The following is a 144179-nucleotide window of genomic DNA, read 5'->3' as shown; positions in this document are numbered from 1 at the left end:
TATTTACACTTCCATTTTATCCTAGATGAATGAAGGATTCCACACATGTTCCATTCCTGGATCCGAATATGTGTGGAAGGGTTCCATCACCTACCTTGTTAGGAACACCAAGTTTTTGTGTTTGGGAGACAGGCCAACCTAGAGATATAGAGGGGGGTCATTCACTCGACTTGGTTTTTCAGCCCAAATTGCCTTTACCTGGAAACTTGCTCTAAGAAACATGCTGAAACATAAGGGAATTATTTCTAGATTTACCCTTGCACTTTAGCCTAGCTGTATGAACACTTCTACACATGTACCATTCTGGGATTCGAATGTGTGAGGAAGGCTTCTTTCACCTATGTTGTTGGGAACACCGAATTTCTGTGCTGAGGAGACAGACTGATGTCTAGATATAGGTGCAGGCATTCAGTCGAACTCTGCTTTACAGCACAAACTGCCTTTACCTGGAAACCGGATCTAGGAACCATCCTGAAAAATCAGGGGAAGTGTTTCTAATTTAATCTTGCATTTAGCCTATCTGAAGGAAACCTTCTTCAAATGTTCCATACTGGGATCCTAATTTGCGTGGAAGTTTTCTTTCACCTACCTTGATAGGAATGCCGAGTTTCTGTGTTTGGGATACAGGAGTACCTATAGACATAAGGGGAGGCATTGACTCCACATAGGTTTTATAGTGCAAACTGCCTTTACCTGGAAACCTGCTCTAAGAAACATGCTGTGAGATCAGGGGAAGTGTTTCTAGATTAAAGATTGCACTTTAGCCTAGCTGAATATACGCTTTTACGCATGTTCCATTCTGGGATGCGAATGTGTGTGGAAGGCGTCCTTCATAAACCTTGTTCGAAACACCGAGTTTCTGTGTTTGGGGACAGGGCTACCTATAGATATAAGGATAGGTATTAGCTCCAACTCATTTAAAAGTGCAAACTTCCTTTATTGGAAATCGGCTGTAGGAAACATGCTGAGAAATCAGGGGAATTGTTTCTCGATTAACCTTTGCACTTTTCCTAAGTGAATGAACGCTTCTAAATATTTTCCATTCTCTGATCCAATTGTGAGTGGATGGTGTCCTTCACCCTCCTTGTTCAGAATAAGGAGTTCCTCTGTTTGGGAGACAGTCCTACATATAGAAATAAGGGGAGGCATTTGCTCTAACTTGGTTTTACTGCACAAACTGACTTTACCTGCAAATAAGGTCTAGGAAAGCTGCTGAGAAATCAGGGGAAGTGTTTCTAGATTTACCCTTGCATTTCAGCCTAGCTGAATGAACGCTTACACACATGTTCTATTCTGGGATCCGAATGTGTGTGGAAGGCGTCCTTCATTTACCTTGTTGGGAACACCGAGGTCCTGTGTTTGGGAGACAGGCCTACCTATCTATAAAAGTGGAGTCTTTCACTCCAACTCGATTTTTCTGTAGAAACATCCTTAACCTAGAAATCGGCTTTAGGAAACATTCTGAGAAATTAGGGGAAGTGTTTATAGATTTATACATGCACTTTCACCTAGGTGAATTAACACTTCTTCACATGTATAATTCTGGGAATCTAAAGTGAATGGAGTCGTTTTTCATGTACCTTGTTGCGAACACCCAATTTCTGTATTTGGGAGACAGGCCTACCTATAGATATAAGTGGAGGAATTCGTTCAAATTTGGTTTCAGAGGCCAAACTGCCTTTAACTGGAAACCAGCTCTAGGAAACATGCTGAGAAATCAGGGAAAATATTTCTAGATTTATCCTTACACTTCAGCTTACCTGAAAGAGCGCTTCTACAAGTATTCAATTCTGGGATCCTAATGTATGAGGAAGGCGTCCCACACCTAATTGATGGAAACAGTGAGTTTCTGTGTTAGTGTGACAGGGTTACCTATAAATATAAAGGAACCATTCACTCCAACTCGGTTTTACAGCACAATCTACCTTTACCTGGAAATCAGCTAGACGAAACCTGCAGAGATATTGGGGGAACTGTTCCTAGAATTATCCTTGACTTTTAGCCTAGCTGAATGATCCTTTCTTCACATGTTCCATTCTGGAATCTGAATGTGTGTGGAAGGCGTCATTCACTTATCATATTGGGAACACCAAGTTTCTGTGTTTAGGATACAGACCTACATACAGATATAAGAAGAGGCATTTGCTCCAACTCGATTTTACAGAGCAAACTGCCTTTACCTCGAAATCGGATCTTGGAAACGTACTGAGAAATCAGGGAAACTGTTTCTACATTTAACATTGCATTTTAGCCTAGGTGAAAGAACGGTTCTCCACAAGGTCCATTCTAGGATCCAAATGTGTGTGGAAGCCAACCTTCAACTACCTTGTTGGGAACACAAAGTTTCTGTGTTAGGGAGACAGGCCTATCTGTATATATAGGGAAAATCATAACCTCCAAATCGGTTTTACAGCGCAAACTGCCTTTACCTTGTAACTGGCTATACAAAACGTTTTGAGAATTAAGGGAAATTGTTTCTAGATTTTCCCTTGCTCTTTAGCGTACATTGAGCACTTCTATACATGTTACATTCTGGTATGTGAATGTGTGTGTAAGCCGTTCTTAACCTACCTTGCTGGGTACACAGAATTTCTGAGTTAGGGAGACAGGCCTAACTATATATATGAAGGGAGCCTTTCACTCCAACTCGGTTCTTCAGGGTGAACAGCCTTTACATTGAAACTGTCTCTAGGAAACATGCTGAGAAATCCGGGTATGAGTTTCTAGATTTAGCCTTGTCCTTGAGCCTAACTGAATGAACACTTCTCCACATGTTCCATTCTGGGATCCAAATGTGTGTTGAAGCCTTCCTTCACCTACCTCAGGATACACCTGTCTGTATCCTAAGCCTTCCTTCACCAACCTCACCTACAAGCCTACATGTATATATAATGGGAGGCATTAACTCCAACTCAGTTTAACAGTGAAAACGGCCTTTACCTTGAAATCGGCTCTAGGAAACATGTTGAGAAATCAGGGTAAGTGTTTCTAGATTTACCCTTGTCCTTTAGCCTAGCTAGAAGAACACTTATACAAATGTTCCATTCTGGGACCCAAATGTTTGTAGAAGCTGTCCTTAATCTACCTTGTTGGAAACACAGAGTTTCTATGTTAAAGTGACAGGTATACCTACATAAATAAGGCTTGGCAGTCGCTTTAGCTTGATTTTTATAATGCAAACCACATTTAACTTGGAACCGCTCTAGGAAACATGCTAAGAAATCAGGGTATTTGTTTCTAGATTTAACATTGCCCTTTAGCCTAATTAAATGAGCACTTCTTCACATATTCCTTTCTGGGATCCGAATGTGTGTAGAAGCTGTGCTTAAACTACACTGTTGGCAACACAGAGTTTCTGTGTTAGGTAGACAGGAGTATCTATATATATGAAGGGAGGCATTCACTCCAAATAGGTTTTACAGCGCAAACTGCCTTTACCTTAAAACTGGCTCTAGGAAACTTGATGACAAATTAGAGTAAGTGCTCCTAGATTAAACATTACCTTTAGCATAGCTGAAAGAATGCTTCTGTACATGTTCCATTCTGGGATCCAAATGTGTGTGGAATGCTTCCTTCACCTACCTTGTTGAGAACAAAGAATATATCTGTTATGGAGACAGGCCTCAATGTATATATAAGAGGACACATTCACTCCAACTAGGTTTTTCAGTGCAAACTGCCTTTACCTTGAAACCTGCTCTCAGAAACATGCTGAGAAATCATGGTAAGTGTTTCAAGATTTCTTCTTGCCCTTTAGCATAGCTGAATGAACACTTCTGCACATGTTCCATTTTGGGATCGGAATGTGTGTGGAAGCCTTCCTTCAACTACCTTGTTTGAAACAGAGTTTCTGGTTAGGGAGATAGGTCTACCTATATATAAATGGTGAGGCAATTGCTCCAAATCGGTTTTACAGCACAAATGGTCTTTACCTTGTAACCGGCTTTAGGAAACTTGCTGATAATTCACGGTAAGTGTTTCTAGGTTTACCTTTGCCCTTTAGCCTATTAAATGAATGATTCTCCGCATGTTCATTCTGGGATCCGAATGTGTGTGGAAGCCATCTTTCACCCACTTGTTGGAAACACAAAGATTCTGTGTTAGGGACACATGCCTACTTATATATCTAAGGAGAGGCACTCGCTACAACTAGCTTTTACAGCACAGTAATATTTACCTTGAAACCTGTTGTAGGACCTGCTGAGATATTAGGATAAGTGTTTCTAGATTTATCCTTACATTTAGCCTATCTGAATGAATGCTTCTCCACATGTTCCATTCTGGGATCTGATTGTGTGTTGAAGCTGCCCTTCACCTAACTTGTGAGTTCACAGCTTCTCTTTTAGGGATACAGGCCTAAACATATTTATAAGGTGAGGCACTCGCTACTACTCAGTTATACAGCACAACCTGACTTTACCTTCTTATCATCATTAGGAAACTTGCCGAAGATTCGAGGGTATTTCTAGATATAAACATGCCCTTTAGCCTAGCTGAATGAATGCTTCTCCATATTCCATTCTGGGATTCAAATGTGTATGGAAGCCATCATTCATCTACCTTTTGGGGAACACAGGGATTCTGTGTTAGGGAGACAAGCTTACCTATATATATATACAAGGGGAGGCACTCGCTGTAACTTGGTTCTACAGTGGACAACTACCTTTACATTTAAATATCTCTACGAAACCTGCTTAGAATTCAGGATAAGTGTTTCTAGATATGACCTTGCCCTTTACTCTAGCCTAATGAATGCTTTTCCACATGTTCCATTGTCAGATCCCAATGTGTGTGTAAGCCTTCCATCACATACCTTGTTGGGAACACAAATTTTCTGAGTTACAGAGACAGGTCTGCCTATATATATAAGGGGAGGCACTCGATACAAATTGGGTTTACAGCGCTAACTGTATTTAACTTAAAACTGGCTGTAGGTAACTTGCTGAATAATCAGGGTAAGTGTTTCTAAATTTAATTTTTCCCTTTAGCTGACCTGAATGAACTCTTCTCCACATGTTCCTTCCTGGGATCTGAATGTGTGTTTAAGCCATCCTTCAACTAATTTGCCAGGAACACAAAGATTCTGCATTAGGGAGACAGGGCTACCAATATGTATATATGGGTAGGCTCTCCAACTCAATTTTACAGCACAAGCTGCCTTTACCTTAAAACCAGTTCTAGGAAACTAGTTGAGAAATCAGGGTAAGTGATTCTCAATTTAACCTTGCACTTTAGCATAGCTGAAAGAACACTTCTCCACATGTTCCATAATGGGATTCGAATGTGTGTGAAAGTCATCCTTAACCTAGCTTTCTGGGATCAAAGAAGTTCTGATTTAAGGACACAAACCTACATATATATATATATGTAGGGAGGCCCTCGTTCCAACTCGGTTTTACAGTGAAAAATGCTGTTACCTTGAAACTGACTCTATGAAACATGCTCAGAAATCAGGGTAACTTTCCAGATTTAAACTTGTCTTTATCCTAGCTGAATGAACGCTTCTCCACATGTTCCATTCTGGGATCTGAATGTGTGTGAAAGCCGTCCTCACCTACTTTTTTGGGAACAGAGATTTTCCCTGTTATGGAGACAGGTCTCTCTCTATATATACAGGGAGGCATTCACTCCAACTCGGTTTTACTGTGCAAACTGCATTTGCCTTTTAACCAGCTCTAGAAAACGTGGTGAGAAATCAGTTTAAGTGTTTCTAGAGTTATCCTTGCACTATAGCCTAACTGTATGAATGCTTCTTCATATGTTCCATTCTGAGATCAGAATGTGTGTGGAAACTGGCCTTCATAGATCTTGTTGGGAAAAAGAGATTATGTGTTAGGGAGACAGCCCTATCTATATATAAAATGGGAGAGACTCGCTCCATCTCGGTTTTACAGCACAAACTGCCTTTACTTGAAACAGGCTCTAGGAAACATGTTGAGAAATCAGGGTAAGTGTTTCTCGATTTACTGTTGCCTTTTAGCCTACCTGAATGAATGCTTCTCATGTTTGATTCTGGGATCTGAATGTTTATGGAAGCCATCACTCACTTACATTATTTGGAATACAGAGTTTCTGTGTTAGGGAGACAAGTCTACCTATTTATATTAAGGAGGCACTCGCTCCAACATGGTTATCCAACCCAAACTGCATTTACCATGAAACTGGCTTTAGGAAACATGCTTAGAAATCAGAATAAGTGTTTCCAGATTTACACAAGCACTTAATCCTAGTTGAATTAATGATTCACTACATGTTCATTTCTGGGATCAGGGATCAGACTGTGTGTGGAAGCCGTACTTCAAATACCCTGTTGGGAACACAGAGTTTCTTTGTTAGGGAGACAGGCCAACCTATATATATTGAGAGAGAGAGAGAGAGAGAGAGAGAGAGAGAGAGAGAGAGAGAGAGAGAGACTTGCTACAACTCAGTTTTACAGTGCAAAATGAAATTACTTTGTAGTTGGCTCTAGGAAACATGTTGAGAAATCAGGGTAAATGTTTCTAGAATTATCCTTGCCCTTTAGCCTATCTGAATGAATGCTTCTCCAAATGTTCAATTTTAGGATCCAACTCTCTGGGCAAGCCATCCCTGACCTACCTTGTTGGGAACACAGAGTTTCTCAGATAGGGAGACAGGCCTACGTGTATATATAAGGAGAGTCATTCGCTCAAATTCCTGTTTAATGCACAAAATTTTTTTGCCTTGAAACCGGCTCCTGGAAACATGCTGACAATTCAGGGTAAGTTTTTTTAGATTTATCCTTGCCATTTAGCCTATCCGAATGAATGCTTCTACATGTGTTTCATTTTGGGATCCGAAACTGGGTGGAAACCATCATTGAACTATCTTATTGAAACCCCAGAGGTTCTGTGTTAGGGAGACAGGCCTACCAGTATAAGAGGAGGCACTTGCTCCAACTCGGTTTTACAGCACAAAAAAGACGTTATATTGAAACAACATTTTTGACAGAAAAAAATGTGCAGCCTTAAAGTTGACAGTTATATTTTATTTGGCCAGGATGACAGCCCCTCAAGTGGCTCTGAGGGACTGCTCACAAAAGCTGGGGGAGGAGCTAGTATATATAGGAGCTTTACAACAAAGAACAAGTAGTTGGAACAATAAAATATTACTTGTAACCTAAAGAAAACCAGGCATCTCAAGTTCAAGAAAGTAGTGCATTTCTATGTATGGGAGGAAGCAAATATTTGGGCTCATTGAATTCATTCCTTTGACAAGCATCTGGCTATCTAGGGCGTTTTATTTTCTTCTTTATTGCTCTGAGTCTGCTCAGAGTGCAGCATTGTGAGTGGCTGCAGAGGCTGGGCTGCAGGCCTGTCCTCACTGAGGGGTGGCAGCAGCTGCTGATGCCTTGGGTTCAGCAGTTTATTTGGTTTACTGATATGGTTGCAGTATTTTCGTTCACAGTGTTCCCCCTTTGTCCTAAATTCGACCACTATTTTGGGAGCCATTTCATGACCGATTTTTCCCCACAGTGCTAGGAAGGCTCATCCCTCGATCAGGTGAAGAATCTGTTGACACGCCACTCAAAGTGCTAGTTTTTGGATCAGGCCCTGATGAGACTAACAATTCTCTGGATCACCTGTCTTACTTGTCTATTATGATCCAGGAGAGGTTTAGCCCTCATTGCTCATTCCCATACCTAGAATGACACTACTACAATTATTCTTTGCAGAGTTATAAATGTTATGTTTTTCCTCAAGATATTTAGCCATCATCAATCTTGCTGGGGGTCTAGTGACACAATGGGATATGCAAGAGACAACAGTATTATAAAATAGACAGGACATAAGTAAGACAGCTAGTAACATTCATAAAGTCACGAGTAAGGATTAAGTAGTTGAGAAGTTAGAATTTTGGGTCAAAAGTTTGCTTGCTTTTCTGACTGAGCTTGACTGATCTTATACGAAAATTCATATTAGTGGTCAGGCTCAAAGCAGGTATTATGAATTGGCCAGGTGAGGTCTCCCACCTTGTAATGTCAATAGTGGCCTAAATGGAACTAGAAGTTCTTTTGAGAATCCATTTTCTGGCAGCTATGGAGTTAGAGACTTGGAGTAGGGAAACCAACCAAGGTAACACACAAGTACTAATTGTAGGTAATTTACTAGAAACCTAACAGCTGGATTAGATTATAACTAAAGGTATGAGCAATTATCAAAGTAATTGGTATACAGGCCTGGTCCAGTGTCTTAGATCAGCTGTCTACCTCAGATGTCATCTTCTTCTCATCCTGGCCTGGTAGCTTCTTCTCCATTTGAGCATTGTTTTAAGGTGAGCAGTCCTCTATGGGCCAGTCCACTGCAGGGGCTCTTCCTGACTGGAAGCTAACCCCAAAGTCAGTTTCCTTCAGCTTTGTTCTGTATGCTCTAGTTAAGAGTAGCTGATAATGGGTCCTTTCATTCAGCTTGGAGATCATTCTTTCAGTCATGCTTATCCTTGTATGTATCATCCCCTGGTTGCAGGTGATGGGGCATCGGATCTTCATCCAAGGAAAGATTACTGAGCTTCAGTAACAAACCTAGAGTGCCCTTTGAATCAATCAATTAAACTTTGTGGCAACATAACATAACAGCAAGGAACAATCTGGGAAGTGTCTTAGTGAATATAGACCTCAGTTAACCAAACTAGGATTTAATATCCACAGAAATAGAATCTTTTTCTCTCTAAAGTTACCCTCCCTTTGATCAAATATAGCCAAATCAAGATTAATTTGCTTACAAGTTAAGTCTGATGGTTTGATCATCTAGGCTCTTTTTAAACTGGCTGTGTTGGAACTTTTAACATGGAGTCTCAGGCTAGAAATTTAAGGCTTTCTAAGGCCAGGAAAGCCCTGACAAGTGCTTGTCATAGATTTTGGCTTTACAGATTTAGGTAAATTCTTTTGTCTTTCACATCCTGAATATCCGTTTAGATTCCTATACCTGTAAGGAGATGATCATTCTACTTTATATGATAGAGCCACTGGGGACCTAAGTGTTTCCAGTCTCTGGAGGGATCACATAGAGAGAAAAGATAACTGTTCCAAGTCTGCTAACAGAGCTATCATTTATCAAAATGCTGTCAATCTTAATTAGCTTAAGGAGGAGAGTTTCTTTATGTCTGGGAAGCAGATTAAAAGCCACTAATAAATATTTCAGACAACATCAAAACTTATAATCTTATTCATCAGTTTCCCCAGTCCCATGTCATTAATCCTTTTGGAAACAGATTTATGAAATCAGAGTTTTTATCAGCCCTTTAAAATTTCTTACCCCGTTTAGGTCAGTACTAGATTTTGAAATTTATTAGAAACCAGTAAATCTTCTTGAAGAGAAAGCATTTGGCAAAATCATCAGAATAAAACAATAGCTGTCCCTAAATGACAAAAGATTTAAAGGCATGGTTAAATGACGTTAGACTGTAATCGATAAAGAAACCTGGTCACAATAACCAGAATTATGACTGCTGACATTTCAGATATACCAGGATTGTAGGGGGTCCAGATAATTCCTAGAATGTCTATATTAATAATATTTTCACATACAATATAACCTAGGAAATGTGTTTTATTTATTTGACAATACTTCCCATGTTATTTGACATACCAAATGAAACTTACTAGTGCAAAACCTCTATTTAGGATGTTTCAGGGGCCTTCTGTAGCATCCCAAAGTGAACTGGAGGTCTAAAGAACTTTAATAAGAATTTGACATGTGGGAAGCTTGTCCAAAGGTTTCAAAATACTTGGTCAGATAAAAGTATAGATTAAGGTGAAATAGTCCTGATTCATTAACAAGAAACCTTTTTGAAGGTAAATGCAGAGCAGATCACTTCAGGGGCCAAAGAAACTTTACAATCTGTTACTGAAGGCCGATTAACAGTTTAAGAAATCTTTGTCCTCTTAACAGAGAGAAAACCACATCTAGTCTTGGACCGGCTTACTTCTAAGATTCATTTACTTTGACCAAATTTCTTTTAAACTTAGCCAATCCCAAAAGGGTGTACAAAACCCTTTCCTCAGGGTTCCTCTTCCACAGGCCTTCCACAACTTTCTGTACTCATATTATTTTGTCCCTTATTTTCTCTTCCACTCAGAAATAAACAGATTTAGGGCAAAGTCACTATTTCCCGTTCACAAAATATGATTCCATTCCTTCTATCTCCCTTTACAGATTCATCTTACTTTCCTCGGATCCTGCCATGTTTCCCTTAATAGTAGAGGATAGTTCACGGTGGCACCAACAATTTATTAATAGTTCAAAACACCTTTAGTTTCTCTCTAAGAGGAAGTCAAATGTTAAGTAGTTAACATTTCAATGTTATTTTATCTGAAAATGGCATAGCTATTTAATAAGCTCCCATCATTTAACTTACTTTAGCACAACTCTAGAATTTAAAGATATCAAATATTTACAGATTATCTTAAGCATACATTTCTAAAAATATCATATTAAAGAACTTACCACAAAACTCTCATCTCATTTGCATTTAATTTCCTTGGATTTTTATCATACCACATTACTAATATTTTTCAATTTTTGATAAATCTGCAACAGATATAACAGGATCTTAGTGGACTTTCTTTAAACCTATGTACAGTAAAGCTCTTATACTTAATATTGATGGCTCTAAAGATGTCTATATTAATTAGAACCAAATACCAAGTTTTAACTTAATAATAATGATTATCCAGTTCACGTGAACTTGAAGGTCAATATGGTCAAGTTGTATTTTAGAAATAGGCAATTTGTAAGCTCTTATTTTGACGTCCATTAAGTAGAGCTCTTTGATTTTGATTTTTTGGTAGCAGTAGAAATAACTCATATCTATAATGTATACACAGACTTCTAAAGAGACAAAAGCTCTCGAGATCACATAGCTTCACTTTAAACCTTACTTATGTGTTAGGTATTACAATATAAATTTTCTCTTCATACATAACATTTGGAGTCAGCTGAATTTGTTTGCTCAAATCACTAAGGCTTCCTATCTATGAAAAAGACATTTAAGATTTCTATTTCTCCTTGACAAATTCTGAAGGACCTTTCATAGTTTTGAGTTCTAAAATGCCAAAACTTTCTTTGGCCTTAAGGTTCATCTCATTTAGATCATTAAGCTCAGTCTTAGGCCATTGTTTGCTGTATTTACATTTCTGATCTGCAGGACAAAGACAGTCACTTTCAGTTTTCCAAAGACCTGGTCTGTTTCTTAGCTCCAATTGTATCTCCTAATTTGGTTTTCTTTATCAGAGAGAAGAGTACTAAACAAAGAATTCCATGTTTTAAAACTTTAAGATTGCCTTTATCATGTCTTCAAAAGCTTGCATAAGTTGTTAAGTAAGGTCTCTTTCCCTTGATTTATAAGTTAAACCCAGGGTAAAACACATAGTAATTTTTTATACTACCCCTAAATATCACTTTTGAGTTTTACTTTATGTTGGGTGGCTCTAACACTCCATTGGTTCCCTTTCTTTTGTTTCATTAATATTCCCTGAGGGACAGATATGTGCCCAGCCTTATAATACCATGAAGGGGAAGCTTTTCTGCATTGAAACATATCAGTCTCACAACATAATTACACTAAAGAGGTTTATAGAAAGCCAGTTTATATATACCAATTTTATTACTTTTCTCTCAATTTTATCAATTCTTATACCTTTAATATTAAGATTTATTAGGTTCAATCAATAAGTCTTATTTCCAGAAGGAGTGCCAGAATCCTTTTCCTTTTATTTCTTGTCTATTTTAGCTAATTTTATATAGAACACTCTGGGATCTCTAAGTTTGAGCCAAAGGTCTTAGGCCTGTGTCAATTTTTAATTGGATTAATTGGTCTGTTGCCCCAATCATTGATCAGTCTCAGTCTATATATATTTTTCCCAGCCCTATAAATATACACAGCTTCAACTGGGATAAATAAAGTAGACTTCTTTGTACTTTAATATTGGAGACCAGTAGGTGATCCTTTGGGCGTTTATTTAACTTGAAGGAGTGTAGTATCAGAACATTGTATCTTAATTCAAAATCTCCATTTTATTTATTGAAATGAAAATAACCATTTAAAATATGTATGCATTTGAGTTAAGTCCCTTATTTTTTCTTGTTAAGAAATATCTTTTGACTTTTTTATGTTCTTACAGTTACTGGACCTAAAAAACATTAATTAGTATAATAATTTTATTAGCATCTCTAAAACCCATAGAGGGGACAGGGAAAACACGAATGTAGCTTTTCGAACAGGTTTACTTTTCTTTTCAGTCTAAGTTCTTAGGTTCACCATTAGATACATTTTTCCACTTTTAAACTTGATTGATTTTAACAGGTTGCCATAAAACAGGTGTTTATAAAGAGAGCTGTCTCAACTTTCACCAATTTACAAGTTTCTCCAAGTTAAATGACCCATCAAATGGCCATCAAGTATATATATGTATGTGTATATGTATATGTACATGCATATGTATATGTGCACGTGTATGTACTTGTGTGAGTATATATATATTTGTATATTTATATATAAATACACATGTGTGTATATATATATATGTATGTGTTTGTGTGTGTGTGTGTATATATATATATATATATATATATATAGAGAGAGAGAGAGAGAGAGAGAGTAATATTAGACCAATAAGATGAGAATTTTCCACATGAGTGAGGTTGGTGACATCTATATATAATTTAAAATTATACTCCCAAATTCCTAAAGGCCTTTGTGGTCCAGCCTGATGGAACAAAGGTCAAGATAGTAAAATGTGTTGTAAATGCAACAATCTAAGGATTGTTGAAATCCCAATTTATTTACTGGGCCAACATTTGTACACAATTCTTTGTCATTTGGATGTTACAGAAAACGTTTCCTTCAAAGAAAATTAGGACACACTTACATACATATATACAAACACAGAAAACACCCAGAGGAAAAATAAATATTTCCATTTCAAAAATACAGCAAGGGAAAACCAAGTTCTCCATAAAGGGCCCTTTGCTGGGAACAAAGAATTTCTGGGTTAGGGGCACTGCCCTACATATATATATAACTAACATATACATATAAATTAGGGAAAGCAGTCGATCCAAGAGGGTTTTCCAGGGCAAATGGTCTTTCCTTGCAAAGCGGCTCTAGGAAACATGCTGAGAAATCACATTAATATTTCTAAATATCCCCCAGCCCTTCATACTAGATGCAGCAATGCCTCTCTACTTGTTCCACTCTCATGTCTCAGAGTGTGGAAGCCATTCTTCACCTACCTTATAGGGAACACAGAATTTCTGCTTGAGTTGAACTTCGCTACTTACATATCTATGGGGAGGCACTCGCTCAAACTCAGTTTTCCAACACAAACGTCTTTTCCTTGCAAACTGGCTCTAGGGAACATGCTGAGAAATCACAGTAACTGTTGCCAGTTATCTCCCAGCCCTTGATGCTAGATGCAGGAAAGCCTGAATACTTGTTCCATTCTCAGATCTGAATGTGTGTGGAAGCCATCCTACATCAAGCTTGTTGGCAACAGAGTTTCTGCATGAGGGGAACTACACTACTTACATATCTATGGGGTGATTCTCGCTCCAACTTGGTTTTCCAGTGCAAGCGGCGTTTCTTTGCAAACCGACTCTAAGACACATGCTGAATAGTCACATAATTTTTCCAGATGTCTCCCAGCCCTTCATACTAAATGCAGCAATGCCTCTCTGCTTGTTCCATTCTCAGACTTGAATGTGTGTGGAAGCCGTACTTCATCAACTTTGTTCGGAACACAGAGATTCAGCTTCAGGGGAACTAAGCTACTTACATATCTCTGGGTATCACTCACTCCAACTTGGTTTTACAGCACAAACGGCCTTTCCTAGCAAACAGGCTCAAGGAAACATGCTGAAAAATTACATTGTTTCTACATGTCCCCCCGCCCTTGATGCTAGATGAAGCAACGCCTCTCTACTTGTTCCATTCTCAGATCTGTATGTGTGTGGAAGCTATGCTTCAACTGCCATGTTGGGAAAACAGAGTTTCTGCTTGAGGGGAAATATGCTACTTACTTATCTATGGGTAGGAACTCGCTACAACTCAGTATTCCAGCACAAACACCCTTTCCTTGAAAAATGTCTGTAGGAAACATGCTGAAAAGTCACAGTAAGTGTTTCTAGATGTCCTCCAGACCTTGTTGCTATATGCAGCAACGACTTCCTACTTGTTCCATTCTCAGATCTGAATGTGTGTGGAAGCCGTTCTTCATTTACCTTGTAGGGAACACAGAGTTTCTGCATTAGGGGAACTACACTACTTACATGTCTTCGAGGAGGCACTAGCTCCAACTTGGTTTTCAAGCACAAATGGCCTTTCCTTGCAAACCCACTCTAGGAGACATGCTGTTAAATAAAAGTAAGTGCTATTAGATGTCCCCCAGCCATTGGTGCCACATGAAGCAATGCAGCTCTACTTGTTTCATTCTCACATCTGTATGTGTGTGGAAGCTTTCCTTCAAGTACCATGTTGGGAACACAGGGCTTCTGCATAGGAGGAATTTTGCTACTTACATATCTAGGGGTAGGCACTCTCTACAACTCGGTTGTCCAGCACAAGTGCTATTTCCTTGAAAAACAGCTGTAGAAACATGCTGAGAATTCACAGTGTTTCTAGATGTTCCCCAACCCTTGTTGCTATATGCAGCAATGACTCCCAACTTGTTCTATTCTCAGATCTGAATGTGTGTGGAAGCAGTCCTTCACCTACCTTGCTGGGAACACAGAGTTTCTGGTTGAGGGGAATTATGCTACATACATATCTAATTTGAGGCACTCGCTCCAACTCAGTTTTTACAGCACAAAAGTCCTTTCCCTGCAAACCTCTCTCAGAAACATGCTAAGAAATCAAAGTAAGTCTTTGAAGATGCCCACCAGCCCTTGATACTACATGCAACAACGCCTCTTTACTTGTTCCATTCTCAGATCTGAATGTGTGAGGTGCCATCCTTCAACTACCTTGTTGGGAACACAGAGTTTCTGCTTGTGGAGAACTTCACTACTCACATATCTATTGGGAGGCACTCACTCCAATTTTTTTTTTCATTGTAAACTGCCTTTCTTGCAAACCAGTTCTAGGAAACATACTGAGAATTCACAGCAAGTGTTTCTAGATGTCCTTCAGCCATTGATGCTAGATGCAGCAATGCCTCTTTACTCGTTCCATTCTCAGATCTGAATATTTGTGGAAGCTGTCCTTCACCTACCTTGTAGGGAAAACTGAGTTTCTGCTTGAGGTGAACTACGATACTTACATATCTATGGGGAGACACTCGCTCAACTCGGTTTTCCAGCGCAAACGGCTTTTCCTTGCAAACAGGCTCTAGGAATCATGCTGAGAAAGCACAGTGTTTCTATATATCCCCAAGCCCTTGATGCTAGATGCAGCATCACCTCTCTACTTGTTAAATACTGAGATCTGAATGTGGGTTGAAGTCGTCCTTCACCTATGTTGTTGGGAAAACATAGATTCTGCTTCAGGGTAACTATGCAACTTACATATCTATAGGGTGGCTCTTTCTCCAACTCGGTTTTCCAGCACAAACTGCCTTTCCTTGCAAACCGGCTCTAGGAAACAAGGGAGAAATCATAGTAATTGTTTCTAGATGTCCCACAGCCCTTGATGCTAGATGCAGCAATGCCTCTCTACTTGTTCCATTCTCAGACCTGAATATGTGTGGGTGCCGTCCTTCACCTATCATGTTGGGAATGCACAGTTTCTGCTTCAGGAGATCTTCATTACTTACATATCTATAGGGAGAACCATGCTCCAATTAGGTTTTAGAGGGCAAACTGCCTTTCCTTGCAAAATGGCTCAAGGAAAGATGCTGAGAAATTACTGTAAGGTTTTTAATGTCCCCCAGCCCTTGATTTTTGATGCAGGATCACCTGTCTTCTTGCTTCTTTCTGAGGTCTGAATGTGTGTGGAAGCCACCCTACACCGATCTTATTCAGAACATAGAGTTTCTGCTTCAGGGGAACAGAACTACTTACAAATCTCTGGGGAAGCACTCAGTCCAACTCGGTTTTTGAGCTCAAACAGCCTTTCCTTGCAAACAGGACTAAGAAACATGCTGAGAAACCACATTATTTCTACATGCCCCATGCCCTTGATGCTAGATGCAGCAACGCCTCTCTACTTGTTCCATTCTCAGATCTGAATGTGGAAGCCGTCCTTCACCTACCTTATTTGGAAAACAGAGTTTCTGCTTGAGGGGAATTACTCTACTTGCATATCTATGGGGAGGCACTCACTTCAACACAGTTTCCAGAACAAACGGCCTTTCCTTGCAAACTGGGTCTAGGAAACATGCTGAGAAATCTCATTAGTTGTTTCTAGATGTCCACGAGCCCTTGATGCAGATGGAGTAATGCCTCTCTACTTGTTCCTTTCTCAGATCTGAATGTGTGTGGAAGCCTTCCTTCACCTACCTTGTTGATAACACACAGTTTCTGCTTGAGGGGACTTATGTTACTTACGTATTAATATAGAGACCTTTGCTCCATGCAGGTTTTCCAGTGCAAAAGGCCTTTCCTTGCAAACCGGCTCTAGAAAACATGCTGAGAAATCACAGTAAGTGTTTCTATATGTCCCCCAGCCCTTGATGCTAGATGCAGCAACGCCACTCTACTTGTTCCACTCTTAGATCTGAATGTATATGGAAGCTCTCTTTCACCTGCCTTGTTGGGAACACAGAGTTTCTTCTCGATGGGAATTACACTACCCACATATCTATGGGGAGACACTCATTCCAACACGATATTCCAGTGCAAATTACATTTCTTTGCAAACTGGATCTAGGAAACATGCAGAGAAATCACAGTAAGAGTTTCTAGATGTCTCCCAGCCCTTGATGCTAGGTGCAGCAAAGCCAATCTACTTGTTCCATTCTCAGATCTGAATAGGTGTAGAAACCGTCCTTCATCTACTTTGTTGGGAACACAGAGTTTCTGCTTGAGGGAACTACACTACTTACAATTATATGGGGAGGCACATGCTTCAACTTGGATTTCCAGTGCAAATGACCTTTCCTTGCTAACCGGCTCTAGGTTACATGCTGAGAAATCACGGTAGGTGCTTTTTATATCCCACAGCACTTGACGCTAGATGCATCAAGGCCATTCTACATGTTCCATTCTCCGATTAGTATGTGTGTGGAAGACGTCTTATCTTCTTTGTTTGGAATACAAAGATTCTGCTTGAGGGGAACTACACTACTTATGTATCTATGAGGAGGCACTCTCTTGAACTGTGTTTTCCAATACAAACTATCTTTCCTATCAAACCAGCTCTAGAAAACATGATTAGAAATCACAGAAATTTTTTCAGATATCCCCCAGCCCTTGATGCTGGATTCAAGAATGCCTTTCTACTTGTTCCTTTCACAGATCTGAATGTGTGTGGAAGCTGTCCTTCACCTACCTTGTCGGAACACAGAATTTCTGCTTGAGGGGAATTGCACTACATACATATCTATGGGGAGGCACTCGATCCATCTCAGTTTTCAAGTGAAAACTGCTTTCCTTACAAACCAGCTTTACAAAACATGCTGAGAAATCACAGTAAATGTTTTTAGATGTCCCTCAGCCCTTGATGCTAGATGCAGCAACATCTATCTACTTCTTCCATTCTCAGATCTGAATGTGTGTGGAAGCCTTACATCACCTACCTTGTTGGGAACACAGAGATTCTGCTTGAGGGGAACAATGCTACTTACATATCTATGGGGAGGCACTTGCTGACACTCATTTTTTAGCGCAAATGTCCTTTCCTTCCAAACCGGTTTAGTAAACATGCTGAGAAATCACAGTAAGTGTTTCTATATGTCCCCCAGCCCTTGATGCTAGATGCAGCAACGCCACTCTACTTGTTCCACTCTTAGATCTGAATGTATATGGAAGCTCTCTTTCACCTGCCTTGTTCTGAACACAGAGATTCTAATCGATGGGAATTACGCTAACCACATATCTATGGGGAAACACTCACTCCAACTCTATTTTCCAGTGCAAACTACATTTCTTTGCAAACTGGATCTTTGAAACATGCAGAGAAATCACAGTAATGGTTTCTAGATGTCCTCCTGCCCTTGATGCTAGATGCAGCAAATCCTGTCTAAGTGTTCCTCTCTCAGATCTCAAAGTGTATGGAAGCCATTCTTCCCCTACCTTGTTTGGAACACAGAATTTCTGCTCAAGGGGAATTACACTACTTTCAAATCTATGGGGAGGCACTCGCTCCAAGTCCGTTTTCCAGCGCTAACCACATTTCCTTGCAAACTGGCTCCAGGAAACATGATGAGAAATCCTAGAAAGTGTTCCTAGATATCACCCAGCCCTTGATGCTAGATGCAGAATCGCCTCCCTACTAGTTCCATTCTCAGATCTCAATGTGTGTGGAAGCAGTCTTTCACCTACCTTGTTGAGAAAAGTGAGGTCCTGCTTGAGAGAAATTATGCTAATTCACATCTATTGGGAGGCTCCCACTCCAACTTGGTTTTCCAGCACAAAGTGTATTTACTTGCCTCTGGCTCTAGGAAACATGCTGAGAAATCACAGTCAGTGTTTCTAGATTTCTCCCAGCCCTTGATGCTTGTTGCAGCAATACCTCTCTACTTGTTCCATTCTCAGATCTGAATGTGTGTGGAAGTCACCCTTCAGCTACTTTGTTGGGAACACAGAGATTCTGCTTGAGAAGGCTATGTTACTTACATATATCACGGAAGGCACTCTTTCCATCTTGGTTTTCCAGTGCAAACTGTCTTTCCTTCATAAGAGGCTTTAGGAAACATGCTGAGAAATCACAGTAAGTGTATCTACATGTACTCCAGCCCCTGATGTTAGATGCACAATGCCTCTCTACTTGTACCATTCTCAGATCTGAATGTGCGTGGAAGCCTTCCTTCTTCCTTCATCTACCTTCTTGGGAACACAGGGATTCTGCTTGAGGGGAACAATGCTACTTACATATCTATGGGGAGGCACTTGCTGAAACTAATTTTTCCAGTGCAAACGGCCTTTCCTTGCAAACCAGCTTTAGTAAACATGCTCAGAAATCACAGTGAGTGCTTCTTAATATCCCACAACACTTGATGCTAGATGAAATAACGCCTCTCTCTTGTTCCATTCAGCGATCTGAATGTGTGTGGAAGCAGTCTTCACCTTCCTTGTTGGGAACACAGAGATTCTGCTTGAGGGGAACTATGCTACTTACGTTTCTATGGGGATTCACTCATTCCAAATAGATTTTCCATTGCAAACTACATGTTTTTATTAACTGAATCTAGGAAACATGTAGAGATATCACAGTAATGGTTTCTAGATGTCCGCCTGCACTTGATGCTTGATGCAGTAATGCCTGTCTACATTATCCACTCTCAGACCTCAATTTGTGGAAGCCATTCTTCAACTACCCTTTTTGGAACACAGAGCTACTGCTTGAGGAGAACTACGCTACTTACATTTATCTGGAAGGCACATGCTCCATCTCGATTTTCCAGTTCAAACTGCCTTTTTTTGCAAACCGACTCTAGGAATCATGCTGTGAAAACACAATTAGTGTTTTTAGATTTCCCCCAACCCTTGATGCTAGATGCAGCAATGCCTCTCTACTTGCACTCTCAGATCTCAATGGCTGTGGAAGCAGTACTTCACCTACCCTGTTTGGAACACAGTGCTTCTGCTTGAGGGGAATTATAACTACTTATATATCTATGGAAAGGCACTCGCTTTAATTCGGTTTTCCAGCACATACTGCTTTTCCTTGCAAACCGGCTCTAGGAAAGATGCTGAGAAATCACAATCAGTGTTTCTACATGTCCCCCAGCACTTGATGTTTGATGCAGCAATACCTCTTTTCTTGTTCCATTCTCAGATCTGAATGAGTGTGGAACCCCTCCTTCACCTACCTTTTTGGGATCACAGATTGTACTTGAGGGGAACTACTCTACTTCAATCTATGGGGAGGCACTCACTCCATCTCGGTTTTCAAGAGGAAAATGCCTTTCCTTACAAACTGGCTTTACAAAACATACTGAGAAATCATAGTAAGTGTTTTTAGATGTCCCCCAGACCTTGATGCTAGATATAGCAACACTTCTCTACTTGTTCCATTCTCGGGTATGAATATGTGTGGAAGCCATACTTCACCTACCTTGTTGGGAACACAGAGTTTTTGACTGAGGGGAGCTAGAGTACTTATATATCTATGGGGAGGAACTCGCTACAACTTGGTTTAGTAGTGCAAACTGCCTTTCTTGCAAACCGGCTCTAGGAAACATGCTGAGAAATCACATTCATTGTTTATATATATCCACGAGACCTTGATGCTAGATGCAGCAATGCCTCTCTACTTGTTCCATTCTCAAATCTGAATGTGTGTGGAAGCCTTGCTTCATGTATCTTGTAGGGGACACAGTATTTCTCTTGAGGGTAACTACGCTACTTACATATCTATAGGGAGGCAGTCACTCCTACTGGGTTTTACAGTGCAAACTGCTTTTCCTTGCAAACCAGCTCTAGGAAACATGCTGAGATATCACAGAAAGTGCTTCTAGAAGTCCCCTAGCCCTTGATGCTAGATGCAGCAACTCCCCTTTACTTGTTCAGTTCTCAGATCTGAATGTGTGTGGAAGCTGTCCTTCACCTAACCTGTTGGGAACACAGAGTTTCTGCTTGAGGAGAACTACACTAATTACATATCTATGGGGAGGCCCTCTGTCCAACTCAGTTTTCCAGTGCAAACGGCCTGTCCTTGCTAACTGGCTCTAAGAAACATACTGAAATATCACAGTACGTGCTTCTAGATGTCCCCCAGCAGTTGATACTAGATGTAGCAATGCCTCTCTACTTATTCCATTCTTATTTCTGAATATGTGTCTAAGCCATCCTTCACCTACCTTGTTATGAACAGAGAGTTTCTGATTGAGGGGATATACACAACTTACATACCTATGCGGAGGTACTCTCTCCAATTTGGTAATCCAGTGCAAACTGCCTTTCCTTGCAAACCGGCTCAAGGAAACTTCCTCAGAAATCACCGCCAGTGTTTCTAGATGTACCTCAGTCCTTGATGCTGGATGCAGCAAGCCTCTCTTCTTGTTCGATTCTCAGATCTGAATGGATGTGCAAGCCGTCCTTCACCTACCTTGTTTGGAAAACAGAGTTCCTGCTTCAGGAGAAATACGCTACTTACATATCTATGGGGAGGAACTCAATCCAACTCAGTATTCCAGCATAAACTGCCTTTCCTTGCAAACAGGTTCAAGGAAACATGCTGAGGAATCACAGTAAATGTTTCTAGATGTCCCCCAGCCCTGGATGCTAGATGCAGCAAGGCCTCTCTACTTGTTCCATTCTCAGATCTGAATGTCTGTGGAAGCCGCTCTTCACAAACCTTGTTGGGAACACAGAGTTTCTTCTAGAGAACTATGCAACTTACGTATTTTTGGGGAGGCACTTGCTCCAACTTGGTTTTCCAGTGCAAACTGCCTTTCCTTGCAAACAAGCTCTATGAAACATGCAGATAAATCACAGTTAGTGTTTCTAGATTTCCCCCAAGCACTTGATGCAAGATGCAGCTACACCTCTCTCCATGTTCCATTCTCAGATCTGATTGTGTGTGGAAGCAGTCTTTCAAATACTTTGTTGGGAAAACAGATTTTCTTAATGAGGAGAACTACGGTACTTATATATCTATTGGGAGGCACTTGCTCCAACTCTGTTTTCCTGTTCAAATATTCTTTCCTTGTAAACCAGCTCCAGGAAACTTGCTGAGATATCACAGTAAGTGCTTCAATGTCCCTGACTCCTTGATGCCAGATGCAGCAATGCCTCTCTACTTGTTCCATTTTCACATCGGAACGGGTGTGGAAGCCATCCTTCAACTACCTTGTTGGGAACACAGACTTTCTGCTTGAGGGGAACTACACTACTTACATATCTCTAGGGAGGCAGTTTCTAAAACTCAGCTTTCCAGTGCAAACTATCCTTCCTTGCAAACAGACTCTTGGAAACATGCTGAGAAATCACAGTCATTGCTTCTAGATGTATCCCAGCCCTTCAAGCTAGATGCAGCAACGCTTCACTACTTGTTCCATTCTCAGATCTGAATGCATGTGGAAGCCATCCTTCACCTACCTTGTTGGGAACATAGAGTTTCTGCTTGAAGGGAACTGTGCTACTTACATTTCTATTGGGAGGCCCTCACTGCAACTTGGTTCCCAAGGACAAACGGCCTTTCCTTGCAAACCAGCTCTAAGAAACATGCTGATATTTTGCAGTAAGTGCTTCTAGATGTCCCCCAGCCCTTGATGCTAGATGCAGTGATGCCTCTCTACTTGTTCCATTCTAAGATCTAATTCTGTTTGGAAACCATCCTTCACCTACCTGGTTGTGAGAACAGAGTTTCTGCTTGAGAGGAACAGTGTTACTTACATATCTATGAGGAGGCACTCTCTCCAACTCGGTTTTCCAGCACAAAAGACCTCTCCTTGCAAACCGGCACTAGGAAACATGCTGAGAAATCACAGTAAATGTATGTACATATTCCCCAGCACTTGATGTCAGATGAAGAACGCCTCTCTACTTGTTCCATTCTCAGAGCTGAATGTGTGTGGAAGCCTTCTTTCACCTACCTTGTTTGGAACACAGAGTATCTGCTTGAGTGGAACTACGCTACTTACATATCTATGGTGAGATGCTCCCTCCAACAAGGTTTTCCAGCACACACTGCTTTCCTTGCAAACCAGCTCTAGCAAACATGCTGAAAAACCACAGTAAGAGTTTCTAGATGTCTCCCAGCCCTTGATGTGAGATGCAGCAAAACCAATCCACTTGTTCTATACTCAGATCTGAATGGGTAGTACTAGAAATACTCTGATATATCAGTATGTTTCTTAGTCCGAGTTTCCAAGTTCATGCTGTTTTCACTGTAAAACCAAGTTGGAGCTAGTGCCTCCCCATAGATATGTATGTAGCATAGTTTCCCTCTCAAAGAAACTCTGTGTTCCCAACAAGCTAGGTGATGGTGGCTTCCACACACAGTCAGTTCTCAGAATTAAGCATGTGGAGAAGCGTTCTTTCATCTAGCATAAAGGGAATGGGTAGTACTAGAAACACTTACTCTGATTTCTCAGTATGTTTCCTAGGTCCAGTTTCCAAGTTCATGCTGTTTTCACTGTAAAACCGAGATGGAGCTAGTGTCTCCCCATAGTTATTTAAGTAGCATAGTTCCCCTAGGACAAAAACTCTTCATTCCCAACAAGCTAGGGGAAAGACAGCTTCCACACACATTCAGATCTCAGAAATGAACATGTGGAAAGGCGTTCATTCATCCAGCATAAGGGGCAGGGTTACATGTATAAACATTTACTCAGATTTCTCAGCATGTTTCCTAGAGCCGGTTTATAAGGAAAGGTGATTTGCACTGCAAAACCAAGTTGGAGCGAGTGCCTCCCCATAGATAAGTAAGTAGTGTATTTCCACTAGGACAGAAACTCTGCATTTTAACAAGCTAGGGAAAGGATGTCTTCCTCACACATTCATCTCTGAAGTGAGCAAGTGGAGAGGCACCCATACATCCAGCATAAAGGGCAAGAGGACATTTAGAAACATTTACTCTGTGTTCTCAGCATGTTTCCTACAGCCAGCTGCACGTTAAAGGCTGTTTACACTGGAAAACTGAGTACGATCAAGTGTCTTCCCTTATATATATAGCTAGGGCAGAGACCCTAACACAGAAACTCTGTGTTCTAAATAAGGTAGGTGAAGGTGGCTTCCACACACATTTGGTTCCCAGAGTGGAACTTGTAGAGCACTGTTCTTTCAGCTAACCTAAAGAACGAGGTTACATCTAGAAGCACTTACCTTGAGTTGTCATGAAGTTTACTAGACTCGGTTGCACAGTAAAGGCTGTTTTCACTGTAAAACCTAGTTGGAGCGAGTGCCTCCCCTTATATATATAGATAGTGCAGTGCTCGTTACACAGAAACTCTGTTTTGCCAACAAGGTAGGCCATGGAAGGCTTCCACATTCTTTCAGTTCCCATAAATGAACATGTGAAGAAGCATTCAGTTAGCTAACCTAAAGAGCAAGGGAACATCTGAAAGCACTTACTCTGTTTTCTAGCATGGTTCCTACAGCCAGTTGCTCGGTAAAGGCAGTTTGCACTGGAAAACAGAGTACGAGTGAGTGCCTCCCCTTATATATTGAGGTAGGGAAGTACCCTTAACACAGAAACCCTGTGTTCCCAACAAGGTAGGTGAAGGGTGGCTTCCATACACATTCGATTCCCAGAATGGACCATGTGGAGCAGCGTTCTTTCAGCTAACCTAAAAAGCAATGGTATATCTAGAAGCACTCTCCCTGATTTCTGAGCATGTTTCCTAGATCTGATTGCATGATAAGGCAGTTTGCTCTGGAAAACCGAGTTGGAGCTAGTGTCTCCACTTATATACATAGGTAGTGCAGTGTTCATTACACAGAAACTATTTCACCCCAACAATGTAGTTGAAGGAAGGCTTCCATGCACTTTTGGTTCCCAGAATGGAACATGTGGAGAAGCGTTCATTCTGTTAACCTAAGAAGTAAGAGTTGATCTAGAAGTAGTTACCCTGAGTTTTCAGCAAGTTTCCTACACCCGGTTGCATGGTAATGGCTGTTTGCACTGGAAAACCAAGTTGGAGAGAGTGCCTGCCCTTCTATATATAGGTAGGGCAGTGCCCTTAACACAGAAACTCTGTGTTCCCAACAAGGTAGGTGAAGGACGGCTTCTACACACATTCGGTTTCCAGAATGGAACACGTGTAGAAGCGTTCACTCATCTAACTAAAAAGCAAGTGTACAAATAGTTGCACTTACCCTGGTTTCTTAGAATGTTTCCTAGATCGGTTGCATGGTAAAGGCAGCTTGCACTCAAAAACCGTGTTAGAGCAACTGCCTCCCCTTATATATATAGGTAGTTTAGTGACCCCAAAACAGAAACTCTGTGTTCCCAACAAGGTAGGTAAAGGACAGCTTCCACACACATTCCATTCCCATAATGGAACATGTGGAGGAGTGTTCCTTTATCTAACCTAAACAGCAAGGCTACATCTCAAGCACTAACCATGATTTCTCAGCATGTTTCCTAGAGTAGGTTTAAAGCTAAAAACATTTTTCGCTCAAAAACCTAGTTAGAGCTTGTTCCTCCAGTTATATATATAGGTCGGGCTGTGCCCTAACAACAAAACTGTTTCCAACAGGCTTGGTGAAGGATGGCTTCCACACACATTCGGTTTTCTCTCCTCCTCACTCTTCTGCTAAGGGAACCATGCAGGTTGTGTATTCTGGAAGCCAAGTAAATAGTTTTCATTTAGGATCAGCCTCGGAGAAAACTGAGGCCTGCTCCTACTTCTTTTCCCTGCTAGATTTCCTCTTGGTGCACTTCCAGATCCTCACGAGTGAGTTTCTTTAACCAAGTAATTACTTCAAAGATAATGAGCAGGTTTCCATAGGGCCATTACTTCTTTTATATTCTTGCTTTTTAATACCTATCTTCCATCTCTTTATCTCCAAGTGTCTTATTTCTATGTCCTTTGGTTGGGGCTGAAAGCTAATCAGCATTAGTGTAGAAATTGTTGCTTGATATTACTGATCTATTTTCTTTCCATGGATATTTGAATTATCATTGGATTTTAGGGAAGATAGATTCTTTAAAAAAATTCTTGGAAGCATCTTGTGGGGGATTCTGATTCTCTTGGTCTAGAATAATAATGCTTAATTTCTGAATAAGTGATACTTTCATAGAGCTCAAAATTCCAAAGGTTTGAGTGCCACCACTGTCCCGAAGCCTTTCAAACTTTTCCTTGGGGGCACTCAGAACTGCGTGTGTGTGTGTGTGTGTGTGTGTGTGTGTGTGTCCTTCTGGAGTTAGTTTAGCCTGAACTGAGCAAATGCAAGTACCCCCCATTTTACACACAAAAAAGATGACTTTCACAATTTTATACCTTTTAAAAATATATGAATTGTAATGTAGAATTTTACAAGAGGCAGTGACCTTCAAGACAGCAATGAAGGCAGAACAGTTGGAGGGACAGCAGGTGCTCGTGCTCAGTGGCTGAAGTCACACAACATCCACGGCCACCTCTGGTTACTCTTATAGATTTGGTGCTGTCTGCAGGCTTTCAGGGCTGTGCCCCCCCAACACACACACCAAATATATACATTAGGAAAAGTGGTGAGCCTCAGTATGAGAAACAATAAAGAATTAGTAGAGGAAATTGAGTTTATTTCTTTTAAAAAGAAAAATTAGCATCCAGGTAGTTTAATTTCAGCTCCTAATAGGCTGATGTGATGACATTGACAGGGATGTGTAAACACTTGCAAGATCATGGGGCAGGACTGGAGATGCTGAAGCAGCAATCACCACACACAAACTTCACTGCTGTCCTTGACAGCCTTATAGAATTACTTGATGAAAAAAAGGTCATAGATGTTAAATATCATCATTTTGAGAAAGCAGTTCTTTTGAAATCTTATATACTAATATAACTGAATTGGATAAAGAAATGCTAAATGTGTAATAAAGTATCCAAAGAGGTAATGATTACTGAAAACATCACAAATTGAAGAGGACCACAGGATAATGTGCATATATATTTTAATGATCTGGAAGAATCAGCTCAGCAGTGTATTCAAGACATCTACGGATAATGTCATGGGGGTGTCCTTGGATAGCTTTTTGTGAATGTTAGAGTGAAGTCAGGGTCAAGCCCACAAGTTTAGTTTAAAAGCAAAAGGTGAAACAGAATTCTTTTCAAAAAGCTATTCTGTCTGGGAGAAATCATTGAATCCATGGGTCAAGGGAAGGGAAAAAACCTAGTGACCACGTGACTGTTTCAGGAACTGGTAGTTAAATGATAGTTGGCAATCATGTAAATTAGATATGATCTTGATGGCCAACTGACCCAAAGATTTTTAGTCCATGTGCCAAAACTATATCAAGGAATAAATACTGTTCTATGTTTTGTCAGCTCTGTTATCCCCCCATCAAGCCTGCATTGTGATTGGGAAACTAAGAACTTCTACTGCAGGGAGGGGGATTTTCAAATAAGGAGTGTCCCCCAACCGAGAAAATAAAGAAAAAGTAGACGTAAACTGTAGAGACAAAGGGAGATCCATTGAGCCAGATGACGCTTGCTTTACTGTCAAATATTAGGAGGCAGAGCCTTTTGATGAGTTGGGTAAAATGTTGTTGCCTTCCTCAAGGAATTTCCCACAGCTCTTGAGAAGGGATGAAGTGGGGCCAAGGAACTAGCCTCCAAATGCCCTTTGCCATGGATGTTGTTTCTATTTTCCACTTTTGAGCTTTAGCTTAGACAAGTTGCAGTGTCTTACCAAGTGAGTTACAGACAGTAAGTATGTCTTTAAGCCCATGGCTCTTTTCTCCTCACGGCACCAGAGAACCTCTGCATTGGAGCACCCTGAGATGTCATCGGTGGTCATTTTTCATGTTTGGAATCAGTAAGGATGCTATGTCCACATGGATTAGGAGGGTAAGATTTCAGTCTCTAAAGTGGTAATGATGGGTTGACCTTTTCACTAACAGAGTTTCACATCAACAAATGCGTGTCTGCTCTGGACCAAGAAGAAACAAGTGTTTGAAAAAGAATAGCTTGAAAGGTCACTGGGACATGTCAGGCATCTTCTTCATGTCTTCAAGTTCGGGTATCAAACATGGGTTTCCTATCCTGAGTGATACTGACAATTTGTCATGCTCTGTGCCTAATGTATACCGAAGGCTTTCCCAAATAAAATATCTACAAATGGTATCATTCTTGATATCTGTTAAATAGGTGGAGATGAAGGAATTAAAATTAGTCCTTAATGTGCATTGATTTTTTTAGAGACATCAATTTTATAGAAACTTTTGAAGAATTAAAGTGACAGAATATTGCACAGCACCTTCTCTTTCTGGTAGGAAAGTGTTCTGTTTTCCTTTTTTGATGAATGTAACATAGAATCAGTACTAATATTGTTTGTATTGTACTTAGAGTTTACAGAGTGATTCACAGATATTCTCATATTTCATCTGTGCCATGACCTCTGGAAGATAAGATTTCCTAGTTATGCTTTTTAATGTCTATTTCTGAACTCTGTCTAAAAGCAGATTGATTGAGCTCCATTTCCTCAATTTAGAAGGCTGGACTGATTCTGTCAGAACATTCCAGGAGACAGAGGAAAGGAAGAGACAGGGGTTCTACATGATGGAAGCTGCTCCTGAAATGATTTGACCGGCAGTCTTACACACATTTCCGAAGGCTGGAAACAAAACACAACCCAAGACAAGGAAAACAGGGAGCCCATGTGACTTCAGCCTTGACACGTAGAGTCACGGCTGTCCTCCTGTGCCTTGGAGAGGAGGATGCTTTGGGTCTCTGTTCTACAAACTCACTTTTGCTTTTTCTCCACAGTGTCTTGTTTTACTGGCATATGCTGAAACTTGATTTACATTTCATAGCATTAAAACAAAAATCAAGATCTCTTTATCATTTATTAACTATTTGGTAAATAGTTTTTGGTGAATCTTTGACTTTATTATTAGGACTTGCCATGGCAATGTACAACCCCTAGTTCCCCAGATAACAGCAGTGGCTTAAAGATGCCTAAAGTGTATTTCCCTCTTACATAAAGAAGTCAAGAAATCGGTACCCCAGGGCTGGTTTGCATGATGGCCCCAGGGTCAGAGAACTAGATGCCTATTATCTTCAGCCCATCAACCTGATGGCCCAAAGTGGCTGCCTGAGGGTAAACCATAAGGTCCACATTCCTGGCATCAGAGAGGAAGGAAGAAAGGTGCTTCATTTCCCTTTTGGTATAGTTCTGTGAAGTCCCAGGTAGCTTTCCTGCTTTTATCTTGCTTTAGTCAGAGGGCTGAGAGACAGCTTGCTATGAGGTAAGCTCAGCTCAAGACCAGCCATCCCCCTCGAGGGGAGGGGAGGGAGGGGGCGGGGAGGCACCGCTCATCCTGCACATGGTGTAAGACACCACGATGAGCCACTGTGGGCCTCTGCAGCCCGTCCATTGTTTCAGACTGCACTGAGCGGTTGGTAATGGTTGAGATTTTCATGTAGAGGTGCGTGTATGCTGGAACAATTGCTTGGTTCATTTAAACTAGTGGCTACCAGAGCACGTTGGAGAACACATTTGTTCTCACCTTCTAGCCAGTGACCCTCCCGCCAGGTTTCTGTCCTGCTGTTAATTTCCACATTATTTTCCAAGACTTCCGGAGGAAATGTAAGCATCCTAATGCTCAAATAATTTTCTGTTTGATTCCCCCCTTGTTCTTTGAAGGAACTACAAATTGCCTAGAGAACAGTGGACAAAATGCCAACCCCCCATTTCTTTAAAGGTCTGAGATTTGGTGTTAGAAAATAGAAGAAAATTCCAGAAACACCCTTAAGAAACATTATTTCTTTCAAATGTGATTTGGAGCAGCAAAGGACAATATATTTTATAGCACAACTTTTAAGACAATTGAATTGGCAGTAAGTTCACATAATGAAACTTCCAACAATTCTTTATATTTCTCCTGGAAATTCCTTGGTTGTTGGTGTAAATTTTTGATAATTAATATCAGCTTTCTAGTCTTTCTTTTCCTATAGTTGTAGAGTTAATGTGAAAATAGCTTGTTGTGTCACTGAGAAAGCCTCCTGGTCAAACTTCTAGTTAAACAACTTGTGTGCGTTTTGGTGGCAGGTGTGCTAAATAGTAGTTTTCAGGCACTTGTGGGATGCCCATCACACCAGCACTGTGGGAGCCTCTTTCTCACCCTCGACCAGGTGAGACCCTCCTTTCCTCCGCTGCCTCACCCAGGCCCCCACATTCTGGTTCTTTCTCACGACCCATTTTCATCAGGTTAATCCCTGCACCAGCAGAGCAAGTCTTGGTTTCTCAAAGACCAGGATCTTAGTTCTAGGTTTTCTGTTAAAGGACAGTGTATAAAATCAGGCAAATTGATATGTCTTTTGAGGCCTCAGGATCTCTGCATTTAAAACGAGAACTTGAGTTACAATACTATTCTCTTCCACTTTTGAAATTCTAAAGCTCCACACAATAGCTTTTTTTTAATTAGCTAAAGATTTTTCTAGAATATATTTTCCTAAGATTCACAAATATCTGTTAATTTATTTTTAAAGATGCTATATTTAAGAAATGTAATAATTATTTACTTTTAAAAAGGAATTTAAGTCAAGAAATGTTTCATACTGAATGTTTACTATGAGTTCAAGTATGTAAGCTTAATTTTTGTGGTACTGTCTATAAACAACACAACGTGAGAGTTGTGGGTTAAGTTTTATCTGGGGCAAAATGAGGACCACAGCCCAGAAGACAGCATCACAGAGAGCTCGGAGGAACTGCTCTGAAGAGGAGGGGGATCTCAGCATTTTATATGATTTCAGTGAAGGGGGATGTGTGGTCCAGTACACGTTTAGGCAGAGGCTGCTGCTAACCGAGGAGCAGATGTCTCTGTTAATGATTTTAGTGGTTTCTAGATATGAAGAGATGCAAGAATTTGGGCTCATAGAATTTCCTGAAAATGTCTATCTGAAGGCTTTTCTGCCCATTTTCCCAGAGCATAGAGCACCCCATTCCTGATCTCTACCCTGAACTAGTTTGAGAGGGTGTTGAAGGTCAGCAGCTACAGTGGCTCAAGACTTAATCAAATCAGAGGCAGATGTCAAGTGCCAATTTTTAGTTGACAATATGTATATATTGTAGGAAAAAAATGTTACTTTCCAACCCTACCCGTGTTCTAGTTTCAGTTAGAGATCAACCAATAACTGTGTTAGATGACTTAGGTCAGACGAGGGGGTGAAGGGGTCGTCTCGTGAGCCAGCCAGTGCTCTATGTCAGCCTCCTTGATCACATTCAATTTTCTTTCTCTTCAAACAACATGCATCTGATTTTATGAAGTTTGGATCCTGTCGTGAGCACATAGGGTCTGGAGGTGGCCCTGTTCCTGTGGTCTTTGTTTATTCTGTGAATTATGGTGTGAATCATTATGTGCCCAAGCTTCATCATAATTTCAAGCTTAAAGGATTTAAATATGGGAGATGGATGCCAAGTTCTGGGAATAGATTTTCAGGATAACAGACAGGATTGGTAAAAACTAGGGAGAATGGAGCCACCCTTTAAAAAAGAAACGTTATTTTACAATTTCTGGCAGATAAATTAAAGTGCTTGTTGGGATTCTATCAGGAATGTTTACTTGGGAGACTTACCTCCTATTTTCATGAAATAAAATAATTTTATTATTTGGTTAGTGCCTACTTTCTGACAAATAAGTAGCCCCTTTGCATGTAGTTTTATCATTTAATCTCTAGAAAAATTCCCAGGAGAACACACGTGTCACAGGTGAGGGAACCATGATCATCCAGGGTAAGTGGCAGGAAGACAGATGGGCTGGAGGGCTTACCCTCCTTCAGGCTGAGACAGAGACACCAGGGTTTATTGACAACCGTGATGCTGAAGTGGTTTATTTAATACTTTGCTTCCTTGATTAAGTGGATCTCTTGAAATTGTTTATGTCTTGCTTATCTTCTCCCCTCTCCTCTGCCTCAAGACTTCTCCTCATAAGTAATATGAATTCAGCTTGAACTGATTTAGGAAAATCAGAAAATAAAAAAATTAGCCCACATAAATGTCTGATTAGTCCTTGTATTTCAGTGCTTCCTAAAACTCTTAGAAACGCAAGGAAGGTGTGTTACCTCAGGGACTGAGTGCATTTGAACAGTGAGAAATGTGAGTGTGATCTGGTAAAGGCACAGGCTGTATAGACAGAGATGCGGGTTTGGATCCTGGCTCCACCAAGTACTTGAAACATGACCACCCAGAGCCTCAGTTTCTACATGTGTTAAATGGGCTGATGGAGCTCATCTCCTAGCAGTCAGGTCGAAATGAGATGGTATGAGTGACTCTCACACAGAATGCTTGGCAAAGTGCTAGCTGCTCTTGCTGCTTTATAATGTCTTCTTAGGTAATTCCATTGTCCATTGGCTTGCAAATACCTCCTCATTTGATTTAAGAAAAATAGCATGCCTTAAGAATTTTAAAAATAAGGAATGAAGATTTACTGATTAATGCTGGGTGTAATTTTATAGGTCATTTATTTAAAAAAAAAAAGTAGGAGTTCTCTAAATAGAATTTATTCAGTGTGCCTAGAATATGATTTGGTTAAAAATGATATTCCTTTAAATTCTTTTCAGAAATTTTCTGTGATTTTTTATTGAATATTAGTTGAAGTTTTCTGAGGAGGTGTTACATTTTGAAAAGTTTATTCTAGTAACAATTCATACATTAAATAAATGATTCATATCCCTTGACAGTGTAAAGCTCTGGCTTTTTTTTAATATATATAATTTTGGGGGTTAGTTCTATGGCATTTTATTGTGTAGAAGTATTTCCCATTTCCATTTTACAGGAAGAGGAGAAGAGTCATATGATACTCATATACAAGAGCAGCAGAGGCTGATTAATTTGGGCAGAGGAGGAAAAGGTTGTGGAAACAAAATCCTTTATTCTCAAACTGGACACATTCTGTGGTGCTGTGCAGCTGAAACGGTTTTGATTTTGCTTCTGGGTTGTCCTAGGGTTCAGTGCATGTGACTAGAAAGGTGTCTCGGGCAAAGATGCTAATTTAAGAAGGTTGTCATTCTAAATGCTCCTAAGAGGATTAAACAAATTCCACAGCAAATAAATGAACATGTTTGAAAGGTTTTCCACCCTCATGTAATTTCCAGAAAACAGACATGAATCACTTCCTAAACCAAACACACAGTTATATTAATGAGCCTGGCTCACATGACTGGACAGCACGGAGGGAGCCTCATCTATTGGCGTGGGTTCTGCTGCAGGAACCACACCTGAAATTTTAATTAAAATTTATCTCCAGTGAGTGCTTCTCACGCATTTTTCTCCCCAAAGTAAGGAAGCACCCTCCTTGCCTGGCCGTTAGTTTGTAGAGCCTCGCAGCTCACACACTCCCCTGCTCATCAGGAGGATGATGTAGCCGGTTTGCTTAGAAACACTTAGCTACACTCGTAGCGGGGATCATCAGTCTCTTCTGTGTGTTCACCTCTACGTGCAGAGGACAAAATCAAGTTTTGCTGCCGACAAACACTAATTGACCACCAGTTGTTTCAGAGGGACTGTGATGTTGAAAACTGGAGTCCCTTTCATTTTTATATGTTGGGTGCAGACAAAGTGCACGGCGACACCCCCACTGTAAGTACACCCACCAGGGAGGGGGTCGGAACTTGGATCTGTGTGTTTTAGTATTCAGATCCTGGCACTGGTCAGCTTACAGTGTTCTTGCTGGGTTTGGGAGACTGTTTCTTTAGAGCTTTCTTTGGCTTCCAATAAATTTGCACAGCCGTCATCTTCAGTCAAGTTCTGATGAGTTCAGTTGGGAGGGGCATGTGAAATTGGGGCGGGCAGAGAGGTGCAATGAAAACTAGCCACCAGCTGGTTACCTCTCATTATTTTTATGGGCCAAAAATGCTTGTCTTGTTTTCTTTTTTCCTCCATCCACCCCTTCAGGTCAGGGAGTTGCTTTCAAGAATTTCTTCCCTAAAATGTAAAGTAATGATGAAGGCAGTGTGTTTCTGTGGTTAACTTCATTTGACTTGGGTTCATTTTTTAAGATTTTCTGGTGAGGTTCTTATAAGCTCTTAAAAGTTGGAAGAGCAGCACAACAAAGGAGAGAAAGTCAGAAAAATGAGTCAGCGGCCCCTGTGAAGTCTGGGGGTCGAGGGCAGGAGGTGGGGCATAGGCAGCACCGTGGCCTCCCCTGCAGCCCTGAGGCCAACATGCGCATGTAAAGCCAGCATCTCTTGTCACCACGTGTTCTACCAGGACTCCCACTAAAAGAATGCGTGGAGATTTGGGGAGGCCTTACCTTTTACCCTCTTGTCAAACATCTTTAATGCTGACTGTATTTATTCAAGATGACACAGAGATCACCTGCAGAGCTAGAGGGAGTGGCGCTTGCTTCCTGTCTTGCCCGCCCCAGGCTTACTTATCAGACAACTGATTCTTACAGGCACTACAGTTCCCGTGGGGGGAGCTCTGCTCCTCTTGTCGGGGGGAGCTCTGCTCCTCGAGGGAGGGGAGCTCTGCTCCTGGGGGTCTCTGCTCCTGTAAGTGGAGTTCTGCTCCTCGGGGAGCTGGACACGGGAGTGCTCACATTGGAGCCGGTCGCACCAGCACTGATCCCACTCCACGTGGTGAACCCTTTGTGTAAGTAGTAGAGGTGGGATCCAGAGTCTTCCTGTGTCTATGGAGTTCTCCAGTAAAGCCAATTTGGAGGAAAGAAAGAAAATGCCTACTGTTCCATGATTGTGTCCTAAGGGTTTAAAGCTCACTGGGGAACATACGTGAGATCTCATCCAGTAAATACTCTGGGGTCTTGACTCTGACTTGTCATGAATTTGGCATTCTCATAATGTTATTTCTCTTAAAATACATCTAAGCAATCGTTTTTGTGTGATGGTTATGTGTGCGTATGGGTCTTGAAGAAACAGTTGTGGATGGAAGTGTGGGCATCAGTGGTACCAGAAGGGCTGGTGGCCCTGGGGGCTGCCCGAGTTCCACACCATTTGTTACCAGCTGTCTTTCAGATTGCAACTTATTCCAGAGCTCACCGGGGCTCCCATCTCTCACTATGTGTCTTGAGAGAATATTTATTCAGAGGGAAGGGGATGGGGTGCTTCCAAGTCTGGGTCCTGGGGTTCCCTGTCTAAAGGTGGTACTGGCACAAATCCTTTATTCGTGGAGTAATGAAGCCCCCCCGTCTCGTGGCTAATTGGGCCTCACTGTCCTTTTTCATCTGAGGATCCTGAGGGCTTGGGTAAGGTCCCCAAACCTGTTTTTGGTGAGTTTTCAGCCCTATCACACCACCTGGGTTGCCCCATTTCAGTCACATGACTTTGATTTTTGCAGGTAGGTGTGAATCCTGGACAGTGCCTGGGACTTCCAGGTTTCCCCTACAGTAGGGACACTGAAGAAGGTTCACAACATAAGGTGTGTTCAGGGGCCTCGAGGACAAGTAGGGACTCACAGACAGATATCTTGATGGGTGGCGATCAGGCCCGAGTCTTGGAAGAACAGAGATTCCGTTACTGTTGTAACAGTGAACTTGAGGGAGGAATTCGGGAAGGTCTGATGCAATTGAGATTAAAAATATTATATGGTTTTTATTGTTAGCAGTCGTGGTTTTTAACCCTTAGACCCAGTCCCTGCTTTTTATAAGAAATATTTTGTAACCTTTCTTTTTTGGTGCCCGAAGTGAACATCATAGAAAATGTAACCTAACTATAAATATGACAAACAAATAGACAGGTAGATGGAAAGATGTAGTACCTAAATTCTTATATTATGGGATATTTTACATTCTATGCTAATTAGTGACCTCTCAGGACAAAAGGCACATACAAAGGAAGTCACTTCTAATAAACTATTTTTCCAAGGCTTACCTAACTGGGAAACAAGTGGCTTCACAATGTTAGAGAACTTCCCAGGTCTCCGGGGAAAATTCCTTGTCAGAGTTACACTTGCTGATGGTGTCCTGTGCCAAGTGCAAGCAAATGTGGTTCGGAAGCTGTCTGGAGGCTGACTCTGGGGATTCCTTCTCCGTCATAGCTGTGAGGGTGCCTTGCCTTTCTTGACTGCAACCACAGAGGCGATTTTAAATCTCTGAAAACAGCCATACCAGTGTATATCATAACCCCCACAAGATATGTTGAATAAAGTAGAAAACTTTAAGTGTCTCCTTTAGGATAGAAATAGGATATAAAATAAACCATGATTTAAAAAATTCTAGTGCCCAAAAAACTGCTAAATTACACTGGCTGCATTATTAGGCTAGACAACTTCATTACTGCTTTTCATACCACATCTTGTATTTGAATTTTATTTATCTTTTTTTTTTTCCCCTAAAGGAAAGAAATCATTTGGTGAGTTCTTGTGTCAGAGGTGACGAGCAGAGTGCAAGTGTAAAACCAGGAATCATGATGCTGGTCACTCTAAGATCAGCTCTGTCACTGCACAGATCATCTTAACTCATTTTACTGCACTGTTTTGAATTACCTCCTCACTTGGAAAAACCCCTGTGTCAGATTTGTTAGCAAAACAATTCTTTTTCTTACCTAGAACATCAGTGATGTTTTCAAGATGATAAAAAAAAATTTGCCCATGGCATTTAAACAGTTGCTTGTTCTCGTAATTCATGGTTCATGGTCTTGTATTTGTCACAATTGGAGAACTGTGTTTTCTTTGTGCAAATTCTCATTGCTTTGGTGACGCAGGGACACATGTCCTTACTGGATGGAGTATGATAGTAGTTGTTTGCATTCTCTCCCTAAATCTGGAGTCCTATGTTATGTTTCCTGTTAACTTAAAAAATAGGAATATTGTTATTTACCTAAATAGTTAACCTCGCACCAGTGATGCATATCAAATTGGTCCAAATATGAATTCCAATATTAAATGAGACAGTAATTTCACAACCCACTGTTTCAAAAATTTGGATTGATGGTCCAATTATACCAGGGATATTAGCTGTTTTAATTGAATCAATCATTGCTTTCTTCAATAAAATTTCCATTCCATCTGCTCTTTTGGTTTATTGTTCTTCAGTGTTTCATTTGCTTTCTTTCCCAAATATATATGGTTTTTGCTTTTGACATTGAAAATCATTGCTGGTTTTGCTACCTCATGCTGGAGAGGAAGCCTTGTGACTATTTTATAGTCACTGATTTCATGGTTGTATGAGTGCTTAATACCACCTTGCAGGGGTGTGGAGACCTAATGAAGTGCGTACCTAAAAGGCTTAGTCTACATTGAGTTCAGGGTTAGTGTTAGCAGCTCATGTCATCAATATCATAATTAATCCATTACAATCATCCTCTATTAATCAGTGTTATCCTTCTAACTTCTCCAGGAGAGGAAATGTAGTATTCTAAATGCAAATCTTTTCCAAACTTTTAGTCAATTCAACAACTTTAAAGCTTTGCTGTCAATAGGACTGTGTGCCTTGTATCCCTACTTTTGCTCCTCCTGATCCAGGATGTGGTCTCCACTGCTGATGATCCATGAGACACTGGATTCTTGGTCCCATGGCTCTGTGTGGTCTGGGACATCTGGGGACTTCAGCACTGTTTTAGGGGCTTTGGGTCCCAGCTCTTCATAGCATGGCTGAGATGAGATCTGTGGGTTCACCCTCATTCTTGAGTGTACGGTGCACTTTTTCTAGAATCAACACAAGCCACCGTGGCAGCACTGCTTTGACCATGTGCTGGGACAGTGAGCGCTTGTCAATCCTTGGGTTTAAAGTTTTCTGTTCTAATTTCTAAAATGGGGTATATTGACAGATACACTCCATGTAAACAGAAGCTCTGTGGAGTTTTAAGCAACTTCTAAGAGCATAAATATTCCTGAAGCAGCTAACCTTCCTCCCAACAAGTGAGGAGCAAGGCAGCAAGTCCTGGGTACCTGTGGCAGCCAAGCTCTGCAGCCCAGGCTGCTCACTGAGGCGCAAGGAGAAAAAATTAAAAACCTACTTCCATGTTGTCTTTCACAGAATCTCAGAACTGAACGTTTTAATATCTAAAGAGGGGTGATTATTTTTTTAACAAATTATTTTATTTTTTTCCTTTTTCAGTTTTATTAGGTAGAATTATTACATTTCAACTCCACATATACATATTTCATGTAAATACATGTATAGAGTATATTGCATTTTTTTAGTTTACATATATGTACTAATTATTGTTTCTAAGAACAGATTAGAGCTTTAGATTTTTAAATTTACATAGTTACCAGAGGAATAAAGCCAACTACAAAAGAATAATAAACAGAATATGGTAATCCAATCACAAAGGACAGTCAGATGTGCTTACACATATTCAAGAAATCAAAATAATAATTAGTTCATTTGTGGTCTTATTATTATTGTTATTAATTTTAGATTCCTCATAAATGAAGTCATATGGCATTTATCTTTCCCTTTCCACCCCACTTCAGTTAGAATGACAGTCTTCAGGTCCATCCATTTTGCTGCAAATGGCATCTTATATGGCTGAGTAGTATTCCATTGTATATATATATCATTTCGTCTTTATCCAGTCATGTGCTGATGGACATTTGTGTTGTTTCCATATTTCTTGTTCTATGTCCCTTCTAGCAACAATTACTGATTTTAAATATTTTCCACCTTAAAATCCTTCCTGAAGGAGATGTGGTAACAGGAATCAAAAACAGTTACAGCACAGGGTTGTGTGTGATGGGCCCTGGGGGCTTGGTAGAAAGGTTGGCAGAAAGGATTTCAGATTCTGATCAAATGATTCCTCCTCTTGTAGCCCTGCTGACCGCCTCTCTCACTGCCTGCCCTACAAGTCTATCCAGTCCCTTCTGTCAATTCCACTGTATTGTGCACAGATTTTGTCCAACTGGTGTCATCCAGCAGGTACCTTAGGTGAGGCACCTAAGCTCCTGTGTTGGTTTCTTCCATCAGCCCTTAACTTCCTTGGGAGCCAGGACTGTCTCATTGCCCCAAGGATCCCTAATGCCTAGTGAGATGCCTCATAAAGCTGGTACATAACGAGCACATGGGTCAAATGGAAAAACCTGATCAAAGAAAAGGCCCCCATTTTTCAGACATGCCTACTTGAGTACATAGGGTAAAATGACATGACTTCTGGGATTTGCTGTAAAATACTTCAACAAAGGACAAATAAAAGATAAAAGGTCTGAATAAAGGAAATATGGAAAAATTTGTGAATTCCTTAATTTGGGTGATGGGCTTATTGTACTATACTTGTCAATGTATACTTAAGTTATTTTATAATTTTACTATCATTAGCTGAATAGCAAGTATTAATACATATTAATTGAAATCCTTAGAGCTGACCAAAGTTACCCCACACAAAAACCTTAATGTCCTAGTAGTCTGTCTTACAGAAATCTTTTCCCACAAAGACAGGAAAAAATGGAAAGACAGATCCCTGCAGTATTTCCACATTGTCAAAAGACCAAAGATCGATACAAAATAAGAGATTCTAAAAAAGATAAAGAGGCTGAAATCAATGTCCTGAAAACCTAGCTAAGAATTCTAAATGGCCCAACTTAACTAACCTCAGCACCGCTGCATCAAGAAAGGGGCAAATATCACCTAGTGAATTTTTTAAATAAATAAATTATGATCCAGTTCCTACCACAGGCAATTATGATAAGACTGAGTATATGTTTTAACACCAAATAGTGTACAAATCATAATTTCTACTTTATTCAAACTGCTTCTTCTATAAAACTGAATCTTTTTATTCTTAAGACACATTTGTGGCATATGACCTAGTGATAAAATTTTCAACTTGCTTGTATTCAAAACGTTCACCAATGTGAGAATTTACTACATCAACTAATGCTTTTTGGGAAACCCATGTGCCTTGTCACTCTCTTTCATAAGATTTCCTGTGGAAAATTCAATCTCTCATTCAGGAAAAGGCTGAGCAAAAGGTCTGATGGAAAACCTTCATACACGGCAACACAAGAAAATGAAAATGTCTGTGAGCAGCCCGTGAAGCTGGCAGACACACACAGTGCACGGCTGTGTTCCCACCTTGACTTTCTGTAACCAGCGGGGAAAATGTGCATCTCAAGAAATAGACATAAACGCTTTTCAGGTCCTGAGAACACAATTTCCCTTTCAGGGTTTAGTGGACTTCCATTTAACTCTCTGAGAAATGTTTAAAACAACAGAACAACAGTGGAGATAGGGTTCAAAGTAACTTTTTTGTCTTAGTGAAAATAAAGCCAGCTGATAGTTATCATTTTTACTTTATTTGATCTCACTCTCTTACTTTACCTCCCCAACATCCTCCACAAAATGATGATAAACTTCCCCTCTTGGATCAGAAGGCTAAGTAGAAAGTACCAATCACATGGAGGTGTGCTTTGTTGTTTTATTTTTTGAAAGAAACATGTTTCATTCATGCAATTTAATAATTAAGATCAAGAAACTATCTCTATTCAATAAATGGTAGCAAACACATGTCATCATAGCTGCTCATCAAATTTGGCCCCATGTTACACACATTTACTTGGACATCTGCCATGTGCTGTCATGGGACATGGTGAGTGGGGACAGGGTCTCTGCTCTCACAGGTCACACAGCCTGGTGGGGGAGGCAGCGTTCAATCATTGCCCTTTTTTTTTAATGTACTTACAAATTATGGGAAATGCTATTTAAAAAGAACAAAATGAGTCAATGAAAGTGAAAAATACCAGGACTGTATTTAGGCTGAGGGAAGACAGGGAACCTCTTTGAAGAGCTGACACTCCACTGAGACCCAAAGGACAACTCCAGTGCTGCAGGTGAAGGGCAGGGACACACTGATAAAGGGCTGATATCCAGAATATACCAAAATCTCTTTAAACTCAACAAGAAGAATGAATAACCTGATTAAAAAATGAGCAAAATGCCTGAACATATACCTCATCAAAGAAGGAATCTAGAAGCGAAGAAGACTATGGAAAGATGCTCCACAGCATCTGTCATCAAGGGGATGCAAACTGAAACAGCGAGGTCCCACTGCACACCTGTCAGAACTGCCAAATCGCAGAACACTGACAACACTGAATGCTGGTGAGGATGTGGAGCGATAGGAATTCTCATGCATTTCTGGTGGGAATGTAAAATGGCCCAGATACTTTGGAAGACAGTCTGGCAATTTTTTACAAAACTGAACATACTCCTACCATATGATCTGGCAGCTGTGCTCCTTGGTGTTTACTCGACGAAATGGAAACTTATGTTCACACACAAATCTGCATACAGATGTTAATAGCAGCTTTATTCATAATCACCAGAACTCAGAAGCAACTAAGCTGTTCTTCAGTAGGTGAATGGATAAATAACCTGTGGTCCGGCCATAAAATGGACTATTATTTGGTGCTAAAATATAATGAGTTATCAAGGCATGGAAAGACATGGAGGAACCTTAAATGCATATTATTAAGTGAAAGAAGCCAATCTGGGAAGGATCTGCAACTGTCTGATTTCAACTGTATGGTGTTCTGGGAAAGGCAAAACCACAGAGACTAAAAGATCAGTGGCTGTCAGAGGTTAGAGGGGAAGGAGCAATGAGTGAGGTGCAGCCTGGAGCATTTTTATGGTCACTAAGACAGACTACTCTGTATGATGCTGTGATGGTGGATACGTGCCATTTTACATCTGTCCAAACCCACAGAGTGCACACCACCAAGTGTAAATCCTAGTGTCAAGTATGGTCTCTGGGTGATGATGATGCATCAGTGTAGGTTCACCCATTGTCACAAATGCACGCTCTGGTGCAGGCGTCAATAGTGAGGAGGCTGTGGGGACAAACTGCAGTTCACACACCCAATGCAGCCCCAGCCACCGCTGTGAATAAAGCTCTGTGGGTGTGTGGATTGTCTGGCTGCTCTGGCATCTGAACAGCAGAGCTGATCAGCTGCACCAGAGACCAGAAGGCTTGCAGACCCTGAAATATTTACTCCCAAGCCCTTGACAGAAAAAGTCTGCTGAGCCCTTTTCTACATGAATCAGAATTCACCCTGATGAGACAGGACAGCAGGGCCCAAACCAGGCATGGTTAATGGGACTGAAGCAATGTTTTAGTTCCAACACCTTTGTTGAAGTCCTGCAGATCCAGCGACAGACTGTAGCCGGAAGTGTCTGCAGAAGGAGTCGGTAGCAGGTCTTCTCACCAGGCTCCAACATGCTGGGGGCCACGTGCTTGAAGAAGGCAGACTTGCAGTGGAAGACGATCAACTCATAGAGCTTGGAGAGGATGCTGCACTGCTGAATTCTCTCCTCCTTGGAACGCTGAAGCACAGGAAGAAAAGCAACAAGCATCTGAAAGAAACACGTAAGTGAAAAAAAAAAAAAAACGTAAAAAAGGTTTTCCCATAAAACAGAGACTCGAGGACACAGGAAGGAAGAGAAAGGTTGACTTAGTGCACTGATGGGACCGAATGCTGAAACGCAGGGGAGCAGCGCTGTGCAGACACTCTAGACCCCCTCTGGGCCCCACCTTTCCACGTTCAGCCTGTCCTTTTACTAGAAAGGCCTGTATTCCCTGAAACAGAGGAATCTGCTACCTACACATGAGACACAGAGAAGGGAAAGAGGAAAAGGAAGGGAAAGTAAAGGAACAACACTTCATCTAGACCCTAGGATTTGGGCGGGACTTTCACCAAACACAACTTCTCAAAGCACAGAGCACACAGTGAAAGGCTGACAGAGTGACTGCGACTTCTGCTCCTTAAGCACCAGCTACCTGCCAGCACATGCTGCACCCCTTACTGAATCATTATAATTATCTCAGAAACTACTACTACCCCGGCTCACAGGCAAGGAAATCTGAAACTCGGGGAGGAATTGTTATCATCCTGGACAAAGTCCCACAGCCCAGGAGTGTCAGAGCTGCCAGCAGACCCTGGACTAAAATGATCCTCATCACCACAGGCCCTGAGCCTCAGGCTGAGGTCACGTCAAGTCTGCATGGGTCCAGAGCACGAGTCCGTGGGATAGGGAATGCTCCCACTTGAAGTGCCAGGCCAAGACCCTCAGGAACCTATGAAATGAAACGAAATCCCCAAACTCGTTTCCAACCCACTGCCCTGTCCAGGAAGACTGCTCAGCACATCTGCACTCTCACCTGTGCACAGGCTGAGCAAGGGGCCCAGACAGTGATGTGACTTCCCAGTGGAAGTGGCTCAGAGACCACTTCATCACAGGACAGACTCTCCCGGCTTCCAACATTAACTCTCCATTCCATTTCCAACTGGAAAGTAAGTTTAGACATGTTTTCCTCTACTAGAAACAAAGAGAGTGGTAACATCAGCAGGAAACTCAAGACAGAGGAAGCGTCTCCTGGCCATCTGGAAGGATAGGCCAGGGAGGGAACAGAGACAGGAATCAGAAAGACCCGAGTTCCAGTCCAAAGTCTGCACATCACTCGCTTTGACAGTTTCCTTATTAATACAGGTGATAAAATCTAATTATGATTGTTGGGAAAACAAAATGAAATAAAGTATGCCACTAGCATAGGTCTAAAATCCTCCATGAGTGTTCAAGAAATGGATGTGATTGTGGTTAGTTATTGTCTGTGAAGCCTTGGGTGCTAAGCCCACATCAGCCAGCCAGAGATGTGCCAGAGAATGCCTCACCAGCCAGCAGCCTTCTCCAACTTGGGAACTCACAGTGTCTGAAGAACAGGCAGTGGTGGATGCTTTGGGACACTCTGGAGGTAGCACTCAAGTGATGACTTTAAAAAGCTGGGGAGAAATTAGGGGACCATACATTTCAAGTACAGAAAACACATTCCATGTCTACCCATATTCATCTCTAGCCATGATTATTCAGAGAGGAAATACATATTCAAAATTACACCAATTTCCCACATAAGTGCATCAAAACTATTTGGAAAGATTGTAACTTTCTTCTCTAGATCACAAAGCAGGCATTACAAGGTTTGTACTAAGAGCCCTACTTGTAAAACATCTGCTAACAGAACTGGGTTCACTATCAGTCATCATCATTCAAAGAGAAGGATGGAAAGGAACAAAGCCAAGTTAATACACTCCAGTCTTTTGATGGGTTACAATGTCACAGAGGAGACGGACAGGTCAACAAGGAACCACTCTGCCGTGATCACGGAGCCGGGGAACGGGATGGGCGGCAAGATGTATGATGCAGCTGCAGCTGTGCCCTTGCTCCTAGGCAGGTACCCAAAGTCACCTTGACAATGTGTCAAACACTGTGCCCACGTCCTCATCACCTGACATGTATTAAAGAGAAATGAAAGCCTATAAACGGCCAATACACTTGGTGGGTATAACATCCAAAGAACAAACTCACAGTTTGACAACTTGTAATCCCGGTTCCCTGGAATTCATTCTTGGAGAACTTTAAAAACCCCTCCTCTGTCCTCAAGAAGTGCTGCCTACTTGTCCTATCTTTGGCTCAGGGATGGAGCACGTTCATGTGGACTTTAATGTCTGCACAGATTTGACTGTCTTTCTCCAGGTTCACTTGTCCATTCTGAAGAGGCCTGAGCTAAGTCCATCCTCCGTAAGATCTATTCCCTCCAGTGACAATTCATCGAGCCTGCAATTAAAAGCCAACTGAACAAGACTGTCCTCAGCTAAAAATGTCACCCACCCTTCACTGCTTTCTTAATCTCCTCTCCTGGCTAATTGCAACAGACTAACACCTCCATCCACCAAGATCCCCAACTATGTCAGTGTGTCTCCCCAAACAGAAAGTAAGGTCTATAAAAGAGAAGACAACTCCATAGTCACCTCTGAATTCCTAGCATATAGTGATGTCAATAAATAGAACTATGATTATGGCTTCTTTCCTTTAAAACCTTTTTGGTTATTTAAATGAGACCTTGGAAGAGAGGTATTTGGGGTCCAGTATCTTGATCCAGAAGACTCTGGAGGCCTTTTTTGGAATGGCTGTTCACTGATTCATTCAAAACACAACTTCTCATTCCAGGAGGAGCTGTGCTTTTCTGCCAGGAGTTTGTGGTCAATCTCATGCCAGAACAGCTTTAAACTAAATCCTTACTTTGGATTTGTTTTTCCCCCCTTCTAACAAAATTGAATTTCCTTACTTTCTTCCCTTGAGGAATGTTTGTTTTTTTTTTTTTTCTAGTTAACCCTTTAGTAAACCAGGCTTCTCAGGATGGGCTTGGCCTTGAATATGATCAGCCATCCAACTCCAAGCCATCCAACTCCTGCCCTCCTGTCAGGGCAACTGAAACTCAGTTCAGGAGCCAACTGGCACCTCAGGGCTTCTAAGGCTTGCTTATCTCCCAGAATCCCTGCTTTCTGGTTTGTCTTGACTTCTGAGGAGTTCCCCTCACTTTCTCGACAATTAGCTGTGCAACTTGAAAGACGAGGAAGGAAGGATTTATTTCTTAATCAGCATTTTAAGTAACGTGTAATGAAGGTTTTCACGAGTTTCTAGAACCCACCATTGCCGAGACAGAAAACACACTAGATATTTTCTAAATTTAGGTATCATGTGCATTTTTTCTTTTCTTTTGTTTTCTTAACTGCTAACAGATGTTTTTTAATTAAAAAAAATAAGGCCCCAAATAGGATAGAGCCTTGAAGGGGCATACAAAATTAAAGGGCAAAGACAGAAAAATGATAAATACTCTACAATGTTAATAAAATACATACATTATGGATCAGATCAGCAATTCTCAGTAACAGCTAATTGAAACATGACCATGAGGTAAAATATCTCTCCTGTTAGGAGATGGCCAACAGAAAATAAAATTAAAACAACAAACTAAAATTCTAAGTCTGGTGAGGTATACAAGGCTACCAGCTAAATGCATCTTCTTCCAGAAAAGAGGGAGGCTCACCAGCTCTTTACTGTGGAGCCTGAGCCCAGGGGAGGGCGGTGAAGTGAACTCTGTAAGTACCCAATTAGCAAAGCGAGTGATGAATAAAGAGACTTGAGCTTTGATGACAGAGATGATACTACTATTCACTTGTCCTGTAAAGTATGTCTTCACGTTCAGTGATCAATACCTCGGGGTCCTCAGGTATTAAGATTATAGGCAAATGCACAGCCCAGACCCAGACCTCCTCTGTGAGCTCATGACACTGCACTTAGATGTCTCAAGGGCACCTCCAACTCCACCTGCGCAGAGCTGTCTTTACAGTGCTCCTCCCATTGCCGTCCTGCCCAGGGCCCCTGATTGGGGGGCAAGGTCTCCCTGCCTCTCCCAGCTCAGGCCCATCACTCACAGATGTGCCTGGACCCCTCCTTCAGGGCCCAGATTTCCTCAGTCACCGAGTCCCACCACCCAGACCAGTCCTACCAGGTATTCACTGGCACTCAGCACTGACTCTGTGCTGGGGACCATGCTGCACACTGTGCACACGTTATCTCACTGGATCTCCACAGCAGTCCTGGGAAGTGGGTACATCACTGCTTCAATTGATTAGGTAAATTGTTTCACTTCCTTGAGTGCGTCATTCAAAGTGACACAGCTACTGAGCCACAAACCTGGGACTGAAAACCACTTGAAAATTGAACGCTGCTACACCTTGCAGCCACCCTACTCTGACTCATCACAACACCTTCTGCTGAGCCTTCTGAATGTTTCCAAGCATTCTACAAGCACAAAAGTGATCTATGAGAGCCCCCCACTCCCCTACTTAAAATCTGTCAAAGATGGTCCACTGCCCTTAGGAGAAAGCCCCACCATGCCTGAGCACAGCCCCACGGCCCAGCATCCTCGTTCCCTGCACGGCCGTGCCGCCTCACCCACCACGCAGCTCTACATGTGCCATGTCCAGGACAAGGATGCTGACTCCGTACAACCCAGGGCTCGTCACACTCGAACAATGATCACCCTCTTCAGTGGTCACCCTCTTCAATGCTGACTCTCAGAAAAATGTTTTCTCAGGATGAATCAATATCTTTTTCCTTACAACTTCCAGTCATTGATAATGAGCTCCCCCCAAAAAAAGAAGACTTAATTCTCAGTCTCCTTATCTGTAAAGTGAGAATAACAAGGAAATATGTGAGGTTTTAAGAGAAATTATATTCATGTGAGACTGAGAGACAATTCCTAACATACAGTAAGCACTCAATATGTGCTTACTTAATATTATTAAGAATATTCCATTCCAGCAACATTAAATCAATGCTTTATGGCTTTGTCCAACAGACTACTGACAAACTGTTGAATGAACCCCTTTGAGCAGATCAGCACAAGTGTACTGGGAGAGGTAAGTGCTGACTCCAGTTACAGCTGCAGCCAACCAGTACTACGGGGAAGGGGCAGTTTGCTCAAACTCTTACATGTTGTTTGAGCATTTAGTTGTAGTTATTGAATAAAGACAGGTGTTCTTTAGTCAAAGCTCCTGAAATATAAATCTTCAAAGATTGATGCAACTTAGGTTTCAAGTACAACACTCTCATTAGAAATTATTTGAAAATGATAGTCCAGCTCCTCTGCACATGAAAAGGGCATGTTCTTAATGTATCTGACTAAATACACCAAAATGGTTGTTTAAAAGAAATTAAGAAGAAGCCATCCTGAATAAGCTCTCAGTATCATCTGCACAGTGCCCCACCAAAGGTTCTCATTTGTCACTTCCACGTAGGTGTTCAGGTAGCTTAACCTGGGTCTTGGTTTCTTATAACATGGGGGTGGGAATAGTTCTGGATAGATTTATGTAGCAAATATAAACCTAGCGTATTTGCTGTATATGAATCCTAGAAATAAACAAATTGATATATAGTCCCACCCTTAAGAAGCACAGTCTTTCCATTTACAACAGCATTAAAAATAAAATGAGAGGTATATTTAACAAAAATTTACAAGATTTGTACATTGAACATTTTGAAGTACCACCAAAGAAAATTTAAAAGATCTACATATATGGAAGACATCCCATGTTCTTGGAATGGTTGACAATATTGTTAAAAATGTTAAAACTCCCCAAAGTGATCTACAAATTCAATGGTATCCCTATCAAAATTCCAGCTGGCTTCTTTGGAAAAATTGAAAAACTGATCCCAAAATTCATATGGAAGTGCAAGGGACACAGGACAGCCAAAACTCTCTTGAAAAAGAGCAAAGTTGGAGGACTCACTTTAAAGGTTACTACAAAACTATAGTACTCAAGTCAGTATGGTACTGGCATAAATTTGGATACATAAATCTATGAGACAGAATAAAACTCCAGGGAATAAAACCTTACATTTACAGTCAGTTTTCCACAATGGTGCCAACAACACTCCATTGAAAGAAAAGTCTATTCAACAAATGGTGCAGGGACACCTGGGTATCTGCAGGCAAAATAATGAATCTGGAATCTGGACTCCCCTATTGTATATAATAAATAAAAATTAATTCAAAATGGATCACAGACAGAAACTTAAGAACTAAACCTATAAAGTTTCTAAAAGAAGACATAGTATAAATCTTTGTGGTCCTAGGATAGGCTATGATTTCTTAGGTACAATACCAAGAGCACATGTGATAGAAGAAAAAAAAACAGATAAACTGGACTTCATCAAAATTAAAACATTTTTGTTGCAAAGGACATCATCAAGAAAATGAAATGACAGGGGAAGGGGGTAGCTCAAGCAATAGAGTGCGTGCTTAGCAAAGAAATAAAATAAATGAATAAACCTAATTACCTCTACCATAAAGAAATTGTTTTAATGTTTAAAAAAAGTAAAGTGAAATGACACTCTGCAGAACCGGAGAAAAATTTTGCAAAGCATGTATCTAATAAGAGACTAGCATCCAGGATATATAACAAATGCTTACAACTGAACAATACAAAGAAAATCGACCCAATTTTTAAATTTGCCAAGGATTTAAATAGATACACAAATGGCCAATAAGTATATGAAAAGATGCTCAGCATCACTAGCCAAATAAAAATCAAAATGAGATCTCATCTTACACCCACTAGGATGGTTATAATCAAAACATGGACAATAACAAGAGTCGGTCAGGAGGCAGAGAAATGGGAACCCTCATATGAGGCCAGTGGAAAGGGACAACAGTGCAGCTGCCTTGGAAAAGTCTGGTCTTTCCTCAAAAGGTTAAAGTTATCATATGGCTCAGCAGTTCCACTCCTACATATAGAGTCATCCCTCAGTATCCTCGGGGGGTTGGTTTCAGGAACACCCACCCTGGATACCAAAATCCAAGGATGTTCGAGTCCCTTTACAATCAGCCATTTGTATCCATGAAGTGGAAACTACAGATATGGCAGGCCAACTGTACAGCCAACAGAATGAAAACATTCTCACAAAAACTTGCACATCAATATTCATAGCAGTATTATTCAGAGTAGCCAAAAGTTACAAACAATATCCATCCATCAATGAATGGATAAACAAAATTATCAAGAATAGTCCCACACACTTTTGGTCATTGAATCTTTGACAAAGGAGGTGAGAACATACAATGGAGTAAAGACAGTCTCTTCAGCAAATGGTGTAGGGAAAACTGGACAGCTGCATGTAAATCAATGTAGTTAGACTACTCACTCACAGCATACACAAAAATAAATTCAAAATGACTTAAAGACTTAAACATGTAGAAAAGACACTATAAACCTCTTAGAAGAAAACATAGGCAAAACATCTGACATACATCTCAGCAATGTTCTTCTAGAGCAGTCTACCCAAGCAATAGAAATAAAAGCAAAAATATACAAGTGGGATCTAATTAAACTTTCAAGCTTTTGCACAGCAAAGGAAACAATAAGCAAAACAAAAAGACAACCTATGGAATGGGAGAAAATATTTGCAATAAATGAGAATTACAAGGGCTTACTTCCCAGAATATATAAACAGCTTTTACACTTAATAAGAAAGAAAAACAAACAATTCAATCCAAAAATGGGCCGAAGACCTAAACAAACATATCTCCAATGAAGAGATACAAATAGCCAATAGGCACAAGAAAAAATGCTCAATATCATTATCAGAGAAATGCAAATCAAAACTACAATCAGGTATCACATCACACCTGTCAGAATAGCCATCATTCAGAAGTTCACAAACAATAAATGCTAGAGAGGCTGTAGAGAAAAGGTAACCCTCCTACACTGTGATGCGAATGCAGTTTGGTGGAGCCATTGTGGAAAACAGTACAGAGATTCCTCAAAAGACAAAAAATTGACTTCCCATATGACCCAGCAATCCCACTCCTGGGCATATATCCAGAAGGAACCCTAATTCAAAAAGGCACCTGCACCCCAATGTTCACAGCATCACTATTTACAATAACTAAGACATGGAAACAACCTAAATGTCCACTGACAGATGACTGGATAAAGAGATTGTAGTATATTTATACAATAGACTACTACTCAGCCATAAAAAATAATAAAATAATGCCATTTGCAGGTACATGAATGGACATGGAAAATGTCATTCTAAGTGAAGTAAGCCAGAAAGAGAAAGAAAAATATCATATGAGATAGCTCATATGTGGAATCTAAAAAAAAGAAAAAAATAGACAAACTGATCCATGGAACAGAAAGAGACACAGAGACATAGAAAGCAAACTATGGTTACCAGAGGGGAGAGGGTGTCAGAAGGGATAAATTGGGAGTTCAAGATTTGCTGATATTGACAATGTATAGAATAAAGAGCAAGTTTATACTGATAGCACAGGGAGATATATTTAATATCTTATAGTAACTTATGTTTAAAAAGAATATGAAAATGTATGTTCCTATATAACTGAAGTGTTGTGCTGTACACAAGAAACTGACACAATATTATAAACTGACTAGACTTCAATGAAAATATTTTTAAATAGACCAAAAAAAAACAAAAAAGGATATTATCAAACCAAAAGAATAAAGTACTGATTCAGGCTACAACATGGATGAACCTTGAAATATTATGCTAAAATAAGCCAGACACAAAAGGGCAAATACTGCCCTTTTAGGTGAAGTGTATCTAAGCATTCATCATACTACTCCTGTAAATTTTCCAGAGTTTTGAAGTCTATCAAAATAAAAATAAAGTATATTACTCATTAAAATGTGAAGGAAAAGCCGGGCTGGTCTAACAATATAACTCACAAGTCTAGGAAGGTGAAGGAGATTCTGGGCTGGGCTAACAACACAACTCACAAATCTAAGTATCAGAATACTGATCTGAGTTCTGCTGGACTAACTCATAAATCTAAGTTAATTAGTGTTGGTTTGCTGCCTCCCTGCCTCCACTTTTGTGATAATGATGCTGCTAAAGCTGTTCCATGCCTATTGGCCGAATACCTCAAGCTTGTATTTTACCCTATAAAACCTCACGTGCACGTCTTGGAATTGCTCAGAGCTTTGGAGCAGAAGCCCCTCTGAGCCCGCCGGTGTAATACATCTGAGTACTCCAACCCTCTGAGTGGTACTTGTTTCTTGGCTGGCCTGTCACTTCCGTAACAAAAAAAAATAAAACGATTCCTCACAGGAGGGCTTTAAGTATTAAATGCAGAAATGCATGTAAATCTCCTGGAACAACAATTTGCACGTCCACAGACAGTCACTGCTGTCACTGCCACTCAGAGTGTGGTGCCAGCGCTGATGAGAGCTGCCTCCACTCACTCCCCTGAAAACAGGAGTGAGGGCCTGGACTCTGACAGGCAGGGTGACCGTGAACCTGGGTCAGAAACAGCCACGCTCCAGACTCTGTGTTACCCAACTTTCTTATACAAACTGCTACATGTAACATAAACACGCTACAAGGGTGCATCTTACAACACAGGGAATATAGCCAATGTTTTACAATAACAATAAATGGAGCATAACATTAAAAATAATGAATCTATTCTACACCTGAAACTTATATAATATTGCAAATCAACTATACCTTTATAAAAAATTAAACAATAATTTAAAAATTTTATCACTTTAGTATTCAATTCGGTTTTTAAGTAACTACTAAACAGCTTAGAATGTATAAAAGAGTTTAAGTGTGATGTTTGTTTACATTGTTACAGAAACGACAGGCCAGTTAAGAAACAAGCACCACTCGGAGGGTTGGAGTGCTCAGATATATTATGCCGGCGGGCTCAGAGGGGCTTCTGCTCCGAAGCTCTGAGCACCTCCAAGACGTGTGCATGAGGTTTTATAGGGTAAAGTACAAGCTTGGGGTATTCGGCCAATAGGCATGGAATAGCTTTAGCAGCACTATCATCACAAAAGTGGAGGCGGGGAGGCAGCAAACCAACATTCCAAAGCCAGATATATATCTTTGAAAACCCAGCTGGCTAGCAAAAAAACATGAACAGCAAACCATCACTAATTAACTTAGATTTACAAGTTAGTCCAGCAGAACTCAGATCAGTATTGCGATACTTAGATTTGTGAATTATCTTGTTAGCCCAGCCTGGCTTTTCCTTCACAATATATTTATTTACTTTCAGCCTCCTGCTAAATGAGAACTTAAACAATTTTTTAAATACAACTTAACAACCATAACAACAAAAAGACAAAAGTGAGAGTGAAGAGAAAATGGAGATTCAATACTTAAATGAAACCAGGGGGAGGTAAAGTCATAAAAATGCATGCCATGAAGTCAGGGTAAGTGTTAAAGGCCGACTAGAAATTCAGCTCTAAGCTTCTTGGCAGCTAAAGCAAAAAGAAAAAGATGATGGGGTGGGTAGTAGAGCTCAGTGGTACAGCATGTGCTTAGTGAGCACGGGATCCTGGGTTCAAGCCCCAGGGCCTCCACTAACAGATGAATACACCTAATTACCTATCCCCCCCACAAAAGAGCCCCAAAGAAAAGAAAAAGAAAAAGTTCCTTCTTAAAAAAAAAAAAACTGAAGTTAAATTTAGATTAAATACTTTTTAAAAAGAAAAAAAAAATGAAAAAGAATTTGAGTGAGAGAAGCCATAATGCCTCTGAGATAAATCTGCGGTGGCTGCTGGCAGGTCCCCAGGTCCCACGTGGGAAAATCCAAAACATCCTTCTCACCACCCAGAGTCATCCTCAGGCCCACCACACCCCTCCCCCTGTTAAATGCAGGAGCACACGCAAGGGGCTCAAGCTTCAGCCCGGCCTTTGCTCTTTCTCTGTCATCATGGTGAGACAGGATGGAAGGGGGCAGGGCACAGCCACTCAAGGAATGCCACAGCAATTAACATCAAAATGGTAAACGATTCAACCCCCAGTAGGCCTTGAGGCTCAGGATGAAGAGATTTAACTTCTAGCAGATCTTGAGCTTCATTATACGCCCATTGTAACATTAACATGGTGAATAACATGCCCACAGGCACCATGGCAGTCCCAAGGCTAGCCACAAAAGGTCAAAGTGTGGGAAATGGCCAACTCCCTGGGAATCCCAGCCCCTTCCCCTTAGTCTGGTCCTTCTACTTATTAGCATATGAAATCACCAAACCCATAAAACCAGCAACACGGGCCTCGCGGTGCCCCTCTCTCTATGGAGTGTGTGTCTACTTTTAATCTGAGCACCCAGCCCCCACACCTCATGGCCTTTCTGTTGCCTTTCAATGTATCTCTCTGAATAAATCTACCTTTACTCAACTGTGGCTTGCTCTTGAATTCTTTCCTGTGCGAAGCCAAGGACCCACGCCTGGTGGGGCACATCCCAAGGGCTCAAACGAAGCCTGGGACACAGCCCTTCTCATGCCCCACATTTGTTTTCCTGTATCAACAGGACTGGGCTGCGAAGGGAGCTCTGAGGCCCCAGCTAAGGGACAGAAGCAGCCCCCAGGGCTCGAATTGGCGGGCAGCCCCTCCCCCAGCAGGGGCCCTCGGGTCTGCCCGGTTCTCTGTTTTGCTGACTTCCCACCCAGAAAGCGTTCTCCCTATGCGTGTCCAAACAAAACCCTTCTCTCCTAAATACAAGACCATCATGTCACAGTCTTCTTGTTCAACCAGGAAATGTTCAGCCCCCTCTCTTTTTCCTTCCCCAGTAAAGAATCTGACTTTCCTCCCTTCCCATCCCACCTTTTCTTTCTTTGTGAGAACTCTGCACTCTCCACACACCATCCTGAAAGCAAGTGCCTTGCTGACTGGGACCGAGCTGTTTCAGTCTCATAGAGCCTGTGTCCTTTCACTTTCCCCTTTCTACCTTAAAAAGAATCCTTTCCAGAGTCTTCCACCCCTCTGATTCTGAGCTTGACAAATTGCCTGCCGAGGATACAGTTACTATGTGCATATCTCCCAGGTTTTGGCTAGGTTTCCTTCATAAAATCTTCATTAAGGAGAAGCATCAAGAAGTTTAAAGAGGCTGTCAGCAGAGGGAAACTGATGTGGGGTTTTAGGAGGTGAGCGGCCCAAATGAAAAAATGCACGAGGAGTTGCCATACTGCTGGACAGACTTTAGCCGGAGACATCATGTGGTTAACAACATTTTATTGCCACAGGGAGGTGCGCCTATGATGCACCTGTCCTGCTTTTATCTGTTTTCTGTCAGCACATGCATGGTCTGAGTTTCTTTGTTCATTAGGCTTACAGAATATCTCTAGCACATGCATACTTCTATTTTTTTTGTTCTAAATCTTATATAATTGATGCATGCATGGAGCAATTATTTACTGCATACTACAAACATGCTCTGATCGTGGCCTTGGGTCCCACGGCCTTAACTCATCTCAACACCAGCTCACATTCCACCCCCTAGGTCGTGGGAACCCTAGCCCACAGGGCAGAGCATTGTGCCCAAAGGCTACAACAACAGTACAGAGTACAGCATCCTAACAATACACAGACAGCAACAATAGCCAGGACAGTTAGGCTCCATTTCCAGGAGGATGTCAAGGATGACCACCAATTCTTAAGGGGGTCTTGAGTTACATGATCTATGTGATCCAATTCCTGATTTCATGCAGTGCCTTAGCTACTTCCTTCTGGTGATCTGGTATATAGATACAACATTTAATATATAACATAGCACATGTGCCTCCCTGGCTTGCAGTGAGAATATCTAATGCCATTTTATTTCATAAGACTACCTTTCACATCTGGGTAGTCTCGTCTAACAATTTCTCTATAGCTCTTCTAGTAACATTCAGTACAGCTGATATGTGCTGAGCTAAAGCTTCTACCTGCAATTTAACACTGATGGTCCCAGCACCAGGCAGGAACAGGGCCATGGGATAAAACCACCAAGCTGCACGCTTCCCCCGGTGCCACTGGTGTGCAGTGGGTCCCAACTTGTGGGGCGCTCTGTTAAAGTGGGCCGGATATGTCCGGGCAAGTAAGCTCTACCCCAAGTACAGCACCCTGTCCATTTAGCTGGGAGATAAGACCATCTGTGGGTGCCACATACCCACAGATACCCTGGTGGCAGGAAATCAGTGGGTTTTGTGCCAATTAGAGGTCGTCCATCCCACCAGGTGGAGGCATTAACATTATAAGTAATTTTGGCACACAGCTCTTCTGGGAGCCACCCCACTGTGTGGTTTGGAGCCTCATGTTCAAACCGCTGCTCAATACAGAGGGGGCTTAAATTCCTCACTTTTACATGAACACTATTCATCCATCCCCACCCATTCCATACAGTCCTTCCAATTGGGGGGGGCATTGCCCCACTCACGTCGGAGTATTTTTTCAATAGTCTGTCGCCGCAAGTCCCAGGGAGATCTCGCTGTCCTGTTGGCATTCCATCAAATCAAGGTGCTCCAATTAGCTCTGGACGTGGGGTGGAGGTGCCACGGCAGTCCACCTCCTGTGTCTACAGGAAGTTCAGTACAGACCCAACATTGAGAGATGTTGTGGACTTGCGTGAATGTGTGTGCCCAGGAGAACATGGTATTTGCTGTTACCCTGGATGGAAGGACAGAGCAGAGGTGGATACCATGATTGGCAAATCTCTCCCTTCTGGGAGGATGGAAGCCACTTTCTCATCCTGTGAGAGTACAGTGGCAGGAAGGGCTGTTTGCCCTGGGCGGTGGTACCACACCAACCCACCCACACTAGGTTGGTTACACTCTGGGAGAGCTTCAGGAGCTATCAGTGGAATTGCCCAAAGCTGTAGGGCTTCTGCTCCTTTAAGTAGGGACACTCTTGTTTTCCCTAGAGTAACCTGCACATCAAAAGGCCATTCCCCCACTCGTGGGGTTACCTGCAGGGCTTTCTCTAGCCCATCACCCCATGGTTCCAAAAGGGCTAGCCAGGGGCCTTCAGTCTGAACCTGATTCTTCCATGTCCAGGTGTCCTGTTTTCCTGAGTTCAACACCCTGGGGGCACGTAATATTAACACATGCCCCACTATTGAGACATCGGAGGCAACCTGCATGGACCCAACTCTGAGCCTCCAAATAGTCCCTTGCAATAACTTTTCCAGTGGGCTCATACCTGAACGGCGAGGTTGTTCATTCAAAAGACGTACTGCCTGCGGCAAGACACAGTTCTAGCCTCGCCCTTGTGGTTTGAGAGCCCTCAGTTTGTCCTTTAATAGGCCATTGTACCGTTCAATCATTCCTGCTGCTTGAGGACGTTAAGTCACATGCAATATCCAGTTAATATCATTTTCCTTGGCCCATTCCTGGGTCTGTTGGGCAGTGAAAGGGGTCCCTCTATCACTTTGTATTTCTAAGGGAGTCCCATAGAAGGCCCGTAAAACTTCCAGTGCTCTAATAGTAGAGTCTTGTGTAGCTCGGGGCACATGGTGAGCAAAACCTAGACCAGTAGTGGTGTCTACTGCTGTCAGTAGGTACCGCAAGCCCATACTCGGAGCAAAGGGGCCTATGTAATCTATTTGCCATACCTGCAATGGCTGAATTCCCCGTGCAATCTTTCCCATCTGTTGGAGCCATCACTGCCAGTGTGGGTGGTGCTTAGCACACCATGGACACTGCCGCACGGCATCTTTGGCTTCACTGTGGCTCAGGTGCAGGCCCCACCTGTCGGCTACCTGCCTCATTGTGTACAAGCCAACATGACCAAGTTTCTTATGGAGCCAGGGACATATATCGGGTCCTGGGACCATAGCCTGTACAGGGCGGAGTTGGGTTAGCATGTCAGCATCATCATTGCCTGGTGCCAGGGCTGGGCGGTGCCCTGGTATATGGTAAACAGTATACTGGCCTTCTTGGCCTTTGTCCCATAACTGTTTCCACATCTGTTGTCCCCACAGGGGCCAGTGCCCAATCATCCAGTCTTGCAGGGCCCATTGGGGTATCCACAATGTAAGGCCTCGATATATGGCCCAACTATCTGTACAAATCTGCAAGGGGCTAGGTTCATTCATCAACACCAGCCATACTGCCCGTAACTCAGCCCATTGGCTGGATTGGCCTTCTCCGGTCTCATACCAGAAGGCTTCAGTGGCAGGGTGCAGTGCTACTGCAACCCAAGTGGGCAGACTGCCCTTACAATATCCATCAGTATACCAAGCAGTTCCCGGGGGTGGCCCTTTCCCTTCACAAAAGGGACTGGGCACAAGGTCCACCCCTTGTTGTGGGAGCATTTGTACATCAGGCGCAACAAATTTCATAGGCCCTAACACCTGCTGCAACTCTGCAGCCAAGGGGCTAGTGGTGTACTGGGCTCTCTGTTCCAAATAAGCACCCCACTTCGTCAGAGTTGGGGTTTGGGCAGTTCCTGATCGGGGTTGCTTTGCCCATGTCTGTACCCATCCTGCAATAGGGTATGTGGTCTGCACTTGGACCTCTTGCCTCCCCGTCAGGGATTCAGTAGCAATCAAGGATGCATAAGTTGCTAGCAACTGTTTCTCAATAAGCAAATAATGACATTTAGCCCCTTTTTACAACTGAGACCAGAATTCTATGTGCACTTTCCGCTGCCCATGTTTTTGCCATAAGCCTCAGCCATATCCATCATTGTCCACATGGACTGTCAACCAGAAAGGGATGTCTGGATCTATAGTGCGCAGTGCTTGCACTTGGGCCACTGCCCTTTTAGTTTCAACAAATGCACATTCGGTCTCATCAGACCAATTCCAGACTTCTCCCTTTTTAATCAGTTTTTTACAGGGGTTTGGCTATTTGGGCCAAATGAGGAATAAGCACCCGCCAGTATCCCAGAAGACCTAAATAATTCTGTAACTGTTTAACTGTTTCAGGGCGGGACTATGCCTGGATTTTGTCTATTACTGCTTCAGGCAGCACTTTTGTCTTACCCGACCAGACAACACCCAAGAATTTGACAGAATATACAGGTCCTTGCACTTTGTCCTCATTCACGGCCCACCCTCAGCCTGCCAGGGCTTCTCGCAGTGCTGTGGCACCGGCTTCCAAATCTGAAAGAGAATCAGAGGTTAGCATTATGTCATCAGTATAATGGAACAAGCAAACGGTATCCAGTTTGCTCCACGTAGCCAGGTCCTGGGCCACCAGGCCATGACACAGTGTAGGGCTGTGCAGATATCCCTGTGGCAACACAACAAATGTCCATTGTCTGCCTTCCCAGGTGAAGGCAAACTGTTCTTGTCTCTCAGGGGCTATGTCTATCGAGAAGAATGCATTAGCCAGGTCAACCACATAGTGACAAGTACCCAGTTCATGGGACAGTCGGTCCATCAAATCTGTTATATTCAGCACAGCGTGTGCATGGGGGGAGTGACTTTATTCAGTTCCTGATAGTCCACTGTCATCCTCCAGGAGCCGTCTGGCTTCCGCACCGGCCATACTGGAGAGTTATATTGGCTATGCGTAGCCCGAATTATACCAGCTTCCTCAAGCTTCAGAATAGCCTGTCCTATTTTCTCATGGCCTCTGGGCAATCGATATTGCCAGACATTCACCACTCATGTGGTCTGTGGCAAAATCAAAGGTGCATGATGAGGATGCCCCCATATAACGGTTTTGACCACATGGACTCTCAGGCGAAATTCCCCTTGAGTCATCTGTATTTGCAATCCTTGCAAAATGTCTATCCCCAGAATGTATTCAGCTACTGGGGATATATGCACTTCATATGCAGCAGGGGGCAGACGGCCAATGCCCAAAATCAGAGTCACTCATTTAACACACATTTGCTTGTTTCCATATCCTTCTATATCAAGCCATGGTCCCTGAAAATGCTCTGGATTTCAATGCACCAATGTAATTTCAGCTCCTGTGTCTACTAGTGCCAGCACTCGCTGTTTATTCATGGGGGACCAGTGAATAGTCAGCTCAACATGTGGCCTCCAGCCATCGGGGTGCCCCACATCCCAAACACCTTGGCCTTCCTCCTAGTCTGGGAGGAAATCAGCAAAGGCCACCTCTCGGGCCTGATGGGAGGTTGGCAATGGAGTATATTGTTGCTCAGGCCGTAATTTCTTCCATAAGGCCATCAGCACCTCCAATGGCTGGCCATCTAATTTTACACGGTCCAGGCCAGCTGCCAGTAAATCACACCATATCTGCCAGTGATCTAGCTTTTGGGGCCCTCCTAAAATTGGAGCATTCCCCTTTTTCCTCCTTGGTGTGGACTTTCTGCATCACTGCACGGGAGGAGGGGGTCTTGGACTCACCTTGAGTCTTGGCAGCACGTACCCCCTTTTGGTGCACCTCTATGTCTCCCAGACGAGCCAGAGCCTCAGTTACTTCATGTATGGGGCGGTCTACATATGGTGATAGTAGCGCTGCCATAGTCCCAAACGTTCCTGTTGGGTCATTAGCCAAAATCAAATCTGTCTTTCGAGCTGTAAGGAGCTCATTATCTGGATGCTCCCAGGGGCGGTGGGACCGGAGCTACACAGGCATAGCTGCTGTCAGAGGCAGCGGAGCTAGGACCATGCAGACATCTTTCTGCTGTGCTGGGTCTCTGCTTAAGCTCCTCTTCTTTGCACTGCAACTCCTCCACTTGCATCTATAAATCTCTCATGTCTTGGCTAGCATGCCGTAAAACAGATAAGAACATCCAGGCCACCCTCCAGGCTGCCTCTCGGTGGTCTAATGGGACATTATTTTCTAACAGCTCCAATGCCCTCCAGACGTCATCTGGGTGGGGCGCCACTGTGTCCCAATCCTCAGGTTGAGCCCACGTCAGCAAATAGGCTGCCACCGGGTACCATACAGAGGTAGGGGGCCACTTTGCTTCCATCAGAGCATCCCCGTCAGGGGCAGGGGGTTCAGAATGGGCACTCACCTCGTCCTGCCGACTACGCCAAGTGTCAGCCAAGGGAGGCTGATGTGGGGTTCTAGGAGGTGAGCGGCCCAAATGAATAAATGCATGAGGAGTTGCCATACTGCTGGACAGACTTTAGCCGGAGACACCATGGGGTTAACAACACTTTATTGCCACAGGGAGGTGCGCCTATGATGCACCTGTCCTGCTTTTATCTGTTTTCTGTCAGCACATGCATGGTCTGAGTTTCTTTGTTCATTAGGCTTACAGAATATCTCTAGCACATGCATACTTCTATTTTCTTTGTTCTAAATCTTATATAATTGATGCATGCATGGAGCAATTATTTACTGCATACTACAAACATGCTCTGATTGTGGCCTTGGGTCCCATGTCCTTAACTCATCTCAACACCAGCTCACAGAGGCTATTCTTACATCTGAGTGGAGGAGCCTGCATAAAATTTAAATGGCTTTGAAGAGAGAGTTAACCAGGGACAGAGAGGTCGCAGGTCCTAGTCAACAGTGTCATGAGGCAAAATGTTCTTCAACGGCTTAGAGTGGCTTTTGAACACTAGGTCGGCAGGGAGGAGGTGCCAGGCAGTGAGTGGGGTGAGTGACACTGGGTACACTCCCTCAGCTGGGGAAGTATTGGATTTTTTTCTAGTTTTCCAAACAATTTCTTACTACATTTTTCTCTTATTGTCACATACAATTTCCTACGAATTAAGAAAATCAATGTCAGTCATTTGGACCACTTGGGGGAAGCTACATGGTGCCATTCAAAGAGCTGAGACATAAGAGCCACAACAGTCTAGGTTGAAAGACCAGTGGGGGTATTTCCAAGGTAATCACGGGTATGCAGCAAACTCCCCAGCTTCAATTACCTCATCTAAAAGGTGGGGCCAATAAAACTACCGAGCAAAGTGCATGATGATTATGGCCGACATCTGTTTACTAGGTAAGAGTGCTCACGACAGCTGCCACTTAATGGGGAATGAGCATGATCAACAAGGCCTAGTCTACCTGGCAACACGTGCCCTGCCTTCCTACCTTGGTGCAGGAGCAGAGCTTGTTTAGCTGAGATGAACGCCCCCAGAGCAGCCCCAACAGGAAATCTCCCACCTCTGCATGGCGATGCATGTTCCTTTCCTTCTCAGAGTTGATCACAGTTTGTAGTCATCTGTTTTTATGTTTATCCCTTTAGTACCTGCCTCCCCTCCGGAGTTTTTGCTCAAGCAGCACAGGGCCAGTTGTGTCTTGCTCCCTGCTGGATATTCTGTGCTGGGAGACAGCCGAACCCATGTCTGGCTCTGGTGCTGGATGGAGAGGGCAGAAAGCCTAGAGGCCCATGCTTTATGGAAGCCCCTGCACCCAAAATTATGGCCTGACTTGGGGCAAGTTACACAATCTTCTATACCCTGTGGTTCCTCATCTGTCCATGAAAATAACTGCCCATGGCACACAGAGTTACAAGGATTAAAGGAAATCACCAAATTCACAACCTTGTCAAGGGGCTACCAGTGTGTCATCAACAAACACATGCTGCCTTTTTGGCTCTGACACACACCAAGCAAGGCAGATGCACACAGTGAACACTGCTAAGTGCCAAACAACGTGTTAAGTGCTTCATGTATGTTATAATACTGTTTACAACTTACAACAAACCCAGGAAGAAGCGAATATTATCATGCCCATTTTACAGATTCACTAACAGGCTCAGGGAGATTACATTCTAGTCCAAGGTCCTATGGTGAGGAAATGGAGACTTAAAACTGAAGCTGGGGTGCCCAGGCCTGTGCTTCTTCTCTCTCCCATCCACGTGTCCAATACACAATTTTGCAGTGGCCAGCTCTTAAATGCAATGTGTGCCACCATTTGTCAATGTTGGTTAATTACCATAAACTGCTCTCAGAAAACGCTACATAAAAGACAGGTGGACCCACGCCTCTGCCCACAAAGAAGAGGAATTCTGCCTTGCCTTCTCCTGTAAGGTGCAGAAACTCTTCCCTACACCACTAAATTCAAATGTATGCTTCATCTGTGTTTATGTTTATACAGGGCTTATTAAAGCACAAGGTACCTGCAATAATTCCATCTTAGTTTCTTTCCAAGTTTCCAGATTAGCCCAAATCAGATCCAGAACAGACAGAAATCATCAATTCCACAATGGAACACACTGGATCAAGAACCAAAAGTGTGTTCTAGTCTAGAAAAGCTACAGGTCCCTCTTTGTTCCTGTCATTATAAAATCCCACCAGAACTCATTACTTTGCTGTCTGCTCATCTGGCAACCAAACTCAGAGAAGAGTTAACTCAGCAGAGTGCCGTGCTGTGGAGAATACACCCGCAGCAGCATGGCAGGCTGCCTACCCTCCTGCACGCTCTGAGGACCCCAAGTGTCCTCTCTGAAGACCAGGCCAACAGAGCTGTTCCTAACAGCTGCAAAGTCCCACACATTAAATAAAAGCATTTTATTTTATACGATATGTTACGTATATATCCACCTCTGAAAAATAGCTTTACAAGGAGCCCAGATCTTTTACATTAATCTGCAAAGGCAATTCTGGTCCCCAAGGGAAAGCAAGTCTTAAGATGATGCTATGTCCTCCAAAGTCCTCTCCATGACCATCAACCAAACTGCCTGCAGGCGGCTATATGTCTGTTTTTAAAGAACCCCCCGCCTGCCCTCGGGTGCTGCAATGTCCCTCTATGCCCTCCCATCTCAGTGTAAGAGCAGCCATTGCAGAACCTTACAAGACAGCACTGACAGGACTAGACACAGAGGATCAGAGCTAAACTAAGCCTTCTGATGACATGAGCTTATCATTCTGTCACTTTACAGATGAAGATATATATAGACAGAGGTATGGTGATATTGCTCAAAGTCACACAGCTAATAAGTGGCAAGGTCCAGAACTCTAATTTTCCCCTCCAGCGTGATGCCCCAGCTAGGAAACCCATAGGATTCTCTTGTGCCTGCCTGACCAGTCCTTTCCTGTCACTCATGACCCACCACAGGGTCTGTCCCCGGCCTTCCTTTTCAGCATCTTTTCTCCCCAGTTTCTCAGGAACAAGGCTGCTCGGGCCACTACATGACTTCCGGCTACCCAAACCCTCCATGCTCAGGCCGCTTATGCCTGTGCATCCAGCCCCATGCTCAGAAGCTCTTCCTCCCCTGCAGGTGGATGTTTCCAGTCTCTACAGTGACACCCCCCTCTTGGGAGCCTTCCTCTTGCCCTTAGCATGGCAGGTGTCCCAGGCCACATCCCTAGCTGTCCCATTAGGACTGCATGTGCCCAGGTCTGCTAGTCAGACCAGAAGCCTCAGAGCCAGGGATTATGCCCGGGTCACCCTGCAAACCTACTGCCTGCCTCATAGCCCCCACCCAGCAGGTCACTCAGAAGTCACTGTAAGTGACCCACCCAATCCAGAAGGCTGTTCACTTGCCAGCACCGCTGACGGCTGGTTTCCACTCTGGTCAGTTTCGCAGAAAAGAGCAGCTTCCACTGTGAAGCAGGGTGTTTTCACTTCTGCTGCCCATCCTTACCGGAAACGTCAAGGGAAACCAAAAGGCCTTTTCTCAACCCTTTTCTGATGACACCTTCCCACCCACAATACTCACATGCTCAAGAGCTTTGGGTCCACGTGGTTTTGTTTCCCTTATGCTAAGTGGCTCAAAACACCTTGGGATTCTTTCTCTTTTGAGGGTATTTGTACTCAGTTTATCGGCTTTACTCTGGTTTTGTCTCTCTCTTCATTGTCCCTGGCAGTTGCCACTTCTCACTCCCTTCAGCAGCCTCCCTCCCAACATCTAGTCTAGGAAATCAGCTGTGATTAGGGACCTGGGGGAAGTCACAGAAGATGGAACTAAGACACAGAGAGGCTATATAATTTGCCCAAGGAGATCAGCTTCAAGCCCCAAAAGGGTGTAGCAAGTCCCTCTGCTTAAATCTTTTACTAAACTAGTTAACTTTTTATTGATTATGGTTATAAACAAATGAGGTATCAAAATACATACAAGGACACACATCAACTCTAAGATGTTGATTAACTCCACTTTATTGTTTCTATTTATTTTATTTATATTAAAAAATTAAGAACCTCTGCAGTCAATATAGCAAAATGTTACTGGGTTTTAAATCCAGAATATAGAAGTGTTAAGTGTGACATTACTCATACTTATTTGTATGTTCACAAGACAAAATGATTTGAAAGTCTCTCTCCCCTCCCCCTACTCACTACTGGCTCTCACCTGAGCTCCCAGACCACACATCTAACAGCCTTTCATTTTACCCACAGCTGAACTCATCACTTTTCCCCCAGAACTCCCTCTGCAGCTTTCCCTCCTAAGAGAACAGCATTTACCTCATTAATCCACCAAGAAACCTGGGCCTTACTCCATCCTACTCTCACAGACATCATTCATCCTTTCATTTTTACCATCTAAACATGTCTTCAATCTGTTTGCTTTTTCACACTGACCGCCCCACTGCTCAGGTGGAAGCCACCAACACTGCCCACCTGGACTCAAGAGTCTCCCAAGTGGCCCCCCAGCCACTCTTCCCTATGTGAGACAAATGGGATTTTGTCACTTCTGTGCTTTTAAGACTCTTTACAAACCCACTGTTCTTATAAGAAACTCCAAGTTCTTCAGCTGGTGAAGGTCTTTGCCATGAAACTGTCAGCTCAGGGAGGGCAGGAACGCCCTCTCCCCCTCGGACCTGCCCTCTACCACAGCGCCTGACTAGGGAGGACCTGCTGAGCTACACCAGCCTGTATTTTAACCCTGGTCTTGAGTTCTTAGCAAACTGCTTCAGTTATCCATACAAATCCCAGGTAGATTAGAAAGATTTTAGATGTTTAGCCAGACTATTGATTTGGGGATTTTGCACTAGCAACCTGCAAGTAAGTGTTCTAATGATTCTGTCTTCTTAAAACCACACCCAGATTTAAGTAGTATTTGTGGAATGCCTTCATAGTAAAAGGACTTTACTTTCACAGACTTCATATTTTATAACATGAACAACCTGGACAGGCTCACAAATGGAACCATCTCACAAGTGACATAAGACAGGTGAGAGGCATAAAGCAACAGGTCACAAAGATGATAAGAGCAAAGTTGTTTCTCCAACCCCCCAAAAATTCCTGAAAGGACCGAAAATTCTGAATTTTGAATGTAAAAGACTATCATATAAAGAAATAAAATAAATAACCCTCCTCATCAGGGTTTCTTGATCTGACTCCAGAGTTTTTAGCAGGCCATAATGAATCCTAGCTAGCACAGAAAAATCAGATGGACTAGTGGTGAGTAAGTTCCAGGAAAACGGCAGTAATTCCTCCACTTGGAAGAGGGCACACACTCACCTGTCGAAGGTGAATGTAAACTGCATTCTGGAGAAATTTGGAAACTTCCAGGCTCCACTTCTGGATGGCAAGGACACGGACAGCTTGGATGCACACTTCTAACTCAGTCACTGGCATTCCTACACTGCAGGGGAAAAAGGAAGCCCTCAGTCAAGAACAGAGATATTCCTGTCATGTCCTGCAGGCGGTGCCTCAGGGACTCAGTGCCCTGCAGCAGCCCAGCCCCAGGTGAGGACCCGCAGCATGGACCACCCATGCAGGAAAGGCAATGTACTTGACAAAGCCCATCCCTGATGGGGGCAAGAGGGGCTGGTGGGGTTGAGTGAACCTATAAATGCTCACAGAAATTCATTGCTCACCTGTATTCATTCAAGTGATACAACCAACAGTAGCAGGCTATTTGAAAAAAATTCAATTGTCAATGGAAACTTTACCATTCCTTCCCACTTGTCCCTTGCACTCTGAGACAAGCTTAGGCTCTCTCACACCTGCAGCTCTGATGTAATAGTTGTGAATTCATTTTACTTTGCTGTGAAAGTCCTAGCTCCCCGTGTCACTGTGTCTGTCCCCTCTTAACACAGTTGGATGTCTTCCTGGATTTCTCCCTGACTTCCTTGCTCCTGCTCCTCAGATCCTAAGATAAAGGACAAGTGAAGACACGTGACCAGAGAAGGCACTGTGGACATGACCAAAGTCCTCAGTGGCCCCCTGGGTGAGTGCCGCCCACCCCTCACCTTCAGTTCTCAAGGTTGTGCCCAAGGTGACATCCAGCCAGGAGAGTGGCCTGGGCCACTTAAAAGCTGTGTGGCTGGGCTCAGGGAAAGGTGCAGGAGCTGGTTCCGGATCCAGGCCCCTCCCCACCTCTGATCTCCTCTCTCCCGAGGCTCCGCTGCCAAGCCCTCAGGTTCCCTGTTCTTCTACCCTTCTCTTATATTCCTAACCCTTTTCCTTTTCCTTTTTTTCCCTAATTATCCCCAGCTGGAGTGATTTTTCAATCAGAGTATCTGAAAAAATTTCCTACAGCTGAAAAAGAGGTCTCCAGAGGTTAACGACCATATGCTGATGCCTGAAGAGAGCCCCAGACTGGGGGAACCCTCACCAACACTCACAGGGCATCAGGCATGCTGTGGGGTTGACCACCTCCAACAAGAGTTTGCTGAGACCCCAAGGCCTGCACAGCATCCCTGCTCACAAAAATGCATTTGGCCCACTTACTGGTTATTAAGAAGCAAAAATACATAATTGTTCATATTTCTTACTGAAATTATTTATGAGATGCAAAAAGAAATTGTAATAGGAAAGAACAAATCTGACTCCACATTAGATCTGTTCCTTTGGCTTCAAACCTGTGCCCTGTTTTCTAGGCTCAGACTTGCTAGCTCTGCACTTTTTGTAAAAGAAAGTTGCCTTTAGCCTGAAATATCCAGGAGAGCCTATTCTCAAGGCTCTCACCTTTAAGGATATTAACACATTTGCACTTATATAAATGTAACAAGTTGCAGAATAGAAAATAACATTTGTTTTGTTGGAGGTTTTACAAGGGCACCATGATTTGACCCACATGGACAGCTGCAAGAAAAAGGATTCCAAGAACAAACAATTCCTACAGCAAGAAGTTTGTAATAACCAGCCACAGCCCCTCCCCTTTTTAGTATAAAAGGAGCCTGAATTCTGACTTGGGGAAGATGATTCTAAAGGACATCAGTCTGCCATCTTATGGGTCTGCCAGCTTTTCAAATAAAGTCACTATTATTTGCTCCAACACCTCATCTCCCAATTTATTGGCCTGTCATGCAGCGAGCCAAATGAGTTTGGACTCGGTAACAAAATGACTGCATTGGAGGTAGTATGTCTCCACTGTTTCCTCGTTTGCAATATGTAGCATGCACATCATTTATGATTTAGTGCAAATAATTCATCAAAGGCAACCACAAAAAGAACCTATACTTACCTATCAACACTGAAGTCACAATCTATCAATTTTATATGCCGTTTAACAACACAACCAAAAAAACCTACCACAGGGACTTGATTCCATGGAAATAAAATTATTTCTACTCCTTCAAAACTTTTTTTTATAGTTTATTTTGTTTTGCTTATTGAAAGGAAAATAAAAGTCAAATCATTTTATTTCACGTATTTTGGTTTTAGCTACATATTTTAAATACTACAAAGAGATTTAAATTGCAATAAAAAATTGTTCATGTATAAAGTTATATACACAATAAATGAGGATTAGGAAAGGAATGGACATTTACTAAAAATCCACTACACATCCAGTCTTTTACATGCATATCCTGGAATATAAGCTCTATGATCCAGGGGCACCCACCCCCATTCTCACTGCCGAGTCCCTTAGTAATCAACTACCAAGGCACCAGCATAGAACCATGTGATCAGTATTTTAGGAATAAATGAGGGAATTAGCTCATTCAATTCTAAAACAAAAACCCTAAAATAAATACTGAACTTATTTACAGATAAAAAAAATTTGACCCAAAAAAGTAAAGTTTCTTCCCCAAGGTCACAAATCTACCAACTGATAAAGGCAGGGTTTGAACTCAGCTCTGCCTGATTCTAAAAACTAAGGTGGAAATCCCATTCCACTTGGGAGGGTCCAGCAGCACAGCCTATCACCCTATCTTTGTTCAGATCTAGCCTTAGACAGCCTGATACAGCACTCCATTCCTATGGAACTCAAGGGCAAATGATAACAATAAGGATTTTATATCCAGTAGTTTTCTTAGGTCTCATTTATAAAGTATCAGCAGGTCAGCAGAAAAACTCTGGGAAATATGAGTGGGTCCAGAGCTTTTTGCTGATTAGAAACTCAATCTATCAGGACAGAGTGACCTTCCCATGAGAGGCCACATGGACATAAACTAAAGGCAGGTGGGCAATGAAAACCGGGAAGACCCTGGAACTCAAGTAAGAAGGATCCCTGCCATCCCCCACCATGTTGCCTCTTCATCCCCATGGACACGAAGACAGAAGACCCAGATTCTTGTCCAAGTTACACTATCATGGATTCTCACCCATAAAAAGTTATGACTCTATGCTGTTTTAAGTGCTTTCCAACTCAAATATGATGACATCAATATCTCAGGAGAATGTCTATGTCTCCACTTCCTCTTTTCTAATAGGAGAATATTCCTATGTCCACAAAGCAGAAATCCAATAAAAAAACATGCATGGAGCCAGGCAAAATTCTGCTTAAGAGTCTTTGCTCTCACGCACAGTGAATGAAAACTCAGAAAAGGTGGTCCTTCTCCCTAAGCAACTGAGAGGTAGCCTGGTTGTGTGTGTGTGTGTGTGTGTGTGTGTGTGTGTGTGTGTGTGTGTTTGTGTGTGTGTGTGTGTAAATCAAATACAATCAAGTCTGTGATGTGTACAGATTTTTTTTATGTCACTGTCATTTCACGCAGATGAGTCAACCTTTAAAGTAATTTGAATCTAGTGTTCTCAGAAAGTCTCAGGCTCTTTTGGTGGAGGAGGGGAAGGAAAGGAGGAAAGAGGTAAATGAAACAAAGAAGTAAGAATACTGCTAGAGAAAGGCAAGACATTCATTTTGTTCCTTCTTGCATCATATACAATTTAGGAACTGGCTTTCCTCTGATGTCGAGCACTGAATTGCAGAAGAGACAATAGCCCATTTCTCATTGAGCTTGTCACTGTACGTGGCATTTTATAGACACAAATCATTTAACCTGATTAAACACTCTAGCAGCAGGCCGTAATTCTTCTATTTCGAAAGACAAGAAAACAGGAGTTCAAAGAGGGTATATAACTTGACAATAGTCAGAGGACCAGTAAACAGGAGAGGATGGATTCAAACTCATCTGTGACTGCAGAGTCTGCTCTTCCCACTCCCAGGACTGGAAAACCCTTAACACACAGGCTCCCTGCTCCCCTGCTGTGTTCCTGGTACCAAGCAATTCCCATGGCAATGGTTTCCAGTTTTCAATGACACAGTGCTCTGTGCAGCCAATGACTTTGATTGGATATTATCTACCTGCCATGCTCACCAGGCTTCACCATAAAGGCAGGAAAACTGGCTTTCAAGTGCATTCAAAACCACCCCTGGTCTAAACTGGGCTCTTCTGGGGCTTCTCCACTCCAAAGGCAGCCATGAAACTGCTCAAAATTTCTACATGAGCCACACTACCTCTCTCCATCTGTCTCCCCACCTATACTACTTAGCTGGGACCATTTTGATAAACTTGGAAACAAATTTTTAAAAACGAAAAGAAAGGGCTCTGGAACAAGTACTTAATACTTTCAATTTTAAATGACCAGTTACAAAGTGAGTATTTACAAAATGAAACTGCTTTTCTAGGTGTCAGTTTTAAGCAGTTAAAAAATATTACAGCAAAAAAAATCTCACTTACACAATTAACAAAAACATAAACAATAATTTGGAATAAACTCAAAAGTAATGCCCGTGTTCTAAATGGAGAAAACTCCAGGACTGTACTGAAGGGTAAAGTAAGAGGTGTAAATGTAGAGACATCAACATATTGCATGGAGGAAAGCAATTTTGTAATGATATAAGTTCTCCTAAAAATAATTCAAAACTTACTAAAAAAAAAATCCCATGAAAACTCCAATCTGATTTTTTTTAAACTTGAACAAAATGTTTTAGAATTCTTCAGGAATAATACAGTCAAAATACTAGCCAAGAAAATTTGGGATAGAAGAAAATAATCCAACTAAAAGAAATCACACTCTTAGATATTAAATAATTTTTTATAATATGTAAGATATGGTACTGGAGTAAGAAAGGAAGATTGACAGAAAGGAAATATGAGCTCAAAAAGAGACGTGTACATTAAGTATTTTGTACAAGTGGGATTTCAAATCAACGAGAAAAGTATGAATTCAATAATTGTCCTGGGACAATCAGAGAATCACCTGGAAAAAATAAATTCTATTCCTGTCTTAATGACCACAAGATAAATTACAGATAGTTATGTAAATATTAAAAAATACTAACAGCCAATACAACTCTTTGCTTATATTAACTCAACTTCACTATAAGAAGTACTATTATCATCTCCATCTTAGAGATTAAAAAACCTACAGAAGAGATTTATTCATTATAAGAAAGTATTTCTAAGAATAATACCAAAGATAAAACCCATAAGGAAGAGATTTACTATCTTAAGAATATTTTGGGCCAGAACCAAAATAAAAAATCTCCTGAACAAAATGAAAGGCAATCAATGTCAAGAAAAAGATTTGTGATACATGTTGATGAAGACAAGAAGTTAATGTTCATAACATACAAAGAGCTGTCACAAAGCAACAAGATGCTTCCTCACTTAAATACGTGCAAAGGACAAAAGGGATCATTCATTTTAAAAAAGTCAAATGGCTACTGAATGAAAAATGCTCAATACCTCACTGGTCATCAAATGTAAACTAAAACAATGAAAAAGAACTTTTGCTCATCATATTAGCAAATATTTTTAAAGATAAACTACCTAGTGTCAAAGAACAAACTGTGAGCGAACTTTTTGGAATATTAAATGTCAATGGATATGTAAACTCTGAAAAACGTACATAAACACTGACTCAACTACACTTCTAGAAATCATTTCCTTTGAAAAAAAATCAATCCAAAAAGATGTACCCATCAGGGCATTTACACAGCACTGTTTAAAATGGCGGGAAGAAAAGCTGAAGTGAAATCATATCCAGTGATAGAGAATTGGTTACATAAATAATTCTACATCTTTTCATTCCCCACTGGAGAAGGAATTTCTAGAGTCACTTGAAAGGAACCTGTGATGAGTGTAAATGTCACATCCATGGACTAAATTTCCAGAAGCCTTAACTAAAGGAATACTCATACAAGATCACAGAAATGTCTATACAGAAGGATGTCAGTCAAACATCCTTTCTGATAGTGGAAAATAGAGAAAACCTAAGTGTCCACCAAGACAACGATGTGGTAAATCACAGTGTGCTGCGGGCTCTGAGGGAGCCGACATTTCACGGTGGTCCAAAGCCTTGTCCACAGAACTCTCACACCAAAGTTGTCCGTGAACAAGAGACCACACCCACACATCAGGAGACCCCTCCACTCTATCTGAAAGGATCGGGCGGAACTGTAGTGGTAGGATATCTATGACATACCACTGAGTGAATAAAGCGAGCTGCAGAAGAACATATAGTATAGTCTCATTTTTCAATAAAGCATATATACACACACGTATACACAGATTTCTCATATATGTGTATATATATATATATGTATGTCATAGGTATAAAGGTCATGAAATATATACACCAAGCTTTCAACAAATTTTACTCCCAGGAAATAAGGGGAGGGGAGGTAGGGGCCTTATTTTTTTTTTTTAGATGATTTGCTCCCAAAACTTATTTTTTTTTAAATTTTTTATTGATTTATAATCATTTTACAATGTTGTGTTAAATTCCAATGTTCAGGAAAATTTTTCAGTCATTCATAGACATATACACACTCATTGTCACATTTTCTTCTCTGTGAGTTATCATAATATTTTGTGAATATTTCCCTGTGCTACACAGTGTTATCTTGTTTATCTATTCTACAATTTTGAAATCCCAGACTATCCCTTCCCACCCTCCACCCCCTGGTAACCACAAGTCTGTATTCTCTGTCTGTGAGTCTATTTCTGTCCTATATTTATGCTTTGGTTTTGTTTGTTTGTTTGTTTCTGTTTTTGTTTTTTTAGATTCCACATATGAGCGACATCATATGATATTTTTCTTTCTCTTTCTGGCTTAGTTCACTTAGAATGACATTCTCCAGGAGCATCCATGTTGCTGCAAATGGCATTATGTTGTCGGTTTTTATGGCTGAGTAGTATTCCATTGTATAAATATACCACTTTTCTTTATCCATTCACCTGTTGATGGACATTTAAGCTGTTTCCATGTTTTGGCTATTGTAAATAGTGCTGCTATGAACATTGGGGTGCAGGTGTCATCCTGAAGTAGACTTCCTTCTGGATACAAGCCCAGGAGTGGGATTCCTGGGTCATAGGGTAAGTCTATTCCTAGGCTTTGAGGAATCTCCACAGTTTTCCATAGTGGCTGCACCAAACTGCATTCCCACAAGCAGTGTAGGAGGGTTCCCCTTTCTCCACAGCCTCTCCAGCATTTGTCATTTGTGGATTTTTGAATGACGGCCATTCTTACTGATGTGAGGTGATACCTCATTGTAGTTTTGATTTGCATTTCTCTGACAATTAGTGATATTGAGCACTTTTCCATGTGCTTTTTGATCATTTGTATGTCTTCCTTGGAGAATTGCTTGTTTAGGTCTTCTGACCATTTTTGGATTGGGTTGTTTATTTTTTTCTTATTGAGTCGTATGAGCTGCTTATATATTCTGGAGATCAAGCCTTTGTCAGTTTCACTTGCAAAAATTTTCTCCCATTCCGTAGGTTTTCTTCTTGTTTTACTTCTGGTTTCCTTTGCTGTGCAGAAGCTTGTAAGTTTCATTAGGTCCCATTTGTTTATTCTTGCTTTTATTTCTTCTAGGAGAAAATTTTTGAAATGTATGTCAGATAATGTTTTGCCTATGTTTTCCTCTAGGAGGTTTATTGTATCTTGCCTTATGTTTAAGTCTTTAATCCATTTTGAGTTCATTTTTGTATATGGTGTAAGGGAGTGTTCTAGCTTCATTGTTTTAAATGCTGCTGTCCAGTTTTCCCAACACCATTTGCTGAAGAGACTGTCTTTATTTCATTGTATATTCTTGCCTCCTTTGTCGAAGATGAGTTGACCAAAATTTTGTGGGTTCATTTCTGGGCTCTCTATTCTGTTCCATTGGTCTATATGCCTGTTTCTGTACCAATACCATGCTGTCTTGATGACTGTAGCTCTATAGTATACTCTGAAGTCTGGGAGAGTTATTCTTGCAGCTTATTTCTTTCTCTTTACTAATGCTTTGGCAATTCTAGGTCTTTGATGGTTCCATATGAATTTTATTATGATTTGTTCTAGTTCTGTGAAATATGTCCTGGGTAATTGGATAGGGATTGAATTAAATATGTAGATAGCCTTGGGCAGAGTGTCCATTTTAACAATATTAATTCTTCCAATCCAAGAGCATGGGATATCTTTCCATTTTTTAAAGTCTTCTTTAATTTCCTTAATCAATTGTTTATAGTTTTCTGTGTATAATTCTTTCACCTTCTTGGTTAGATTTATTCCCAGATATTTTATTACTTTGGGTGCTATTTTAAAGGGGATTGTTTCTTTACTTTCTCCTTCTGTGGATTTATCGTTAGTGTAAAGAAATGCAACTGATTTTTTCACGTTAATTTTGTAACCTGCTACATTGCTGAATTCGTCAATCAGCTTTAGTAGCTTTTGTGTGGACCTTTTAGGGTTTTCTATATATAGTAACATGTCATCTGCATATAATGACACTTTTACCCCTTCTTTTCCAATTTGGATCCCTTTTATTTCTTTCTCTTGCCTGACTGCTATGCCTAGGAATTCCAGGACTATGTTGAATAGGAGTGGTGATACTGGGCATCCTTGTCTTGTCCCAGATTTTAGTAGGAAGCTTTTGAGTTTTTCACTGTTGAGTACTATGCTGGCTGTAGGTGTGTCATATATAGCTTCTATGATGTTGAGATATGTTGCCTCTATACCCACATTGGTGAGAGTTTTTATCATAAATGGGTGTTGAATTTTATCAAATGCTTTTTCTGCATCGATTGAGATGATCATATGGTTTTTGTCCTTTCTCTTGTTAATGTGATGTATTACACTGATTGATTTGCATATGTTGAACCAGCCTTGTTTCCCTGGGATGAACCCCACTTGATCATGATGTAGAATCTTTCTTATGTGTTGTTGGATTCTATTTGCTAAAATTTTGGTGAGGATTTTGGCGTCTATGTTCATCAGTGTTATTGGCCTATAATTCTCTTTTTTTGTAGTGTCTTTGCCTTGTTTTGGTATCAGGGTGATGGTGGCTTCATAAAACGAGTTTGGGAGTATTCCCTCCTTTTCAATCGTCTGGAAGAATTTGAGAAGTACTGGTATGATTTCTTCTTTGTATGTTTCGTAGAATTCCCCGGTGAAGCCGTCCGGTCCTGGATTTTTATTTGTAGGGAGGTTTTTAATTGCTATTTCTATTTCCTTTCTAGTGATCGGATTGTTCAAGTGTTCAGATTCTTCTTGATTCAGTTTTGTTGGACAGTATGTTTCCAGAAACTTGTCCAACTCCTCTAGGTTATCCAGTTTGGTTCCATAAAGTTTTTCATTATATTCTCGTATGATATTCTCTATTTCTATTTTGTTTGTTGTAATTTCTCCATTTTCCTTTCTTATTTTGCTAATTTGTGCTCTCCCTTTTTTCTTCTTTGTGAGTTTGGCCAGAGTTTTGTCGATTTTATTTACTTTTTCAAAAAACCAGCTTTTGGTTTGGTTGATTTTTTCTATGATCTTGTTAATCTCTATTGTATTTAATTCCTCTCAGATCTTTATTATTTCCTTCCTTCTGCTGCTTTTTGGGGCTTTTTGTTCTTCTTTTTCTAATTCATTCGGGTGGTGGGTTAAATTGTTTATTTGAGATTGTTCTTCTTTTTTGAGGAAAGCCTGTATCACTATAAACTTCCCTCAGAGCACTGCCTTTGCTGTGTCCTATAGGTTTTGAGTGGTTGTGCTTTCATTATCATTTGCCTCAAGGTATTTTTTAATTTCAGCTTTGATTTCCTCATTGATCCATTGTTTTTTCAATAACATATTGTTTAATCTCCATGCTTTCCTTTTTTCTCCTTTGTTTCTCTGTTGTTGATTTCCAGTTTCATGGCATTGTGGGCAGTAAAGATGCTTGAGATAATTTCTATCTTCTTAAGATTGTTGAGGTTTCTTTTGTGCCCATGTACGTGATCCATCCTGGAAAATGTTCCAAATGCACTTGAAAAGAATGTATATCCTATTTTTGGGGGGTGTAATGCTCTGAAAATATCCACCAAATCTAGTTTTTTCTATTGTAGTATTTAATTTCTCTGTTGCCTTGTTTATTTTCTGTCTGGAAGATCTGTCTAGTGATGTTAATGCAGTGTTAAAATCTCCAACTATGATTGTAATCCCATCAATATCCCCCATTATCTCTGTTAGTAATTCTTGTATGTACTTAGGTGCTCCTATATTGGGTGCATATTTATTAACGTGTGTAATATCCTCATCTAGTATCACTCCTTTAATCATTATAAAATGTCCTTTTTTATCTTTCTTTATGGCCTTTGTTTTAAAGTCTATTTTGTCTGAAATCAGTACTGCAACACCTGCTTTTATGGCTTTTCCATTTGCATGGAATATAATTTTCCATCCTTTCTCTCTCAATCTGTATGTGTCCTTCTCCCTAAAGTGGGTCTCTTGTATGCAGCATATTGAAGGTTCTTGCTTTATTATCCAGTCGGCCACTCTGTGTCTTTTGACTGGAGCATTTAGTCCATTAACATTTACAGTAATTAATGATAGATGTGTGTTTATTGCCATTTTGAACTTATCTTTGCAGTTGAATTAGTATATCCTCTTTGCTCCTTTCTTCTTCCTTTTCTCGTTTGGTAATTTTCCTTTGTATTATCATGGATTTTATTTAATTTCTGTGACTCCTTTTTAAATTTTTGGCTTCTGGTTACCCTTTTTTGTAAATCTGTCAACCCATTACTATAACTGTTTTTATTGAACTGATAGTAACATGATCTCAAACCCATCCTAATTTTAAAAAATGTTAAAAAGGAAAGAAAAAATATTCTATATTTCCCTGCCTCCCTCTCCCACTCTCAGTGATTTGTATGTCTTCTTTTATAATTTCATGTTTACTTTATTTGTAATTCATGAGTTATCACCTTTCCAGTTGTGTGTTTCTCATTTCTGTAGCATCCTTCTGCTTTTCTATTTAGAATAGCCCTTTCAATATTTGTTTTAGCATGGGTTTAGTGTTGCTAAACTCCTGCAGATTTTTTTTGTCTGTGAAACTCTTTTTTTCTCCTTCTATCCTCAAGGATAGCCTTGCTGGATAAAGGATCCTAGGCTGCATCTTTTTTTCATTTAGGGCTTTGAATATATATCCCCACTCCCTTCTGGCCAGTACTTTTTGTGTAGAGAAATCATCTGAGAGCCTTATTGGGGTTCCCTTGTAACTTACTATTTGCTTTTCTCTTGCTGCCTTTAGAATCATTTCTTTATCCTTGACACTGGCCATCTTGATTATGATATGTCTTGGTGTGGGTCTATTTGGGTTCTTCCTGTCTGGGACCCTCTGAGCTTCCTGTACTTGGATATCTGATTCCTTCTTGAAGTTTGGGGAATTTTCAGTCATGATTTCTTCAAAAACCTTTTCAATCCCCTTTGATCATTCTTCTCCTTCTGGGACCCCTATTATGTGAAGATTGGGATGCTTTATATTATCCCCTAGGTCCCTTATGCTATTTTCATTATTTTTTGTTTGCTTCTCTTGTAGTTCTTCTGAAAGGGTGCTTTCTATTGTCCTGTCTTCTAGATCACTAATTCGTTCCTCTGCATTATCTAGTCGACTTTGCACAGCTATTAGATCATTCCTCATCTCTGTCAATGTGTTTACCCATTCTACTTGGCTCTTCTTTATAGCTTCAATTTCATTTTTGACATATTTTATATCTCTAAACACTATCTCTTTTAATTCCTTCAGCAATTCAATCACTCCTTTTTTGAAATCTTGATCTAGTAGGCTATCGATTTTTATTTCATTGATCTTTCTTTCAGGGGATTTCTCTTGTTCTTTTAATTGGGAAAGGTTTTTCTGCTTCTTCATCTTGCTCATACCTCTTTGGAACTGTGATTTATGGAGTATCAGTTGTTTATTTTGGTCCTTAAGGATTTTATCTATCTCATGCCTATTTAGGAATAGAACTTAGGAAAAAAAGAAAAAAAATAAGAGAGAGAAAGAATTTTAAAAGAAGAGAGAAAGAGGGTTTGAAATCAGTGTATAATGAATAATAGAAGAGTGAGTTGAAGCAGAGTATTAATCGGGTTGTGACATCCTTTTAAAACCTTTACAAAAAAAGGGGGGGAGATGAATAGATGTATTTGAAACCTGTGTGTAATCAAGAGCTGGACATCAAAACCCAAGAGAAATAGAAATGATTTAAGAAGCAATGATTAAGAGAGTAATAGAAAATAGAACAGGTAAAAACAGATTTAAAAAAAAAGGGGGGGGTTTTGTCGGTGTTCTCCTGGAGTCTGTGTGCTTTTAATGTGTAGTCTTTCTGTCTTCATCCTCTTTTGGGAGCTCAGCTTGCTGTTTTCAGAGGCCCTCTATTGGCGCCCTCTTCTGTGCTGCTCCCAGCACCTGTCGGCAAGCAGATGGCGCCTCCTCCTAACACTAGGTCAGGTGCAGCTCACTGTTGTGGGCGGGCGGGTCTCTGCCCCTCTGGATGCCACAGTCAGTTGTTGAAGTCTGGCCCGGTAGGAGGGCGGGTCGTGCCCCCTCCCAGCACCTCGGTCAGGGGCTGTTTTCCTGCCCAAAAGGTGGGGTGGCCGCTCTCCCTCTACCTGCGCCACCGGTAGTTCCACTGTCTGTGCGGCTGCATGCTCTGTCCTGTTCGGCGCTCCGCAGGTGGGCTCGGGGAAGACCGAGGGACAACCTTGTCCCTGCTCCAAGCCAGAACCCATCTCCTTGTTTTTCTTTGTGGAGGAAGTTCTGAGTGACCAGAATGGAAGGATCCTATCTGTCCCGGGCTGCAGGCCTGTCTCAGTCTGGCCTCTGAGGCTGCTAAGCCCCTCGGTGGGGATGCAGGTTTTGCCCCCACCCCCACCTGAGTGCTAAGCGTGGAGTATATGACAGCTGTGCCTGAGCCCCGCCTCTCTTCCCCTGAAAAGTTTCTGTGGGTTTTCAGAGGTGGGGGTGTGCACCCTTCCCCCGAGAGCACATCAACCTTGCTGTTTTATGGAGGGCCCAGGTTGTTCTGCCCTGTGCCCCCCAGCCAAGGCACTCAGCCCCTTGCTTTCCCCGGAGCTGCCTCCGTGCTGCCATTTCCGTCCTCCGCCAGGGTTGTGCATCCTGGCCCTGCCTGCCACTGCCAGCCCACGTCTCAGGCTGGGTGTCAGGGGGACGCTCTGTGCCCGTTTAACTTAGTTCTGTTAGTCAAGGGCTGCTCTGTACAGATCCAAGCCTGGGAGGCTCCCCCTCCATCCCGCTGGCCTCTCAGTTGGAGAGGGGAGACCCAGCGAGCGAGCGCCAGTCCTCCTTTGCCGCTCCCTCCCCGCGGGACCTGTCCCGCGCTGCTTTGCCTTTTGTTCTTCCTTTTTTCCTTTTCTCCTACCAGATTTTTGGCGTCTTTATCTTTTGAAGAGGGCGATGTTCTGTCGGAGTTCTGCAGGTGCTCTGGTTGGCTGAGTGGGTCTGTTGATATGGGTCTTGGTGTATGTGTGGGAGAGGGTGACCTGCGAGCGTCCTTCTAGTCTGCCATCTTCTCCCTGAGCAGTATTTCTATATTATCTTTTCCCTTGTGAAATGAACAACAAAGTCTGTTGTCAGAATTCTGTCCCTACAATGACTCACGAGCACCGTATCCTAATAAAACTGCTGGACAGCAAGGCACTATCCAGACACTGTGACCAAAGGAAATGAAACACAAGGAAGACAATGACCCTATTCTGGAACGCTTATAATCTACGTCAACACTGGTTTTTTTATTTGATTGGTTAGCAAAATAAAATCAATTGAGTACTCTCTGAGCATTCTGTAATTCATGACTCTGTTTTTATTGTCATGAGCAGGAAAGTCTTAAGCATGACTTTTTTAAGTCAATTAGCAACAATCTTCACTTGATGGTGAGTAATAGAAAAATTAACTGACAGCAGTGCTTCTGCCTACATGAGACCTAAAATAAACCTACACTGAGCTCTGTAAGGAAAATGAGGAGATGAGATCCCCAATGAGAAAAAATCTAACAAGAAATCAAAAAAGTAAAGACTTTTTTATTAAGGACTCTGGGAAAGAGTAGAGCATGGTAGTGAAGAGCACAGATGCTGGGGACAAACATGTGATTCTGAACTTCCACAGCACCACCAAGTAGCTGTGACACTGATAAGACAGTGAACATTTCTGCATCTCAGTCTCCTCATCCATAGACCAGGGACAACAACAGCACCTATCTCCTAGAATGGTCCTAAGAATTAAGTTATTTTATATATAAAAGTTTATATAAAATACCTCAGATCTTAACTATGACCCCAAAAGCACAAGGAACAAAGAAAACAGAGATAAACTGGAGTTCATCAAAATTTAAAACTTTGCTTCAAAGGACACCATCCAGAAAGTGAAAAAATAACACACAGGAGAAAATTTTTTTTTTCAAATCATTTATATGATAAGGAATTTGTATCTCCAAGATAAAACAACAACAACTACAACTCAAAAATAATAAGACAACTCAATTAAAAAATGAATAAAGTATCTGAAAAGATATTTTTCAAGGAATATATACAAATGGCCAATAAACACAATGAAAAGATGTTCCATATCATTAGCTGTAAGGGAAATCATATCAAAACCACAAGGAGAAACCGCTTCACACTAACTACAATAGGTTATAATCAAAAAAGGAGTAACAAGCACTAATGAGGATACAGAGGAAGTGGTGCGCTCAGCCCTTGCTGGTGAGAATGTAACATAGCATGGCCACATTGGAAAACAACCTGGTGGATCCTCAGAGAGGTGAACATTTGGTTTCTGAGTGACCCAGCAATTCTGCTTCCTGGGCACACATGTAAGAGAACTGAAAATATATGTCCATGTAAAAACTCCTACAGGAATGTTCACGGTGCCGTTAGTCATCATAGCTAAAAAGCAGAAACAACCCAAATGCCTATCACTTGATGAATGGGTAAACAGAGAGTGGCCCATCCATACAGTGGCATATTATTCAGCAATAGCAAAGCATGGAGTACTGACAAAGGCCACAACTTTGACAAAACTTGAAAACGTTACTCAGTGTGAAAGAAGTCAGTCACAAAAGACAGTTCCATTTATATGAAATGGCTTGATTTTCAGGAAATGTCCAGCACAGACAAATCCACAGAGAGAGAAGAGTGGTTGCTGGGACTGGGGGAGGATGGGGAAGATGGGAATGACTGCTAATGGGTATGGGGCTTCCTGTTGGGGTGATGAAAATGTTCTAAGTTTGACTGGGATGCACAATTCTGGGCATAGAGTAAAAACCACTGTACATTTTAATGGGTGAATTGTATTAAAACTGTTAAGAATAAAAGCACTTTGGGCCAGTACCTTCCCATAATAAATGCAAAATGCTAACTTTTATTACAGGAAGAAGAAACTACCCTCAACATGAAAGCAGGAGATCAGCAAATGTGAGTTAATTGAAATCAGACAAGAGCATTTCACTTGAAACAGTTGCTGAGTGTACACGAAATATTCAGAAATGACAAGGAAAATCCGTTTGACATCACGAAGAAGCATTCTGCTTCAAATGCAGATCAAGGATTCGGCAAGCCCAACTGCTAGAAATGACCAGAGAAGAAACCTGGTTCTTAAAATAAGCACCAGAGCCAACGAGGAGACTGTGGTGAGGAAAGCAGGTGGCAGAAAATCTGGAACAGTTTACTACAAATAATTTCTCCACTGAAAATTCAAAAATAAGATGAAAGTGATGCGATGCTATGCTGGCTTCACATGAACAGGCTTCCTCCAGAGCTCAGCAGTTTTGTAAACCCGAATGAGAGGCTCAGGAGAATCAGCATGGCTCCTGGGAGTCCCCAGGTGACTGCCAACCAGCACGCTGACCACCATCACATCTGCCAGGGTTGAATTGCAGAGAAGAAGAGACCAACTTCTGAAAGACACAGGAAATGTTGACAAGGGAAGAAAAGTCTGCTGTCAGTCCTGGGACAGAGGCCCTGTGAGCAGAGGCCAGAAGGCTGCAGGTGAACTGGTGTGGCCCTGGGGCAGGAAGGGACTACGGGGGAGAAGGTCTCAATTCTCTCCTCTCTGTCCCTTGGGTAGGAGAGATAAAGCCTGCATCCTTCTCATCTGGAACTGTGGGTTTTAGCTGGCAGAATTCCCACCGAGACATAATGAATTACTCAAGACTGGAAAAAGTCAAGAGAGCAAGAGGGAGTCGGGAGCCAACTCCAGGAGCCTCTCAAATTCTCCCACATTTATTGTGTATAATCAAAGGAAAAAGTCACTTACAACTGTGTGATGGTATGCAGGAACTTAGGGAAAGACAGGATGAGACAGAGATTGTAGAATCCACAATGAGTATAAAGGCTTAGTTTATCTTTAGGGAAGTCATAGGGTGAGGGGAAAAAGATATATTCTTTAGATACATTAATTACAAAACAGGCCACTGGACCAGCCAGGTCCTTCTTTTGGGGATAATAGAGTATCTAACAGCATGCAAGCCCAGTGTTTATAGCTGAGGGCCTGGGTCATTGCTTTGAAACAAGCAGAGTGCTATCTAAAACCTCAACTATGCAAGCAAAGCATTGTCTTTGCTTTTTAAGGCAAGGAGACAGGAGTGAGGATGCACAGGCGCCTGCTTGCAAAGCAGTTACTAAGCACATTTTTTCTTCTTAAAGTTGACAGGCGGCTGGGGTCTGTTACAATTTGCTAACCCAATCATGGGCTCCCACATGGAACCATTATGGAGGACACCCTGGGATGACAATCCTGGCTCTGGGACTTTTCCTGCCAGCTTCAGCCACTCCCGCAGGGTCTAGACACATCCCTGAATAATGATCCCACAGAACCACCCACACTCTTACTCCTGGCTCTTGAAACTTAATTTTAGCTCTACACAACTTAACATAGAAAAGTTTCAGAAATAAAAGATATATTCTTTTTATATCTCATTATAAGACTGATTTTTCTGACTGCTCTAAGCTTCTTCTACTTGGTAAAGCACCTAATTCTCCTGCAGGTGAATTCAGTACTCTCCATTGGGCCTAACTAGCCAGTTTGGGCTCGCTAACTTCTATTGGTCAAATACCGATAGATCTAATTGATTTCATTGTTCATCAATTTCAGCCAGGAAGTGAGGTAGTGTCACTCTGTTCCTCAGCCCACCCTCAACTCTTTTCTCATCAGCAACTCAGGTCTCCTGAAAACAAAACAAAGCATTTGTTTCCCTTCCTGTACACTTTCCACAAACCCAACAAGAAACATCAGCCTAGAGAAAGAATTCAACACAAATGTTGAAACAAAAATCTACAAACCTGAAACAACTCCGTCTCAGAATCATGATACACAATGACATGAAAGCAAGGGTGTCGGTCACAACGCATGCATAAGCCTGAACACCTGATTTCTATTCTTCAAAGAAAGGAAGGTTTTCATATTTTTTATTATCACTCTTTGTCATTGTTTCTGATTAAGCCAAAAAATAATAGATAGAGCTCATTATGAAACAATTAAGCACCACAATAAGAGACATTTTGCTGTATTAATTACAGAAGGCATTCAGAGGGGATAGGAAAACCCACCTCTGTAAAAAATGCAAAATTTCTTCCCCTGTTAAGAACACGTATACAAAATGCAACAGAGAATTCAAAATCATGTGGAGAGACGCAAAAGCCACAGAGTCAGAGCAAAGTCATTACTATGAGTCAATTCACAATTCACTGGACAAGCATGCTCAATGCATTTGAAGGATTTTAAAGGCAGACTGCAAACCATTCACTTAATCATCTGCAGGCTAGAGGAAGAATTTCCCTCTTTAACAGACAACAGAAATCAATAGGATGCCCCACCAAACAAGGACCAAACAACAATCAGGTTTTTAACAGTTCTGATAAATCAGCATGTTCTAAAGATCAAAATCCAGAAATTTTAACCATTCATTCACACCACCATGAAACAAGCACTTAAAAAAAAAAAATAAGCCAAAGAAACTAAGTGCATAGATCATGGACCTGGATCAATGAGAACTTCTACTACTGGAAGAAAGAACAGGCTATAGTCTTATTTGAAAAATAAAACGACTTTTAAAGATAACTGCTAGAACACATTTCATCACTCACATTGCCTTGAAAAATCTGAGGCACTTGTATCTGATCAGAAAAGCAATTCTGAGTAATAGTATGTTACAATTCAGTGCCAGTGTGCTTTAGAAGAAAAGAGAAAAGCTACTGTTTCTCATATCCTGCACAAATTGTAAAGTGCCTCCATGTCTCTTTCCCCTCCCACTTTCTAAGCTCATGCTCCCCAACCCTTCTGAAACAAGTATGAGAATCTCTTATTCCCACCAATATGCCAAATGACAAAAGAATATCAACTTACTTGTGGAAATATATGCCTACAGCTTGAATTGGAGGAGAAAGGTATCAGAAGGCTATATGGAACTTATTTCTACCTTCCTGAAATCACACACACAAACATGTTCACACAGACACAGACACATACACACTGAATTACTGGGCAATTCACAAGCTTAGTGCTTCCAACTTCTAGAAGATAATTTTATAGTTAGTTTAAAATACAAAACTGTCAGCTTTTGAAATCCTTGATCTTCTGCTAAACCATCCAAATATCAATGAGACCCAATTAGCCTTCTTTGTAGAATGTAATTTTCCATGATGGCAAAACAGACCCTAAGAAATACTGGATCCAGGACTCGTGTTTATCACTAGCTATGATCATTTTTAAACACGTTAAAAGATTCAGAAAGGTATGTCCCAACAACATATATTCTTATTGAAATAGCATTCGTGTTCAATTGTCTATACAGAGACTAGGTCCCATGATGGTGTTTAAGAGCTATTTTGCGTATTGCAATGTCTATTTTGAAGTGCAGACAAGGAGGGTGGGTATAGCTCAGTGGTAGAGCACCTGCTTAGCATGCACCAGGTCCTGGCTTCAATCCCCAATCCCCAGTACCTCCAAAAAAATAAATAAAAATAAATGCTTATTTAAAAAATAAGAATAAAGTTATAAAAAATAAATGCAGACTAAAAACCACTGCAGTCTAGGAGCCATGATTTTAAAAAACAAAAAAACGAAAAACAAGTGTTTCTATCAAATATTGACTATATGCCAAACACAGTGGCAACAACAAATCACACCTGACAACCATCACGTGTGACTCTCAGCAACCCTACAAAGTAGACATGGATGAGAAACCCTGTACTGTGGATAAGGAGATGGAGATCGGAGGAGCCGGGGATGCTAACCATCCTGCTCCCCATGACACCACGTCAGCCCAGGATGAACGCTGACAGAGCTGCATTGAGGGGACACCCAGCTGCATGGAACCCTGGGGGACTGGGGTGTCCCAGAAAACACTCAAGACTGTTCAGTGAAAAACCAGCTCAAATATATTACATTGTGCCACATCTTTTAAACAGGGAACATGAGTGAGACCTTATAGATGCCTCCGTGTCCTTTCTGCCATCATCAATTATTTGCCCTCTCAGCATGACCAGTGATGGACTGGACCCCATATGAAGTGCACTCAGATGGCAGAGCTTTTAAAGCTGTTTTATTAAGCTTGTAAGACTCTGTCAATGCCTCACACAAGTGGTCATCCATCACTTTTCACCAGTGTGGATGTACCACCTGAAACAACCCCTTTCTGCCTTTTAAAAATCCCTTCATCTAATCCAGTCTTCTCAACAGTGAAGAAGCAGCTTAACCACAGACAGTGGACAGCTTTTCACCAAACGGACTCAAAGAGTCCATCGGACTACCTGGAAGCCCTTTTCATCTATTAAATCCACTTGCAGGTACTTCATCATTTTCTGATTGGTAGAGTTGGCCTCTGACTGTCTGGCCTACTCAGAGAGCTCCTGGACTCACGTGCGGGGCTGGGAGAGGACGCTGCTGTCTGGAGAAATCAGTGAGGAAGGGGGACATTCTCCAGCCAGGTCTGCATGGGTAGAAGTGCCACAACGTGCTCAGAAATTATACCATCAGCATCCCTGGGCTCCAATGGACTGGTCTCACATTAACCAAACTGATGCAAGAAAACCAGAAGATTAACTTCTTAATGTAACAGGAGACATGAAACTATGAACCAGACTGAAATATCAGAGTTCAAACATCAGTGCGTTTTCTCCTCAACAGCCCAATAATGGGCAGGCAGTCACATGGCAAGCATGGACAGAAGCAATGCAGGAAGGGTTTCTAGATTCACTCAATGTTATACGAACAGTCCTGCTGCCTAGAAAACAATGCCAATCACAGTGCACTCTCCTGGACAGTGGCTGAGGCTCAACTGTGAGCACCTGTATAACTTTCCTTCCCCTGTCCTTTCTGGGCTAACTGATGTACAGAGTTACAGAGATCCAGGAATGCAGATACCTCTAAACACCCAAAGCCCATCTCTGGGAGCCTGGAAACCAGACAGCCAGGGTTTACATCCCAGCTCTGCCACTTACTAGCTCTGTGACCTTGGCCAACTTACTTACCCTCTGTGTGCCTCAATTTCCACACTGTAAAACTGGGATAACAATCAAACCTTCTTTACTCATTTGTTGTGAAGATTGAAGGATTCATTTCTGTAAAATGCTCAGAAAAGAATGTAGCACATTTTTGGTGTTCAACAAATGTTAACTTAATATTAAAGTGATTTACAAATCTCCCTTCTAATCATCTTCTGTGTTTCCCGGCTAGACTAAGTCCTAAAGGAAATCCTTATTTCTCCTTTTATAAACTCTTGGGGAGCACCCTTCTGTTCCATCCCACCACCTCTTTAAACTGCGGGAGGGGATACCTCCTCCCCACTCCTCTGGGCCATGCAGAGTGCTTCTCCCTTCATACCCCTGACCCCTGGCCCATGGCTATTCCTCCTCACACTAGCAGAGTGAGGTATGAATCCGGGAGACAAGCAGGGCGTGTGAAAACCTTCTTTTCCCTCCAGTGTTGTTCACCCTCGGGAAGCACCCAGGATGCTCAGATCCATGGAAGTACATCCCTGTGCAGAATGGGGCAGATCCTCTCAAGGGAAGGCCTGCTGTGGCCCAGAGCTACCTTGGACTGGGTGAGTCTCTAGTTCTGGGACACAGTATCATGACACCCATTTTCCCACAGCCCTGAAGTTCATGGAGAACGTGGCTTCCTCAGTAATAATGGAGAAATTTATCGCCTGCTTGCTCTTCTGTGTCATCTCTCAGCTGGCTGCTGGAGAAAACATGTGTATAAGTATTGGGTCCCCTTAAGCCCCAACGTATATGAAGTAACAAAAAATTCTGTGGCTTAACATTTGTTAAGGGGACTGTGTAATGGTCCTGACTCTGCTGATGCTAAATTATGAGTATAGGAATTATGGAACCTCCTCAAATATCTTTCATCATAAAACCAGCTTTTCTTATTTTCCTGTTTCTTAGAAATTGCCAAAGACTAAAAAATGATGGCTTCATACAAAACAGGAGCTAAAGTTTATGAGCCCTCTTGACATACCCACTGTGCTAAACACTTTCCATAATTTCTAATATTGAAATTCTATGAAGAAGATATGCGCATCTCTATCTCACAGATGAGGGAAAAACTCAGAACTGACTCAGGTTCATGTGGCTCAGTGGCAGCACATGCACGCAAACCCAAGTCAAGAAACTACAGCCCTTCCTATATATGCCAAATCACCTCCCACCAATTAACACACAGCGGTGGGTTCAATACTCAGGGAACTCAATACACTTTTCAGTTTTAAGGTGCTCCAGAGGCTGCTTCTAGCTGTTTTATAAAATCCTGGCTCACTGGTTTCTAACACTGGAAGAAAAGTCCGATTTTGCCATTGTTTGCACAGCAAGTCTGAAATGTTCACAGTGAGATGACAGAATAAAAATAAGATCTAAGTAGAATAATTTTTCCAGGTAGACAGACATAATGGACATTGTGCTATCCTGAAGCATTAAACAAAGGAATCAAAATAAAATAACGTTGTTTAAGTCTTCTTTTACAAACAGGAAAATTAAGACTGTAAAAAGGTGCAACAGTGCCACCTATGGCTAAAAAGGCTCTCCAGGTGGCCGGGAAAGATGCAACACAAAAATTGCCTGCAGGATCAGAAACAAGAATCAAATAAACTCAAAATGGATCAAAGATTTCAACATGAGAAGATACAATACACCTTCCAGAAGAAAACATAGGCAAAACATTATCTCACATACATTTCAAAAATATTCTCCTAGGGCAGTCTACCCAAGCAATAGAAATAAAAGTGAGAATAAACAAATGGGACCTAGTTAAATTTACAAGCTTTTGCACAACAAAGGAAACCATAAGAAAAACAAAATGACAATCTACAGAATGGGAAAAATTTTTTGCAAAAGATGAAACTAACAAAGGCTTGATCTCCAGAATATATAAGCAGCTCATATGACTTAGTAAGAAAAAAAACAACAACCCAATCCAAAAATGGGCAGAAGACCTAAACAAGCAATTCTCCAATGAAGACATATGAATGATCAATAAGCATAGAAAAAAATGCTCAGTATAAGTAATCATCAGAGAAATGCAAATCAAAACTAGAGTGCGGTATCACCTCACACCTGTCAGAATGGGCATCATTCAAAAGTCCACAAATGACAAATGCTGGAGAGGCTGTGGAGAAAAGGGAACCCACCTTCACCGCTGGTGGGAAGGCAGTTTGGTGCAGCCACTGTGGAAAACAGTATGGAGAGTCCTGAAAATACTAGGAATAGACTTCCTATGACCCAGGAATCCCGCTCCTGGGCATATATCCAGAAGGAACCCTTCTTCAAAATGACACCTGCACCCCAATGTTCATAGCAGCACTATTTACAATAGCCAAGGCATGGTAACAGTCTAAATATCCATTGACAGATGACTGGATAAAGAAGATGTGGTATATTTATACAATGGAATATTATTAAGCCATAAAAATTACAACATAACGCCATTTGTAGCAACATGGATGTCCCTGGAGAATGTCATTCTAAATGAAGTTATCCAGAAAGAGAAAAAAATACCATATTAGATCACTCATATGTGGAATCTAAAAAAGAAAAGAAAAGGACAAACGAACATAAATACAAAACAAAAACAGAGTCTTAGACACAGAATACAAACTTGTGGTTGCCAGGGAGGACGGGAATGGGAAGGGACAGACGGGGAGTTTGAAACTTGTAGATACTGACAGAGATATATAGAATAGATAAACAAGATTATACTATATAGCATAGGGAAATGTATACAAGATCTTGTGGTAGCTCACACTGAAAAAGAATGTGACAATGAATATATGCATGTTCATGTATAACTGAAAAATTGTGCTCTACACTGGAAATTGACACAACCTTGTAAACTGACTGTAACTCAACAAAATAAGTTTTAAAAAAGAAAGAAACAAGAATCAGATAACGAAAACTTATGTAGCACATACTGAATTCTGCTTTGGGGAAGAGAGTGATATTCAGCATTTAATCTGAAGTTGATAATACTCCTGAATATAAACAAAAAACATAGGCTCCTGGAAACTCATCTTAGAAGAGGAAAGAATCCAGTCCAGCCTCTTCATTTTACAGGAGGGGAGACTGAGACCTGGGATCTGTCCTCCTGGCAATTCGCAGCAAAGCTCCCCTAGTCCTCATGTCTTGCATTATATCAAATGCCAACAGATCTGTACTAGGCCTATATTCATAAAAGTCACTTCTGCATTTTTCCAACAGTAGGTAATGTAAGTGTCTTGTAAAATAGTCTTCACAAAGAGTCAGGAAATCATATCATTTTGTTGAAATGCAAAAACATTAATTTATGTATTAAAACAGCTTGAGCTTTATTCTCTCCATTTAAAAAGTGACATGTCAAATCAAATTTTTGATATTTTAAAACCTATTAAGAGTACAGAAAAAATCAAAATTTTCTTCAATCACAGAAGAGATAAGTTTATTTCCTGAAAATATTTAATACTGATTTTTCTAAATTAATGGTTTGGTCAGATTCTTACAAATTTAAAAGTTCTAGTGGATGGCTACATGGCAATATGAATTCTGAGTTGTAAAAATACACATTCTGTGTAAATAATCTTCAAGGTCGTCTGCTTAAGGCAACTTAACTAGTCCCTATCTTACAAGAATGACATTGATTTCATCAGAACTTCATACTGCACTATAAAACAACTGAATCCTTATTACTTTAAATCATATACATATATATCATATATATACATATTAAATATGTATCAGAAATAAGCCACCCTCTTTAGTATTCAGAGTTGATCCTTCTAAACTGTCATTGTGACAGCAATTATTTTATTGAGCACCTCGGATGCTTTGTATACAAGGCATTTAACTCTCACAGTCAAGACAAGTTAAACAGCATTACTCAAATTTCACAAATGAGGAAATATACTTAAGCCATGAAAAAACAACTTACATATTCATCATCAGGAAAGAAAAGAATAAAGATTTTACATTCAATATTCACTGACAATTTTTTCTTCCATACTAAGACTACATAAAACCAATTCAGTCTTTGTAAATTTTTCTCTCAGTAAGTTCCACTAGAGAAAAACAAGCAATGAGTCATTAGCAATGGCTGGACTTTCAAAGCCCATTTCTCTTTTGCATTATAATCATTTTTAATATTTTGTTTTTAGTGCTTACAGAACACTAGAATAAAAAAATATTAACTTTTTGTCACTAGCTGAGAATAAAACATTTGTGAAAATGTACAATTTTAATTTATACCACTCTGTCTCACATTCTCATTGGTGTCTCTTCTTTGAAGGCCTCATCAGGCTGAGATCACTGAAATCGGTCATTTACAGACCCACAGGAGTTCGGGAAACCACTCAATAGGAGGCTGATTAGAGGAGCAATTGAGAATGCAACCTGTGAAGCCTGGGTTCCAGCCCTGAGCCTGCCACCACAAGCTGCATGTGATTTGGGACAAGCTGTCTCATCTCTCAATCCGTCAGCTGCAAAAAAGGGGACACTGCTACCTACCCTCAAACACCTGCTATGAAGTAAAACATAAGGAAAACATTTTAGCCTTTGTTCAGTGCCTACTCACTCAGAGCAAGTTTGTTCATTATGACGATGAGGATGGCTGTTAATAAATTAAGCTAGACCAAAAAGTAGAAATCACCATAAGGGAGAAACATTTTAAGTCAATGAGCACTTACTTTTGGATGGATTGCAGAATATTCTATTGATTTTTTTAATAAGCCAAGTTTTGTCGATTAATTATAGACTTCCAGGCTCATGGACAAGTCTCTAGAAAAAGAATTAGAGGCCTCTAACCTCTGAATACTAAGAAAGTAAAGTTAAAAAAAATTAGGGGGGAGATTATACCTCAGTTGGGAGAGCACGTGTTTAGCATGCATGAGGTCCTCAGTTCAGTCCCCAGTACCTCCATTTAAAAACATTTTTTTTTAAGAAATGGAGAATTAATGCACAAAGATGGAGGACTACAGAATTCTTTTGCAGACTCAACTCAGATTTAAGTTGGGGAAAAAAACACCCCTTTCTCAAAGGAAATCTTGAGAACTATGCAAACCGGATCTGAGATGTCTAGTCTTTTAACATTATTCATGAATTCATATTACCAAGTCTTAAAACTACCCAATAATCCACAGTGGTGATACTGATCATAATAACAGCTGCTAACACGGATAGAGCTCCGGCTAGGACTGCTCTGTTCTGACATCTCTTCCTCTGAGGCCTCACCAGGCTGAGATCACCAAATTTGGTCATTCATGAGCATCTTGTGCAGATCCTCCATTTGTGCTTCTCACTCCCCCCTCACCAGCCCCTCTGAGGGAAGCACTGTTATCATCTTCCCTACCCACAGATAAGGCCACTGAGGCACAGAGACTAAACCTGCTCCAGGTCACATTGGCATTAAAGGACGTCTGTATTTCTGCTGTTTTGCTATTGAAAAAGGAATCTGAGATATCAATTAAGAGAGACTGTTAAATAAGCAAGTCTATCTGGTCTTCACCTCAAAGAGTAGATACTATAAATTCCTGAAGTAGGATGTGGCTGCCACCACAAACTGACTCAGCTTGAAATTAATATCCAAGATGAAGCAGTGGATATACATAAATATTCATGATTGTCAACTCCGTTCACAGGTTTGGGCCCTTCACTGCCTGAAGGGGGTGAAATCACCACCTGTCTCAGTGAGGGAAGCGTGGCTCTTCCAGGTCTCACCCGGGCTTCACTGGGTGTTTCCCCCTACAGACTGTCCTCAACAATTAAAAATCTCTCAAGGTTTTTACACTACGAAAAACTAAAAGACATTTCTGCAGACGGAACACTTTCTCAGGCTTAAACCTATTTTGCCTACACTCAGCAAGGGGGAAAAAGAAACACGACTCTGCAAAGTCTCTGAGTCTCACCACTCACATGAGTAGAATGGCCTCAGCATAAAATGACTCTTCACATTGCAGGGTGAGAACAAAATAAAGCCACCCCCAACAACAGGTACTCCTAGAGACAGCGATAAGCAGTCTTCTGCACACTCATGGTTGTGCAGCCCTCACCACCATCTATTTCCAGAACACACCATCACCCCAAAAGAAACCCCCTCTCCACCAATAGTCACTCCCCACCCCCCTCCACCCAGCCCCTTGCAACCATCATCTGTTCTCTTCTTCTGCATATGCATATTCTGGGCATTTCAGATCACTGAAATCAACAATATGTGGCCTTTTTTGTCTGGTTGCTTTCACTTAACATGCTGTTATCAAGGCTTGTCCATTTTGAATTGGTATCAATATCTCATTTTTTTAAATGTTAATGTTTATTAGAAGGTGATAAGTACTATCAAAAAGAGTGGAGTGGAGTATAAGGGGTGGGGTTTCAAAGGGAAAATGGTGGGTTGAGCAGTCAGGGTGGGCTTCCAAGAGCAGGTGGCCTTTTTCATCTTCCTCTTTTTTTTTCTCTTTCTTTTTTTCATTCTTATGTTTGAATAATATTCCACTACACGGAGATACTATATTCTGTTCATCAGTTTAGCAGCTATATATGGATGAGGTCTGGAACAATATGTGTCAGAGGCGACTAACAGGGATGGCATCTAAGCAAAGGATAAGATGTGCTTAAAAAAAAAAAACCAACAAACAGAGGCATAAGGAAATTCAGCACATTTCTGAGAAAGTGCATGCTTGCTTCAGCAGGACTGCCGTGCAGGGCTGTGAGGGAGAGTGACAGGAGACACAGTGAGGGAGTCACCTGAGAAGATTCCCCACTGCAAGCAGCTCAGCCAATTCTCCTCCCTCATCCTGTATTTTAGAGCCATTTTTTCTAGGTTTTCTCTTATTTCAAGTAAAAGCACTTTAACTACACATCTGATCATCTGCATCAGATCACCTTACCTCCAAGCCACAGAAAGTCATTCACTGACCGGAGCAGCTCCAGGACAAATGGTGATGAACCAAGGAGCCCTGCAGCATCCCTGCCTGCAGGCACAAACCCCTGCGTGTTTCCACATGTGCCCTGGTGATGTCCAGAAAGTAAAATGCACAGAAATGTCTCACCGCTGGTGCACGACGTCTGCCCCAAAATTGCCCCAAAATCATGCTGGCAAAGCACTACTCAATCCTCTCACTGCAAAAAATCAAAAATGCTAAGAAGGCAAATTTAGGCTCTGCCATTGAAAATCAACAACCATCACTGCCAGTATCTGAGCTGGAATGGACCTGACTTCGAAAACCACTGCGCAGATATTTTTCAAATATGATAGGCATATATGTATTTCACATAGATAATATTTCAGTAGGATTTTTATTTTCAAAATTTCAAGGTGCAACATTAGCACAAGAATGTTTATGTTTCAGCTTTTTAAAAAAATCAATTATATTCCACTTTCTTAATTTTGAGCCTATTGTTATTTTATAAAGAGAACTATGCTGCATATTATAAACCAACTGTTTGGCTTCTGCAAACAAGACTTTTATGACTTCATTATTTCAGAGCAAGCTTTATTGATGCTTTGAGAGATGGGGCCTGGGGCGCTCACTAGCAGCTCTTTAAATACTGACAAGGATGTGCTATTAAGTAATGCAAGGGCTCTAATTCCCTGTCAATTCAGAAACCAAAGAAACTACACCAAAGGCTTACTTTATCATTTTTAAAGATTCCTATTGTTTTGAATATTAAATTTCTTTAAAGATAAGATTTTGATTTTGAGAAAAACAGCAGCTGTATTCAATTTCCTCTCACCAAGAAAGCAATCTTTAACAAGAATAAAAACCTCTATGGAAATCCAAAAGACGGGGCATTTCTAGCTAAGTGAACGTGCAGATCTCAACGCAAACCTAAATCCTATCAGATCTCACTCAAACTAGCTCAACAAACTCCTGAGCTACCCTGGAACTTAACTCTTCTGTTCCAAATGTTGGTTGAGCTAAGATCATCACACAAGGCATGGAAGGAGAACAGAGGAAAGTCAGCCTGGCTGCCTCCAACTGTTTTCTTCTAGTCACAAGGCGCCGCTAGGGCAGACCCACTAGCAAGCCCTCCCCATAAGGAAATACTACATCCATACTGCCCCTGCCGTCCCCACACAGCCCTGATGCCCTTCTCCCACTGGTCATCTCCCAGCCTATGAATTATATTCTAATGACCCTCCCACGTGGCAGCACCCTCCCCTTTCCCAACTACACACACACACATACACACACACACACACACAGAGCCAGAGCAGCCTTCCCAAAACACAAATTTGATTACATCACTCCCCCACTTCAAACCCTTCAGAGGTTCTCTGGTAGAGTTCTAGCCCCACCCACACCCCGCCTCTAATCTCCCAGCCTCACAGCAGCTCCCAGGTCCCCAGTGACCTCAGGGGCCCCTGACCAGCTGCTACTTCCCACTCGCCTCCAGGCTCATTTTCACTATTACTCAAGGAAGCCTTCCCTGCATCCAACCCCTGTACTTTGGGTTAGATGCCCCTGCTGACTTCCTAGAATATTCTATGCTGAGTCAACTTCTGATACTGCTAATCTCCCAAGAGGAAAGTATGTTTTGCTTACTACTGTGGGTGCACCCCTCTCCCCTAGACACTCAGATGTGTGCATGTTATGAATAAATGAATGAAGGGGTGGGTCTCAAAGGGACAGACAGAGCTGCTTTCACCTGTCCCAACACCTTCTCTTGGTAGAACATCAGAAGCAAAACCAAGAGTACCTCTCCTGAGGGTCACGTCCTGCTGACACCCTTCACTGACTCCTCTGTGTCAGTTCTAGTAAAACCCAAGCTCCTCCAAAGCCCTCCACCCCAGGCCCTCTCCAGTGTCCTCCTCAGCAGGGGCACCCTCCACCCTGGACCACACAAGGCACTCTCCCCGAGTCCTCACCCCAAAAGCCTCCAGGTGTCTGCGTTGGCTGCTCCTGCCACCTAAGCCACACACTTGACCCCTTCTCCTGGCTGAATCTTACTCTTTCCTCACAACTGGATGTAGAGCCCATTTCTGGCAGGAACTCCCCTCTGATAATGTCCTTTAGCTCTTGGCTGGGCTCCTTTTACAGCAGCACTGCATGGTGACCAATTGGGTATTTGTCCACCCATGTTTTGAGACCACGACCTCTTGGAGGCCACATGGGAAGAAGGAGTGAGAGATGACAAGAGGGGTGGGAGGACGAAAAAGCAAAATCACAGCCCAAGTCCCAAATTCAAGGATTCTTTCTCAGAAAAAAAAGAATAAAATGATTCACACGTGTGCAATTTGGCTACTATTTTTGTGGCTTGTGGAAAGCAAGAGCTTGGCATTCTAGTCCAAAACCCAAGTTGCATGCAAAGAAATTTGTATATTCATATCCAAAGTAAACCAAAGCTGATCAACAACAGTTTGCAATTAGAATCGAAAGGAACTTTGATAAAGGCAATCTCTCTCTCTCTCTTCTTTTTTTCTGGCATCATGTAGTTTTAGAAGTATTTGCATGACTAAGTGATGGCTACAGCCCATGGTTCTGCACTAGAGTGTTTGGGGCTGAGGAAGTACAGATTACATGCACTGTGTAAATGCAATCACACCAACACACTGACAGGCGCCCTGGTGGAGGAGCTGATATTCCATAGCAGGCAAACTTATGCTATAAGACAACTCTAAATAGAAAGTAAGAAATGCAATGTTCTGTACTCAATTTCATATGCTATATGGGCCATTAACTGACAGTGCATCTTGTCTAATGAAACCCAAAAATAAATGTCAACGTCAATTTTCTCCATCTGATCCGTTTTATGCTAACATTGGATACCAAACCCTCATTCCATACGGAAATCTCAGGCCCATGCTGCAGCATAGTTACATCCGACGGAAGAAAGCCAATCAAGGAAGAACTGGAGAGTTTCCCTTCAGAAGCTGCTAAGTCTGGATTTGCACATGTATGTCATTTGCAATCACATCATCATCAAAGGAGTAACCTTACATCTTTGGGACCTAAAGCACTGCGGCACTCCTGAACCATCGAAGAACACTGAACTTTGTGAAACAGTCCTGAGGCACTTAAATCACACTTTTTCGGAAAGGCTCCAAAACTGACCCACTTCACTATTCCAGGTACAACAGGGAGGTACCAGAATTAGTAGAGAGAACTCGCCCTTGAATTCTGAGAAGGCCCTGCTTGAATCCTGCTACAGCATTTGCTAGCCACTAAATGGACTAATTCCTTAACCCCTCTGAGAAGTCTTCCCAATCTGCAAAAGGGGGCTGTCATCGCCACCTCGGAGGCATGGATGTGAATGCAACATGCATGTAGGACTGCTGACTGGTACATGACACGGGGCCTGGCTAGTTTCCCTCCGCTGCCCTTCTCCCCCTTTAAACTTGCACTGTTCCCCCTGGTAAGGATCAAGCCCCTGGAACAGATTGCCCAATTCTTCTGTGTATCCCTGGATAGATGCCTTACCCTTAGGAGGCCAGAAAAAGAACTGCCCCCTCCCCAGTCACTACCAATGTTCTTAAGAATTTGGGTTTTTTTAAGTCTACTTTGCAGGAAGATTATTCCAGAACTGTCCAACCACCATTCTCCAAGATGGCTCCCCTCCCAACCCCCATCCCCTCTCACCTCAGATCCTCTGTCTGATCACCTTTTGTCCGTGGGAAAGCCAGTCCGCTAGGGTTGGGGCTCCCTAGGCATCCCTCACTCCCTCACAGGTGAGTGTGACTACTTTCTCCCAACTCCCCGCCCCAGCTCCATCTTCTGAAGAGGCTTCCCTTCCAGAACCTGTGGCCTCTGCATCTTCCTGCGATGTGGTTGGGCACGTGACCACGACCCTCCCTTCAAATTTTGTCCTGGGGGCCCCACCCCCTGGCCCCTTGAGGATAAATGGCATTGCTCCAAAAATCCCAAACAATGCAGACTGACACACCAAAGCTGCATCTTCTGGGCTTTCCTCCAGTCCAGCCACAGCCCTGCCCTCCCTCAGCCTCAGTCTGCACCTCTCGAGATAAGCTCATCCACATACAAGGCTGTGAACACCAGCTAAGAATGACAACTCCCAATGTGTATCTGTAGTCTGGCTCCTTCAATTGAGCCCCAGGCTCATAGACCCGAGTGTCACTTTGAAGTCGTAACTTGGATGACAAATGGCATGTTAAAAATGCCTCATGTCCACAATTTACTCTGCAATTTCACCCCTGGCAGGAAACTCTTGGGCTCCCCATTTTAGTAACAGCCCCAGCACCCACCTAGATGTTTGAGGTCACATTCAATTTCCCCTCTTCCCTCACTCCAGCCCTGCCCTGGAATCGGTCCTGTCATTTCGGTCACTAAGCCCATCTCAAGTCTGGTTCTGCAGGGACCACGGCCGGAATCCCACAGGCTCACAGCACAGTGCTCTGAGTCACAGTCCTCCAAAGGGTGCTCCATGGAGGGGGAGGCATCTCCTGGCATGGGCCACCTCAGAAGGCACTGGACTCTCACACAGTAGGCCCAGGAGAAAGGACTCAAGGCTCTCCCGTGGTCTCAACTTTGAAGGGCACGAGGTCTCGGAGAGCTCCTGGTTAGCAGACACACATGCCAGTGAGCAGGTGAGGATGGAGGAACCCAGGCAAGGCTGTTTTCACTCTGACCCTTGGGCTCTTGTGAGCCATGGGAGAGGCCCTGTGTCCAGGACACAGCCCAGCCATCACAGATCCCAGCCTGCATTTGCCAACGGAGACAGCCTATACTCCTTCTACTTGCCACACTTACTTCTGTTCTGTTCCCCACCCAGAATGTGATGGACTCTTTCAGAAAAGTCTGGCCTATCTCAAGCGAGACCATGTCAGTGAAAGATGAAGTGACCACATTTGGACCAGAGCATGAGAGGAGAAACAAGTCCTCATGGCCAGCATGACGGTGGTGGCCAAACCCTTCCCCTGGGTGAGATGAACCAGGGTGAGAATGCAAGGTCCTAGGTCGGACAAAGCATCCCCCTTCATGGCTGACTGGGGTGTTGGTGTCTCACTACCGCAAACTAACGATACGGCCATCAGTGGTGGACGTCAGCTGCAACAGACACAGAGTCAGCTATTTACTGCCAACATGGTTTAAAAGTAAAGGCTGGTGCAGGGAGGACTGCACAGCTGCTGAGGCAAACCACAGACATGGCTCTGAATGCCCACTGGCTGAAGCAGAGAGGAAACTACAGTCCCCTTTAGCGGTCCTTGTGTCCACCATATCCAAGTGAACCAGCTACTTAGGAGAAGGCCACATTGTCCTGATGCTCAGAAAAACCAGCCTCGTAAAGGGAACAAAAGAGTGGCATGGATTTTAGACCCGCTTCTGCCCCTTTATTTAGGAAAAGTAAAGTAAATGGCATAGGGAAGGCAAAAGCAAAAGAAAACTGCTTCCTCCAACAGCGCCCCCTATGGGCTGCTCACCCTCCCAGCTGGCCACGTCCTCCCCGGTGACCTCCGGCCAAAAAGCGCCATCACACACATCACATAGCGATGGCCAGGAACTGCGTGTCAAGCACGTTTGTGTAAAAGCCAGAATCAAGCAAGGTGCTGCAGACTTTGACTTTCCAAGTGAAAATACCCCATGAAAAACATCCCTCAGAAGCCACCTAAATCAATTCGCATCTCACTTCCTCAAAACAAACAAACAAGCAAAATTAATAAGGGCTCATTTGTCACCAATATAAAGAGGACCAAACAGGCTCCTCCAAGAAAGGATCTTAAAAGGTATCAAACACCAGTGGGTGATGTGCTAACAAAGCAAAAATTCCAAAACATTAGAAAATAAAAAGATGACTAGGATAATACATGGATCAAAGCAGCTGTTAAGTTTTTGCTTTTTAAAGCAATGGAGGTAGCACAGAGGGAAATCTAGGTATTTCCGATGCAGGGTGTGCACAGCCCACTTTTTCAGACCCAACAACATACTCACAGGGCAGTATGAGAGAAAAAGGAAAAGAGGAACAAGCAAAAATTAGAAATACAGAAGAACAAAAATAACTTTGACAGCATGAATATATGAATTTACATGAGTGTGATGAGGCCAGAGACGCGGGGACAATGAGACCCACCCTCACCTCCTGCTCCAGGGAAGCCAGGGGCCTTAGGGGAGTGACACTGCTGTGGGGACCCCAACATCATCAGCATCCCAAACCAAAACTCCACCTACATGCACCTAGACAGCTTTTGAGCTACAAAACTTGGTCGTGCTTCAGGCTGGATATTTTATCACTCCCGCCAAGAGTAGCAGGAGAGAATTAGGCTCTGCTCCTGCAACAAAGCATTGTTTTGAAAGTTAGGTTACTATAAAATAAAAGCAATAATGGAGTACAAGTGATGGGAGGAGAACGTGTTTGACCTGAGCTCACTGGCCATGTTATCTCACTGACGTTCAGATGCTGGCTGAGTGCTTCTGGTTCCAGAATAGACAGACCCATCAGGAGGGAGGTTTAATGCGCTGCTGTATTTTGATGCTGAGAACCATGCCTGGTACACGAGGTTCTGGGTATAGAAAGGTGACAGTGTCAACCACTATGCACTAAGCACACTGTCCTGAAACTAGCTACTCCGCCAAATCCCGAGGACAGACTTCAAAAGGCAAAAACAAGCTGGCATTCTCCAGTGGGTCCACAGACTCAGAGCCAAGCAGTTGCTGAGCAAAAATGTCACCAGTGCCTCCTAAGACAAAAGAGGAGACACTGGCCGGGGGGCTGGAGCAGGGCTCCAGGCTTCCACTGCTCACCCACTAGTCTGTCCAGAAGGTGTTCCCTGCTGACGCTGCAGTGCTGTGCACATGTGCAGCCCCACTTTGGTGCATCACCAAAGTACCTATCTAGCCTAATGCCTGGGGGCTCAGCAGGAGGTGACAGGTGAGGTGAACAGAGTCAGCCTGGGAGTGTCCTGGTGCTGGCAGCTGTGCCCTCAACAGTGCCCAGGCCCTGAAACCTGACATCTCATCTCCAAGGAGCAGAAGGGGGGCTCAGGTGTGTAGATCACAGAGCCCTACGAGTACAAGTACAGATCATGGCCACGACATGCCTCACCCTTTCCTTAAGCCATAGAGGCATGTCTGGGGAGGAACTGAAAATTCATCCAGAGCCCACCAGGCACAACACACAGGTGGGATTCGGGTCCTCTGTGCTTCTCACTCGCAGGGCTGGCTGGGACTTTCTTTTTTTCAATTCTCTGGTGTCTTCTCCTCCAACTTACCAAAACCCAGAAAGTATGGTCTGACTTTAGATATGTCCAATAATTATGGAGCCCCGACTCCACAACGGGCCCAGTAGCATGTGCCAGGCCCACCAACCGTCACCTGTGAGACCACCATGGGTGCTCTCCAGCGTGGTGAGAGCAGACTCAGGGCCCGAGGCCCGAGGCCGGGGGACACAGCTTCCCTCACTCTCCCCAGCAAAGGGGGACCACCTCTCGGCAAAGGCATCTCATTCTCTTATGCTTGAGGGACGGCACGATGGCCACACAGGGAAGCAGAGCAGAGGGCAGCAGAGGGGGGCAGATGGCCCAGAAGAACTCGTCGACAATTCCGGGGCAAAGTGGGGCCGCTGACCTAATCACAGGGACAAAGTGAGGACGAACATTTCCATGCTCTGTCCCATACTCCGTGACACGTCCTTCCCCGTGTAAGGAGCTCCTTCGGAAATCCCTGGCAGTGTTTCTGATGTCCTAACCTGGCATAGTGGCTATCAGGCAGGAAGAACAGCCTGGGAGGCAGGAGACACGGGCTCCACCCCCAGCTCAGCTAGCACCTCGTTCTGCTGCATCTAAGGATTCAGCCCCTCACCTATACATCAAAGGGACAAGACTGTCCCAGGACAGGCTGTTCAACAGGAATGAAATGAGAGTCATGCAAAGAAAGTTTTCCAGTTGTCACATTTAAAAAAGTAGAAAAATAAATACTTGAAACTGATTTTAAGAACAGATCTTATTTAGTCTAATATGTAAAATACTATCATTTTGACATGAAGTAAATATAGAAAGTATCAAGATAGTTTACATTCTTTTTTCTAGACAAGTCTCAGTGTCTGATGTGCATTTGACCTCCAGCACATATCCGCTCAGGCCAGCCTCCTCCCCAGCGCTCCCAGCCTCTTTGGCTGTGGCTACCCTATTGGACAGCAACTCCAGGGGTCCCACCAGGGGTCCTGGCTGGAAAGGGGGAGTAAGTGTCCAAACTACCCCTAAATGGATCTCTCTGAACCAAAGCTGAATTCATTTTTAAAAGTCTGAAAACCGGCAGGCTGCATCTCCCTCCCCCCTTGACTGCAAGACAGCTTCCCTCCTTGCTGACCCCTTTCTGGATGTAGGAAAGCAACCCAGGCACACAGTGAGGGTGGCTGGGCCTCCAGGTAGGCTTACCTGCTGTCTGTGTCCAGTCCCACCAAGTCCCTCATCTCAAATGGGATGCAGAGGAGGGGGATTTTGTCCCCAAACTTGTTGGTGGCCCTGTCCAGGTGCTCGGACTCAAGCACAATGAAGAGTGATTCGATGAAGTCCTCGATCCTTTTCTCCACTGCCCCACAGTCCTCGTAGCTGGGGTAGAAGGCCACATCAGTGTGCAGCTGCTCGGCGAGCTCACCCTACAGCACGAAAATGAAGAGCCGTGTTTCATACAGCGTGGTGCCACACAGCTCCTCTGCACAGGGAGCTCCTCGATCTGCAGCCAGTCCTTGGGCAAGTGGTCAGTGATGGTGACGAAGCCCATGACACTGTGGTGGGTCTGGAAGTCTCCCCACTCATTCTTGGGCGGGTAATGGTGCCTGTAGTGGATACAGAGAACCTGCTGGGAGCCATACAGCCTGACCTGGCTCACTGAGGAGATCTGCTTGTAGATGCATAAAAGATTCTCCTCCGAGATGATCCCCACGTGCTGGACCACCATGGGGAGAGTCTGGTGGTCCTCAGCACACTGCACGTAGTCAGCAATGCTCATGTTGCAGGCCCTGCCGAGAGGGGAGAGGAGACTGAGGTACACGCTGTGCTGTGGGCTGCAGGCCCCTCTGGGATGCAGTGACCTGTGTTTACCAGCCAGAAGGCAGGGGAAGCCCAAGCAAACCTGGGGTTATAGTCTGTCCTCAGAGTCTGCACATGGCTACTATAGCTAGGATCACATTATCCTGCTCTTGGTCTAGGGGCTTCCAGCTCTTGGAGAAAAGGTTAATTTCTTGTTTTCTGTTTCCAACACCTAGCCAGGCCCTGATGCAAAGTCAGTGCTCAAAAATGCTTAATAAAGGAATGAAAAAAGAAACTGCTTCACCACCACTCAGCAGAATATAATGAAAAGAACCACAGTGGGATCAAAAGATCTGGATTTCAACTCCAATTTACTTGAACTCCTAAGCTGTAAAATGATGGATAAAAAACTCGCCCAAGGGAGGAGGGTACAGTTCAGTGCTAGAGCATATCCTTAGCATGCACGAGGTCCTGGGTTCAATCCCAAGTACCTCCATTAAAAAAATGAAACAACAAAAAAAATCAGCTTAATTATCCCACAAAAAAAATTAATTAAAAATTTAAAAAAAAAACACCTTGCAATTAACACAACATTGTAAACTTGACTATACTTCAATTAAAAAAAAAACTTGCCTTACAAGAATATATCTAGATCAAGGAAGATTGCAAATGCGAAATGCCTAGGGTTCCACCTGCATAAAAAGGGGGGACTGTACACATTTACTATCCCTCCTTTATGAGCTATATTTCCTTTGGGGGTTTTATAACCTCTCAGAGTTAATTTTCACAGATAAAAAAAGAAAACATTACCTGATTCTCAGTACTGCTGAAGAATTAGATAACACTATGAAAGCATCTGACCCACAGAGTTTACTCAATAAATGTTTGTTGAATGAATGAATAAACAAGCAAGTGAATGCTGCTCCCTGCCACAGACAATCATAATGGTATGCCAGGAAATCCCAAGCCCACATTCCACCCGACTCTACACTAACCATTTGGGTGACATGGGCAGGTCTATGTGCTTCTCTAAACCCCAGTTTAATCACTAATAGAAATGAGGTTAATACCACAAACCTCAAAGGATTAGTGAGTCAATAATGAATTGTACCCCAACCTTGCAAGATGGAACCATTAAGAAAAATTGGGCAAAGGGTCCATAGGCTCTCTCCATATTAGCTCTTACAACTGCATGGGAACCTTCATTACATCTCAAAATAAAAAGTCTAACTTTTTAAGGAGGCTATTGGGATTAAATGAGCCCACTGTCTTAAATAAGGAACACACAGTACAAATAGGACAATGCCCAGCCCATTGGATACACTCAGTTAACATTCCTACTGAACCCACTGGTCCCTCCAACTTCAGAGCACGAGGATGAGTCCTCGTGGCCAGAAGCCACTGCACCTGAAGCTAACAAAGCTACTGGTCCCCACTTCCAAGAGTCCCTGCCACGGCCCTGGGTCTAATTTTGTATTTGTAACTTTGTTTTCTTTTTCTTAAAAAGGAACCCCCAATTGCATAGCCTTCAGGTCACCAAAACAAAACCTGACCACAGAAATCATGACAGCAGCCCCCCGCCCCAGTTAAACAATAAAATGAAAAGCCATTACCACAAGACCTCTGTGTACTTCTAATTGGGAATTTCATCCTGGACCAGGAGGAAGAGAACTGGGGAGGAGGGGGCAATCTAGGGCACACAGACCCTGGGGCCACCTGTCCCATGATGTATTTTAGACTCAACACTCACCCTCCATGAACTTCAAAATACACACAGACAGAGTGCTATGGACAATTTTTTTTTTTTTTAAGAAATCCCTGACTTCCTAACAGGTCTTGTTTCTACCAAGATACAAGTGGCTTATGTGTATAATGTTTCACAGAAATCCTAAAATATTACCACCCCAACTTGACACATGAAGAAACTGAGGGAAAGAAGTTTATCACATTGTGTAAGATTAGAGAGAGGCCACATCAGAGCTGTATTTAAACCCTAGCCGCTGCTCCAGTGCTCACACTAGAAAGTGTGACATATTGCCCCTCTCCTGCCCTCTCCCTGCAATAAATCTCTGAAGTCTTTTCTGTGCCACCTGGAATCAAAATCACATAAATTTTTCACAAAGAGCTATGTCACCCCTTGGAGCATGTTTCAAAATCTGAAGGGTTGGGATAGGAGAGATTTGGGTTTTCTGTTTCTCAAAAGGAGACATGGGTTTAAAAGAAACTGAAAAGCAATTATCTAGTCTAAACCCTCATTGGCAGAGAAGGAAATGGAGGTTCAGAAGAGATGAGGAAAGGGCCTTATTAACAAATATTGCCTTAGCGCAGCACCAAGCCAGCCCTGGGCACTGCTGGGGGGAGGATCTGGGAGGCCCAGGAGAATGAGTATTAGAAAAAGGAAAGAGAAGAAGCATACAAGGCCCTTTCTTTACCACCATAACATGAAGTTCCATCAAATTATCCAGTATGTGCAGCCAACATTAAGGTAGGCTAAACAGGTTTTGAAACCTGGAAGTCTCAACCATAGTGGAAATTCCAACATTTACTGTGGTTTTTCCCAGTTCAAGCATGAGCTCAGTGGGCACTCTGTGCCAGGCACTACACAAGGACCGGAGTTCTCCCAAAAACAGATTTCTATTAACACAAGTGCAAACCACATACAGGCCCACCAGAAGAAAAACGCCCACATATAAGATGGAATTAATGAAACTGAAAGCAGCCAACCAGCATATATTACTAGCAAAAAATGTGCTGCTAGAAATAGACTCATGGACACAGAAAGCAAACTGTGGTTAGCAGGCAGGAAAGGGGGCAGGGATAGATTAGGAGTTTGGGATTAACAGATACACATTAACAAATATAAAATAAATGACAAGGACCTACTGTATAGCACAGGGAACTATATTCAAGTTCTTATAATGAGTTGTACTAAAAACAATCTGAAAAATATATATGTACATATGCATATGTATAACTGAATCACTGCTGTACACATGAAACTAAAATTGTAAATTGACTACACTTTAATAAAAAATAAGAATTTAAAAAATAAATAAATAAATAAAAATAGAAGCAATGCCATAAAAAAAATAAAAGAACCCTGTAATCCCCTTAGCTGTAGGTGGCGGAGAACACTGTTTTTAAGCACCAAGTCCACTGGATCACTCCAGCACTGGCTGTCACTCTTTCTGACCATCAGGGAGGCACTTGGCTTCACTGAGGTTAATTTTCTCTCTTGTGAAAGGCTACAGTTGCAGCTAATGATGTATAGAATCTCATTCACAGACCCAACAATTAGTGAGGACTTCCCAGGGTCAGGCTCTGAACAGATGAAAAGATAGGTTCCCAGATACATTCATGGGTAGAAAAAGTTTATGCCATAGAGTCATTAATTCTTCCTGTTTTGATATATAGATTCAATGCAATTCTGATTAGAATTCCTACCAGATTTTTTATGGAATGTAACAAGTTAATTTATGGTAAAGAACAACCAAGAAACTTCTTTAGAACCACCACTAGGTAGGGGTGGATATGTCATTCATTTCCATTGTTCTTTCTGAAGTGATGAAAACATTCAGGAATAATAATGGTTGCACTATGGTGAATATACTAAAAGCTGCTGAGTTGTACCATATAAATGGGTGGACTTCACAGTGTGTGAACAATATTGCAATAAGGATGTTCTATGAAAAAATATTTCTTGACAACTGTTTTTCCTTCTATACTAGTAGTCTGCCCCACAATTTAAGAAAAACAAAAAACCAAAACCAAACAAAAATTTGCCAGTAGATCTTTAGGACTGCAATGTTCCTGGGTCTCCAATGCCTCTGGTGGCGCTGCTTCTGTTAACACACACAAGTTGAGCTGGACTAGTTAAGGACTATATCTTTTTAAAATTAACGGTCACATGTTTCACCCTGGGAGGGGGGAGGATGGAGGATGTCACAGCCTCATGCCCTCAGCTTTTTTTTTTTTTTTTTGGAGTAGAGAAATTTTTTATTGCAGGGCCAAGCAAAGAGAACAGTGGCTTGTGTTCAAAAACCCTGAAATTTCTGATGATTTTTGGGGTGAATATTTTTTCTTTTCTTTTTTTTTTTTTTAACTAGTGTGAAGTTTTTAATAGGCAAAATGAGGCTTGAGGGCTTCCAGGTGTGTGACTTTCTTCTGACTAGGTGATGGTAGGTAATAGGGTTGTGTTCCAGGAATCTCATGCTCAGCCTGAACTTACCATCCTCCACCTGGATGGGGGCCTTAGCTCCTGCAGAACTCAAATATATTAATTATAGCCCTGCCCCCACTCTTCAGCTCATTTTTAAGTGAATCAAGCCCTGCTTTCAACACTGTAATCCTTCTCGCTATGGAAACATGTGACATCAACAAGCACCCGCATCCTAACACCAGAAAAAGCGTTAAAGGTACTTACCCGGGGCAGAAACACTGAGGGAGGAGAAAGAAACAAGCTCAGAGCTGGCGCTCTATTTTCCCAAGGTTTTGCCAAGAGAAGCTGGGCTTTATAGCTGGAGGCTCTCAGCCCTGGGAACAGCGACCACGCCGCTGAGCTGGACCTCGGGGAGCAGGAAAGGGAGAGGAGGGAAGTCCCGGGGTCCCGGGGCAGGGAAAGCGGCGGGGGGCGCGGGCTGCAGCCCCGCTTGGAGGCCAGTTCCAGACACCCCCCGCCCCCGCCCGGGTCTGCAGACCCCGCCAGCCCGGGACACAGCCGGCCCAGGGGTGAGGTCTGCAGCCGAGGAGAGGAAGCCCGGCAGGAGAGGACTCGCGGCAGGAGAAGGGAAGGGAATGCCGGCGATGGACGTAGGGGAAACCGGCTGGGGCGAGAGGCGGTAGGTATGGGCCGCAGCGGGGACGGGGATGGCCAGAACCCCGGCAGGTGAGCGTCCGGCCCTGGACAGGTGTGGCCAGGGCGCCAGGGCAGGTGGCACGGGCAGAGAGGGCTGGCGGGAGCCCCTCAGCTGGACACGCCCTGACTCGCGCCCTCCTGGGCTGTGACACACAGACCCCCTTCTCTGGAGCCCCCCACCTTGCACTTACACAGTTGGAGGCCCAGGCCGGGGGCAGGAGCCAACGACCCGGCGGGTAGCAGAGCCGAGCAGCCTATGGGGCAGATCCCCAGCTTGGAGCTGGAGCTTCGGACCCGCGGTCCAGCCGACCCTGACCCTGTGCCTGCGCAGGAGGGCCAGATCCGCTCTGGGTTCTGCGAAAGACTGGGGAATCGAGAGAGGGAGAAGATGGGAGGGGAGGAGAGGAGGGGAAAAGTGAAGGGAGAGAGAAAGACGAAAGGAGGAGCAGGGAGAAGGGAGGGATCTGGAGGGAGAAGGGGGAGAGGAATAGCAGAGATGGAGAGAAAAAGCTTTACCTTCAGGGGCACCCTGAAGGGGGCTCCAGTCCTGCCTCTGTGCCCCTCTCTAGCCCCTCAAGGCCCACAGCTCAAATTTCACCTCCCTACTCCAGCCCTCCAGCCTAGGCCCCTGCAGAACCCCTAAGGGGATCACATCCATTGCTCCCATGAGGAGCTGGGTTTCCTGTCGCTCCTGGAACCAAGCACCCACAGGCGTTGTCGCTTGGAACTACCTTGGGAAGAGTATAAATTCCCCTCTTACAGGCTGGGAAACTGAGGCAGGCATGATCTCTGCCTTAGTTTCACTGTCCCAGGTTGTTGGGCTGGCGGGGAGCAGCAGGTACAAGGTCAGAACCCCAGATGGAGTAGACTACCTGAATGTTGGTGCAGAGTCCCCATCCCTCCTGGGTAAACCACTCCCCACCCCAGGGGAACCATCAAGGGCTCACAGTAGGTCCCTGGATGTGGGAGAGCTGTCCTCAGCTCCAGTGCCCAGCTTGCTAGGTAGATAGGAGTGTTACCGAGTTCAAACTCATTCTCCTCAATGCAGGACAGGCCAATAAATCAGGAGACCAGGTGTTGGGGTATGGAATAGCAAGTTTCTCTAAACCTAGATGGCAAATTAATGTCCTGGAAAACCATCTCCCCAAGTCAGAATTCAGGCTCCTTTCCTACTTGCTTGGTTGTTGCAAACTTCTTGGTGTAGGAATTCTTTGCTGTTAGAATCCCTTGTTCTTGAAGCTATCTGCCTGGGCCAGAACCCTGTAAACCTCCAATGAAACAAATGTTATTTTCTATTATGCAAATTTTTATCTTTCTATGAATGGAAAAGTGTTAATATCCTTAAAGGTCAGAGCCTTCAGAATAGGATCTCCTGTATATTTCAGGCTCTAGGCAACATTGTTTTACAAAAGGTGCAGAACCAGCAAGACTAAGCCTAGGAAACAGAGCACAGGATTAAAGTCAAAGGAACAGATCTAATATGGAATCAGATTTGTTCTTTTTCTATTACCCGGGAAGAAGCCACTTGAGGATTTAAATCCCTTTAGGTTAAAAATAAGTAAAACTTTAAAGGAATTTACATACATAGGTGGGAATGTGCATAGCATATTTGGAAAAGCACACAAAGGATTGTAACAGTGGCATCTCCAGGGAGGGCTGAAAGAAGAGAGGATAAGGGAAAACTTCTTTCATTTGTGTATTTTTGTGATGTTTGGATTTTTTTTTTTTACCACATGCATGTATTTCTTTTTAAGTTAAAAAAAAAAAGTGTAATGGAGGGAAGGAGTAAGTAGCTCAGCAAATACAGCAGCCATGGAAACACTGAGCCGTCACTTTTGCTTTAAGCCAGGAAGCATTTATTGACTCTCTTCTATGTGCCCAGTGCTGTTTTATGACTTCATTTATTATGTATATTTTCTATAAAATAATAACATGCTATCCCTCACCCCTGCCCAGGGCTGGTGGAAAACCAACTGAGTTTTTACTGAATCATTTTCCAAGGAGTAGAAAGGAGTTATAAACAGAATACATTTTCAGGGCAAACCAGGTGGAATGGGTTTCCAGCAGGCCAGACAGCTAAGAAGGGTTTTCAACAGAGTTGCCCAGAGGCTGAGAGATAAAGCTTCCAGGACCCCACAAAAAGCTGCCCAAAGTGGTTTCTCCATGGCACTACTGTAATAGGAAAGAACAAATCTGACTCCATATTACATCTGTTCCTTTGACTTTGAGCCTGTGCCCTGTTTCCTAGGCTTAGTTTTGTTCGTTCTGCACCTTTTATGAAACAATGTTGCCTCGAGCCTGAAATAGAGAGGAGAGTCTAATCTCAAGGCTCTGATCTTTAAGGATATTAACACTTTTCCATTCATATAAAGATAACAAGTTGCAAAATAGAAAATAACATTTATTTTGTTGGAGATTTACAGGAATGTGACCCAGGTGGATAGCTGCAAGAACAAAGGATTTTAACAACAAAGAATTCCTACACCAAAAGCTTGCAACAACCAAGTATGACCCCTTCCCCTTTTTAATATAAAAGGAGCCTGAATTCTGACTTGGGGAAGATGGTTCTCCAGGACAATTAGTCAGCCATCTCCTCAATCTGCTACCTTTCCAATTAAAGTCGCTATTTCTTGCCCCAAAACCTGGTCTCCCAATTTATTGGTCTGTCCTGCAGTGAGCAGAATAAGTTTGGACTCAGTAGCATAAACATACATTGAAGGTATCTATTTGGCATATTAAATGACCTGCTTACGCTAGTCTTTCTTCCTGACTTTTTCTTCTCTTGACCACTCCTACTATGTTTATGAAAAATCTGTCAGTCTGCTCATGCGGACACATTTCCATCTCTAGCAACTACCCTTCCAGGTAAGAACTGATGCCACAAAGGCAACTGAAATTGCTAAGATATATTACACGGTCAGAAAAGAGCAGAAGTGGGTACTGGCTGATTTTCAGGAGCAGGCTGTGACACATGACCAGATGTCATAAGCATGGATAGTTAGCTGGGCACCAAAGGAGACGCTTCTAAGCCTCCATGAGGGACTTGGTGGATAGAAAGGAGAAGTCCCAGACTGTAGATCTGATCCCACCACGAGCTTCCTGGGTGAGGCTGGGCAAGTCATTTAAATTCTCTAGGCCCGTGCTGTCCAACATGGGAGCCACCAGCCACAAGCAGTATTATGAAGCTATTCTGTAGCCAGGCAGAATTATAAATAAAAATTTTACTGCAAATTCTCAGCATGTATGATGTTTAGAAACATTAGTGGTTTTCTTGTCTGAACAGGTTATTTTTGTATGTCTAGCTTTCTGTGGTTTGTAATGCCCGTGACTAATGATTCCCTTATAGTAACTCATTTTGAAGTTATAAGTTACTGGACACAGTATCATCATATCACAGTTGGAAAAAAAATTATCTACATAAGCTAGGCCATCTGATGTAGTAGTTATGTGCAGGGTCTCAGGGGCAAGCCTGCCTGAGTAAAAATTCTAACTCTGCCTCCAGGGAGTTCTGTGTGAATCTTGGACAAATAATAATTATTATGATTATCATTATGATTATGATTTACTTATTTGTGCTTCTTTTTCCTTACTTTTTAAATGGTGAGGAATATGTAAACTCTATCTCCTACTGTATTGGCAGGATTATGTGAGTTAATGTATGTGCTGCCCAATTCTCTGGGTTTCAGCATTCTCCAGGCACTCAGTTCCAAACTCTGAGGCATTCTCCACTGTTTTAGTCAGTCTGGGATGCTGTAACAAATTACCAAGGGTCAGGTGGCTTAAAAAACCAGCACATTCCTCAAGCTTTGGAGGCTGAGACATTCAAGATCAATGTATCTGGGAGAGGACTGGTTTTGTGGCTTGAAGATGGCTGTCTTCCCACTATCTTCATGGGGCAGAGAGCAGAGAGGCAAGCTCTCTTGGGACCCTTATAAGGCCCCTAATCCCATTCACGAGAGCTCTACTCTCATGATCTCACTTTATCCTAATAATCACCACCCAAAATCCCCACCTCCCAATACCATCACACTGGGAGATCGGATTTCAACATATGGATTTTGAGGGGATGCAAACATTCAGTCCACACATCGGCTAACTCTCCCCAATATGCAGTCATCAAACCTGTAGCTAATTTCAAAGTAATGCTTATATCTCTCTGCCCATTTCCATTCCTACATCCACTAAAACTGAAGCCCTGTGACATTTTATTCCTTATTTTCCTGGTAGGGGTTTAATTGGTTCCTCTACTCCAATGCTCTTGTCACTCCAAACAGTCTGCTTAACATCCCTACCAGGTATTTCTTCCTTAAAACACCTTCCCACTTCACCTGTTGGTTTTTTAGGTGTAAATGTCAGAATCCGCTCCACATCCCATCCCAGACCTTTAATCCCTTATACAACCCCTCCCTATGTTACTTTTCTATTACTACTGTAACAAATTTCCAGAAACTTAATGGCTTAAGCCAGAACAGATTTATCACCTTATGGCTCTGGGGGTCAGAGATCCAACACAGTTCTCATTGGGCTAAATTCAAGTTACCAGCATGGTGCCTTCCTTCTGAAGGGTCTAGAAGAGAATATTTCCTTGTTTTTTTTCCAGTTTCCAGAGGTAACCCACCTTCCTTAGCTTGTGTCCCACAACTTCCTCCATCTTCATAGCCAGCAGCCTTTCTGAACATTTTTCCATGGCTACACCTCCCTTTGACTCTAAACTCAGCTGGAAAATGTCCTTCCCTTTTAAGGACCCCTGTGATTACACTGGGCCCACCTGGACAATCCAGGCTACTCTCCCTATCACCTCATCTCAGGATCCCCTTTTCCCACACCACTCAGGCACCCATGTGGCTGTGACACTCACCTTGGATAATGTTTCCTCTCGTGAGCAATTAAAGGTTCAAGACACTTACAAATGTCTTTTTGTTTTTCTTCCTTAGTCTTTCCACATTCAGTACATCTGGTGAGATTATATGAATCCTGTTTATTTGTGGCCCGGCACTAATCTTTAATAATGTATCATGGGTTTAAATGGCTAACAAATAGACAATTTAGAATACAAATCCTCTAAGATTTTTTAAGATTTTTGTCCTAAAATGTCTGTCATCCCTTTTGTCCTGTACAGTAACATTTCACAGGTGGCTAACCTGTGGGGAGGAAGGACACATTTTTCTGCCACCACACTCCCCTAATTCACACAAATGTGCTGATCTCCTAACTGAGGATCTATGTCCCCCCCTTTGCTCACTTCCTCCTCCTTTCCATTGACTATTCTGTTCCCACCACTTCCTTCATTCAGCACATCAGGAGTTCATGACCACATTCTTCTCTAAATGGAACGGATATTGTGCTTCTAACGTCTAACTATTGTTCTCAGTGTATATGCACACACTCACCTACATGTCTCCCCATCCATCTCTTTATTTTCCTAGTATCTTCCAGAGGAATCAGTTCCATGATGATGATGATGATGATACTGACAGTGATGACAGGGGCCTCTCAAGGACTCTGATAAAGAGGGAATCAATGAAGAGAGGGAATCTTTGCAAAATTGCCCCAGAAAAAGACTTAAAGGTAAATAACTGCTACAGTGTTTAATAAAATTGACTAATATTTAACTATTTTTAAAACTTTATATCACTGTATTTAAAATTTTAAGGGGAATTTTCATTCACCACTAACGAAGGTTTGACTTTAGGACCAAAATATAAGAGGATTTCTATCTTCTAACAAATTGTCCACTAGCCTTTTAAACACGTGATTCTTTAATAATAATAATAAAAAAGGTTATTGCTGGGCTGCAAATAAGTAGGATTCATATAATCTCACCAAACAGTGAATGTGGAAAGACTATGGAAGGAAAACAAAAAGCCATTCATAACGGCTTGAACCTTACGTTGCTCACAGGAGAAAATGTTAGCCAAGGTGAGTGTCACATCAACATGACGCCTGAGTGGGATGGGGAAGCTGATCTTCCTCATCATACATTTATGCTGATTTGTTAGATGCCAACACAATTTCCTCACTGGATTTGCTTCTAATAAGTATGGAACAGTTTAGGCTCTACAAAAACAGACTAAACAATTTTCCCCTGCAGTCAGATCTCTGGACAGAATGTCCCCACAAGAAGGACATGCTTACATTTCATAGGAAACTCTTCCTGAGAAACGATAGGCTTTTCGAGGGCAGAATTGCAGGTCCCCCATGGAGGGCAGGAGGAGAACTAGAGGGGACACTGGAAATACAGCAGGAATGAGTTCAGATACTGCTGCTCAGGTAGCCAAAGACAGCATTGCTATCTCTAAGGATACAACATCCTTCCAAAAGTTCCATGAGTGAAGGAGCCAGTGAACACTAAGCAGGTTGTTAAGACACAGCAGCACATAATTAGCATCACAAGTCAATTATAGCATGTTTTGATATTTGGAAAATAATTAGCCCACTGCTCTTTGAAAGTGCAGCAGTAACAATAGAAATAATAAAGACTGAGCCGTATTGGAGACAACAAACAATAAACAATTCTAAATCTGCAGGATTCCTTTACAATATGCAAGCAATGAGCTAGATGTGTGCTGCACATATCTCTTACAGCAGGGCTCACTCCTGCAGAACATAGAACTAGTTTTCTCAGCAGACAGAGGGAACCAAGTCAAGATCCCTAATCTTGAGAGGTTTACTATACAGCAGGGAAAATCAGACAAGTACATACAGCCAAATATGAATAAATGCAATAAAATATTATGAAGTGTGAATGGAGCACAGAAGAAAGAGAAATTCCTTTCACCTGGGATCTAGAGAGACTTCTTCAGAAAATGTGGCTTTGTTGATGGACAAACAAATGAGTGGAATTTTGGCAGAACAAGATGTAAGGAAGGGAACTTAATAACTGATTCTAAAATTCATATAAAAATACCAAGGATCCCAAATATCTAAAACAACTTTGAACAAGAAAAACAAAGTTGGAAGACTTACACTGTCTGATTTTCAGATTTTTTTATATAGCTACAGTAGTCAGTAGCTATATAAAGTATAGTATTGATGTAAAATACAGTAGTCAGTAGCAGAAAGTATAGTATTGATGTAAAACAGGAAAATAGAATAATGAAACAGAATAAAATGTTCAGAACTAAACCAACACTTATATGGACAATTGATTCTCAGTAAGGATGCAGTGGAGGAAGGGTCTTTTCAACAAGCAGTGCTAGAGCAATTAGGTATCCATATGCAAAAAAAAAATGAACTTTGATCCATACCTCATAACATACACAAAAATAACTCAAAATGGATCATAGATCTTAATAGAAAATCTAAAACTATAAAACATCTAAGAGAAAAAAGCATAGGCTTAAACTTTATGACCTTGAGTTTGGCCAATATTTCTTTACTATGACACCAAAAGTATAATCTATTTAAAAAAGAAACTCATATAGTGAACTTTATCAAAATGAAGACTCTTCAAAGCTCTTCTTAAACACTGCTAAGCAAATGAAAAGACAAGCCATAGACAGAAACTATTTGCAGATCATATATCTGACAAAGGATGATCAGATACAAAGAGAGGTCTCTCTTTGTATCTGATCCAGAATAAAGAACTCTCGAAATTCAGTAATAAAGCCAACACCTGAATGAATGAGCATGGCCAGAAAACATACTTCACTAAAGATATCCAGATGGATAACAAGCATATGAAAAGATGCTGAATCCCATTAGTCATTAGTGGAATGCTTTTTAAAACCACAATGAGATACTATTACACATACAAACTAGAAAGAATACAATTTGAAAGGCTGACCTCACAAAGTGCTGGCAAGGAAGTAGAGCAACCAGAATTAATATACACTATGAGGAATTTACAATAATGCAATCACATCGGGTAACTTTTTAGCAGTTTCCTTAAAAAAGGAAAACACCTATCTACCATATGACCCAGACATTCCTCATCTGGGTGCTTTAGAAAATAAAAACATATGTCCATACAAAGACTTGTAACCAAATATTCACTGCAATTTTATTTATAATAGCTCAAATTGTAAATAACCCATGCATCCAACAACAAGTACATGGATAAACAAATGATGGTCTATGCAAACAGTACTCACAATAAACTAGTCAGCAGTAACTCAGCACTAAACAATACTCTGCTATAAGATAAATAAGCTAATACTGCCCACAGCAACACAGATGACCCTCAAAATAATTATGCTGAATGAAAGAAGTCAGACAAAATAGAGTAGTTACTGCATGAATCCATTCATACAAGGATCTTAAAAATGCAAACCAATATGTTGTGATAGAAAGCAGATGAATGGTTTCCAGGGGAAGAGATGGGGAGGGAGGGAGGGACAAAATAAGGCAGGGGAAAAACTTTGTAGGTGATGGGTATGTTCACTGTCTTGAGTGTGGTCATGGTTTCTTGGGGATATACTTATGACAAAGTGTACTAAGTTGTACACTTAAATATGTGAAAACTATTTTGCCAAGTATACCTCAAAGCTGTTTTAAGAAAAAAGGCACTTCAACCCTGACCCACCTCAGTGCCTGATCAGAGTGAGATGATCAATCCCTCACCCTGTCTGACTGATGGGAAGGTAGAAAACCTCTCATGTAAGATAACATATGGATTTTTCGTTCACGATGTTTGCCATGCAATAAAGAATTTCTAGACATGAAACATGTCAAGACTATATGACGGATAACATGAGAATAAGAAACATTAGACAATGGACGCAAACCCCCAGGTGATTTAGGCATCAAAACTAACAATAAAGTCTATAAAATATTAATTTTAATATATTCAAGAATATAAGGAAATGATGGGAAAATAGATAACAGGATAAAGATTTTCACCAGAGAAATATACTGGAAAGTATTTTTAAGAAAAATCAAACAGATACTCTAGAACTGAATCTTTCAGTTCTGGAAACAGTTGAACAGAGCTAATTTTGATCACTGTTAATTAAAACTTCTAGTAATGTTGGATAAAATACAACAACAAAAATAATACAGAGCTAACTATGGAGAGAGATGTTCCCATGTGAAAATACAAAGAGGACACTTAAAGCCAAAATGGTAATCTTGTGAGCTTATGCCACTGTGCCCTGGAGGGAAGGGGTTTTAATCTGCACATAAATAGTGATACAATGTCCATTTAGGAAAAAGCGTTCATACCACATGTAGAAGAGTCTTCCTTTATAGAAACCTCTGCATAAGACTTATTGGAAGACTTGCCTCTTCACTGAAAGTGACACTCAAAGTTCTCCACATGTGCACACAGGAAAGGGGTGAAAGAACCGGTTCTCTAGGAAAAAACAAAGTCTCCCTTAAAAATATCTAATCTCCAAGCCCCTGCTTTATATGAATGTGGAATCCAAGTTGACACTTCACTTATGATTCAGGAATTCCCAAACCAAAAAATATAATAATTCAAGGTTGATCAAATCACCTGGAGCCTTAGGATAAGCAACACAAAATTATTCTCTAGGGAAACTTTAAAAACCAGGATGTAAGGGACAATCATAGTAAAAACAATTTGTACTCACTAAAGAGAAACTCACACAACTCTACACACACACAGGCACACAACTGAAAACAGAAGGAAATAAGTGGCCACAAGGAAGAAAGAGCTAACCATGAAACACAGGATGATAATATTCCAGAGCCTAAAATTATGAAACAATCTAAGAGAGAGCATAAAATAAGTATGACTGAATCATTAAAAGATAAAATGAATCATATATAACATAATGAAAAATCAGGACATCATGAAAAATAAAACATCAATTTTTAAAAGAACTAAACAGAACTTATGGAAACAAAATGCAGATAACATTTGGTATATAAAATTCAATGTGTGGGATAAATGAATTTTAACCTTCAATATCTAGGGTGTTCATTAAAATTCGAAAGTAATCTCTAAAATAATTGTTTAAAAAGAGAATAAAAATAAAGAAGTCAAAATGAAGCATGCAAAATAGGCCAGTCACCATTCTAAGTTCTTCATCTATTTTATCACTTAATGCTCATAGACTTTGAGGTGGGTAGTACCACTTTTTGTATATGAAGAAAGTGAGTCTCAAAGAGATTACATATCCTGGTTACATGGTTAGCAATGGAGGGAACCAAACCCAGATAGGCTGTCTCTAGATGCCATGTCCTTAACCGCGACTGCAAGGTATAAAACAGGCAGGAGAAAAGCAGAACAAAGCAAATAGAAATCACAAAACAAGATGCCAGAAATAAAACATCATCGCTAATCACGGTGTATTTATATGAAATAAATAATGAGTTAAAAGATTTACAGGTTTCATTTGTTTACCCGAAATAAAGCAAAATTAAAACTTAAAACTGGTTGAAAGGTTAAAACTATAACAGAAAGAGGTCAAAAGTTAGAACCAGAAAAAGAGACATCCGAGAAATACTAACCAACAGGAAGGGAATCACTCAAGCCTCCCTCAGGTTCATAGGTACTTGAAACCCACCTTGGTCTGACACTTACCAGCTCTGTGCCTGAGCGAAATACTCAATCCACCAGAACCTTTGTTCACTCACCGGTGAATGTAAGTAACGACCCCTCCCTCCATCCAGCCAATTTGTATTGACTGCTGTGTCCCAGGTACTGGTCAAGCCACCTGAGGTCCTTCAGTGAACAAATAAGGATCCTTGTCCTTGTAGGACTGAGGAGGAGCAGAACATAAACTACGGTCGTAACAGTCACGTGAATGATGTGGTATTCTAGAAGGTGATAGAAAGAGTATGATCAGAGAGAGAGGGGTTCTGGGGCAGAGATAAGAGGAAGGCAGTTTCCAGTTTAAAATGAGATGGCCAGAGTTGGCCTCACTGAGGACCTTGAGAAGGGGCTTCCTTTAACACAGCACCACACACTGGGTGATGTGAACCACAGAGGCTCACTTTCTCACAGCCCTGGGGGCTGGGAGTCTACAGGCAGGGTGTCAACAGGGCTGATTCCTTCTGAGAGCTGGGAGGGAGAGGCTGGTCCAGGCCTCTCTCCTTGGCTTGGAGATGACCGTCTTCTCTCCACATCTCATCACATCATCTCCCATGTACACGTGTCTCTGTGTCCACATTGCCCCATTCTATGAGGACACAATACTGGATTTGGGCCCACCCTAATGACCTCATCTTAAGCAATGACATCTGCAACAACCCTATTTCCAAATGAGGTCATATTCTGTAGTCCTGGGGGCTAGGACTTCAGCTTATGAATTGGACAGAGACCGGCCAGAGCAACAGCCCTGTGGGTGCATGTCTGATGTCCCCAAGGGCCAGAAGGGAGGCCAGTGTGGCTGGAGTGGAGTGAGCCAGGGAGAAAACTGGAGGTGAGCTCAGCTTGGGGAGGGGAAGGAAAGCTGTAAGGTCACCATAAGGACTCTCGCTTCTTCACTGAGTGAAATGAGAAGCCATTGCAGGATTTTGAGCAGAGAAGTAACACACTCAGTGTCTCACCCACGCCTGATTTAGGTGATGGGGATGAAAATATTTAGGCTTTTGAGCTGATAATAGTTAGACCACATGTTGAACTTTGAGTTGATGGTGTAGTAACTGAGATTCTGGAGGGTGTTGAGATGAGGTGGATGCATTTTGCATGTGGGATGGACAAGAACCTGTGGGGCCAAAGGGAAGAATGTGGTAGAATAATGGCCCCCAATATGTCCATGGTCTGATCCCTAGAACCTGTGAATATGTCACTGTGCATGGCAAAAGGGACTCTGCAGGTGTGACTGTCAAGGACCTTGGGATGGGAGATCACTGTGGGTAAGCAAATGTCATCACAAAGATCCTTAGATGAGAGAGGCAGATTGGTCAGAGACAGAGATGTGAAGTGGCAGCAGAGGTCACAGTGACACAGGGCCCTGGGCCAAGGAGTGTGAGCACCTCTGCAAGCTGGGAAAGGTATGAAGATGAATCCCTCCCTAGAGCCTCAGTGTGGAACATAGCCTTGACCACAGGTTGGTTTTAGCCCACTGACAATGACTTTGCACTTCTGCACCCTAGAAGAGTGAGAAAATGAATGTGTATTGCTTTAAGCCACTGAGTCTGTGGTCCTTTGTTACAAGAGCAATAGGAAAGGAACTCAGGAACCAACATGCACATGAACCCCAGGCTGCCTGCTGTGCTGGCAGGAAGTTCTTTGTCTCTGACCCAGGCGTCCCATGTCTTCTGGCAGCATCCACAAACTACCTCATGCTAACTTGGCAACTTGCAGAGGGTCAAATCTTAACCCTGCACAGTTTTTGATATTTAGTTAATAAAAATGATGGTGTCATCATGGGTATTTTTCCATCATTTAAATACCCTTCAGTCTTCTAATAAAGCTACTTCTAATTGAGAGACCATGTAAATACTTTTGAATCTTGATAATAAACAATTGTGGTTTTATTTGATTACTTAAATTATGAATAATAATATTCACTTTAGTAAAATTTATTAAAATCAGCATTCCTTAATGAAAATATCATTACTTTTTACATGAAAATGTATTAACTACAAGAAATGGTCCATGCTTTGTTGTATGATATAGTGTTAGAATTTTAAAGAATAATATTTTCCTTAAAAGATATGGCAAAGGGATTTCTTTTTGTGGAACAGTTCCTATATCAAATCTGGTGCATGGCTCAGACCACTGGGAAACTAGAGATGATAGAAATTAGGAAGCATTATAAACACAGAATCATTTTTAAAGGAATTAAAAAAAAAAAACTCGATGTGTGAAAACAAAGAACCAGATAATATTCTGGTGCAATAAATGTATTTTTCAGCTTAAGCAAGACACGGGGTGAATAAATCTATAATGAAAAAACCACCCAGAGATTAGCAGCGAGTCATGCATGCAGTGTGACTGATCAAAACCAAGTTGTTTCCAAATCAGTGTGCAGGCTTGATGCCCTCATGAATCAAGTCTGTGTGGCACCAGGCCACTTCAAATACATGCTGATGAGGTATTTATAAGCCCTTCACCATCCCAGCTAAAAGCCCACACATGAGCCACACGATCATCACCTACACATCTGCAAAACACACAGCATAGTGAATAGCACTTTCATTGTTCAGTAGCCGGTGTCAGGGCACTGTGAGCAGACAGAGATACAGGGACACAGAGACACAGAGGCTCCTCCCCTCACTCAGCTGATAACCTTCCGTGCATTCCTGGGGACAGGATTGTCATAAAATGCACCACGGATTTATCCTCATCCTAGGAGAGGAAAGGCAGGGCTGCCCTCAGGTTTGAGCAAGGGTGGCTGGAGGATCTCAGAAGAGCTGTTTCAGCACAACCAATAGAAATATTGGCCACTGTGACCAGGAGAGACAAGTCTCCTGCCATCCCGGTAGGCACTTGTGCTCCTGAAAAAAAGTGGGTTCAGTAAAGTGTTGAGTAGAAGGCACAGACCTGAGGGATGCTCCAGCAAGACAGGAGGTAGGGCCTGGTTTCCACTGCTCTGGGTGTATCACAGGCTCATCCGAATATGAAGTCAGAAATTTGCACAACAGCAGAGCTGGGATGGATCATCTACTCCTGACTCCTAACCTTACAGTTAAAAGGGTGGCAGCCCTGAGAGGCAAAGCAATGTACTAAAGGCAGAGAGTGGAAGTGGCAGCTCCAGATAACAACGTAATGTTCCAACCCCCATTCAAGGATGGTGACACTGAGTACGGGGCCAAGGTTTCCAACAAGGAGAATGAGACAGTGTAAATACTTTGCCCCCTCCCCAGAAAAAAAACCCAAATGTTTTTTAAAGGCACAAAAACTCACCTTAACTAGCTCTCTTCTGAGGGGGCTCTCTTCTGTCTCTTCGTCTTTCTGTCTGTCTCCATTTCTCTCTCTCAGACACAAACACGTACAATTTTGTGAAAGGGGACTTCCTGCCATACAAAGACAGATTTCACATCTTCAGAAAGACTCTTGACAAAACACGTTTCTCATTTCAAGTCTTTGTGTGAGGTCTGTGCAACTGGCTTATTTTCTAGAACAATCAGTGTTTCCAAAATCAGGAGATCACCTTCCCCAGAGGAGGAGTTCTGGTCCGTGTTGACGAAGTTGGGGATGCCACATTTCATGAGCCTGTTCGGCTCCTCCTCTGGCCACCTGCTGCATCTGATGGCTTCCTGGAGCCGAACGTCTCTGTCAGGGGCTGCAGTTTGGAGACCAGCTTTGGCCTTGTCCAAGTGGTCCACTTCATTGATGTAGCAGTGAAAGAGGGACCTAGATTCCTCATTGCCCTGTCAAGATAACACCTTGGGCTCCAGAGGTCTTCCAAAGTCTGACACAAAGCTGTTCAGTCTGAATCTCTTCTCGGGAGATTCTGCATTTCTATAAAGAAAACCAAAATAAAAGATTGCTCATATTTAGCTCAGTGACCTGAAGAATCATAGTTTTTGCCATCTACTAAGTGCAAGTCCCTGCACAGAGCATGCTGACAAGCATCGGAAGTGAGAGGCATCACTTCTGAACACATGCAAATTAACCCAAGGCAAAAGTCTCAAGTGAGGGCCCTTGGACCATCCTGAAAAGACATCTCTCCCTGAGAATCCTCAATATTGGTGCATCTCACATCAGTGTTTCTCAGTGGGACACTCAGATCATCTTCTTCAGAATTACTTTAAGTGCTTCTTAAAATGCAGAATTCTGGGGTATAGACCCTCAGAATCTCCAGAGGTAGGGAAAGGTAGTCTGTATGTTCATAGAGTCACCAAGATCACTACACATGCTCAGGTTCAGAACCACAGTCTACATCTGGCTGGCCTGAGCATCGACAACATGGGGGGGGGTATTCATGTTTGTCAGGGAGCTGTCTCCTGTGATTCTCAAAATTGATGGTGCAGTCCCATTGGGTAAGAAATACCACACCATTTCACAATGCATATGCAGGTCGCCCAACGGATCGATACAATCACTGATAGGAGAGGGGACAAAACTCAGGTTCCTGATCCCTTGTTTCACTTACTGTGGGACAAATGATCAATTCAAGGGTAATAAATCAGTAAATGAGTGAATAACATAACTCTCATAAGTCCCACAAGTGCCTGGAAGAAAGAGCCTGGGCACACTAAGTACCGTAACAGCAAATCTACTTTAATCACCATCCTTTCCAGGTTTATATAAAGGTTACTTCCACCCGGACAGTGACTCCTGAAGGGCAAGAATCATGTCTGAACAATCTCTCAACTCAGAACAGAACCCACCAGAAATGAGGCTCTGGAGTCTGTGTTTAGTGAGAGTGTAATCTCAGTGATTCCAGCTCTTAAACCTCTACCTTCCCATCCCACCCCTCATGATATTGCCCTTATGATCAGTTCTCCCATGGCTGGAGCCATGTAACCCATTTACAGGATTGGAAGGATCTGATCATATAAACCATCCCCCAGACTATCATCAAGAGTCACCTGTAATTCAGGGATCAGTAATCCCAGAAGCTTTGCAGTTCAGGCAGCTGAGGGATTTTTACAACAGATCTATCTTCTACTGTGATTGCCGAGGTGACATCAGGCAAGGAATTCTCAAAAGCCTTAGTTTCTCCTTTCAGGAATAAGCCTGATTAAAAAATGTCGTTGCCCACTCAACAAATGTGATGTGAAGATCAATGATTTACACAGGAGTACAACATTCCATAGGTTGTGGATTTAGAATCAGAAAAATCATTTGAGAAAGACTGACAGAATGTGGTTTTAATGCAAATTTAAGTGGTCTTATCTTTCAGTAAATCATCTTCTTCCCCTACTTGTCACTTCACCCAAGTTTAAAAGATGTTTGAGAACAGGGATGAGTGTGCCAGCAATCTGTGACCCAATAACATAAAATGTCACCAAGGAAAAAGAGGGGAGTAACATAATTAGAAAAAGCATGGTGAGGATGGCGGGGACTATCCCCTAACTCCAGGCTAAGAAGCTCTGAGTAATAGCTTTCCTGCCTGCCTGGAGCATCAGCTGATGTGAAAACCGACCCAGAAACCACACTGTCCAGCAGCTCTTCCACAACACAGGCTACACTTTCTCAGGATTAAGAATTGGGTCCACTGACCTCTTTGCTGAAGAATAAAGATAAATGAGACCAAGAGGGTTCTGCCCCTCCCCGGGAGAGAGTCCAGACCTTGGGCTGACTGCACCGCGCTCACCTCCCAGGAGCAGGAGAAACTGGAGATGGGCGTCCTGTGAACCTAGGGCAGCAAAAGTTGCCCCTGTGCCAGGCTGCAGGGGAGATGGGAACAAATTGACGGGCTGGCCAGGGGCAGCCCCCTCCATCGCTACCTCAACCGCTGCCTCGAACCCCTCAGCACATCCTGTCAGCCTCCAGTGGTTAGGCCGTCAGGGAATATGTGTCTTGTGACCTGGGGCAACAGAGGCTGCCCCCAGGACAGGCCACGAGGGAGACAGGAGATAACCCACGGGCTCCGGAGTGGGAGGCTCATACCCCCACCACCATCCCTCCACCCCTGCACCCTACCACACCCCCAGGGCAATATGACCTGGAGAAGGGCGACCAGCGAATGAGGGGCATCAGAAGCTGCCACCAGGCCAGGCTGCCAGAGAGATGGGAACTAATCCACCAACTCCCCTGGGGCAGCTCCCATCCGCCCTCAGGAGCTGCGGCCTTCACCCCATGACCTCACCGTGCCTGCCTCCCTGGAGCAGGCTGAGTAGGACAGGTGTGTCCTGTGACCCAGGGAGCAGAGGCCACCCCAAGGCCAGGCTGCCAGGGAGATGGGAGCTAATCCACCAGCTCGAAAGGTGAAGCTCCCCTTCACTCTCTGCCCCCTTATCTCACCACGCCCACCTCCCAGGAGCAACCTGACTGGGAGTGGGGTGTCAGGTGAATCTTGGGCGGGAGAGGACACCCCTAGGCAAGATCAAGGGAGAGAAGATTTGGACCCACAACCAGGGCAGCCCATCTGACCCTGCCGCCGCGGCCGCCCCCGCAAGTTGACCTGGAGATGGACATCTGGCTTCTTGGGCAGCAGAGGACTACCCCAGGATTGGCCATGGGGAAGAGGGGAGCAAATTAACCGGCTCCATGTAGCAGTCCCTCTCTCCCTGCCGTCACCACCCCCGCACCTTGACAGCACCGCCCCGGGCCCCACACCTCCAGCAGGTTGATTGGGACAGGTGTGTCCGGCGACCTGGGGCAGCAGAGGGTGCTCATAGGCCTGGCCACAGGGGAGATGGGAGCCAAACCACCAGCTCGCCAAGGCAACCGCCCCCTCACCTGACAGCCGCCACCGCATCCGCCCCCTGACCTCACAGTGGCCTCCTCTGGGAAGCAGGCTGACCTGGAAATGGGCCTCCAGAGAACTTGGTGCAACAGGGACTGCCCCCAGAACAGACTGCGGGGGAGATGGGAGCAAATGGACTGGCAACCCATGAAAACCTGCCGGCCCCACCACCCTCAACTTTCTGTGCCCGCCTCCCGGGGTCAGGATGACCAGGATACTTGCGTCCCTTGACCTGGGGCAAAAGAGACTGCCCTCAGGACAAGCCAAGGGGAAGATGGGAGCAAATGGACCCGCTCCCCCGCGGCAGGTCCCTTACCCCTGGCGCCCTGCACCCTGACCGCCCTGCCCCCCACCCCCAGCAGGCAGAGTGGGACATAGGTGTCCCAGGACCTGGCACAGCAGAGGCCACCCCCAAGCCATGCTGTGCAGAGATGGGAGCTAATCCACAAGCTCCCATGGGGCAGACCCCTACCCCTGCAGCCACCACCTTACCCGCCCCCTGACCACACTGCGCCAGCCTCCCAGGAGCAAGCTCACCTGGAGACGGGCGTCCAGCTTCTTGGGCAGCAGAGGCCTATACCAGACCATGCTATGGGGTGGAGCAGAGCAAATTGCCGGGCTTCCGTGCGGCAGGACCCCTACCCACGTCGCCCCAGCACCTTAATGGCACTGACCCTGCTCCCCTCCTCAGCAAGCTGAGTGGGACAGGTGTGTCCAGCGACCTGGGGCAGCAGAGGCAGCTCCCAGGCCTGGCCCCTGGGGAGACGGGAGCTAATCCACCAGCTCACCAGAGGTAGTGCTACTCCCCTCCTCTGCCACTGTCTCTACCACTGCTGCTGCCCCTGACCTAACTGCCCTGCCTCCCAGGAGCAAGCTTACTTGGAGCCCAACCTCTGGTGAATCTCCAGCGGCCAAGGCCGCCTCCAGGCCAGGCTGCAGGAAAGAGAAGGAATCAACCGGCTTGCCCGGGCAGCCCCCCTCCCAATGTTGCCAACGCCATCCCAAACACACCACACCTGCCTCCAGGGGTCAGGCTGTCTATGAGGATGTGCACCTGACTTCTGATCCTGGCCACGTGCCTGAGCACCTCCCTGCACCCCTGCACTCCCTGCACTCCTGCACCGCCTGCACTGCATGCACACTCCATGGCCCCTGCAACCCTGGCACCACTTATACATTTGCACTGCCTACAACCCTGCATGTCCCACACACCACCTCTTGGGCCTGTGGCAGAGTCTCTGCTGTTGCACCAGCACAAAGGGACTTATCCTTCCCAGTACATGATGCATTAGTGGACCTCTGGGGTTGGCTGCAGGAAGGTACATGTTCCCGGTCACTAGCCTGGGCCACTAAGGTGATCTCTGTGAGGTCACCCAGGACAGGCTCAGAGATGCTGTTCTCTGGGAAGAGAGGAGTTGAAATCGATCTTTAGGGCAGAGCTGTGCTCACCAGACCTTCCACGCTTCATGTTTTACACAGGGCTTCAGGGAAGTGAAATGAAACCAACCAAGTAAGACCTGCCTGCTGTGCGCCCACCTCAGTCCTGGGCTCTGAGGCAGACAGACTGGCTCCCACCCTCAGGGCCCAGTTTGGGCACCTGAATGGTCCCTTGGAGGCATCCCATCAGTTCTCAGGAAGAAGTCTGTCTGCTTCCACCCCATGGCCCTCCCTCCCACTCTGCTAGCCTCAGGAAGTTTCCTTATTTGGGGAAGAATGCAGCCCACCCCCTACCTCACCCCTCACCATGCTCTCACCCAGGCTGGTGCTTTCTCTGCCCTTCAGAGTCTGGAAAGCTATCCCTCTTCAGTTATGTCCATTCTGAGATAGACTTTATTCCACTAAATTCTAGGCGAGGATGCATCATGGGATGAACTGGGTAAGGGAACCAAAATCAAGTTTCTTCTGTGAGGTTTTCTGTTTATCTACTGGGGCTGGGCTGTGTGTAGTTTGCTACAGCTACTGGTGTGAGAGGCTAAAGTCGCCTGTGTGTCCTTGTTTTCATCTCCCCGCTGTCTTTGGCTTTCCCTAGACACTCCTGAGATATTTACTTCTTTTAGTTTTATTCCTGTTATTACACAGGGGCCTTACTGACATGGAGGTAAGGTGATGGGGGGCGGGACAGAGGGGAGCATCTGTAGTCTTGTGATTAGTTCTTATTGAGCCTGTGCCCTGAGTTGTGACCTTTACAATTGTGTCTCTTTCCCCCACCCCAATTTGGGTGAAACAGAAGGTATTTCCCTTCCCCCAGGTTGGTTAGGCTCTGGTAAAATAATTTCTCATTAAAAACACACACACACACACACACACACACACACACAACCCCCAAAATGGAACAGAATGTTCTGGGTGTATTTCAATAGAGCTATTTTCTCCTTTCCTGGCAGGAAGCATGAGGGGTTTTTCTCTGATCATCACTCTGACAACAGGGCACAGTCCTGGAGGTAAAATGCATGCAAAAGAGCAGGGGGCCCATCTGATTGGCCCCCTGGAGTTGTCACACTCAGACTTCCCCATGCTGAGCCTCCCACTGGTCTCAGGGACCTTTTAAATCTGCCTGCCCCAGCGGTTCTTACAGCAGAGGGTTCTGCCCTGGGAACTGTGAATCTCCGAGGCTGCCTGGCTACCTCTCTGAGTTGGGAACAGCTTTTTCCCTCAGTTTTCTGGTGGATCTAAGAAGAGCGGTGGGTTTGCAGCTCCCTCAGCTCTGATGTTTTCAGGACAAGAGGAGCAAATTCTGAGCTCCTCACGAGCTGGACCAGAGGCTGGAAGACTCCCTTCCTCTCCCTCTGTGCAGCCAATCAGTGGCTGTGGTTCTAGCCGAGTTTCTGAAAATGTGCATTTAAATACACACATCTCAGCCCCCACATGAGCACACAGTCCCATAACCCCCCCAATTTCCACTGGTAACTATGGAGCCAATGGGGACACAGGTTTCAGGGCTGCGGAGGCCTGACTTCATGACTTGCTTTGTGGCCTATTTACATGAAGTGGCTTGCTTACCGCACCTGGTATGTGGGAAATACAAAATAAGAACTAGAACCTCCACTTTTTCTCCATCCAGGTCCTTCCAACATAAAAAGCAATAAGTGAACACAGACAGCCTAGTCACCACAATGAGGTCCGACCAGCCTGGCTCTCTGAGTGATGGGCACTGACTTGCACCTTAACTCAGAACAGTAGGAGAACCGCCTTCCTCTAACTGTGCATCTCCCCACACCAGGCATGCCTTCAGCTGAGATGGGGCTAACTCCCTCATTGAGGTGTGTGCTGGTGGCTTCAGTGTGACCTGGCCCTGCTGGGACACGAACCTGCAGTGAGTGAGGTGGAGTGCCAGGGTGCAGGGGGGTCCCTGCTGGGGCAGCAGGGGGCCTGGCAGCACCCTGTCCGGCCTGGTGCCTGGTGACCGGGGCTCCCCAACACCTCCTATGGCCCCCAGGTCAGCTCTGGTCCTGGCCACTCCACGCACCTTCCCAGTATCTTTTCATTAAGTCCCTTCTTTGCTTTTATCAGCCAGAGGTGGCTTCTGTTACTTGTTCAGTGAAACAGTACATCGGGAAACCAGACTATTCCTAAGACCAGTAAAATATCAACCACAGTCAGCTCGCCGGGAGACCATGCAGCACAACGTCCTGCACAGGGCTATGCGAATGGCTTAAGTGAAGTGTCCTCTTCAAATATCTTCAGAGATACAGAAGCTGGTGGATCAGGTAAAACCTCAGGGAGGGATTGAGGAATCCAAAGCTGGTTGATTTCAAAGGCTAACTGGTCGGACCAGACACCAGAGCTGTGGTCAGAAGCCTGGCTCAACATCACACAGACTCAGCACCCTAACTGCCAGGTGGGAACGGTGGTGTTCCCTTCACAGGCTGTCATTCTGGAGTCACTGTAGCCCCTTAAACACAGCAGAGAATCCAGTCCCCTTAGCCCCCATCCTGAGTGTTCCATAACACAGATCCCAGGAGGGTTTAATTTTCATCTTTGTTTAGGAGGATGAAGGTGGAACAAGAGGAGACATAAATTCACACTTACTGATACCAAGTCACAGCCAGTATCACCTCCTCAGAGAGCTATGTGCTCTCACAGTGGTGGCTGGGGGGCTGGGTAGAGCCCATTCGCTAGTCCCAGAGGTACTCGCTCCTCTGGCTACAACTGATGGGTTGGACAACAGATCCAGAGGGAGACAGAGCTTCTTTCCCGGGAATTTGGAACTGACACACAGAAATCAAATTCATCTGGGGGTTGAGGGAGTGGAAATCAAATGAAACCAGAGCAGGAGAGAAAGTTACAAGTGAAAGAGAGAGAGACAGAGAGACAGAGCTTGTGAGAACAAATAGTTGGAAGGAAGGAAAACAATCAGGGGACAGAGGAATTCCAGCTCCTGACTCTCTAGTCTGTCCCAGCCCATCAACGACCCTGTGGGATGGTTAACATCATTCTAGCTTTGCAGATTAGGAAACAGGCTTACAGAGGTGGGGGCTGGCTTCGGGTATGCAGTTAATTTAAGTGCCACTGGACCCCTCACTTCCCTCTGCCTGAAGGCGCCATAATTCTCACGGGGACCCTGCTGTGCTGACAGCCCAGCACCCTCATCAAACGGCCCCTGAGGGAGTGGGAACTCCTCTGAGTGTGGAGAGTTTCCTGCACGGAGATGTCATGCATCAGCTGGCTCCCACTCACCCCAGGTTAACGTCTCCCCAGCTGTGCAGTCTCCCGACCTGCTTCCCTCCCTGCCAGGCACCCCCATCCTTACCACCAAGTGTACTGCAGGAATTCAGGCACAGGGATGCCCAAAGCAACATGAGCCCACTGGCTGTACAAACAGCAGACTCCCAGCCCCACCTGGGCTCCATGGGGACAGTACACGGCCTCACCTTTCATGTGTCTAAGACAATCTTCTTCTTCAGCTGGAGGTTATAGAGAGAAATAAAAGGTCCAAAACATAGTTCGGTGAGGAATTCTTCCAAGGACCTGACTCCAGAGTCTACAACCATGTGTGCTGGCCGATCCTACCCCTGGACTTGGGGTGAAGGTGAATTATTGATCAGCACATCCCCCAGTGGCCCAGCTCCTCAGTTTGGCTGCCCAGAGGGGGCTGGGGGAATGGATAAGGCCAGGGAACTCAGGAAAAGCACAGAGAACATTCCCTCTCCCCGCTGCACTTGTAAACCCTTCCCCAAATCTCAAGGCATTGGACAGAGAGCAGCCACCACAATAAGGAGATGCTCCCATCTATTCACTTACTCCTGTCGGTTCCCTTACATGCTGAGCATCCACTGGGTCACAGGTCATGACACACAGGACGGCTGATGGGACAGGCTTGGACCTGGAACCTGTTCAATCTGATGGAAGAATGATCACTCATAAATGGTTTCTCAAAAGGATACATAGACTGAAGACAAACTGCAGAGTGAATCAAACTTAAAAATATATATGAAGATCCCCCAGCCTCCCCACCTAAGGTGAACAGCATAAAGCAAAAAGATATTGCCTTTGATCACTAAGGAAGTGGTCACCCCCTCTCAGGAGGAAAGGAGTTATTCTTTGAGCAGGACACAGAAGTGCTCCATCAGATTGGACCAGGGCCTCTGCATTCATTCAGCAAATCTGTATAAGCTCCTACTATGTAAGGGAATCTAGTAACTAGACCCGTTCCCAAGGCTCTCAGGCTTTATCAGTAAACAAAATAGACATGACTCCCCATCACTGGGGGCTCAGAGTTTTAGCAGAGGAAACAGGCAGCATGTTGGAGGTAGCAAGAGCTTGGAAAAAAAAAGAAAAGATTGATATGAGTAAACTCCGGTAATGGCAGTGGGGTGGGAGGCAGGCAGGAGGGAATAAGGCAATCCTGGAAGATCTCACGGAGTAATGAACTTGAAGCAGAATAGATCCAGAGGAAGAAGGAAGAGCCAGAGCCAGAGGCCCCCAGAGTGAGGGGGAGAGTGTAGGTGGATGGGCAGAGCATGCTGGGTCCTGAGGCCTTTCTGACGACTTTGGCTCCTAATGAAATGGTGACCCGTTTAGTGAGTTTTGAGAGGAGGGTTGATGTAGTCCAATTTATGCTTTTACTTTGGGGTTTTTTTGGGGGGAGGGTAATTTATTTATTTTAATGAAGATGCTGGGGATTGAACCCAGGATCTCATGCATGCTAAGCATGCGCTCTACCACTGAGCTAGATCCACCCCCTCAATGTATGCTTTTAAAAGCTCCCTCTGACTCTGTGTGGATGAGAGATTGTAAGAAAGCAAAGATGGAAGCAGGAGGCTATTGGTGTCCAGGAAGGGGCTGAAGGTGGCTCCTAGGAGGGCAGGGAGCATGGAGCAGGTGGTTAATGAAGACAAAGTAGCCAGAACTTTCTAACAAGCTGGATTTGCTGTGTGTGTGTGTGTGTAAGAGGAAGAGATAGAAAGAATATGGTTCCAACATCTGGACCTGGACAGTGGGAGGGATGTCCTCTCCATCCACAAGGGATGGGTCAAGGTGGGGCTGAACAGGAGGAAATGGGCTGGAATCAGCTCAGTTCTTTAATGTCATGGTTAAGGGGTCTATTAGATATTGCCACAGAAATGCCTAATAGGTAGAGGAGTCTGTTATTTTTTTTCCCTTTTTAACATTTAAAAAATATAATTTAAATATATTAATTGTATTATGTGAATGATTTTGGAATTTTACTTCATGCCAAGGTATATGATATATATAGCCAAATGGAAAATATATCAGAAAAGGGGAGAAATGAGGGCTTTCACATAAACTGACTGTCCATAACGTACGTAAAATTTCAATAAAACCAGTCTTCAGTGCAAAAACCTCATCTCGGTCTTACATAAAAATAAATGAAATCTTATGGTAGCTCACAGAGAAAAACATGTGACAATGAGTGTGTATATGTCCAAGTATGACTGAAAAATTCTGCTGAACACTGGAATTTGACACATTGTAAAATGATTATAAATCAGTAAAACTTGTTTAAAAAATAAATAAATGAAAGAGGACTATGTTGATGTATCATTATTTCATGTTACATAATAGCCCCAAACAAACACACTGTTTAACTATGAGGCTTGTAGAAGTACTATTTGCTTTGTTCACATAAATACAGAAATGCAGAAGTGTTCTAAGGTAGAATAAGCATCTTAGTGGAAATAATAGAGATTTGAGCATTTTACATGATATATATAGGGACAGATTCAAAATTTGGAAATTTAATTTACATAGTAGAACATATGTATGAATGTGAAAGCAAGATGAATGAAAGAAAAAGAGTATGAGTCTCAGGGAATGAGGTCCAAATGGAAAGGGCAAATCAGGGAGTTTTGGACAAATCGAGAAATTGATGGCATGTCAATTTCCAAGGCTGTTTGCTTCCACCAAAGTTATAGCAGAGAAAGAGAGGAGAGACCCAGGACCCAACTCTGGGGCACACCCACGGTAAATGTTTGGAAAGAAGAGGAGACATTGGGAAAAGACCAGCCAGTGGACCAAAAGTAGAAAGCAGACAGAGCGATGGGCTGGAGGCCACATAAAGCAGGAACATGAGGGAGGAGCGATGGAAGAGCTGGGTTAAATGCTGCTGAGGGGCCACGCATGATGAGGACTGAAAATTGACCACTATATTTAGCAACATGGGGTCACTGATGGCCTTGACAGAGCAGTTTCCATAGACCGATGGATCAAGGGAAAAGCCAGAGTGGGTGTAAAAGGGGATTGCTCAAGAAAAGATGCAGACAGTGAACTTAAACAACTCCTTAAAGATTTGCTGCAAACACATGGGGTGGCAATTGGTGGGGGCGAATTAGGGTCAAGGAGTGCTGTTTGTTTCTTTTAAGAGGATGGACGTTTATATACTGATAGGAGCCAACAAGCAGGATAACAAAATATATGAGGTAGTGAGAGGGAGGAGGGTTGTGGGAGTGACAGCCTGGAGAAGATGGGAGGGATGGGGCCCTGGTGACTTTTGGAGGAATTGGCTTTCGATGTCACCTGTAACAAGAGGTGGGGCAGCGAAAGTGAGATCACAGACATCAGAAGGCGAGCAGATGTGCTGGGAGTTGCTGGTGAAAGTTCTCTTCTGTTGGCTTCAGTTTACTTGGTTAAAGTAGAAAAGTAACCTTACCAGCTGAGGAACGAGGAGGAAGAAAGAGTTACTTGAGTCATGAGCAGAAGATATGAAAGAGACTTCAGGGAGAATGGGACAGTGAAAAGAGGAGGGGGAGACTGGGGGAGTGTGCTCCCAGAAAGTTACATTTTATCTTTGAGGTCCTCAAATGTGTGATGTGTGATTACTCTTCCTGCTGTCTACGAAATAAAAATTAAGTATGGTTCAGGGAAAATGCTGTTTCATTCTAACAGGATGCCTGTTTCTCAGGAATGGTCATCTTAAACTGAAAACATTACAAAAAATGTTGAAAAGATGAACTTGTGCACTTAAGACCCACTATTTTCTATAAATTTGGTTACTATTTAGTTCCTCTATCAATAACACATAACCGATACTGCCTAGGATGGATGTACATCGATGCTTAAAAGGAAATGAGAACTGTATCCTTTTCTTAAACTCCATGGCTTCCTTAATATCCAGTTCCCCTTGGAATTTAGGGATGTCCGGTGTAAGAAGTGAGAAACAGTTTGAGAAAATCCTGGCTCAGAATTACACAGGACAACCTCAGCTCAGAAGTATACAGGCGTAAAAATTTTTCTAAGCAAAACTCTGTAACTACTCTTAAAGACGTTTGCAAACCTGGGCCTGCCGAGATGTTTCCAAACTGGAAAGGTACTCCAATCACTTGCCTGGTACAGGAACCAGAGGCTGACCAGCCTTTTCTGTAAAAGTCAGAGAGAAAATATTTTCAGTTTTGCAGATCATTTTGTTGTAACCATGCAGGTCTGCAATAAGAAAGCTAAGAGCACTGGGAGACAGGAAACAAATGGGCATGCCCACACCCTCCCTTCCACTCAGGGCAGCTTCTCTGTGGTGGGGAACTTTGCCACAATCACTTGTTTCTTTGTTTCCAATGGTTTCTTTGTTTACACCTTACTGCTCAAGCTCAGAACTTCAAGTGAGCCTGGTCCTTCTGCATCCATGCAGAGAGAAGGCTGAGCGGGGGTGGGGAGCCCACCTGACAGAGAAGAGAGATTGCTTGTCAACATGACATGAGACAATCACACCTTCCGGGGTGAAAGGGAAAAAAGACAAGGGAGGGAAACAGCAGTGGGACCCCTGGGTCACCTTCCAGGCTTGCTCTCCCTCCACGGCCACCCTGAGGACCTGGGGGGTGTTGGGCCTCAGCTACAGTGATTAGGCTGAGGGGACTCAGGATAAAGGACCCTCCACCTCCTCACCGGATTCCAAACGCAGCCTCTCTAAGTCTACCATCTGAGTTTCTGGAACTCAGCTGGAAGAATACATGATCAGGCCAGACCCAGGGCCCAAGCCAAACACGACAGGGGTCACGTGGGGTTGTAACCCCGTGCTCAGTGGTCGGGGTCTCCTTGCAAATCTGCAGAAATCTCTGTTCTGCCTCATTCCTGGGAGAAATCCCAGATCTCCTCCTGTTCTGTCTGTCCTTCTCTTGAGGCTATTGTCCCGGAGGGATGCAGAATCCTTGAACCTGGCCCTCCAAACGTACATAAGCAGCCTGTTCAATAAAACAAATTATGCACTTTTTCACATTTGCCAGTTTTTTGATTCCAGAAAGGCTGTGGGACTCATTCTCACTGTCTCCTGTGCCCCCACCACTTGATGGCCCTCTGCTCATGGAACCACGATTTCCCACAACTACACCCTGCCTCCCAGCTGGTCAGAGGGGAGTGTCCCACAAAGACACAGGTGTTTTTGAGGATCCTGTCCCCCAGCAGAAAGCCTACTCCTGGAGCCACGGACAGGGATCTGGCCTCCTTAGCCACTCAGCTCTAATTCAAAGCCTAAACTTGGGACCCCGAACATTGCTGAATGACTTTCTGAGCCACCTGGGCTGGAGGGGCCTGATTTTTCTTTTCAGGAATGCATGTAGCGCAGCCTCCATTTTCAGGCCTGACATCCATGATGGATCTAGTTCCCCCAAGTGTACCACAGGAAGGAGAGGCCCTTCCATCCCACTGGTTGGAAACCCAGTCCAGGGGAGTTCTGAAGCATCGCATCGCTGCCAGGTCCAGCAACCCTGCAGAGTGGCCCCTGCTCCTGAATGAGCCCCTTCCCTGCCCCAACACGACCACATCCCAGGCTGTGCCAGAGCTCTGGGGCTCTGTGTGTCCAGGGCACACAGGTGGGACCAGAGCCAGGTGTCCCCTGGGCCTCAAGGGGGAGAGGTCTGCCTCTGCATCAGGGGGAGGTGACCCCACATGGCTGGAAGACCACTCTCACTATCGGCCTCCAGGAGCCCTGGGAGCAGTTTACCTGCAGGTGTTAGGAGCCATCATCAGGAGGGCAGGCCCCTCTTTGGGCAGACCGTCTTGCTGTCCTGGGCCCACGTGCTGACCATAGGAATCTACATGCCCCCAGGAAATCTCAGGCAGCCTCACAACTTGGTCATTTGGTGGCCTGGGTACCATGGGCTCCTTGGCCATCCCATGAGGGTGGTCCTGGCAAGCATGATCTCCAGCTGCTCCCGAAAAGAAATCCCCCTGGGTTTCTGTGGTCACAGAGACCACACCAGAATCTTCCAGTCCTGCAGTGACCCCCACAGCAGTCAGCTCCCCTGTGCATGTCCAGGGACAAATGACAGCAATTTATTGCCAGGGACTGTGTTGAACAAGGGGGTGGGGTTCCATACTAATTTCAGGATCCTGGTAACTCACTCTGCACCCCAAAAAGCATCCATGAGAAATGTGTTTATTGGGATGTTTGTGCCCCTAGGAGAGCTGCTCCTCAGGGCTCCTGGGACCCTCCAGCCCCTCTCAAGGTTCTCAGAGCCTGGGTCTAAATTTCTATCTCCCTGCTTTGGTGGAAGGCCGCCTGTGTCTTGTGGTCACAGGTCACTTTATTGCATGACTTGGCATGTTCTTAGTGCCTGTCCTCCTCTCCTGCGCCCGACTCCCAAGATGTTCCCACTGACCCTTGCCTCCCTGTGTGGGTCAGTGGCCCTAAGGCTGCCCCCTTCACTCTCCTCCTCTGCCCCCACCCCTGGGACCACCCCTAGATAGACTGGGAGGTGTTTGTAAATGAGTCTCACACGAGGACATGACTGAACAAAGCAGGGCCCCCCGCCCGGAACACACCTGTTCCCTTCCCTGAAGAGGACCCCACAGCCCCACACTGCCTCGCAGGGATCTAATCGGGACAAAGTCCCCCAGTTCTGTGCAAGGTGTCTCCCTGGAATCATTGCTTCCAGAAGGGTCTCTCTGTCCTTCTTCAGAGTTTAGAGTTTTTCCAGTGTCCCTGACCACCAGAATGCCCAGCGTGGACCCTTTGGAGACCTGGGGAGATAAGGAAGATATGTGGCCACAGGTCTCACAGGACACACCTGCTGGGGCTTCAGGCCAAAGGGGTCCTCCTCCCTTCTCAGGTGTGGATCCCGTTGTAACTTTATGCAGGAAGCCTTACTGGGGAATGGGTCCCAGAGCAGTTCATGGGGCTCTCTGGGCAGGGAAGAGTTGGGCCAGGCGGCCTTGCCTGGTTTCCCTGCTGGGCCAGCTCTGAAAATCCCCAGTTCCTCTGGCTGTGGCTGTAGACCCCCCAAGCCTTAGGGAGGGGCCCTTTCTCTCGGCCTCCACTGCCAAGCTGGTGCTGTTGTGGGGAAAGAGCTTTATTGCCCTCTTATGGCTAAGTTGCCACAGGTGGATGCTGTGGGCAGCTGGAGGGAGAGAGCACTTGCTCAGATGTGAGTGGCTAGGCAACTTGACACCCCATCAACTAGCCTTAAACATTGGAAAGAGGACTTTACTGGGAAAGACGGAAGTTACTTTCAGTAATTTGTCTATAGATTTCTTTTTTTTTTTTTCTTAAAGACTCATAAAACTTCTCCCAGGTCATTCCTGGTAAGGACCATTATCCAGGGATCAATCAAGAAATGAAGGAGGAGAGGGGTGAGGATATGGGGACAGAGGAGGGGAGATCAGAGCCCATGGAGAGGAAATGCCCCTCCCTGGGGCCACACACTGGGCAGCGGCTGCTGATATCCAGCTCTCCTGTTCTCAGACCCATTCCATCCAGGGTCTGTTTCCAAAAGAAACAATGGTGGAAGGGCCATGGGGGACACCTAGACCTCCCAGAATGGACAGCGGGAGCAGAGTCACCATGCTGGCCCTGGGCTCTGGAGCCGGACCTGCAGTGTAGATCACAGGACTTGTGAGAAGCGACTCCCAGCATGTTCAGAGCTGTTTCGGGCTCTGTTCCAGCTGGAGGGTGCAATCCCCAACCTCCAGAAAGAGGGGCCACGGCCCCCCACCCGCCAGGTGGTGTTGCCTTTGTTGGGGAAGAGTGATCTTTGATTGTGAGATGTTTTGTGGCTCTCTCTAAAAACTGCTTTGACTTATGTTTGTATCCCAGTCACCAGTTCCAGGGCAACAGCAAACGCATATCCTACATCCCTTTGCACTCAAATCTTCCCCAAAGAGCAAGTATTTGTCCATGAAAATGCCAGCTGCTCTTCTAAGGCCCCCTAAATACCCAGCAGTGTGGGCGGTGCACTCTTGATCAGCGACAGGAGGAGAGGGACCAGCGGTCCTCTGGCAGGATTGGCCCGGTGTGTCAGCTGTGCTCTGAGTGCGTGGTGGGGAGGGCCATGCAGGGAATCCTGTTTGAGGGGCCTTTGTGCATGCCTGCATTATGGTCTGAGGTTTCATATAAAGGATCCAGGCATCCTAACTGGTCAGATACAGCCCCCTACCCTCTGGCTGGAGCCACTGGGAGCTCAGTACCTCTAACAGAGACGTGCCTGGTGTGGGGAGAGGACATGGGACACTCCCGGGGCAGGAGCAGTGGTGCTGGGGAAGGCAGGGAGTGCAGTGAAGGGTGGGGGGAGCATAGCCCCTTGCTCTGGGGTGAGGGTTCTTGGGGAGGCCACAGAGCAAGGCACACACCATCCCCATCCTATAACCCAAATTCCTAACCCCGCCAACACAGGGGCCACTCTGTGCCCTCTCACAGTGGCTCTCCTGTGAGACGACACCCAACTCGGCATCTGGCACCCCTGCCCTACCTCCCCTCTTGGGACAGACCCCGTCTTCTTGGAAACTGCCCAGCAGCGCGAATTCAAGGCCCGCAGAGGGCCTGGCGGATCTTCACATCAGGTGACCTACCTGGCCAGCAGTGCGTGCCTGGGCTCAGTACTCTAGCTTGCCCACCCGCAGCCTAGGTCCACGTCCGGTGCAAGCGGAGGCCGCGGAGCCCAGGCCGAGCCCCACACACGGACAGGTGAGGGTGCCCCCGCCCCGCTGCCCCGCCCACTGGTGGCAGCACCATCCAAGCCTCTGGCTGGAGCCACCTGCAGGTGAGGACGTCCACGCTGCCCCGCACTCCCCAGCCCGGCCCAGCTGCCCCATAAGTCTTCCCCCCACCACCCGCCCAGGCCTGGCCACGCCTTGGCTCCCATTGGCTCCGCAAGTTCTGCCCTCGCACATCTAGCCTCGGGAGGACGCACGACGCAAGCGCTAGGGGAGGGCCCCGCGGCGTTGCCATGGCTACAGGCGCCGCACTCCGCGGGGGGGCGGTGTGCAATTCTGGGGCGGGGAGCGGGCTCCAGAAGTGTGTGGCTCCCGGGACCATGGCGGTTCTTGCTGCTGGGGATGGCGGCTTGCTTGGCCGGGAGACTTGTTCTGGCCTGGTCAGTCGGCGGCCAAAATCCTGTCTGGGGTGACGTCCCACAGACGGTAAATGTACGGCTGCACTGTCGGCAGGGCTGGTGGACAAGGACTGCGGTGGGATCGGGGTTGGGGTGGTGGCCCAGGAGTGGCTGTGGTGCCGGGGAGCGGGATGGGGCGGGGGAGACAGGGCTGGGGCACAGCCTCAGGCTTTCCTCCCCCTCAGGCCCTGGGGCTGGGGCCGCGAGCCTGGGTCGCACGCACTTCGTGGCTGTGGCCTTCCGGAATCCCCTGGGAAGCGCAGATGGAGGACCCTTCTTAGATGAAGTGGGGCCTTACCCGGGTTTTGAAGAGCCCCAGAATCAGATGTTGGAATGTGGTGGTTTATCAGCCTTGTTTATCTGCAGGGAAATTTCAGTTCCATCCAGATGTTGGTTCCTTCAGTAAACCTCAGGAATAAGACACAAGGGTCAGTGCCGATTAGCAGTTATCAAGGGCTTGACTCAAAATAGACTGTGCGGGGTGTAGGGATGGTAGATGGAACCCTCCCTCTCGAAGTTAGCAGTCTTCTGGGATTAGAGGCCCCAGCTGAGGATTACATCCTCATTTGCAGTAATGGAGGCTGTGGGAAACACAGAGAAGGGAAGGGTGTGGCGGCGGTAACTCATTACAGACGCCAGGACCCTTGCCTGACTCTTGTGTAGGAGAGTCTCACCTAGGATAGGGCAGCAGTTATTCAGGTGTGTCCAAGGCCCCAGAGATGCAAGACCATTTTCATAGAAATGCTGTGATGTCACCTGCCTTTTGCACACTCTTGCTCTCCCGAGTTCCTGTGGGGTTTTCCAGGGAAAACCTGGCCTGTGATATCACAAAACAGGGAATGCAGAGGCAGATAGGAGAATTCAGCTCTCACCAGTCCAAAAGAGATTTGCAGAAATTAAAATCACTGCTATTCTTCTCACTAATGATTTTTGCTTTGAAAAATATACTTATTTTTTGTTTAAGAGGATTAATGGTAACATGTAGTAGGTTGTTAATATTTTTAAGTGAATTCATAAACTTTTTTTAAGTTCTTATTTAACTTCTAACACAGGAACTATTGATATATTTAACTCACATAAATAGCAGCCTTTTGGGTTTCTCAGTAATTGTTAAGAGTGTATAGGGTTCTGTAGACCAAGAAGCTTGAGAGCCCCTGGAGAACGGGTGCTCAGGTTCTAGTCAGGTGCTTAGCGGTGTTAGATGGATGCCAAGATGTCTTCCGCATCTGCTCCCAGACTCGAAGTAATTGGCCACATGGAGATGGGTGGGCAGTGCCTCCACTTTACAAACCAGAAGCTGATGAATGTCTCTGGAGTCTAGGCCATGGGCTGTGCAGGGATTCCTGTTATATCTGTTATATCTAAGATGGGATTCCTGTGCAGAGGCCTGGCCCTGAAGACCTTCTCTCCTTTGCTCCCTGCCAGGTACCTTCTGTGTGATGTCAACACTCCAGAGGTCTTCAGCCTCCATAGGAACGTCTGCATCCACATTGCCTTCCTCCTGAAGACCCTGCTGAAGATGGAGGAGTCAGTACTGGTGCTACCCCCTTGGGGCCGCCTCTACCACTGGCAGAGCCCTGACATCAACCAGGTCCGGATTTTCTGGTCCGACTTCTTTGATCTCCCATGTCTCAACAGAAACATCCCTGACATTGAGTACAAGCAGTTCATTGCAGGTGAGGTGGTGGTCATTTAACTGGGGCCAGGTGGTCATTGTTCTGGTTCCGATGTGAATGTTGAGCCGTCTTGCTTTGGGCTTGTCAGTCTGCTTAGGGGCCCTGCTCATGTTTCCTGCACTGCCAGTGAATTTGGTCTTTCTATAGTTTTTCTTGGGAAATCGATTTGAAGTGTATGAGCTCTGTGTCCCCTCCCCTCTGAAAACCCTGGCCTCCTGGTGAGATGGAGCGGTGACAAGGAGACCACTGCCACAGAGGCCTTGTCCCAGCAGGACTCGCTCCCTGTGCAGCCAGGGCCGTTTTTACCTGTAGGAAAACACGATGTGTGTGTAGCGTGGGCCACGTGCTGGAGAAGATATGTAACCGCCCATTCAGTATAATTTTGTCCTGCTCAAGCTTCCCATTTTAATTTTTGTAAGAGGGAAGAGTTGAAGATTTTCTTTGAATAAAGGTATTTAGATCTTATCATTGTTTTTTTAATTGAAATGTGGTTTATTTACAATATTTTGTTAGTTTCAGGTATAGAGCATAGTGATTCAGTTGTACATATGTATAACCTATTCTCTTTCAGGTTCTTTTCCATTATAGGTTGCAAGATATTGAATATTGATCCCTGTGATCTACAGTGAATCCTTGTTGTTTGTCTGATTTACATATAGTAATTTGTATCTGTTAATCCCAAACTCCTAAGTTTGTTTTCTAAGTCTGTGAGTCTGTTTTTGTTTTATAAATAAGTTCATTTGTATCATTTCTTAAATTCCACATGTAAGTGATATCATATGATACTTGTCTTTGACATATTTCACTTAGTGTGATAATCTCCAGGTCCATCCATGTTGCTGTAAATGGCATTATTTCATTCTTTGTTACGACTGAGTAATATTCTGTTATACCTGTATACCACATCTTTATCCAGTCATCTGTCAGTGGACATTTAGGTTGCTTCCATCTTGGCTATTCTAAACAGTGCTGCTGGGAATATTGGGGTGCAGGAATCTTTTGGAATTAAGGTTCTCTCTAGATATATGCCCAGGAGTGGGATTGCTGGATCAAGTGATATGTCTTTTTTTTTGTCTTTTGAGGAATCTCCATACTGTTTTCCACAGTGGCTGCACCAAACTACATCCCCACCAACAATGTAGGAGGGTTCCCTTTTCTCCACAGCCTCTCCAGCATTTATGGTTTGTGGACTTTTGAATGATGGCCATTCTGACTGCTGTGAGATGATAAATTATTGTAGTTATGATTTGCATTTCTCTGATAATTGAGCGATACTGAGCATTTCTTTTTTATATGCCTATTGGCCATTTGTGTGTCTTCATTGGAGAATTGCTTGTTTAGTTGTTCTGCCCATTTTTGGATTTGGTTGTTTATTTTTTTCTTATTAAGTTGTTTGATCTATTTATATAGTCTAGAAATTAAGCCATGGTCAGTCTCATCCTTTGCAAATACTTTCTCCCATTCCATAGGTTGTCTTTTTGTTTTGCTTGTGGTTTCTATTGCTGTGCAAGAGCTTATAAGTTTAATTAGGTCTCATTTGTTTATTTTGGCTTTTATTTCTGTTGCTTGGGTAGATTGCCCTAGGAGAACATTGCTGAGATGTATGTCAAATAATGTTTTTCCTATGTTTTCTTGTGAGAAATTTATAGTGTCTTGTCTAATGTTTCAGGCTTTAAGCCATTTTGAGTTTGTTTCTTTTTTTTTTTTTCTTTTTGTGACTCTATTGTATGCTTTTGATTTGTGGTTACCCTATTTTTCAAATATATCAAGCCATTACTATATCTATTTCCTTTAGACTGATAATCACGTAGGCTCCAACACATCCTAAGAATAATGAAGAAAAAAAAGTAAGAAAGAAATCTATATTTTCTTGCTCCCCTCTCCCATTCCCACCTTTTTTTATTTTGATGTCCTTTTTCTTTTTTACATCTTCATGTTTATTCTCTTGTAACTCGTTATTGCATTTCCAACTATGGTTTTCCCGTTTGTACAGCATCCACCTTCCTTTCTGTTTAGAGTAGAACATTTTAATGTCTCTGTTAGGTTCAATATTGCTGAGTTATCTCCCCTCTCCCCTACCTCCCATGCCTCTGAATCATCAGTCCAGGAAAGCCAAACCATTCTAGCCTTCATCTGTTATGGGAAAGCAATCTTCAGAGTGGGAAAAAAATTGAAAAATCATATTGTGTGTGTTGCTTTCTACCCTTGCCCAGATATGAGAAACATGTGAAGGTGGAGGAAAAAAGTTGGAGGTGGGGAACACAAAGTCTTTTCTCCTTTTGCTACTGAAGAAATGATTGCTTTTGTAATTAATGATGGTGCCCTTTAAACTGGTGAGATCGAGATTCCACAGCTTCAGTGCCTGTGAATAACCAGCTGGGAGAAAGCTCTCCTGGGACCCTGCAGTGGGAAAGGCAGCCCTTCTGGAAATGCACCTGTTGTTCTGTATTCTTCCTGCCTCCACACGGGTCCACTAGGCACCGTGCAGGACGATGCAGTTACCCGAGGTGGAGGACGGGGAGACACCTGCTGGGTGGCTAGACACAGGAGCCCTCACTTGAAGGACAAAGTGAAGAGTAGTGGGGCAGGCGTAGGAACAGAGGATGGTTGAGACCCAGGATGGTGTCCTGGAGCCCAGCAGGTGAGGCAGGCGGGGCAGATGGGGCCCTGGGGCATGGGCAGTCCTTGAGGGATCTGAAGCAAAGATATGAACCGAGAGACTGGATTCGTCTGGGGGTACGGTGCCCCCTGGAGGCCGTGGGCCAGAGCAGCAAGCCCGGGAGGGGCGGGCACTTCCCCAAAGCTGAGTTGACAGGACACAACCAACTCACTGGGGACTGAGAGGCACCAAGTTATATTTAACTTTCTGTCCCTCTTCCTGGAAAAGAAACTGCTGCGTGTTGAATAGCCTGTGTCATTAGTGAGAATTAAAAACATGAAGCAAGATTTCCTCAAAAGTCATCCATTGTGTGGTTGTTAATAAGGGTCAAATTCAAACTTGAATAGATAAAATCAAACATTAATCACAGGATTTTAAAATCCTTTAAAATAAAAATTCTTGCTGCCTTTGTTCTTCATTTCAGGGTTCACTTGGTGATAATAATAGTAACCAAAGCAACAGCAAACCCTTACAGAACTCTGTCCTGCTGTTACAGGAACTCTGTGTTCATGAAACCCGATGATTTAGCACCACTATGAGTTCCACTTTACAGGTAAGGACATTCATTAATCACACAGCTAGTAAATGGCAGAGCTGGGACTTGAAATCAAGCTGTCTGGCCCCAGAATCTCCTCTCAGCCGCTTCACTGCAGCTCATCACTTGGCATGCCTGACACAGGCCAGCATTTAAGAGCAGTGTGACCTTGGCCAAGGCTGCTTCACCGCTTGGCCTCTGTTTCCTCATCTGTAGGATGGGGGTGTGGGCAGTGAACTCCGTGAGCTCAGTGGTCACTTCCTCCAGCTCTGCTATTCTACTGCTTTGAGTTAGTTTAGTAAGTATCCGAGCCCCTGCATGGCCCACGCATGGGCTGGAGCTTTGCTAGACCCTGGGTTATGGGGAAAAGTAAGATCAGCCTTCTCCAAGGAGCTTGTGTCCCTCCATGGGAAACAGCTGCGAGGCCCAGGCTCCCTTTCTGGCAGACGGGGACTGGGTAGGGAAGTCTGATAGGAGAAGATGGAGGCAGAGCCCCTCTCGGAACAGTGGTGGCCACACAGCTCTCAGGAGCTGGAGCCTCTTTCCAAGCTGCTGAGAGGGAAGTCCTCATGAGGCCAGTAGCTCCCCCCAACCTAAGCCCTCAGGACAAAGACCCAGACATCCCCGCAGTGTCACCATAGAGCCAGTCCATCCTCATCACTGTGCCTCTGTGCTCCTTTGTCCTTGGGCCTCTCTTCCCCTACACCCAGAAGACTCTTCTCCCTCTCTTCTCTGAGTGTCCCCTCACTTCACCCGTGGTCCCTGCTTCCTGGGCAACCATCTCTGGAGTTGATGCTTTGCCCCCTCACACCCCCTGTTTGATCAGGAGCCTGGGTTGGCCTCCTTGTGCTCACTTTCCACCTTCAGATCATTGCTCCTTCTCTCTTGGGAGCACCTGGAAAACCCAGATCCTTTCCTAGCAGTGCCTTCCACCCTGGCCTCCCTGCTCATCTGCCTCAGTCAGGAGCACTGGACCACCAGCTCTGTATTGCCTCGCCTCCTACCATCAGGACGTCAAAGTTGATTCTCCCTCCACCACCCAGTATGGTCATTTTAGGGTCTCCTCCTCCATCAGGCTGAGCCAGCCACCCCTCATTCACCCTACCCCCAGGCTCATACCCAGGCGTGTCTCCACCCCAGGTCCAGCCTCTCTCCTGTAAGTGCCCGCCTCTACCCATCCAGCTGCTTCTCCACCAGCCTCCCTGGCCTTCCTTCACCTTCACTGGGCAGCAACCGCTGACCCCTCTGCTTTCCTGACTGTCCACGTTCCTCGTACTTCCATGTCCCCACCTTCCAGCTCTGCATCCACAGTCAGCCCTCTCTTTATGACACACAAAACTCCCTTGACCCTTGATCTTTTCAGTTCCTCACCAGGATGACTTCCATCTCTGTTCACCCAGCTCTATTTGTTCTGAGCATGCAGGCAGCAGGCTGTCCTAGCACAGATTTCTAAGACTACAAATCAATGCCCACCATGTTGCCACTGCCAGGCATTCCTCCAGGATTTCTCTAGTGAGCACATTTCCCCACTTATCACTAAGTGGTGTCAACATTCTCTGATCTCTGCACACCTCTAACCTTCCCTCTGTCTCTTCCCTGACTCCCAGCAGATGGCCTTGCCTCCTGCTTCAGAGAGAATGGCATGTTGCTGGAAAGGAACTCGCTCACCTGCAGCAAATCTGCTCACCTCACCTTTTATCTGTCCCTCTCCCACCTGGACTCTAGCTGTAGTTGTTCTTAATTTAGTGAGTTTAGTTGACATATATATACACAGTTAAAAGTGTAGCACACTATAGGCCACCTTCTAGGGCTTACTTTTTTCATTTAACATAGAGTGTACGATTCATCCATTTCATTGCATGTACCTGCAGTTCATTTGTTTTAACTGACCTTAAATGCTCTGTGTGTGAAAATAACACAAGAGAAGGATAAGCCAGGATTCAGGATGCTGGTTACTTCCTGTGAGAAGAGGCCAAGAGCAGGATAGGGAAAGAGGACACGGTATGTCATTGTCAGTAGTCCTGTTCTGATGCTCGGTGATACATTCAAAACTGTTTCTTATAATATTAATTTTAATATATAAATAAATAACTCTGACAGGCATCTAAGATGAGAAT

The 144179-nt window shown here is 43.5% G+C and overlaps 1 protein-coding gene across 1 annotated transcript; it reads right to left on the bottom strand.

Annotated features, from left to right (window-relative positions):
- Positions 1-37701: 37701 nt before the first annotated feature.
- On the bottom strand, positions 37702-124005 carry LOC123615329 (uncharacterized). Its single transcript, XM_074358977.1, has 9 exons — positions 123955-124005; positions 123411-123528; positions 123260-123324; positions 106393-106565; positions 105770-106295; positions 100753-100973; positions 65016-65139; positions 57716-57835; positions 37702-41949 (listed from the first exon to the last, which is right to left on the bottom strand). Exons 1-8 carry the CDS (start codon positions 124003-124005, stop codon positions 57776-57778), a joined length of 1338 nt encoding a protein of 445 aa, XP_074215078.1. The 3' UTR covers positions 37702-41949; positions 57716-57775.
- Between the last annotated feature and the right edge of the window lie 20174 nt (positions 124006-144179).

This window comes from Camelus bactrianus, chromosome X, assembly GCF_048773025.1.
Source record: "Camelus bactrianus isolate YW-2024 breed Bactrian camel chromosome X, ASM4877302v1, whole genome shotgun sequence".
NCBI classification, from domain to species: Eukaryota; Metazoa; Chordata; class Mammalia; order Artiodactyla; family Camelidae; genus Camelus; species Camelus bactrianus.
This window is presented reverse-complemented; position numbering and strand designations above follow the sequence as displayed.

Excerpts from the sequence above, each read along its gene's own strand:
- LOC123615329 (XM_074358977.1), bottom strand. The coding sequence starts at position 124,005 with ATGGTCTGGTATAGGCCTCTGCTGCCCAAGAAGCTGGACGCCCGTCTC. Across the intron at positions 123,529-123,954 it reads AGCTGGACGCCCGTCTCCAG|TCTGTTCTGGGGGCAGTCCC; the intron begins GTGAGCTTGCTC and ends TCTCCCCCGCAG. Across the intron at positions 106,296-106,392 it reads CGGCCTGGGCCTCCAACTGT|CCCTCTCTGCCCGTGCCACC; the intron begins GTAAGTGCAAGG and ends GGCTCCCGCCAG.